Genomic DNA, 144,179 nt, shown 5'->3' on the forward strand with positions numbered 1-144,179 from the left:
TTTTCTACATCTGTGAATCTATTTCTGTTTTGTAAATAGGTTCATTTTTACCATATTTTTAGATTCCACATATATGTGATATCATATGATATTTGCCTTTCTCTGTCTGGCTTACTTCACTTAGTATGATCATCTCTAGGTGCATCCATGTTGCTGCAAATGGCATTCCTTTATTCTTTTTTATGGCTGAGTAATATTCCATTGTATATATGTACCACATCTTCTTTATCCATTCACCTGTCAACGGACATTTAGGTTGTTTCCATGTCTTGACTACTGTAAATAGCGTGGCTGTGAACAGTGGGGTGCACTATCTTTTAGAATCATGGTTTTCTCAGGGTATATGCCCAGGAGTGGGATTACTGGATCATATTGTAGCTCTGTTGTTAGTTTTTTAAGGAAACTCTGTACTTTAAACCACGAATTTAGAAGAGTGTGAGGGGAGAGAGAAGGTAGCAATCCATGGGCACCTTGAAGACTCTCAACACGACCAAGAGACAGATTATCTAACCCCCCAAAGCATCCCCATCCTCAGGGGCTTCTGCCAGTAGAAGACCCCAAGTACGGTGACATCTTACTTTCTCAGATCCAGAAGTCAGGCACTCAACTGCCCAGAATCTGTACTGTCTTGTAAGGCTTACACCTTTCTCTCCAAGCAAACATGTTTCCTCTCTAGTTTTGAGCACAAGTATTTGTATTGAAGTACAGATATCCATAGGAATACCTCAGTGGTGGTTCTTGACACCCTGTGCTGCCGGCATCAGTAAAGGAACATGAGCCAGAACCTGCCCAGTCATCCCTTCTTGGGACTCAGGCAATGATCTCCCCAACAGTGGGAGCCACCAAATCAACTCCAGAGAACCATGTGACTTTTATCAGCTGACTCAGTCAAAATGATCGATTCTTCCAGTCCACCCCTGGCCCCATGACTCTCGGGGCTGTGGATGTACCCCTTAAATTTGTGATTTCAACCAGGTCTCCCCAAGGATGGGTGCTTATCTACAATAAGTGTGTCTACATGCTGATCTCAATAATACTATACTTGTGCACTAATAAGTTATAGAAAAAACTTGTTTGAAGGAATTCCCTGGCAGTCCAGTGGTTAGGACTCGGTGCTTTCACTGCCAGGGGCCCGGGTTCAGTCCCTGGCCGGGGAACAAAGATCCCACAAGCCTCACGGCACGACCAAACAAGCAAACAAAAAAACAAACTTGTTTGATTCTATCTGAGCTTGAATATCTTCGTGTGAGCTGAAAACATGACCAAAAGACTGTGAGATTCAGGTGTTGCTGAGATTAGCTAATCCACATCGAGACTCCGAGAAATAATCCCATGTGGCAATTTCGCTATCCCTATAAGCCAGTTTGTAATGCAAATATGTATCAGGTAGATGATATCCATTTTTGCCATCTATACACTGAGTACCAGATAGAGAAACGGTCATCATCCTGTAACTCGTCGAAGGTTAATGGTTCCAAAAAGAAATTGAATTCTGTTGTTATATCCGTCAAGACAGAAAGCACATCAGTGGTTGCCAGGGGCTGCAGAAAGGGGGATGGAGAGTGAGTTGTCCATGGGTGCGATGGATGTCTTCTTTGGGGGAATGAAATTGCTTTCGCACTCCATAGAGGGGACAGTGATACTGTGTCATGAGCTTACTAAATGCCAGTGAAGTGTACCCTTCACAGTGGTTAATTACATATTATGTGAAAGTCTCTTCGATTTAAAAAAAGAAAAAGGAGTGACACACTACATGCCTGCCTTGTCCGGAACTGTGATCAAAAGAAGCGGGTATGAAACACAAATCCGTCAACCATTTGCTTCAGCATATTTATCCTGACTGCATTCATGAATTACATATAATTTCCATATATCGTAGGCAAGTGGCAGCCCCACCCACAGACCCTGAAACAGCAGGGCTTGTGCAATAGCCAGGATTTCCATCTGCCATGTTGGCAAAGATGCCCATAGTGGGCTGAGAGCCCATGGTCTGGCTCAGTGAGATGGACTGTCCCACCCCTACAAGTGCAGGGAAATGAATGAAAACGAGCTGCGGTAGACACTGTGTATTTTATAGTCTCCTTCATTGGAGAGTTATGGGAAAACAGTCATTGGGGTATAGATACGCCACCGATGTACCACACTGGAATCAAGTAATTCCAATTGACTTTCCAATTGGTATAGATTAAAAATGTAAAACCATCAAAACACAAAGCCACAGAGCGAGTCAAAGATCAGGGGTGACCAGGGGTCTTGGGGAGGGGGGGATTTTAGGACACTGAAATGATTCGGTATGATGCCGTGATGGTAGATGATGTCATCATCCATTTGTCAGAACCTCCAGCATATGCGCTACAAAGAGTGAGACTTAATGTAAACTCAGATTTCAATTAATAATAATGTAGCAGTATTGGTTCATCACTTATAACAAATGAACCACACGAATGCAAGATGTTAAAGGTATGAAATGTTATAGGGAACATACTTGTGGTTGCCAAGCAGGGGTTGGGGGAGGGATGGCTTGGGAGTTTGGGATTATCAGATGCAAATGATTATATGTAAGATGGATAAACAACAAGGTCCTATTGTACAGGACAGGGAACTATAGTCAATAGCCTGTGATGAACCATCATGGAAAAGAATATGGAAAAGAATGTGTATATATATACATATATATCTGTATAACTGAATCACTTTGCTGTGCAGCAGACATGAACACAATATTGTAAATCAACTATATCTCAGTAAACTAAATTTTAAAAATATGAGATATTGTGCCTGAGTGGGAAGAAAGAGGGTGCATAGGAACTCTCTCTACTTCCTGCTCCATTTTTCTGTGAACCTGAAACTCCTCTAAAAAATAAACTCTATTAGTTTTTAAAAATAGAATAAAGCTTAAAAATAAAGATGAAATGAAATAAAATAAACCTCTTGCTCTGCAAATTTAAGTTATGAATTGCCCCCTCCATTTGCCCCTCACAACTCCTTCAATGTTGAAATCAACATATTGGCTTATCCCACTATGGAGAACAGTATGGCACTTCCCCAAAAAGCTAAAAGAAGAGCTACCATATGATCCAGCAATCCCACTCCTGGGCATATATCCAGAGAAAACTCTGATTCGAAAAGATGCATGCATCTTATGCAGCGTTCATAGCAGCATTATTTACAATAGCCAGGACATGGAAGCAACCTAAGTGTCCATCGACAGATGAATGGATAAAGAAGATGTGGTAGAAATACACAATAGGATACTTCTCAGCCATCAAAAAGAATGAAATAATGCCATTTGCAGCAACATGGGTGGACCTAGAGATGATCATACTAAGTGAAGTAAGTCAAACAAGGAAAGACAAATACCATATAACATCACTTATATGTGGAATCTAAAATATGATACAAATGAACTTATTTACAAAACAGAAACAGACTCACAGAGAGAACTGACTTGTGATCGCCAAGGGGGAGGGGGTGGGGGAGGGATGGAGTGGGAGTTTGGGGTTAGCAGATGCAAACTAGTATATATAGGATGGATAGACAACAAGGTCCTATTGTATAGCACAGGGAACTATATTCAATATCCTGTGATAAACCATAATGGAAAAGAATATGAAAAAGAATGTATATATATATATATGTATAACTGAATCACTTTGCTGGACAGCAGAAATTAACACAACATTGTAAATCAACTATACTTCAATAAAAAAGAACATATTGGATTATGACAAGAAAAAAATTGTAGCTCTGTCTAGTGATGACAGAAGTTAACTACAGTTATTGTGGGACCATTTATCAGGATATACATATACCAAGTCATTATGCTGGACACCTGAAACTAACATAATGTTACATGTCAATTATACCTCAGTAAAGGGAAAAAAAATACTGGATGCTCAGAAGTTTGACAGCAATGTCAGAATGAACTGACATCCTAAAAGGAGACATCTCATAGCAAATACATTAATTAGGGTTCTGCAAATGTTGGTGTTTCTCAATATCATCCACTTTTTAAAATATTAAAGTCTCTATGAACTTTAAAAGAAAATGTGCTTAGCACACAATGTCCTTCCATTTCATTAGGGCATACTGCACGCTGTTTTCTATATATGTTTTTAGAGATCTGTTTTTAAAATTATTTTTTCTAAGAATGACAAAATCTTTTGATAAACCAGAGTATTTATCTAAAATTATTGGAAACTCCTTAGCCAGTGTTCTTTATTTCCACAAACAAGCCAAATGTGGGTTTTAGTGATATGAAAGGGACTGATACATATTGGGAAAACAGATGACAGCTTAATTACAAATAACATCCAGAGTTGCATAACCCGAAGTAGATTTACTTAGTTAGATGCTGAGATTTTTTAAAAACAGAAAATCACCAAGCAGCTCACAGGATCTGAGTAATGGTGTACGCAGTCAGCTGGGGCATGATCATGGATGGTAAAATTGAACATTTTCATGACTCTTCATGCAAATGGAGAAATCATTTTTTTTCAATCTTCTTTTCCCATATCTACCCAAAATGATGCCATATTCTGCAACACCCAACAAAATAGGATCGATTTATGTTAGGCACATAGAACTATTACAAATATATAAAATAGTTATAAATGTTATCATTAAATTTATTTATAAATCTGAATTAAACTACTATTGATTATTTACTAATGACCAAACATAAGAAGTTTTCCTTATTATTATTAAGCAGTGTACCAAACATTAAATTTTTTATTATTAATTATTCAGTATACAAAAGACAAGATCTATTATCATTGTTATTGTTAAACAATGCTTATTATTGGTTCCTCACTAAATGACAAACATTACAATAAGCTCTTTACATGAAATATCTTGTGCTGGTTTCACAACAATCACATGAGTTGGTTACATAGGCATAGCCAGAATCCAACTCCAGGGTGGCTGGATTTGAAGGCCAGTTTTCCTAACCTTGACAGTCTGATGAAAACATAAACATTCAATTTTTAAAGTGCTGCTGTTTATAACCACAGCCACCTTTGAAGAAGAGGGACGCTCCTTAAATAGAAATCTTGGCGTTCTTCTGGGTCTTTGGAGGGCCTGGATATGTGCCTTGGAGAGAGCAGGATGGATTTTCAGAATCAGTGGAGAAGGAGAAGCACTTCAGGAAGCCAAAGGCTGTTTACAAATGGGATGCTTCAGCTGAGAGAAAAAGTGTGTGCGTTTCTCCATTGTAAGCTATCTCCGCCTTCCCTGGAAGGCAGAAGAAAAGGAGTATTAAATTCAATTTTGGCCTCAAAATACACAAATGAAGAGAAACCGAGAATAAAAGATGGATGGATGGATGGATGGATGGTGTGTGTGTGTGTGTGTGTGTGTGTGTGTGTAAAACAATGTGAATTTGTAGGAACAAAGTTTACAGGAAATCTAAAAATCCCACTCTATTCCCTTATTTCTACTTCCCTTCTATTCCTCAGCATGTGCTGGAGCTCTTACAAAACCAGATACATTTGGTTGTATCTCTTTTCATTGAGCCTTGTCTCTAAGTCATAAAAAGTAATCAACGGGAAACAGATCAAAACGCAGAATAAAAAGTAATCAACGGGAAACAGATCAAAACGCAGAACATGAGCAGGAAGGGCCAGAAGATGAAGCCAAGGCATCAGCCTTCAAATGACAGGCCCCAGGGAATCCAGAGCTGAGGCTACACAGGCTTGATCCAAACTTCACATCAGACTCTCTTACTGCTTTGCAGCCTTTAACCGACAAGTGCAGATGATTCCATGCCATCTCTTAGCGACATGAGCCCAGACTGGCTTAGCTACAACTGAGGGAGGTGGCATTTGTGTCCAAAACAGGCGCAGATTGTCTCTTTAGGGAAAAACATCCAGAGGGAATAGAGGGGGCGGGGGGATCCCTGCGGGCTGGATGTACCTGCTTCCAGTAGCTGTGCAGAGCCCGGAAGCAGGGGGCTGCCTCCTGGGCAGGTCTGGGTGCTCGGCTGGCGGGCATCTGGGCTGTGCCCAGGATGAGCTCGGGGATGGGCCCTCCTGCACGGAGCACCTGCGGGGAAAGTCGGTACCTCCCTGTCTTGCAACCTGCCCTTCCGGGGGGCGTCCACCCCACGGGGACAGATGCAGTCACTGGAACACGATTCTTTGAACAGGAAACTGGCGTTTAAGATCATCCAGTTGGACTTCCACCCACAATCCTTAACTCACCCCAAAGAAGGGAAATGTCTAAGCCTGATGACTGCTGCATACATCTGGCCACACTCAGTAAGGCAGGGGATCGTGGCTACCTTTCTGAGGCTTGGGCGGTCCCATTTTTGTGCTCATCACCTTGAAATATGTCATTCCCCCACCCCTTCTGGGGATATAGGAAAAATGACCAGTATGTAGGCCTTGCTCTGTTTTCTCAGTGTCTCCCTCAGCCTCCCAGGCAAAGGCCCCCAGTGACCTTCAGTCAAAAGCAAGGAATAAAATCATCTGATTGTTCCATACGTTCTTAGCCTATTTATCCCTGAGAAAAATGAAGTGAGACATTTAGAACCATTGACCATGAGAAGCAAGCTAACCACGAATCAGCATGAAAATCATGGGTATCGCAAATTTACAAGCCAAGACCAATTCGTTATGTTTGACAACAAGATGAGAAGAAAATAAGTTACTTACTAGTTATCTTTATAGAGTCGTGGTGATTTTCTCCCATAGCGTCCATTATTAGTAATAATGAGTGATGTAATATATATTTGAATTTTTCTTCAGGAAGGAAGGAGGGAGGGAAGGAAGGAGAGAACTGTTAGGTCCCATGGAATCAGCATGCAATTCTGAGTACGGCTGTTATGAACTGAACGGTGTCTTCCCGTAACCCCTCTGAGGACATATTTGGAGACAGGAACTTCAGGGAAGTAATTAAGGTTGAATGAGGGCATCAGGGTGGCACCCTAACCCCACAGGGCTGTGCCCTTGTAAGGAGAGGAAGAGACACCACAGTTCTCTGTCTCTCTCGGTATGTCTCTCTCCCTCTCTGTCTACTGGCATGTGCAGGGAATTGACAAGCTGAAGACACAGGGAGAAGACGGCCGTCCACACGCCAAGGCAAGGGGCCCCGGGAGAAACCAGCCCCGCCCACACCTTGATTTGGGATGTCCAGCCTCCAGGGCTGGGAAACAGTAATTTCTGTTACTGGAGCCCCCAACCCATGGTATTCTGTTATTGCAGCCCTACCTGACAAATACAAAGCACCTCGCCTGTTTGCATCTTGAAGACCAACCCCGATCCTTATACCCCTCACACATCATAAACCCTTAGTAACGTTTTACGGAATTGAGCTTAAAAAAAAAAAAATTCAGTTCTCTGAAGTGCACACAAATCATTGGACGACAAAAAAGGTTTAGAAAAAGTGAGAAAAAGACAAAACTCAGGGACTTCCCTGGGGGCACAGTGGTTAAGAATCTGCCTGCCAATGCAGGGGACACAGGTTCGAGCCCTGGTCCGGGAAGATCCCATATGCCGCGGAGCAACTAAGCCTGTGCGCCACAACTACTGAGCCTGCTCTCTGGAGCCTGTGAGCCGCAACTACTGAGCCCGCGTCCCACAACTACTGAAGCCCGTGCACCTAGAGCCCGTGCTCCACAAGAGAAGCCACCGCAATGAGAAGCCCGCGCACCGCAACGAAGAGTAGCCCCCGCTCGCTGCAACTAGAGAAAGCCTGCGCGCAGCAATGAAGATCCAACACAGCCAAAAAAAATAAATTAATTAAAAAAAAAAAGACAAAACTCAGCCCAGTTCAAGCCTGACACCATCATGAGACATTTGCCCAGCTGTATTAGATCTTCTGGTTTTTACTTATTTCAACACTTCATACTCTTAATAACAATTCCATCTGGTCATTGGTCGACAAAATGTTTTCACATATGTTGTTTAAGCCTCAAAGCATTTCTGTGAAAGACATCTCATTCCTAATGTTTCCAAGGAATAAACAATTTAAACCCTTGAACTTGGAAAATGTAATTATTTTCCAATTTAGTATTCTCATCATACAACTTGGCTGACAGCAAATAATATTCATTTAATCATAAAGAAAAAGTTCGGATGACTCTTCACTTCTCTTTGTGACAAACACACCTCAGACTTTATTTAATAAAGTGTACCTAGAGTAAAACAAAGCAAGACCAAAGCCACTTTTTTTTCAAACCACTGCGACATTACTATAATTACTAATGCAAACACACACACACACACACACACACACACACACACACCTTTCCTTGCAAAGAAAGTGCTCCTATTAGCTGGAAAACTTCTGATTATATATAATTATATAGTAATTAGGCTTGTAATGGCACTTTTATCATGCGTTGGATTAGATGGTTAGCATTATTATGGCAACCGTTTCGATCTGTGTTAAAACCATGTAATTGTTTGGCGAGGCTGGGTGACACAGAGCAGAGCTGATGCTCCCTGGAAAACATAGATGCTAAATAAATCCTCCCCCTGTCCACTGAAAGCTCACTTCAAACATGGTTGTTTCAGAAAAAGCAACTGTTTAAAAAGCATCGGAAGGTAGCTCAGAGGCGCCTTTCCTGGTAAAGCATAGAATGAGAAAGAACCAAATCGGCAGATGCAAAAGAGTTTTGCGTGAGTATTTTTAATGTTTGGTTGGTTGGAAAAAGGCAAACTGTCAATATTTCAGAGGTTTGACTTGACTGAAGGCTATTTGAAGAACGTATTCATGTATTTTATTCTTTAACAGAAAGGGAATGTTTCAGCTACACTTTTGTGCTTCCTTGTTAGGAAATATATTGAAAACCGTGAGTGTGGTGGGTAGAATTCTAAGATGGGCCCAGTTGTGGGTTCAGTGGGTCCAAAATGTATGTCTACCCAGAACCTGCAAATAGGAATTTGTTTGGAAATAGGTTCTGTCCGCAGACGTGATGAAGTAAAGGGTCTGAGATGAGGTCCTCCTGGGTGAGGGTGACCCTACATCCAATGACAGGGTCCTTCTAAGACACAGAAGAGGAGAGACCCAGACACAGAGGAGAAGCCCCGGGAAGACAGAGGCAGAGACGGGAGGGATGCAGCCAGGAGCCCAGGGACGCCTGGAGCCCCCAGAAGCTGGAAGAGGCGGGAAGGACCCTCCCCTGGAGCCTCTGGAGGGAGACACCTTGACCTCTGACGTCTGGTCCCCAGGAATGACAGAGGATACATTTCTGTTGTTTTAAGCCATCTGGTTTTGGTCATGTGTGAAGGCAGCCCTAGGATATCTCATACAGTGGTACCCCCGGCCTCTAATCATAACAATCAAAAACACCTGCAGACATTGCCAGTGGTCCCCCCAGGAGGCAGGATCACCCCTGGTTGAGAAGCCCGACTCTAAGCCTACAACAGTCCAGGTTTGAGTCCAACAGAAATGAGCTCCACCTTTTCTGCCAAGAAGCAGAAGCCTCACTGAGTCTCACTGGCCTGGACAGCGTCCCGTGCCCTCACGTGAGCTGACCCGAGGAAGGGATGAGATTCTGCATGACCCCAGGACTTGGTGTCCAGCCCACAGCCATCACTGGGGAGGGGTGGGTGTGCTCCGGCGTCTTCCAGACTGTCAGGGGTTTCGCCCATCCTATATCCAACCCCAGGATGCTGCTCCAGAGGAAGGGCCCCATCCTCCCCAGGGATTCAGGTGGTGAAGCTTGGGGGTCTCTGTGAAGAAGCAGCCTTCTCCTCTTAGCTTGGCGCGTGCTTGGGAATCTCCCCGAAGGCTCGTTCAACACAGCCACACCCCAGAGCTTTCTGTTCATCCCATCTGGGATGGACCCCAGATTCTGCATGTCCAAAAAATCCCCAGGTGATGCAGCGCTGCTGGTCCAGGCTGGCTTTGAGGACCCCTGATTATCGGAAGAGGGAAGTTCTGTGTGGAATTCATCCCTGAAAGGAATGTGCAGTCTTTCCGCAAGAAACCAAAGCTGAAGCCAGGATATGGAAGCAACCTAAGTGTCCATCGAGAGATGAATGGATAAAGATGTGTCACATATATACAATGGAATACTACTCAGCCATAAAAAGAAACGAAATTGAGTTATTTGGAGTGAGGTGGATGGACCTAGAGACTGTCATACAGAGTGAAGTAAGTCAGAAAGAGAAAAACAAATACCGTATGTGAACGCGTATATATGGAATCTAAAGAAAAAAAAGGTCATGAAGAACCTAGGGGCAGGATGGGAATAAAGATGCAGACCTACTAGAAAATGGACTTGAGGACACAGGGAGGGGGAAAGGTAAGCTGGGACAAAGTGAGAGAGTGGCATGGACATATATACACTACCAAACATAAAATAGATAGCTAGTGGGAAGCAGCCACATAGCACAGGGAGATCAGCTTGGTGCTTGGTGACCACCTAGAGGGGTGGGATAGGGAGGGTGGGAGGGAGCCGCAAGAGGGAGGAGATATGGGGATGTATGTGTACATTTCACTGATTCACTTTGTTATACAGCAGAAACTAACACCATCGTAAAGCAATTATACTCCAATAAAGATGTGGAAAAAAAAAAAGCCGAAGGCAGCTTCCTGTAATTTTAGCAGTAGGCTGCCCAGATATTAACGAAGATGGTAAAAGGCGGAAACAAGAGACTCAGAGACTCAGGGACTTTGTAGGGTCTCCCACAAAAGTAGGTGTGATATTGTGATTTATAGGAAATATGTCTTTGGTCCTCACCCCCCTTTGTGGCATGGAGCTCCCCAAACCCTTGGAATTTCCTAAGTGAGGAGAGAGATCAAGGGGTCTTTTGTTATGCTAATGAGGCGACTTTTGTTAACTCGCCTAAGGATGGGGGCCGGGGGAACCAACCCTGCCATTAGAGGGTTGGAACTTTCCGTCCCAACCCCCTGATTTCCAGGGAGGGGAGAGGAGAAGGGCTGCAGGTTGAATCAATCATCATTAAGTAATGAAGCCTCCCTAAAGACCCAGAAGGATGGAATTCAGAGAGCTTCCCAGTTGGGGAGCAAGGTCAGTTGCACGTGACATGGTGCCAGACCCCAAACTCCACAGGGACCGAAGCTCCTTTGTTTGGGACCTCTCCATCTGGCTGTGAATTTGCACCTTTTAATATCCTTTGTCACCAACCGGTAATCTAGAGAATACACGGGTTTCCTGGATTCTGTGAACCACTCTAGCAAATTAATAGAATCCCAGAAGGAGGTGGTGGGAAACTTCCATTTATAGGTGGTCGCTCAGAAACACAGGTGACACCCTGGATTTGGGATTCGCATCTGAAGTGAAGGAAGTTTCGCGGGACTTGAGCCCTTCACCTGTGGGGTCCGACCTTTTCTCCAGGTAGATGTGTCAGAATTGAGTTGAATTGTAGGACACCCCACGGGTGTGCAAGAATTGTTGTGGGGAACCCTCCCCACACACACCCATACACCTTGGAATTGGTACTAGAATCATTTTTATAGCACAGGAACTATTCCTACACCATCGTATTGGGTTCACACATGTTACTGGCCAATGCATCAGTAACAGGTGACCAAAGCGTGGGCTGTAAATGCGGCAGCCTCGTTTGTTTAACCTTCTTAGCTCCCATTCTCGGCCAGAAGAGTAGGACACCCCAAGTATCCACTGCCCCTTGGCCTGCACCCCAGCATGAAGACCCATATGGGGAAGATAGTCACCCAACCAGAAACTTGGGATCCAGCCGAGCAGAACCCAAGTCAGTCCCGCTATGATCAGTGTTCACGATTTCCAGATCGTTTGTGTATCGTCCTCATGTCTCTTGAGTTGTGATTCACAACCCGGGGGTTATTTTGCCTCCCCAGGGGACACCTGGCAACAACTGGAGACATTTTGGCTGTGACAGCTATAGGGGAGGGGATGCTCCTGGCACGTGGTGGGTGGAGACCAGGGACGCTGCTCCACAGCCCACAGTGCCCAGGACGCCCCTCATCACAGACTCACGCAGCCTCAAAAGTCAGTGACACTGAGGCTAGAAGACAGTGATCTCCCACACAGTAAAATGAGTGTCCTTTGTGGGGAAGTGAACCACGTGCAATTTCTCTGTGCTCACGTCTCCTCCCTTGAGTAACTGCTGTGTTTTAGATCTTCTTGTCCAGAGATAAAATGTTTGTGCAATTTTCTCCATCGCTTGCCAGAGGACAAAGACAACATTTGAAGCATAAAACGCCTTTCAAATGGACCGTACCAAAAAATACTTTAAATTTTTATTCTTAAGGATGTACACTTTAGACTTTTTTTTTTGGCTTGATTCGTTTGAAGCATTTTATTCCACTCCAATATCCAAACCGTATTTTAGGAAATGCATTTGGGTTTGCAAATGTGTTTTTGTAATATGGATAAGTGCCTCTGGAATAGAGCTCACGCTTGTATTTCTCTAGGTAAAAAAAAAACAGAAGATGAGACCTCTTATTAGAATCAGAGGATATTTCAGAAGTGATTGAAGGAACACGGCAGTCCCAGAAATCTTGGGAAAATTGAGAGGATGAAAGCTAAACTCAGCATTAAAACTACAACATGTTTCAATTCCATTTTAAATCAAGGAAGGAGTATTCATTCTAGCTGCTACTTCTATGCTTAGGAAAACACCCACCTCCCCCGTGTCTTCATAAAAGTCTACTTAAATAGTACAGACATAACGATAGATTGTTTTATATTTTTAAAATCCTTTATTACAATAATCAACATAACTTATGTCTGAGTCTTCTTCCTTTTAAAAACTATGTTTAAACAAAACGTTAAATGAATATAGGCGGTGACATCTCTTTGTTCATAGAAGTTGGGGGTGCTTTTTCCATTTGGGTTTTTTTTTTTTTTTTTTTTGGTCCGGGTGTTAAAAGAACCTCCAGGTCAATAAAAGACAGATGAGTGAGATTCCTGACCCCAGATTTTCCCGTCTGAGGCACGGAGATAAGCAATAACGTTTGGAAGAGTGAGGTCTGCTGACGTAAACCCTGTCAACCCCCAGGAACTGAACAGACTCTCCCAGTGACGTCTGATTAGACAGACAAGATCAAAATTCCACGGGATGAACACAGTTTTCCCCCTCTAAACCCAGATTGCTCAATTTTAAACAAACACACACGGGCAAAAGAATATGGACGTGTCCACAGATGCCTTAGGGGAGGTCAGCTCAAACATTTAAAAATACCTAAAATTTCTGCATCAGCGTCTAAATATTTTCTCAAGAGTAATCATTACCTGGCTTCAACCTAATTCTAAGCTGTTCTTTTATACAAAGTAATTTCACCACTGAGGCAAGGTTTGTTTGGAAGGAGTTGTTATTTCGGAAAGAGGACTTTTTACATTTTGAAGCTGCAATTTCCAGAGAAAAGCTGCATTTGGTGATGGTTTCTCAAAGATGCATTCCAGTTTTTGCACTAGCCCAGTGACATTTTAGGGAATTACTGAAATGAGCTTGAGAGAGCTTTAGAAGTGTCAAGCCAATGTTTCTTCAACTTCTCTGAGAAAGCTTTGCAAACGCGAGTAATTCCCACATATGCAATGTTGGGATTATGCTACCCAAGTAGGTGCAAACAAAAATAGGTCTAAAAAAAAAGCTCCTGGGCCTCCCTGGTGGCACAGTGGTTGAGAGTCCGCCTGCCGATGCAAGGGACGCGGGCTCGTGCCCCGGTCTGGGAAGATGCCACATGCCGCGGAGCGGCTGGGCCCGTGAGCCATGGCCGCTGAGCCTGCGGGTCTGGAGCCTGTGCTCCGCAACGGGAGAGGCCACAATAGTGAGACGCCTGCAAAACAAACAAACAAAAAAAATAAAACAAAAAACTCTTTATGCTTATAGAGCCTTTACAACTTAAAAAAATACAAACGCAACAATTTGTTTTGGTCACTGTGATTTCCACATTGGATTTCTTGCTGCACTGTTTTCTATACAAATATCATTTCAGCTTCCCTGAATGGAGTTTCTTTCAAACCAGAGAGTTTCACAAAGCACATGAAACTTGCTTCCGTCTACGCTGTCATGATAAACTGGTTGAGTATTATTGTCATGGAACAGATCCCAGGAAAGTAGCTAAGTTTGTAGAATTATTATTTAAGATTAAATGGAGACTGGGCTTCCCTGGTGGTGCAGTGGTTAAGAATCCACCTGCCAAGGCAGGGGACACGGGTTCAAGCCCTGGTCCGGGAAGATCCCACATGCCGCGGAGCAGTGAAGTCCATGCGCCACAACTACTGAGCCTGCGCTCTAGAGCCCGCGAGCCAGAACTACTGAGCCCGCATGCCACAACTACTGAAGCCCGCACGCCTAGAGCCTGTGCTCCACAACAAGAGAAGCCACGGCAATGAGAAGCTGCACACCGCAACGAAGACCCAACACAATCAAAAATAAGAACAAATAAATTAATTAATTAAAAAAAAAGATTAAATGGAGACAAATCAATTTTAGAGGTGTTTTCTTTAAATGAAAATTGTAGCCAAGTTAAAAAAGATAAATTTGGGCCTATCTATCTATCTAATTTGTCTATTATATAATAAATGTCTGGTACATAATTTCTATCTATCTGTCCACCTATCCTTCTAGCATCTATCTACCTATCTATCTATCTAAACCTATATATACACACCCACATACAAAAATTATATCTATCATCTGTGTTGAATAGCAACTATACATTGTGCTAAGACAGTGATTCTCAACCACAGACAATGCCCTCCTTCTGCAGAGAGGCAATGTCTGCAGTTATTTTTGGTTGTCACCACTGGGGAGAAGGACATGCTCCTGGCATGGGGTGGGTGGAGACCAGGGATGCTGCTCCACAGCCCGCAGTGCCCAGGACAGCTCCACTACAGCAAAGAAGTATCTGGTCCAAATATCCACAGTGCCAGGGAAGAAAAACCCTGGGCTATAGATTAGGAAATCTTCAGCGGGATCCGTTAAATGTGCCCACCAGGGAAGGCACCCACAGAGTGACAGACAGAACAACACAAACGCTGTAGAGGGATCTGATTAGTGTACGTCTCACCTGGCATCTCTAGTCCTTGTACCCAGTGGCATGCCCTTTACATGGAGTTGAACATAACTCCAGGTACCACCTATTCTAGAAGAGAAATAGAATAGAAAGTCCTTAAACAATTTTTAATGAATTTTCCAATAAAGTATGTATTTTCTTTTACAGTGTCTTTTTTTTTGTGGGGGGATGGATGAGCCAGGGCTTTATGGGGTTTGTTTTTAAATTGAAATAGAGTTGATATACATAAACAATATTATATGTCTCAGGGGTACAACATGGTGATTCACAATTTTTCCAGATTAAACTCCATTATAGGTTATTACAAGATAAAATGGCTCTATTCCCTGTGCTGTACGATATACCTTTGTATCTTATTTATTTTATACGTAATATTTGGTGTCTTTTAATCCCCTCCCCCATCTTGCCCCTCCCCCCTGGTAACCACTAGTTTCTTCTCTGTATCTGTGAGTTTGCTTCTTTTTTTGCTATATTCACTAGTTTGCTTTGTTTTCTAGATTCCACATATAAGTGAGATCCTACAGTATCTGTCTTTCTCTGCCTGGCTTTTTTCGCTGAGCGTAATATCTTCCAGGTCCATCCACGTTGTTGCAAATGGCAAAAGTTTGTTGTCTTTTTATGGCGGCATAAAAATGTTAAAGAACCTCTCCGGAACCCCTCCAACCTCAGAGCATGCATTGTTTACACACCAAGGTTTAGTAAAACACTCAGATGGCTTTTGACTGCAAACTGAAGCAGGAAGTGTTATGGGTGGGGCTGGGGCTTGGTGGCCAAAGTGGTTTGAGAAGTCAAGAAGATGGTATTAAGAAAAGGGTATAAAAAAAGGGGGGGGTATCAGATGAAGATTCTTGCTTCAGTGCTCTGTGGCAGCTGATCCGGTGCATGTCAGAGTGCAGTCACAGTACTTCAAACGAATGACATCACCTTTTTCCCACTGTCCCCGCAAAACAAGCACCTTAAAGATGGCGCAACTGATTGCATTCTCCAGAGGTGACCTGACATCTCCCATCCACAGGTCCTTATCTTGCCCCTCCCCCAAGAAATGGAGCCTAAATTCCTTCCCCTTGCATCTGAGATAAACTTACTATGTCTCACATGTCTTAGTTCCCTAGAGCTGCCAAAACACCACTGATTGGGTGATGCACTGGGGCTTCACCCAATCGTCATGCGATTGGGGCTTAAACGTCAGACATGTATCTCTCCTAGTCCTGGAGTCTGGAATCTGAGATCCAGGTGTGGGCAGGGCTGGTTCCTCCCGAGGCCTCTCTCCTGGGCGTGTAGACGGCCCTCTCCTCCCTGTGTCCTCACAGGGTCGTCCCTCTGTGTGTGTCTGTGTCCTGATCTCCTCTTCTTATAAGGATACCAGTTCTATGGCATCAGGACTCACCCTAATGACTACATTGTACCTTCATCCCCTCTTTAAAGACCCCATCTCCAAATACAGCCACATTCTGAGGTCCTGGGGGTTGGGACTTCAACATATGGATTTTGAAGGCACGTAATGCAGTCCATGTCACCACGGAATGGGGGTGGAAGGGACACTTCGAAGACAAGGTTAGGAAAGCCATTGTAGCTTCCTCCCATTTCTCCAGGGATGCTCCCTGGTGGAAATCAGCCCCAGGGCTGGGAGGAAACCCAAGCCCCATGGACGTGGTCCTGCAGACAGCCCCAGCGGAACCCAGCTTCAAGTCACCCCTCTTCAGCTCTCGATTTGATGACCTCTGCGTGCTCATTCCAAAATAGCACCCCATCCACCTAAATATGCAACTGACCTCATCCCATTTATGAAAACCATGAAGTAAACCTGAAAATTGGGAAGAGAGAGAAAGAGGCCAGAAGTTGTGCTTTTTCATTCATATTCGTTATGCAGGAGGGGGTCAGAAATCCAGTTTGTTTCTGAAATAACTGCATTCAGCTCTTTCCGAGATTCCATTTCCCGGCAGCCTTTATTTTACTTTTGACAAGCTGGGGTTGCACCAGGTGTAGCCTTGACAGAGACGGCTCCCTCTGGCTCCACAAAGCTCTGAAGCGTAGGCTCTACGGGCAAGCATCCCGGCTCACACGGCAGGAACTCAGAAGAACAAACACCCAGCCTGCAACCACAAAAGCCTGCGGCCATCTCACACCCCCAACTCAGGAAATAATAACACGCCCCTCTTATGAACGCTGGCAGCTAGTATGAGGGATGCTGCTTCTGCCCTCTGTGTCTTGCTTTCACTGCTCCTTGCAAATTTCTGGAAAGATCTTTGAGAGCAAGAAAATCGGGAGCAGTAGCTCCAAAAGAAGGTCAGAGTTTTGAAGCGGTCATTCTTTTTTTTTAAATTTAAATTTAATTTTTTTTATTGAAGTAGAGTTGCTGAAGTTACAGGTGTACAATATAGTGGTTCACAATTTTTATAGGTTGTACTCCATTTACAGGTATTATAAAATATTGGCTATGTTCCCTGTGCTGTATAATGTATCCTTGTAGCTTTTTTTTTTTTTAAACATCTTTACTGGAGTATAATTGCTTTACAGTGGTGTGTTAGGTTCTGCTGTATAACAAAGTGAATCAGCTATACATATACATATATCCCCATATCCCTCCCTCTTACGTCTCCCTCCCACCCTCCCTATCCCACCCCTTTGTGGACACAAAGCGCCGAGCTGATCTCCCTGTGCTATGCGGCTGCTTCCCACTGGCTATCTATTTTCTTGTAGCTTATTTTATACCTAGTAGTTTGTACTTCTTACTCCCCTCCCCCTATACTGCCCCTCCCCACTTCCCTCTCCCCACCGGTAACCACCACTGCATTCTCTATATCTGAGAGTCTGCTTCTTTTCTGTTATATTCACTACTTTGTTATGTTTTTTACATTCCACATATAAGTGATAACATACAGTATTTCTCTTTCTTTGTCTGACTGACTTCACTTAGTATGATCATCTCTAGGTCCATCCGTGTTGTTACAAATAGCATTATTTTATTCTTTTTTATGGATGAGTAATATTCCATTGTATATATGTACCACATCTTCTTTATCCATTCCTCTGTTTGATGGACATTTAGGTTGCTTCCATGTCCTGGCTATTGTAGATAGTGCTGCTGTGAACATTGGGGTGCATGTATCTTTTCCAATTAGTTTTTGTCTTTTCTGGATATATGCCCAGGAGTGGGATTGCTGGATCACATGGTAGCTCTATTTTCAGTTTTTTAAGGAACCTCCATACTGTTCTCCATAGTGGCTGTATCAATTTACGATCCCACCAACAGTGCACGAGGGTTCCCTTTTCTCCACATCCTCACCAATTGAAGCCATCATTCTGTGGCAAGTGCACAGTTTATCTTGGGTGGGCTGGACTGTGGAACATTCCTGCACCATCAGTCTGGGATGGGACACATTGACAGATCCCCCGCCGGTACAACCTTGTCATTTTGCAAAGAGGAAGGCAACCTGCCAACTGGCTAAAGGTAGACAGCTATATACATATTTTTAGAGTTTTTCTGTAAAAGGTTTATCCCATGCCCTTGGGGCAACAAATGGGAGTGTCTACAGAAACAGACCCTCCACAGTACGACCTCCAGTTCATCAAATTCTCATGGGGATCTAAAATAAGACAAGCTGATGTGTTGGATTTCTGGGGTTGCTGTAACAAATTACCCCGAACTGGGGTGACTTAGGACAACAGAAATGTATCCTCTCACAGTTCTGGAGACCAGAAGTGTGAGATGAAGGTGTGGGCATGGCTGGTTCCTTCTGGAGGCTCTGAGGGAGAAGCGGTCCCATCCTCTCTCCCAGCTTCTGGTGGTCCTGGGCTTGTAGATGCATTACCCCAATCTCTACCTCCTTCTAAACAATGCTTTCTCCTCTTTATGTTTCCTTTTCATGTAGGGACATGTGTCCATGCATCACTGGATTTAAGGCTCACCTGGTTCATCCAGGCTGATCTCATTTCAAGATCCTCAGTCACATCCACAAACACTCTTCTTCCAAATAACATCCCATTGATGGATTGTAAGAGGACAGATCATTTTGCGGGGGGGAGAGGGAGGGGGGCCACCATGGAACCCAGTACCTGGTCCATGAAAGACAACCTCTAAGCTTCTTGGCCATTGGCTTTTTAAAAATATGGTGGAATCTCAACATTTTGGCCCAAGATTGTGGAATCCCCTACCAGGAATTCGCATTTATCCAGATACCTTCAGATTCCTTAATGATCACACGGTAGAAATATTAGACTAATTGACATTTTCAAATCCTAAAATTTAGACCCACAGACTCCAGCCTAAATGGCTTCACGGTCTGTATTAAAATGCCCCACAGAAGGCTGGGCCCATTGAGGGATCAATTTTCCCCCAAACTATACAGTTTCATCCATTGAACACTCTGTTGTGAATCTTTTGGACATTTTTTTTAATTTTTTTTTTTATTGAACTAACTCTAGTTGATTTACAGTGCTGTGTTAATTTCTGCTATACAGCAAAGCGACTCAGTTATACATATATATATATATATACATTCTTTTTAATAGCCTTTTCCATTATGGTTTATCCCAGGATATTGAATATCGTTTCTTCTGGAAATTTGAAACTCTTTGTACTGTCTCTAGACAAGCCCACACCTACTCCCCCCCTTTTAAAAGCTAAAGCGCTCTGTCTGATATTCAGTGAACGCCAGTTCTGTGTGTGTCCACACAGCAGATTAAATTTGTTTCTGAATCGTTCTTAGTTCTGTGTCCCTCAAAGATTTCACACCACAGAACGTTCCTATCCCCTGAAGGTCTTTTTGTATTTAACCTCAAGCTTATCTGTCACACTTGTATCATCTTTCTTTTTGCCCGAGAGGGCAGCCACGAATTCAGCAAAATTCAAAGCAAGTGATACCAAACCCTTGTTTTCTTATAAAGTTCCACTGTTCATTATACAAGCACATGGTTGTGTGGTTGTTCTTGGTGGTGGTAATAACCCCAAATATATACCCCATGTATGTGAGATGGATGCTACCTGTTGTGCCTTTTATCCTGTGGACAGGTGTTTGATGTTAAGTCCAGGCATGAGGTGTTGGTGGCATCCTTGCTTTCTGGAGATGGGTGGAATCTCTCTGTTCGTTCAAGGTTATGGGATGGGATGTTTTAGGGCTCCTTTTGGATATGTCCAGTATTGCCTGTTTCTATTCAAGTCTATCCACATTTTCTAAGACTGTTCTGAACAGCACTTCTTTTTTCCCCCTTTACTTACGTACTTTTAAATTGAAGTATTGTTGATTTACAATGTTTTAGTTTCAGGTGGACAGCAAAGCGATTCAGTTATATATATATGTATGTGTATATATATATATATATATATATATATATTCTTTTTCAGATTCTTTTCCATTATAGATTATTACAAGATACTGAGTACAGAGCCCTGTGTTGTATAGTAGGTCCTTGTTGTTTATCTATTTTATATATCTGTTAATCCCAAACTCCTGATTTATCCCTCCCACCCCCTTTTCCCTAATTCAAAAAGATACATGCAGCCATGTAAATAAAAATAAATTAATTAATTAAAAAAAAGATCTTAGGGAAAACCCTGAACAAACTTTTTGGCCAACCCAATATAAATTATATATACACTATGTAAAACATATACATTATACAGATTATACAAATGTATTTATTATGACTATCATATTTTAAAATCCACAGTCTCATCTAATGCTCCAGGGCTTTATTGTTGCACATGCCTTTTGACACGTGAAGGATTTATTTCCGCGTGAAGAGTAGACAAAGAGGCCTGCCTTATTTACATTTAAGTCACCCTGCAGTTTTCTGAATAACGTTTACTGGGTGACCCATGTTCTTTGCCCTGTTAAAACAGCATGTGCATTCTGGAGTCCTGTGAAATGCGTTTCTCAATCTCTTTCTTTCCTCTGCAACAGGAAACTATTTTTTAAAATCCTGGCTTTATCATGAGAAAAGCTAGTTGCCACCTCATTCCCAGTCTTATTTTTCCGGATTTTAGAGCCCCGCCACCACGCCTTGGAGGCGATGATGCTGTGATGCTTTGTGATGCTGGCCTGAATCCTCCATTAAGGAAGAATTCCAGCCACAAATGCCTTCCTCCAAGATCAGGGCGTGTGTTTCTACTTATAGTCACATCCTCCTTACGTCCCTCACGAGTTTTCAACTTTCCTCTTCCTACTGATAAGTACTGATGACCAACTACAGCAATCTGTTTCTCCGATAAGAATTAATAAATGTTTTCTTACGTCCCTCCTGGAAGTTAAGATAAACTACAGAACCACAGTTTCTAGGCAAGCCCTAAGATAACTCTCAATCTGTATCTCCTGTGAAATCTTGTGTGTTCTGAGGTCTCTGACCTTATGAAAAAAAAATCGGCACACAACATTAGAAAAATCTTTGTAAAGATTCTCCTAATCCAGACACAACCTTTTGGGACATTTTTTCCCTTTATGGGGCGGGGGAGGCATCATCTTGTTATATAATGAAGATCAGAGTGTGTTACAAAATTTGGATGACTGCCTATGATACTTAAAATTTGGTCATAATGCTCCCATTCTTAAGAGTTTGAAAATCCCCTTACATAAACAGACCAGTATACATTCCCATATTTCTGGGTGTTGAAAGTATGTCTATTTATTTCTCTATAATAAAAACTGCCTTGAATCATTGGTGTCATTGTCAGATCATGTCACTAAAACAGAATATCACAGAATGGGTGGCTTAAACAGCAGAAATTTATGGTCTCCAGTCCTGGAGGCTGGAATCTGAGATCCAGGTGTGGGCAGGGCTGGTTCCTCCCAAGGGTTCTCTCCTGGGCGTGTAGACGGCCGTCTCCTCCCTGTGTCCTCACGTGGTCGTCCCTCTGTGTGTGTCTGTGTCCTGATCTCCTCTTCTTTTAAGGACCCCAGTGCTATGGGATCAGGACCCACCCTTGTGAGCTCATTGTACTCTCATCCCCTCTTTAAAGACCCCATCTCCAAATCCAGCCTCATTTTTCTGAGGTCCTGGGGGTTGGGACTTCAACACTTGAATTTGTGTGAGATTGCTGAGCACATTTCATCCCATAATCATGGGTAACTCTGATCATGAGGCTTTTGATATTCTTCAAAATTGAATTCTGAAAAGTACATTTCTAGACGTAGAATGACTGCACCAAAACATATGATCATTTCGTAACATTACAACCAAAAGTGTATAAGAATTCCCTCATTAGCATGGAACATTTCACCGGTACGATGTCAGGTGGATTTAAAAACAAAAAGAAAAAAGCCGTCACATTTGTTCTCAGTCCAGTTTCTTTGATTATTAGTTATTTTAAAGATTTTTTGTTTCCTCCCTGTGTGAATGACCTGTAGCTATGCCCTTTTTTGGGTTAATTGTCTGTTAATGCCCATTGAACATATATCAGTTTGGCTCATGTACTTTTCTTAGGCACTTTGCATTCTTGTTGTAAATGTGTTTTTATTTTGTTTATAATTCCATAATGTTCTTACATTTTTAGGTTGTCAGATCTACTTATCTGTTTACCCCTGTGATTCTGTCTCTCTCAAGTTTAGGAGGTCCTCCTATGACCATCCAGGGATTGGAAAACTGACCCCACTCCACTCTCATCTTCTAGTCTTGTTGTTTGATTTTATTTGGCCATGCCACACGGCTTGGGGGATCTTAGTTCCCCGACCAGGGATTGAACCTGTGCCCCCTGCAGTGGAAGCGCGGACTCCTAACCACTGGACCACCAGGGAAGTCCCTAGTCTTGTTGTTTTAAGTTTGTTTTCCCGCTTCTTTATTTAAAATTTATTTATTTATTTAATTAAAATTTTTTTAATGTTTATACAATTTTTAAAGGTTACTTTCCACTAGCAGTTATTATAAAATACTAGTTATATTCCCTGTGTTGTACAATACAGCCTTGAGCCTGTCTTATACTTTCCCCCCGTCTTTAAATCTAGTCCTTCTGAAATGGATTTTAGTTTTCTTTTGTGGTAATGTCTTTGTGGTACTTTTTAATAGCATACAAGGTGAGAATCTAAAGGAGCTTTTAATCCAAAGTAGATAACAGTTGGTACTAGAATATTATTTATAATGTCTAGAGACATGTATGACTTGATTTGATATAATTTTTCTCATGTTACTTTGTGGTACTTGGAATTCATGGAAAGCTCCAGACACTAGCACATGAGCTAAAAGGACAGTGATCACCGCCTGACCCAAGTGACAAGGTCTGGTTTGTGGATTCTAGGATGCAGGTCACTGTGGCTCATGGGGTCCACCCCACTCATTAATTTTCACAACTTGAGATTTTAGGTAGGGAAAGGAAACTGCGTTAACATATGATGGAACAGAATGATGGATGTCCTTGGTGAAATCTCTCTTATGTCATCATATTTACTTCCTAATCATCCTTACTTTCTAATCATCACTATGATTCCTTGGGTAAAATATAACTTTTAAAGTTCAAGTTCAGAAATCCAGTTAAACAGCAGCCACAGGGGCACAGAACGTTAACTTCTCTTTTGGATGAAGGATGCTTCTATCCACCATATCTATTCACGTTTTGGGAAGCATGACCCACCTGTGTTCCTCCAGCATCACAGCTTAGATTTTCCATGAATCGCTTCAGCATCTGACAAGTAAAAACTTTCCTGCGTATCTTTGGTGATGAGTAAATGCACCATCTTCTAATTACAGGCTGGTCTATCCCAGGCAATGTGTCTATTCTCAACACGTTCCTCTACAGTTTCCTTTGAAATCTCTCAAGAAAAGCCTCCGAGTAAATAGACACGGATAAAAACATTATTCATAGACATTGGAGCTGCATACATGAATAAGAGCAGTGTGACAGTCAGATGTCCTTGTACTTTTTCAGATTTTTAAACTTCAGTTTGTAGAGAGGGTGGCTTAGGGTTTTATTTTAGTGATGGTGGATTGCTTGATTTTACCCAAATGTGCACATATTTAACCATCCAGGATTCTACCTTGGATGAGTTCATTGCTCTCAGCCCATTTGGAGTTCATGACCTCCCTCACCAGGGCAGTGTGTGTGACATCTCCATGGTGAAAACTTCATTTCCATCAGCAGGAAGGCCATTGCTAGATCAAAAGTTATCCGCGTATGTTGGGTCAAACACTTATTCAACAAATGAAGTTGAAGCTGTTTGAAAAGGGGGTCCGCTTTGCATAAAATATCTCTAGAGAGCCAGGTGCCAAAATACAGCCCTTGGGGTGCGTGGAGACACCTTGTGAGTGGGGGGAATTCAGCTGGGCTCCCACCGGGGCAGGCCTCTGATGCCTGTGGGTGTACTGATCATAATGATAAAATAAGTACCATCATCTGTGACTCGTCATGACAGCAGAGGTCCATCCGTGGAGGCAGAAGTGCCCAGGATTGTAATAGAACGTAGCCAACTAACTAGGTTATCATGAATTCCTAGCGTGTTAAACCAACGCAAACCCACCACGGGGCCGTCCGGACAAGGGAAAAAGAAGAAGCGGAGGATTGCAAACCTACTAAAAGTGAGTGCTTATAAATACTTGAATCACTCCTTGCCAGGAAAACATTCACTGGTGCCGAATGAAAGCACAACCCCCCCCGCTATGTGGCTATGCAACAGCTCACCTGAGAAATAGGAACAAAATCACTGAGCATGAGAAATGACCTAGGCTATTCCTAGTAAACCACGGCTTCATCTGAATGGCAGTAAAGTCTAACCTCGGAAATCGGAAACCGTATTCCTGTAACTGAACACTTCTCTGAATCAGAATATAATAAAATATATTAGAATGTATATTCCAGAATATATTAGAATGTAGTAATATCACATAAGTAATACCTAATGTTATATATAACTTGTAGCATCTGAAGGCAGCTGAAAACTTCTTTTGGAATATATATATTAGAACATATAATAAAACGTTAGAATATATATCTCAGAATAGATTAGAATATATGGGGTATAAATAGTATCTAATATTATATACATAAAAAATGTAAAGTCTGTGAGGGCAGCTGAAAACCTCTTTTGGAATATATATATTAGAACATATAGTAAAACATATTAGAATATATATCCAGAATAGAATATATGTGATAGAATAATATCTAATATATATAAAAATATAAAGTCTGTGAGGGCAGCTGAACACTTCTTTTGGAATATATATAAGAACATAATCAAATCGAATATATACTGTAAAACATGTATCACAGAATAGATTAGAATATAATATGTGATATTTAATATCTGTTATACACATAAATTGTAAAGTCTGTGAAGGCTGGTAAACACTTTAGAATACATATCAGAACACATTGGAATGTAATATATATAATAATATAGAGAGATTGTAAACTTTGTGAAGGCAACTGTACACTTTTTATTTTAACTCAGTGTACACACGCACACATATCTACATATCTACTTATAGACGTACACATTTACAAATTGCATACAATTCCAAAAGAAGTGTCCAGCTGCCCTCAGGGACCACCCTTTTTATCTCTCCCTCATCCAACACCGCCTACACCTGTTTCGGCGTTGACTTCAGAGCTCATTCTGCGTACGGGGAGCATTTAGTCCGCTGGGTTAGAGTTCGGTATTTCCCTGTCCCATCACCACCGAATGCGCATCACAAAGGCGGTACAAATGATCCTGTAATGCCTCGCTTGCAGGACTCTTTTTCTTTTTTGCCTTTCAAGAAATATGCTGTGGTTTCTGAAGAATTTTTATGAGCCTTCCACATGAAAGCGGCTTTGTTCATCAAGGTGTTGTGAAACCCGCCGGGATATTTATAGGAGCAGGTAGGTAAGCGGTCAAGCTCCGGGCGGGCGAGGAAGCGTCAGATCCACGCCGCCACCCAGAGTTTGACTCTGCGAGCGTCTCTGTTACTTTTTCCTCCCCGGCTGCCATTAGAAGGGCAGGGCGTGCCTTTCACTGGGCGTGAAACCCTAGCCTTGACCATGGACCTTAATTAGCCAGCCCGACCGCAGTCACAAGGTCGCGTCCGCGGGGAGCGGGCGCGCGCTCCGCGTGGAGTCGCGCCCTTGCCCGGCGTGGACCGTCCCGGTCGCCCCTCCGCGGGCCACGGCCTGGTGGCCTGAGCGCAGGGGACCAGTCCTTGTCCGTCTAAGCAGCCGCTGGGGCGCACGCGGCCCGCTCCTGGAGCGCATTTTTCGCATTCCAGGTGAAGATCTGGCCACCAGCAGAGAGCAGGCGTCTCGCCCGGGGAAAAAGCCACCCACAATGTGCAGAGCAGGGCTGGGGCGCGGCTGGCAGCCGGGGGCCAGAACACCACACCCAGAGCCGGTTCTGATTTCCTGTCACCCCCTTCCAGTTGGCCAAGCGAGGCAGGCCCGGCCTGGTCCCCCGTAAAACGCCTCCTTTCTGAAGTTCTGGCCTCTGCGACAGACCGTCCCCACGCCGACCCGAGGCTAGGGCAGGCACGGTGCCCTCTTGCTGCTCAAACTGTGGTCCGCGGACCTGCGGCCCGCATAGCCCTGGGGGCTGCTCTGAAAGACCGATTCCAGGCGTTCCTTGCCCGGCCCGCTGTGGTCCAAGGAGCACTTTCACCAGATCCCCGGAAAAACAGGGGCCGCATCCGTCTAGTTACATTTGCATTTCAGATACAGCCCCGACATTTGGGGGTATCACTATAACCAAAGATGGCCTGGGACACACTTCGCTACCGTTACCGTTCGCTAACGCTACCGTTGTGTAGTTGTCTGTGACCGTCCTGCGTTTCTTTTCCGAAATCGTCCCTGGTGTTTACACCAGCTGCCCGTCAAGTTGCGTGCGCCGCATTTGGCAGTTGTCTGATTGTTAGCTGCCTCTTAGTATTTAAAAAAATGGTTCTTTGAAATAATTAAAGATTTATCGGAAGCTGTCAAGAAACGCTCCGGGAGCGCAGCTCCGCGCCTCCCCCATGGTGCGTCTCTTACATGACTGCAATCCAACAAGCCAGGGCTGGGAGCGGCCTCGGTTCCGGTGGTTATTCGCCAGACGTGGCGGCCGCCCGCCGGGACTCGCGGGCACCGCGCGGTCGGCGGAGCGCGCCCCATCCGCATCCAACTCCAGCTTTATTTTTTAACTTTACTTTTCTTTAAGCCACGCCCTCCCGCTCCCCAGCCGGTCCCGCCTCCCCCCAGCCTTCCGGGTTGGGGCGCAGCGGGCGCGGGGACAGGCTCGTGAGTCTCCCGGGGGAGCTCAGCCGAGACCCCATCCCTGGGGCGCCCCGGGGCGCGGAGGCCGCGCAGGCACCCCCCCGCCCGCGCCCGCACGCGCCCGCCCCAGAATGGCGGGACAGGCCCCTGGCGCCCGGGCCCTGAGGTCCCAGGGCTGGGGCGCGGAGGGGGCGGGGCGCGGCGGCGCGGGCCACACCCCCAGCCGCGCGGGCCACACCCCCAGCCGGGCGGGCGGAGTCCGGGCCGGCGCCCGGGCGGGCTGAGGGAGCGGGCGGCCCCGCCCAGGCCGCTTCCGCCCGGCCCCCCAGCAGCTTGCAGGCAGCACCCGCTCGGCGGCGGCGGCGGGCGCGGGACGAGAGGAATGAACAGGCAGCCGGGCGGCCGCGGCCAGGACCCCGCCTCGCGCCCGCCCGCCCGGGCCGCGCCCCCCGCCCAGGCCGCACCGCGCCCGCCCCCAGAGGCCGCTGGCTACTCCCATCGGCTGCCGCCGCCGCTCCTGCCCTGATCGCCGCCCCGCGCCCCGCCATTGTCCCTGCCGCGCCGCCAGCTGCGCCCGGCCGCCGACCGGGAGGCGGGGGCCGCGCATGGGTGGGCGCCGCTGATGCCGCCGCCGCCGCCGCGCCGCCCTCCGAGGCTGCGTCCCGGGAAGCCCGGCCCCCCGCGCCCGCCGGCCCGGCCCGGCGACCCGGACCTGAGCGCGCCCCCATGGAGGCGCCCGGGCTGGCCAAGGCGGCCGCGGCGGACGCCGCCTCCCGAGAGAGCTCGGGGGAGACCCCCGACGGGGCGCCGGCGCACTTCCCCGGCCCCGGGGCGCCCTCGCCGGAGCCGCCCGCCTACCGTCCGCAGGACTTCGACACGCTGGCCACCGTGGGTGAGTGCGACGCGCGGGGGCCCGGCGCCGCCCGGGAAGCCGGCATCAGACAAAAGGCTTGTGTGCGGTCGCCCGGCCGCCGCCCGGGGAGGGCCCTGCCTGGTCCCGCCTGCTCGGGGTCTCCGCGCGGGGTTCCGCGTGCGCCCTGGGTCCCCCGAACGCCCCGAGACTTGGAGGGCTTTCTTCCGGCCCCCGATAGCCTCCCCACCTGCGGGCGCTCTGCCCCGCGCCTCCAAAGTCTCCTGATTTAGACCTTCCCGCCCACCCCCCAACAACCTCCCCGGTGTCTGGGCCCCCCCGACGTCCCAGAACTTGCTGGGGTCACGTCGCATTGAGGACGTCGCGCGCCCTCGCGGGCAGGGGCTCCCGGGGACGGAGGCGGCGGCGGCCGCGGAGACCCTTGCAGACCTCACCTTGGCCAGGCTCCCCTTCTGCCCCGCCTCAGGAGGCTCCCGCCTGGACTTGAGAACTGGGAGGTCAGGTGTCCCGTGGCGTTTTAGGGGCGCGGGGCGGCTGAATTACGCATATCCTTACCCTGCCGCATTTTCCGTCCGTGTATCCGGAACTGGGCATTTCTTTTATCCGGCACTGATTTCCTTTTTGTCGTCCGCCTATGAACCTGACCGCTCCTAGGCAGCTGGAAGCGTGAAGTCTCCAGTCCCGAGTGCCTGGATCCCAAAACGTGTTGGTGTGTGGAGCCCGCCCTGAGTGGGTCAGAATATCCCAACTCCTCAAGGGTGCTGCCTTCAGGCTGTGGGCTCAAACCAGCCTGTGGCTTCTTAGCAACTCTTTGTTGCTAAGGAAGTTGTCCCAACCTGTCAGGAAAGAATCCGTGAGGAAGGGGGCACATACCGTAAATGACCCTGGAGCAGGGGTACCCAGGTACTTCTTGGGGCCCTTCCCCACCCTCTCTTGGAAGGGAGGAGGAAGCATTGGCCTCAAGGGCATGGCTTGGGGCTTCATATGACCAAGGGGCACAGCCAGAGTGGCATGAAAACCACTCAGAGTGACCTTGAAACCTTCCCTTTTCCGTCAGTAGCCTTTTGCCCGTGTGTAGTTGGCTGTGAGGAAGGAGTGCCCAGGAAGCCTGGTTTGGGACGGAGGGGAAAGAAAGCACCCTCCCTCTCTCCTGTTTCTCTCCTCCTCTCCCTCTGAGCCTTCTTGTCCATCTCCTCTTTCATCTCTCTCTCTCTCTCCCTCTCTCCCTTTCCTGTTTTTCTCTCTGTGTCTCTCTGTCTTCATCTTCGCCATCTTCTCTCTCTCCCTCCCTCCCTCCCTCCCTCCCCCTGGGGCGCTCTGCAGGGCTGCTTTAAAAGCTGGCTGTGTTTTGCAGGGTAGGAGACCAGGATAGAAACCTAGACCATTGCAGTCACACCGGTAGGTGGAAACACAATTCAACAATGGAAAGTTGCGGGAGGACCCGGCGGCCCTTGGCACGCAGCGCTGGCAACAGGATCTGTTCTGGGCACTTAAGCAAGTCTATTGTGAAAGGTGCCAGGGCATCAGGCGGGGCATGGGCTGGCGGGTGGGCTGCGGACGTGACGCAGCCTGGTGTCTGCAGCTGCCTGGGGGGGCTTTGGGCGCTGCCTAGTGGGCATAGGGTGCCCAGTGGGTCGTCTTGTCCTTAAAAATAGAATGTCACTGCCTCTGGGGACCGAGCAGGGCCGGGTGGGGGGTGGGAAATGAGCTCTCCAGTTTTCTTTCCCTTTCTTAATGCAGAAGATACTTGGTCTTCAAGGATAACTTCCTGTGGGTTCCAAGGGTGTGAAGGGAGAGCCAGGTCACACAGTTCAGGATGTTGGACCAGCAGGGGTCTGGGACCCAGGGTGTGTGTGTGTGTGTGTGTGTGTGTGTGTGTGTGTGGCTTTGTAGTTTTGGTGGCTTTTTAAAATCACCTTTTGCCAGAACTTTCTTTAATATTCCAGATTTATCTGTGCATCGTTCATCTAAGAAACTAAGAATAAGGTTGTAAAAAGTCCCAAACCCATCAGAGGTGTTAGAGTTTCCAGTAAGTTTAGACCATGAGGTGTCATGGACAAAACTGAGGGGCTATGCTGGGCTCTTTTCCCACAGTTAGAACGCAGTTGGGGCCAGCATGGTGCCTCTTCCTCCTAAGCTTCGGGCCCAGGAAACCTAAGTTCCCTTTTGACTCCTCCTGGACCCATTCCTAACTGTCCCCCATCGCAAACAGGCACCTCCAGTGGATCTGAATCGTCTGAGGCCATCTGTATGCATTTCTCCAGCTGAGCAAGGCTGTTTTCCACAACTTGAAACGAACCCACACACAAAACAGAAAACCACAAAACACCCTGACAAACCTCTCAGCCTTTCTTAACATAACCACAATCCCCACGCCCTTGGAACCTTCCAGAATGAGTCAGAGTGGAAGGACCAGGCTGGCTGGGCTTGTCCTCCACCCTGAAGTTCTGAAGTTCTGGCCTCTCACAGTGGTGCATTTTCACCTGGTCTGATCTCCACTCCAGTGTGTGAGCTCTTCTTTTTCTCACCAACAGGCATTTTATTCATCCTTTTCTTTTGCCTGTGAGCTGGGCCCCGGGGGAGGCGCCCGTGGGACAGAATTGCTGACTCACAATCCCCCAAGGATGGTTGTGATGATCAGCGCAGGTGGAACGCGGCAGGTGGGCACAGATGTGCTTCTGCATGATTTAGCAAAACTGGCAGTGGCTATTCAGACGGCAGGACCCCCCAGGAGGGTTGGCACCGGGATACCAAGACCCAGCTGGAAGCAGATGGCCCAGTTCACGGGGCGGCCATGACACCTTGGAGATAGAATAAGGAGGAAAGTCAGTGACCAGTAAGGTCCCAGATGTCCTTATGCTGTGCTCCTGGATACACCGTCTATGGGAAGTTGTCCGTGTTCGAGGTTGATTAGCTCTCCACAAATTCAGACAGCTTGGAAGAAAACTCAGCTAGTGTCAGTGAAAAATCACACGGGCATTTTTTAAAGAGCGTGGAAGGGACCTTGGGTCCTGTCTTGGCCAAACTGATTTCGTAGATTGAAAAACAGGCTCAGTTACGGAAGGAATGGTGTGCAGCCCCTGGTCCACATGCCTGGTCCCGGTACAAGCTTGCTTTCTTGCTATGAGCACGAACACTGGTGCTATTAAAGATAAATGTTTTGAAATAACGATAGGCACACAGGAGATTCCAAAACCTGCACCCTTCATGAAGTTTCCCCCGTGACGTCTTCTGTAGGTGTCACACAATATCAAAACCAGGACGCGCGCCGGCGTGGGGTCCGTCCTGCTCAGAGACCACAGACCTTAATCAGTGCTCCCACTTTTCACGGGCACTCGTTTGACTTTGTGAAGAGGGGGCATGCGTGTAGTTTTGTGCAGTTTTATCCTGTACATCCATCTGGGCAGCCACCAGCACTGAGATCGAGGCACAGAGCTCGTTCCCTGACCACAGAGACGCGCTCACGCCTGACACTTGTATTTTTTTACTATCACATTGCGCTGTCAGAAAGTTGTATTTTCTTTAGACCGAGGAGACCTTCCGTAGTGATTAATTAAACCTGCACTGTTTGTCTCTGACGTTCATTTTCCTCCCTGCTGATACGAGTGTCTCATGCACTCTTGGTTCCCCAGAACCGGCCCTAAGTTTTCTCCCTCCCACCTGGACTCCCAAACCATCACAGGAGCAGCACGCCCTGGAGGTGGGTGGAATCCGCCCTGGGGAGATTTCCCACTGCATGTGAATGACTTCTCTCGGGGCGATGTTGACAGAAGCCTTTAGCAGGGAATGTTGCTTATTGTGTAACGATACCCAGAAAATCGTGTTCACCTTTTAATCTGATTTACCTTGAGTGGGTGTGAATGGTAGTTTCAACTTAAGAGCATGAGAGGAAGTTCGAAAGTTAGGTAAAATACGAGAGAAGAATATTTCTTTTTATAAAATTACGGAAAATACTAGAAAAGAATATTTCGTCTTACAGAAGTCCTGCAGGCTGTTCCTCCTCATTAAAAAAAGTTTACTTGTTTTTTGGCCACTCCAAGTGGCATGTGGGATCTTAGGTCCCTTTTTTGTTTGTTTGTTTGTTTTTTGCGGTACGCGGGCCTCTCACTGTTGTGGCCTCTCCCGTTGCGGAGCACAGGCTCCGGAAGCGCAGGCTCAGCGGCCATGGCTCACGGGCCCAGCCGCTCCGTAGCATGTGGGATCTTCCCGGACCGGGGCACCAACCCGTGTCCCCTGCCTCTGCAGGCGGACTCTCATCCACTGCGCCACCAGGGAAGCCCGGGATCTTAGTTCCCTGATCAGGGATCGAACCCCAGCCGCCTGCAGTGGAAGCACGGAGTCTTAACCTCTGGACCGCCAGGGAAGTCCCTGTTCCTTCTCATTTCTAAAAAATGGCAGTGAAATTCACATAACACAAAAGGAACCATTTCAAAGGGAACCATGCCGTGGCGCTTCACACATTCACAAAGTCGCACGACCCTCATCTCTGTGAGGTTCCAGAACATTTTTGTCTGCTGCCCCTGCAGGGTGACCCGAAATCTGTGAGCAGTCACCCCCTGTTTCCTCCGGCTGCTGGGAACCCCCGTCTGCTCTCTGTCTCCGTGGATCCGCCTGTTCCACGTCCTCTTCCTCTTACACTCTCAGCCTTCTTACTTTCTATCTCCAAGGGGACGGCGGGGCGGGAGGAGGGTGGGGCTTTGGGAAGAGAAGCTTAGGAGATGCAGAGCCCATAGGTCCCTGCTCGGGAGGAGAAAAGGAAAATGGGCCAGAGGATAGAAAGTATGGGATGGGGGGGGGGGTCAGGTGAGGACCAGCCAGGAGGAGAAATGTGCAGTCAGTGAGAGAGGCAGGGATGAGCAAACGGGTCACAGACACGTGCACACAGAACCTGCTGTCCTGGGTCGGATAGAGTCCCCCTTCTCCCCCCAAACTCATGTCCTCTCAGAACCTGGGAACCGGGACCTTGTTTGGAAACGGGGTCTTTGCAGATGTGATGCAGTGAAGGGTCTGAGATGAGGTCCTCCTGGAGGAGGGTGGCCCTACATCCAGTGACAGGGTCCTTCTAAGACACAGAAGAGGAGAAGAGAGACACAGACACAGAGGAGAAGCCCTGGGAAGATGAAGGCAGAGACAGGAGGGATGGGGCCACAAGCCCAGGGACGCCTGGAAACCCCAGAAGCTGGAAGAGGCAGGGATCCTCCCCAAGGAGCCTCTGGAGGGAGCTCAGCCCTGGGACACCTTGATCTCAGATGTCTGGTTTCCAGGACTGGGGGAGGATGGATGCCTGTGGCTTTAAGCTCACAGTTTGCGGGAGCCCCAGGAAACGAATACACCTGCCAGAGAGGATTGCAGAGCTGATTTCTACGTGGCTTTACAGCTTGGTCCATGAAGCAGTTTCCCCAAATCCTTGGAGGTGGAGGACACCAGCTTACATGTATTTTCCGAGGGTGTCCTCATCTCACACAGCATGTGGGTGTGGCTAAAGCAGAGCTCACTGTTTGACAGAGGTCATCCCCCGAGCTGGATGGGGCAGGGTGAGTTCCCATGTGGTCAGGCCAAGGGGCGCCATCTTGAATCCATCCCGACCTTGTTTTCTTGATGGGCACCAGCTGCCATAATAGAATACCGTCCACTGGGTGTCTTATCAACAACTCAGATTGATTTCTCCCGGTTCTGGAGGCTGGAAGTTCGAGATCAAGGTGCCAGCGTGGTTGGCTTTTGGTGAGAGTTCTCTCCTGGGTTGCACTGGCTGTCTTCCTGCTGGGTGCTCAGATGGTGGTGAGTACAAAGCTCTTATAAGGACACTCATCCCATCCTGGGAACCCCACTCGTGACCTCATCTCATCCTGATTACTTTGCAAAGACCCACCTCCGGATACCGTCCCATTGGTGTGGGGGGATAGGGCTTCAAAATGGGAATTTGGGGGGGCACAGACATCCAGTCCATAACACTGGGTTGACTTCTCCTTCCATGTCGCCCTGCCTTCTTCCTCCTGAGCTTCTGCCTTTGGGGTGCAGGTGGCTGCCCGAGCAGCAGCCTCACCTTGTCGCATCCTGGATTCCTTACAGGAGGACACCTCTCTCCCTGGATCTGGGGACAACCCTCCTTGTCCCAACTTGGCTCATCCATGGGGACGAGGACATGGCGCCATGATGCTGATCTCAGACCTGCTTCTGGGATGGGTCTCTCCGCAGTCGGGGACCACCAAGGAGGCCGTGTCTGTCACTGGAAGAAAAGGGCGGAAGCACCACATGACACGGACACACGCTTCCCCTTTCCGGGGTCACTTGAAGCTTGTCAGCACGATGTTCTTCCCGAGAAACACGTGTTCACGATTCTCAGTCCATCTCCTTCAGTCTCAGGAGCAACTTCTTGGGGCTTTCTTGGTATTTTCCTCCAAGTTTGTTTGTTTGTCTTCAAACACCCACATGTCACCACCTTCACACCATTTAAAACGTTTCCCTTTTTCCTCTTTGCTTTGCAGACTACAAATGCTCCTTCTTGCTGGGAAGAACAGTAAAGAACTGAGAAAGGAAGGTTCACTTTTTCAAGATCATTCTTAGCGTTCTGGTCAGAGCACAAATATCTCCCTTGATTTTTCACAGGGACCCCCGGGAGGAGTGAGGTAGGATGGGGCATTTGGGGGTCTTCTCCCCACATGGTCAGGGTGCTGGCTGATGGGGTGTCTGGTGAGAGCACAGGGGTCCTGCTTGGCAGGTGGCTGTCTCCTTGCCATGTCCTCACACGTCCTCTCCTGGGTGCCTGTGCAGGGAGAAGGAAGTGCCTTCTTGGATCAGGACTCCACCCCTATGACTTCATTCTACCTCCTTAGAGGTTCCATGTCCAAATACGGTCCCACCAGGAGTTCGGGCTTCACCATATGGATTTGGGGGAGACACAGACATGCAGAGTCCCTAACAGTGGCTGAGACAAGAATCAGGGGTAGCTCCAAGGTGTGGGGGTTACATGATTGGAAAGCTGTGCCACCACTTGGAGACATGGAGGGGGTTAGGGATGGAGCAGTGTTTGGGGGGAAAGGCCAGGAGTACCGTTCGGGACGTGGTTAGTTTGATCTGCCTGGGGGACGTCTGTGTCGTTATCTACATCATCACCATCGCCTTCCGCCACATCCTGCCACCCTCCACCAGCATCCTCTGCATCACTTCTGACACTTGGGAAACTTTCGTTTAATTGAAATGCACAGAAGGGTGTTTTAAAGTGGACAATTCGGTGGCACAGTGTTATGCAACCACCGCCTCTATCTGGTTCTAAAACATTTTCATCAGCCCCCAAAGGACACTCTCTACCCATTAAGCAGTCACTCCCCAGCCCCCCTGGCAAACACTAACCCGTGTCTCTATGGCTTTGCGTGTTCTGGACATTTCACGTCAGTGGAATCATACACTGGCCTTTTGTGTCTGGCTTCTCTCACTGAGCTTCACATTCTTGAATTTTATCCTGGTAGCCTGTGTGAGTGCTTCATTCCTTTTTATGGCTGAGTCATATTTCACTGTGTTGGATGGACCCCATTTTGTTTCTCCTGTTACATTCATTTGCTTAGAGAAACAATGCACCACAGCCTGGGCGGCTTAAACCATAGAAATTTATTTTCACACAGCTCTGGAGGCCGGAATCTGAGATCCAGGTGTGGGCAGGGCTGGTGGGTTCCTCCCGAGGCCTCTCTCCTGGGCGTGTAGACGGCCGTCTCCTCCCTGTGTCCTCACGTGGTCGTCCCTCTGTGTGTGTCTATGTCCCGATCTCCTCTTCTTATAAGGACACCAGTCCTATGGGATCAGGACCCACCCTAGTGACCTCATTTTACCTTCATCCCCTCTGTAAAGACCCCATGTCCAAATACAGCCCCATCCCAAGGTGCTGGGGGTCAGGACTTCTAGATGAAATTCTTTGGGTGGAGGGACGCAATTCAGCCCATCACACCATGAACCTTTTAATGCATCATATGGTACCTCAGCCTCTTTGGAGTTCCCATAATGCACTAGTTGAGCCTCACCCCAGGTGGACTTGGCTGATTGCAGCCAAGGTAAGCACCATAATATCATCACCTTCATCATCACCAGCATCATCTTTTCCAAACACAGGCTCGTCTCGTTTTCCAGGACATACGATAGTGTCTTTGCATGGATTTGGCGCTCGCTTCTCTTAGCACACCTGTCGTGCATCCACCCCTCCGGTGCTCAGAGCACCTCCTTCTTCTGACTCCGGAGTCAGGGAGCCGGCAGGTGCGGGGGGTGGGGGGAGGGCAGGGCCCGCACAGGAAGCCCAGCGCAAGCTTCTCTTCCCTTTGTCTTCTGTTGTGATCTCTCTCGTGGCCTTTCCCACCTTTTGGCTACTGTAACAAATTACCTCAAACTCAGTGGCTTAAAACAACATGCATTGATTAACCTGCAGTTCCAAGGGTTAGGAGCCTGGAAATGGTATTACTGGTTGTTTTTTTTTTTCTTTCTTTCTTTCTTTCTTTTTTGGCCGTGCTGTGCAGCTCGCAGGATCTCAGTTCTCCGACCAGGGACGGAACCGTGCTCTCGGCAGTGAAAGCTCCCAGCCCTAACCACTGGACCGCCAGGGAATTCCCAGTATGGCTGGGTTAAAAACCAAGGTGTGGGCAAGGCTGTGTGCCTTTGGGAGGCTCCAGGGGAGAATTTGTTTCCTGGCCTTTTTCAGCTTGTAGAAGCCACCCGCATTCCTTTGTTTATGATAATCTTCCTTCATCACTGAAGACGGCATTGCCGGGTCAAACCCTTCTCATGCTGTTTCTCTCCTGTTTCTCTCGGATACTTCTAAGAACCCTGGTGACTCCACTGGATTCACCCAACTAACCCAGGGGCATCTCGCTATTAAGGCTCTGCTGATTCAAGTCTGTGGTTAGCACCCCTTTGCCATGTAAATGAACATGTCCCCAGGTTCTGGGGATTAGGACGAGGACATCTTATTCTGTGTATCGTGCACTGATTCTTCTAATCTACTGTGTACACCTCACCTGAGACACGGCACCGCTTTGGGGAACGTGACGGGTGGATGGCTGCACCCAGCCTGGCCTCAGCCCTGGTCTGACGGCACTGACTTCCACAGATGCAGGGACCAGAGTAACAATAAGAAGCTCTTCCGTTACTACCTGGGAGGAGAAATGGGAGATCCACTGACCAACAGATGGGTCTGGAAATTGTGTGTGTGTGCGCGTGGCTGTGCACGCTGGGGAAGGGATTACTGAGTTACCTGAGGCTGCCCCATCTTTGCCCTCTTTTGAGGGTCTGGAATGGTGTCACCACTAACTTCCACCTCCCCGGGCAAGCAGCACCAGTTCTCGTGTTGCAAGAGAAACCCCAGTGACGGGACTGCTCCAAGATGAGATGACAAAGCCTTATACCTTCGAGGAGCTTCTGGCCCCAGGATGGACCTTTAGACGCACGGCTGTGACCCATGCGGAGGCAGGTGTGGTTAGCCACGTGGAATCCCAGAAACCAAGCTTGTGCCCACCCGGAGGCGGGAGGTAAAGGTGGCGGCGGGTGGATTGTTCTCGAGGAGGCTTGAGCATGTTGATTGATTGGACAACAGGGGTACGTTTATTAATCTTTTGTTTTGAGGAACTTGGCAGGCTCTCCCCCCGCCACCCTGAGGTTACCCTTGGAAGAATAATAAAAGCAACACGACGAATGCATCTAAGCAGCTCCTAATTCCAGCAGCGTCATGCCCCCCCTGCGTTTCACGGGGAGGAGGGATCTCCGATACTACGCTGGGTTGGGTGCACAGGATGCTGTGTCTCTTGCTACATCCTTAGGGCACTTCAGTAAACGTCCGCTTGGCATCTGGGTTGCGTCCAAATAGGAGCATATGTTACAAAGAGCTATTCAGTGCCTTTGGAGTTAGCCATCGAGAACTCCAGGCAAGCATCCTGAGTGTCCCCAAGGCTCCTCCCACTGGAACGCCCTGTATCAGCCAAGGCTGCTGGTGGAGTGAGGGCGTGTGTTCTAGGATGCAGATCCTTTCCTCCTCGGGCATGGGTGGGTCCTGCTCCCCTGGGGCGTAGGAACATGAAGGGGACATTCTCCATGTGGGTGGCTGTCACCCGTCCTGTGAGTCACCTTGTCCCCATGTAGGGGCTCCCGTCGGACCCCTCTGGGCCATCCTTGCAGCCTTTATTTCATGCCAGGTGCTGCCGTGGCCTCCCCAACACCTGCTTGGCCCATTGCCGCCCGCTTAGTCGAGGAGGACTGTCAAGACTAGACCCTGGGCGTCCGAGGTCCCCTCCCACTGGGTGATTCCACGCTTGAAAAAAAGATCCACCTTTGGCACCTTGCACATCTGTTCACCCCACTTACCATTTGGAAATTCACGCTGGCTTTTCCTCCAGGTACAGGAAAAACAAACCGTCTCCCAGAGTCCCTGCTCAAACGCATGAGTTCCTGAAAATCATTGCACCCAGTGCTCCCATGTCGTGAGCTGCTGTCTATGTGCATCCTCTGGACGTGGCTCCTTTGGACACGGTTTTGATGAGGCGGCTTATCGAAGGCATTCGGAGGGCAGCCTCCCCAGGGTTCCTGTAAAACAGTTGACAGTTTATTCGGTTGATGATGTCACCCTGCTGGATCATTATCTCGGGAGCCACTTCACTGAACAAAAGACCAGACTGGGCAGATCTGAGGGTTGGGTGTGGCGGGCAGGGCTCTGCTGCTCAGAGGACGGCCTTTGTAATGCTGAGGGCACCTGGGGTCTGAGGTTGGAGGGGCAGACAGAAGCTTGTGCCTGGGTGTGTGCAGTCGGGGGGCAGGGGGCTAGCAGGAAGCGAGGAGAGGTGGGTAGTTACCCAGCATATGTTTGGGGACAATTCAAAAAAAAATCATTCAGCACAGATTGAAAACTCTAGCTTGGAGTGTCCCCCCCCAACCCCCAACCCCAAATCGAATGGGCATCCAGAAGGCCAACTATCTAGAGTTTCCTCTTTTGGAAATTCTGCCTGGGTGCTGGTTTCCATTTATCCTTACACCTCAAGGGAAAAAAACATTTATCCAGAAAAAACCAAAACACCAGTGAGTCAGAGTATTGGATTCTTGAATATAAATAGTCATTGTTGGCAGTGATTTTACTCACCAAGACCTTCATTTAGTTGATCCTCCAAAAGATTAATTAGCATGTTCTTTTGGTAACAGATTCTGAGGTATCTGTTGTATTGATTTGGGTCAAAGCAGCAGCTTCTTGTTGCCTTGATTATTTTTTCTCTATTGATTTCTTGTTTTCTTTTAAAATTATTATTATTATTATTTATTTCACTGGGCTGCGTCTTACTCGCGGCATGGGGGATCTAGTTCCTTGACCAGGGATCAAATCCGTGCCCCCCCGCAGTGGAAGCGTGGAGTCTGAGCCACTGGACCACCAGGGAAGTCTCTTTTGTTTTCAATTTCATTGTTTCCTGCTTGTAAAGTTAGTAAGGACCTAACACAAAGACCCGGGTTAGGTCTTTATTTCTGCTTGCTTTTGGTTTATGTTACTCTTCTTTGTGTAGGGTTTTTTTTTCTTTCTTTCTTTTTTTGGTCTTTATTTACTTTTCCTGGTAGTAAAGTGCTGTATTTTGATTGACATTCTGGGCTGCTCCTCTGAGCATCCCAGAGGGCCATGGAAGAAATGGAATCGTGACCCAGGAGGACTGCTAAGCCGGCGTCATCTTTTCCCACCACCCCAGGGCAGCCCAAAGGCTCACCGCCTCATCTTGGTCGTTGGGGGAGTCTTGTGTTCTATGCACTGTGGCTGGTTGACCCTCTTACAGGTTTGTTTCCCTCTCCCAGCTGCTGCTACTTTCATTACAGTTCTCCCTTCACGAATGAAAAGCCCCAGCTGCTTCCCTGGGGAGAACAAGCCATAGAAATAAGCATGGAGAAAAACGAGTCAGCAGCCACCTGCTCCAGAAGCCTGTTTCTAAGTGCAGTGCATTTCAGGACAGCTGCTCGGCTTCCTTAAAAGCAAAAGCAAAACAAGGGTGCCGTCAGCTTTAGACATCAGCTTTACAATCCCTGTCTAGATGCCACTGGCAAAACCATCCGTGGGAAGGGTGGGGGGTGGGTGTGTGGACTGGTCTCTTTACCTCCTGGGTTATCGGTGGGAGATCTTCTACCTTTGTACAAGGGGAAACCGACTTCTTTCTGTAGTTGTCCAGTGGTTTTCTGTGTTTCTGTTTCTCCCTGCACTACTGCATACACAGGTGTGCACACACCCGTGTACACTGCAAAGTTTTTGGCTGAGGGGGTGAGAACCCTTCTGGCTGTTGAAAACATTCCAGTTCTTCGGACGTTGACAAATACTCTGATGAAACCTGAGACCGGCCAACCTCTTTGGATGGGAAAAGCCATCTCCCATTGCCAGGCCCGCTGCCTGGCCTTCTTGTTAAGTCAGCAGGGCAGGTAGTTCCTAGGTAGACAGTCCCGAGTCTGCCCCAGAAGGTGGTTTCTGAATTGTCCCTTCAGAACGTTTTTGTTCTGGAAACAGTGCAACCTCTGACGGTCCGGGTTCCAGGCTGCTTCATTTGCAGCCCAGAAAAGAGTAATGAATCGTGACAGACATCACACAGTGAAAGGAAAGTAGAAGGCAGGCTGAGTATAAAATGAGGCCGCCAGTCCAGTCCAGGAATCACTCAGTAGCACAGACAGCAGGAGTCTTGCATGTGGATTCTTGAAAGACCGCAGATTTGCAGGAGGGCCTTCAAGACAGAGTGAGCAGCTTTTCTCAAGGCCCTTGAGGCATGGAGACCTTGTCTTTCTATCGATTTTATTTGTTGCCAGCATTAAACTTGACTTCCCAAGTGGCTGGCATGCCCTGTGAAACAGGTCTCTGGCTGTCCTGACTCTGCAGGGACTGGCCGTGCCCGGGCTTGTAGAGCAGTGTACTTTGGGTTATGAACACGTCCTCTGGCTCCAGCTGGGCAAGACTGAGGCACGGGCATTGGGAGACACGCGTTTTTCTCTTCTTAGTAGATGTTTGGATTCCATGGGCTTTCCCAGGATGTGGTTTGCGTGTATCGCACAAAGATGAAGGGTGCATGCTTACCCCAACCTGCGGCCACGGGGGACTTTTAAGATGACTCCTGGGGACCCTTAGGTCGCTCCCTCCCCGACCCCCTGGTCTCCGTCCTTCGTCTTTGGGGAATGAGGGTTATGCTGTGGGAATTGGATATCCTTGACAGGTAGGAAATCCTGGAGGAAGATTGTTGAGGGAAAGTGGGTCTTTGTCACATTCTCAAATGACACCTTTGATCTTGGTGAGAAGGTTGTGGTTTGAAGTGGGAATCATCAGAAAGACTTTGAATGGGAGACAGTTATATTTGATCAGGTGTCGTTTGTTCAGGTTTTCAGAATGCCCGTATTTAGTGCCGTGAGCTCTTAAATGATCACAAAATAGATACTAAATGAGAATGTAAAGGGTGGATTGTAATACCTAATAGGCTCATTCGAAATATGTCTCCTTTGCAGAGCCTAAACTAAAAAGACTGTAAAAATATTTCTTTATCCTGTTTGGAAAATGCTGGGTCTTGAGAAATAGTCTATTTAAGAGGCAGAACGAAATGCCTCTTGAAAGACCGCGTCGGTTATGCGATGGGTTGCTACGGTCCGTCCATAGCTGAGATGAAAGTGGTTCTCAAAGTGGGGTCCTGGGGCCCATGGGAGTTCCTTATGGGACTGAGGTTGCTATGACTTTTGTAAGAATACGAAAGCATAATCTGCTTTTTTTTCCTCTCTCCTTCTCACATGAGTGTTGGGTGGAATTTCCAGTAGCCACCTGACGTGTGATGATGGTTGTCTCTTTGACCACCAGTGAAATGCATCCTCGAGGGCTCTTGTGTTTTCTGTATTTTTGTTTTACTTGTTAGTATGGCTGCTATCGAGAGGCACCCCCAAGCCCCACACCAACAAACGCTCCTCAGGGATCTTGATAGATTTCTAGTGCATCCAGAAATCCTGAGATCAGAGAGTTTGAGAGGTGCTGCTTTGAGCGTGGGGGGCTCTGAAGTGGACATTGAGGGGCTTGAAGGTGGCCTGGGTCTATGTCTACCACACTGTATCACTCTGTACCCTGGGGCACAGTAGGGACCCCAGAATATTTGTCCAGCCAGGCACTGGAAGAATGGATGTGTTGCTGGCTGTCGGTTACCCTGGCAAGAGTTCAAAGCGTGAGGTCAGTTTGAGGAATTGAAGGGTCACCTCTCAGGGATGTGATCAGCAAGAGAGAGAAGAGACAAGGATCGGGGTCAGGGGCTTTAGAAGAAGAAAGGTTCTTGTGCTCCGAGAACCCAACGGTTGGTCAGCTGGGGGATATTTCAGCAGGATCCATGCTTTCCATTAACCATCACGTGAATGGTCTAAACATTGTAAAGACTATTATGCAACTTTAGTCCTGTTTTCTGTTACCAAGGATAAGTTTCGGACTGAGCCCTGATCCTCCCCTATCAGGAAATAAAGGTGATTCTCAGTTTGGGAGCAATATGGCGGCCTCAGCCCTATTATGCAAATGAGCCAGGCTCCTGAGTAGACTCAACAAGACTAGTTGAGCGTGACTAGTTGAGCATGTTTGTATGCCTAGTTCTTGAGTCATTTGCCTCTCCTGGATTCTCTCATAGCAAACTTCTTCTCCTGTTCTTGGATTCTTTAGAGCAGCAGGGTCCAACAGAACTTGGTGCCATGAGGACCATGTCCTATAATCTATTTTGCTATGGTGACCAGCTGATGTACCAGCTTCTTTTTTTAAAATTTATTTTATTGAAGTATAGTTGATATACAATATTGTGTTAGTTTCAGGTGTACAGCAAAGCAAAATGATTCAGTTATACATATATAACATTTTTTTCCATAATGGTTTGTCACAGGATATTGAATAGAGTTCCCTGTGCTCTACAGTAGGACCTTGTTGTTTATCCATCCTATATATAATAGTTTGCATCTGCTAACCCCAAACTCCCAATCCATCCCTCCCCCACCTCCCCTCCCCCTTGGCAACCACAACTCTGTTCTCTATGTCTGTGAGTCTGTTTCTGTTTTGTAAATAAGTTCATCTGTGTTGTATTTTAGATTCCACATATAAGTGGTATCATGTGATATTTGTCTTTCTCTGTCTGACTTACTTCACTTAGTATGATCATCTCTAGGTCCATCCATGTTGCTGCAAATGGCATGATTTCATTCTTTTTTTATGGCTGAGTAATATTCCATTGTATATATGTACCACATCTTCTTTATCTATTTCTCTGTCAAGGGGCATTTAGGTTGCTTCTATGTCTTGGTTATTGTAAATAGAGCTGCTATGAACATAGGGGTGCATGTGTCTTTTTGGATTACAGTTTTGTCTGGATAGATGCCCAGGAGTGGGATTGCTGGGTCATCATCAACTTCCTTATTTGATTCAACCTCACTTCATTGGACTTTAAATAAGCCACATGTGTCCGGTAACTACTGCATTGGACAGCACAGCTTACACACTTAAGAATCCCAGCAGTCGTATAGGTAAACAAAATCAGACATCAGAATGCCTTCCTTCTGGAGTGCCACTACCTCAGGATCGGTTTTAAGTGATTTCTCAGGCACTGTTAGTGATACCAATGGAAACAGCTCTTTAAGAAAATTCTCGGCCGTCCCCTGATTCATTATGACACCTGAGCTAAATTACACGTCAAAAAGACCTTCTTTCCCTAGTATAAGTAAACGTCCAGAGGCATACGTATATTTTCCAAAAGTGATTGAATATCAGCTGCTATTTTCTAAACATCTCTGGTTGCATGTTCTACACGGACCCCTTATAGCATGTCTTCTGTTTCTGTATGAACCATATTCTTATGGTTACTTGAGGATTTCATAACAAAACACTTTCAAACGGGCAAAACATCTTCACTGATGGGAACATTGAGTTTGTCAGCAGAAGACAAACTACATCTTCCTTGAGAAGATGTAGTGAAAGTTACAGTTTTAAATATATATACACACAGGCATAGCTTGCTTTACTGCACTTTGCAGATGCCGCGTTTTTTTACAAATGGATGGTTTGTGGCAGCCCCGCCTCGAGCAAGCCTGTTGGTGCCATTTTTCCAACAGCACTTGCTCCCTTTGTGTCTCTGGGTCACATGTTGGTCATTCTCGCCATATTTCAAACGTTTTCATTGTGATTATATGGGTCATGGTATCTGGGACCAGGGAACTTGGATGTTACTACGACAAGTCCCTGAAGGCTCAGAGGATGGTTTGCAGTTTTTAGCAAGAAGCTATTTTAAAATGAAGGTCTGTACATTGTTTTTTAGACAGAATGCTATTGCATACTTAATAGACTACAGGGGAGTCTATCAACTGGGAAAGATCACTTTTATATGCCCTGGAAAACCAAAAAATTCCTGTGACTCGATTTATTGCCATATTGGCTTTATTGTGTTGGTCTGGAACCCAACCTGTGTCTCTGAGGTGTGCGTGCGTGTGTGTGTGTGTGTAATTTATTTCCAGCCTCTCCCCATTGTAAATATTGCCAGAGACTTTTTTATTAATTAATTTTTATTGGAGTATAGTTGCTTTACAATGTTGTGTTAGTTTCTGCTGTACAGCAAAGTGAATCAGCTCTACGTTTACATATGTCGCCTCTTTTTTGGATTCCCTTCCCATTTAGGTCACCACAGAGCACTGAGTAGAGTTCCCTGTGCTATATAGTAGCTTCGCATTAGTTGTTTATTGTATACATAGTATCAATAGTGCAGAGACTTCTGATGTCATGTGGCCACCTGACTGCACACAGATGCCACCTGCTTGCTGGTACGTGCACACACACACACACACACCCCTCATAGTCTCCCTCTCCCAAGTTTCCATTAAACTGATAATACAGTTTATTTTCAGGAACACAGCACTAACGTAGATACAGACAGTCATCACAAAGGAGCTGCAGGTGTCATGCACAGCTTAGAAGTTGCATCAGACTTCTGGACAGCCAAGAACAGATGGCAGTGTGTAGGATAGTGTGGACGAAGCAGCGTGGGGAGGGCTGGACACGCCAGACCCCAGACGAGCTCTAACAAGAGTGAGGATTGAGTGGGACTTCCCCAGCGGTCCAGTGGTTAGGACTTGGCGTTTTCACTGCTGGGGCCCGACTTCGATCCCTGGTCGGGGAAGTGGGATCCCTGCGAGCCGCATGGCGTGGCCAAAAAAAAAAAAAAAGTTAGGATTGAGTAACGAAGCACAGGGATCCCTGGAGAACTCCACAGCTCCTGCGATGAGCATGGTGCCCAGAAAACCATCAGCACTGTTGGAACAGCTTATTTAGTAAAGAGACGGAAGGCAGTGTTTGCTGTCTAAGGGTGACCTTCTCCTAATTTTCTCACGCCGAGGGTCCCAGCCTCGCTCACACGTGGAAACTTGAGTGGTCCTCTGTAGACCCTTGTTCTTAACAGGAAACAGCCACCAAACTCGCCTTGTTCGATAGCTTTACACAGTCTGAGACATCAGGATAGCAGAAGACTTGAGATCCCAGAGAAAGCCAATAATTCAGGGAACCTAAGAGAAGGTGAAAACAAACAAGGGAACATAAGAGGAATTTTTTTTAAAGTCTCACTTTGAGTCATATTTTCAGAGAAGTTTGACAAGATACTGTATCCATCAGCAATAATAGGAAGTTCCAATAAAAGAGAAACAAAAGAGTTTTCACCAGGATGGCTGGATATCACAAAGGAGGATTTTCTAAAGTCCAAAGGGTGATCTGATCCACGCTTGTGACTTTAGTTACCCTCCTGGAGCTGGTGGCTGCCAAAGGCACAGCTGTCACCTGCACCTTTCTCTTGTGAGCTTGCAGGTTGGTCTCCAAGGCAGTGCCTGTTGGGTGGGTTTGTCTCTCTCCCCCCAACATCCAGGGGCCCCTTATATGAATTTCCAGAGGCTCTTGTTACAAATCGTTACAAACCAGGTGACCTACAGAAACAAGCATCCATCCTCCCCCAGTCCTGGAGACCAGACGTCTGAGGTCGAGGTGTCCCAGGGCTGTGCTCCCTCCAGAGGCTCCAGGGGAGGGTCCTTCCCGCCTCTTCCAGCTTCTGGGGGCTCCAGGCGTCCCTGGGCTTGGGGCCGCCTCCCTCCCGTCTCTGCCTCTGTCTTCCCGGGGCTTCCCCTCTGTGTCTGTGTCTCTCCTCTTCTGTGTCTTAGAAGGACCCTGTCATTGGATGCAGGGTCACCCTCATCCAGGAGGACCTCATCTCACACCCTTCACTTCATCACTTCTGCCAAGACCCTGTTTCCAAGTAACGTCCCATGCTAAGGTTCTGGGTGGGCATGAATCTTTGGGGGCTCGATTGAACCCAGTACATCCCTGCTCCTCCAGGCATCCGCAGGGTCCAACATGGAACTTGTCACCACCCTCCCCAAAACAGAACAACTCAGTGGACCCTTTGGACACCTGCCAGGGTTTCCTGTTTCCTGTCTTTTTTTTTTTCTTTCTTAGACCATACACTGTATACTTTTAGAGTGAATTATGCATAAAAGTCTGTGCAAACAATAACATATATTACAATAACATTCTCAAAAAATCCTACTATATTTTAGCATTGTTAAGTTATATAAAATACATCTTCATAAAAGTACAGGATCTTGGGCTTCCCTGGTGGCGCAGTGGTTGGGAGTCCACCTGCCAACGTAGGGGACACGGGTTCATGCCCCGGTCCGGGAAGATCCCACAGGCCGCGGAGCGGCTACGCCCGTGAGCCATGGCCACTGCTGAGCCTGCGAGTCCGGAGCCTGTGCTCCGCAACGGGAGAGGCCACAGCAGTGAGAGGCCCGCGTACCGCAAAAAGAAAAAAAAAAAAAAAAGAAAAGTACAGGATCTTTTTTCAAGTTTTAAATCATGACCTTCTCAGATGCCTCAGCGCTACCCTGTGGGCTTCTCCTCCCTCCCTCTCCTAGCCCGTCCCCTCCAGCCTCATGCAGGATTTGTTCTTTCACTCCACACTCGTCTTTCGTCCTTCCTACTGGCTTCTGCAACCGCAGGGAAATCTCTGAAACAAAACGGAAAACACGCCGAGCTCAGATCAGCCAGGCACTTCCCCCCTGCCCGCCGCGTGATTTCCTGTAATCTGTTGCCTAAAGAACGCGATGAAAGGATTTCAGAATCCCTGCCTTCTCTTGCCCTGTTTCCTCCATCCTCATGAATCTCCATTCTCTCTGTGGCCTTTGCCATCCTTAATTTCTTTTTTTTTTAATTTTAAATTATTTTATTTTATGTTTTTGGCTGCGTTGGGTCTTCGTTGCTGCACATGGGCTTTCTCTAGTTGCGGCGAGCGGGGGCTACTCTGTGTTGCGGTGCACGGGCTTTTCATTGTGGTGGCTTCTCTTGTTGAGCACGGGCTCTAGGCACGTGGACTCAGTAGTTGTGGCGCGTGGGCTCAGTAGTTGTGGCGCACGGGCTTAGTGGCTCCGCGGCATGTGGGATCTTCCCGGACCAGGGCTGGAACCCGTGTCCCCTGCATTGGTAGGCGGATTCTTAACCACTGAGCCACCAGGGAAGTCCCACCCGTCCTTAATTTCAATGAGCGTCTACTCTCCAGTCCACCCCACCCTCCAATTTCCACTGGAAACTTCCCTTCCTCAAAAATGAACGTCTTTCCCGACCTTCACCCCAAGGTGAGGTCCATCCATATGTTCCTCAACACACCTATGTTCTGAAGTCCTGCAGCCTTAGAGGCCCATGAAACACAGATGAGCGCATCAGAGTCAGGATGGCTGTTGTCGTTAAGGTTTACTGCCAGCCTTTCCCGCACGATGGTAACAAAACAAGATACGAGGGACCAGCCTGGTGTGGATTGTGGCTGTTTCTGAAACGTGCAGAGCGTCCAGCACACAGCAGTATATCAGTAGTGGTGGGACGGATGCCTCGCTTCATTAGATTGACCCAGTTGTTTTTTTTTTTAATACTTATTTATCTGGTTGCACTGGGTCTTAGTTGCGGCTCGCGGGCTACTTGGTTGCAGCACGTGAACTCTTATTTGTGGCATGCATGTGGCATCTAGTTTCCTGACCAGATATCGAACCCGGGCCCCCTGCACTGGGAGTGTGGAGTCTTAAGCACTGCGCCACCAGGGAAGTCCCTTACCCCATTTTTGCTTAGAGAGCTAGGTGGTCTTCACAGCGTGGGCCACATAAACTATTGTTGTCAGAGTCTCAGCATTCTCTACATTTCCAGAGGGGCAAATTGACACTTGACGCAAGAGTTGAGCATGAGCTGAGGTGCGGCACCAGCTGCTGGCCACATGAAAGACGATCAAAGCCAGTCGCCCAGTCTCAGGAGCCGCTGTGAGCTCGTGGCCACGAGTTGGACGGCACGGACGTAGACCGTTTGTTTCTGTCACCACAGAAAGTTCGACTGGGCTGTCTTGCTCCAAGTTGGTGCTTCCGAACGGGACACTTGGCAGCATCTGGAGACATTACTGATTGTTACACCTGGTGGGTGGAGACCAGGGAAGCTGCTCCACAGCCCACAGGGCCCAGCACACCCTGCATCCGAGACTCATCCAGCCCCAGTGTCAGTAGTGCTGAGGCAGAGAAACTCTGCGTTGACATGAGAGACCCTGTCTGTCTGTCTATCAATCATCTATCCATCCACCTATCATTAATCTATTATATCTATGTACCGTCTATCAAATCTATAAATCTTTCATCTCTCCATATCTATCCACCTCTCATCTACCAGTCTACCTATTATCTATTTACCCATCTATTATCTGTCTGTATTTCTCTATCATCTATCTACCATCTCTATATTTCTCTATTATGTATGTATGTATCCATCTATACCTATATCTATCCATCCATCCATTTATCATCTATCTTCTATATCTATCTATCCATGTATCCATCCATCCATCCATCCGTTTATCACCTTTTTCTATCTAGCTATCATCTGTCACCACTCTTACTATCTACCACCTACCTATTATCTATCTTCTATGTGTCGTCCATCCATCATCCATCTGTCTATACCAGTGGTCTTCAACCAAGGGGATTCTGCTCCTTGGGGGAACACTTGACAATGTCTGGAGGCATTTGGGGTGTCACAGATGCGGGGGGGTGGCTACTGACATGTGGTGGGTGGAGACCAGGGATCATGCTCCACACCCCACAGTGCCCAGCACACGCCCTCCCCCCCCAACCCCCGAATTATCTAATCCAGAGGGTCAATTACGCTGAGGTCAAGAAACGTCGCAGTGCATTCATTGTTCGTAACTTTGGGGGTTGCTAGGACATCATCCCATCCCACCCTGGATGCGGTACCGGGCTGTGACTTTTAACCTGCCGGGCTTGTGTTGTCAGAGGACCAAGACCAGCCTTTGTGCTCCTGGGTGAAGTGTCACCAAGCGCGGTTCAGAGTCCCTCATATCTGCTCTTAGGGAGCCCAGTGCAGGGCCAGGAATTCCAGGCGTTTCCTTGTGTCACATTCGCTAGCCTTGGGGTTGGTGGGAGGGATTTCTGTGTTTCTTTTTTCTTTCGTGATTATACACTTTGTATCTTTCTTAAGAGAGACTGTAACTTAGTAATTAATCTGTAAATAGAAGAATTGTGGTTCTGAAATATCTGTTCTACCGTCGGGCACTGGGAAATGGAATGTGGCTTGACTCAGCAACATTTTGAGGGAATTGCTTGTTTTTTGTTTTTTTTTAAATCTGTCTAGACTAGTGAACTCACAACTCTAACCTCCCACCCAGGCTCAGATGAATTGGGTCCAGTTTAATCAGCTGATCTTTGAAGTTAAAGATTCCAAGTTAAAAAAAAAATCCTCATAACTTTATCCAAAGCACACATTTTTTGGGGGTAGATTTTGCTTATTAAGAGATAATTCACAAACCATAAAATTCACCCTTTCAAAGTGTACAGTTCCACAATTCTAATTTTAACCAGAGTTAGCACACATTCTTTAAAAAACACCTTCTAAAGGTTTTTTTTTTCCCCCTGTAAAACAGAAGTTTGTACTAGTTTGCAGCCATAATTTCCAAAAGCCAACTTTGAAAAGGAGAACTGCAGGCTTGGGACACATGATGTCATGTATTGTAGTTTATAAGCTTTTCTGATGTTACCTTAAGGGGGGAAACCTGAAGGAAAAGAACTGGGTTTTACAACGATACATTCTTTCATTATGGCGTAGTAATTATCTTGCAATAATTATGTAATGTATGTTTATTGAATTGATCAACTTAACATAGATTTAACTATCATGTACCTAAAACATTTCTATAGCTCACAGATTTAAAAAATGAAAATTATACATGGAAATGCATCCCTGTTTTTGGCCCCCATCTGCCTCCATCACTGCATCCCTGGCTGACTCCAGGTACCCAGCCTTAGTATCTTGTATCTGTCTGCAGAAGCCCCTTTCAGGGACTTCCCTGGTGGTGCAGTGGTTGGGAGTCCACCTGCCAGTGCAGGGGGACGCGGTTCGAGCCCTGGTCCTGGAAGATCCCACATGCCGTGGAGCAACTAAGCCCGTGCACCGCAACTATTGAGCCTGTGCTCTAGAGCCCGTGAGCTGCAACTACTGAGGCTGTGGGCCACAACTACTGAAGCCCGCGCGCCTAGAGCCCGTGCTCCGCAACAAGAGAAGCCCCCTCAGTGAGAAGCGCGCACCACGACAAAGTGTAGTCCCCGCTCGCCACAACTAGACAAAGCCCGTGTGCAGCAACAAAGACCCAACGCAGCCATCAATAAATAAATAAATAAATTTATTGTTTTTTTTAAAGTCTTTTCAACATAGAGAAGCACATATCACTATCAAGAGTGGGCTGACATTTTCTTCACATACTGCCTTCTTTCAGCCTCCTTAGAAATTATAGATCCTTTTTTCAATTGGTTTAAACATCTCCAAACTAATTTCACTTGTCTAAACAGTTAAGGAGATAAAACGTTTGCTCCTGTTGGATGGAGGAGACAAGTGATTTCTGACACCTTGCAGGCGGGGTTCCAGGCAAAGGGGGTGCCTGCTGATGGCACTTGGGGTCCACTGGTGGTGGAAGGGTGTTGGAAGGGACCCCGGGATCCCCCTGGGTGGCCAGGTGATGCTGCTGATGCTGAGGCTGCCTGCCGTGTCCCAGGCTCACCTACGGGTCTGCTGAATTCTTCCCACCTCTGGGAATGCTAGCGAATTGGGGGTATGTCCCCCTCTGTCTGGCCCCCATCTTGCAGAATTGCTGCATCAGAGGCCACGGCACGACGAGGCCGGGGGTGTGTGATCCTCAGGCAGCCTCGGCTCCGAAGCGTGGTCCAGACCCCTCTGTAGCCCATTGAGGGTCACTGGGTCGCTCAGGAGTCTCCCAGTTGCAACCCTTAATATTATATACATCCTGTGTTAACCTCTGTACCTTAACCTACTTCGACCATATATAAGTGTGAGGAAGAAGAGCGTTCCCTCGAAACCCAACGCAGAGCTCAACCCACTGGCCCAGCAGGTGATACACGGGGTGTGGGGATTCTGCTCCTGCTGAGGGGACCTGGGTTGAAGCACATTATCCGCCGCATCCTCTTTCCCAGCGTCACAGGGAAGAGATGCCGTCCTTTCTTGGACGCTGTGCTCCTGTGGCAGTTTTCCACCCACCACTGGCCTGTCGGCTGTCTTTTATCCTGCATTTCAGGGCAAGTTGGGTCTCCTCCACCCACACTCTCTCTCCCCTTGGCTGCGCCTGGTTCTGTTTTGTTAGCATCTGGGATGCCCCGGTGCAAGGCACACTGAGCATCCATCGTAACTTCAAGAGAGATCGCAGGTTACAAAGAAGTGGAGGGTGCAGGGGATGGGATGGCCAGTAAGGCAGGTCTTTCTTTAGAGATGGTTGGGGCACCTCTTTCTGAGCTTTAGCTCAGCTCCCTTCCTACCAGTAGAAACAGGTATTGAAAAATTGTCGTTATCATTCGGGTATGATTATGCTCAGTATACAAGGGGCGGGTGCAGACTGTTTCGGGATGGGGTGGATACGTACTAAGAACTCTTGCAGTTGGTGTCTTTGTGATCATGAGATGCTCCCCTGAAAAAGCTTTACTTCTAACAAACTTCTGGTTACCAAAGGGGATAGTGGGTCTTGGGAGGGAGAGATAAATTAGGAGTTTGGGATTAACAGGTACACACTGCTATATATAAAATAGATAAACAACAAGGACTTACTGTAGAGCACAGGGAACTGTACTCAATCTCTTGTAATAACCTATAATGGAAAAGAATCTGAAAAAGAATATATATACATATATGTAAAGAACTGAATCACTTGCTGTAAACTGAAACTAACACAACATTGTCAATTACCTATAGTTCCATTAAAAAAAAAAGTTTTCTCTGGACTTCCCTGGTGGTCCAGTGGTTAAGAATCCGCCTTCCAGTGCAGGGGATGTGGGTTCGATCCTGGTTGGGGAACTAAGATCCCCCATGCCGCGTAGCAACTAAACCCGCGTGCCACAACTACTGAGCCCTCGCGCCACAACTAGAGAGAGGCCCGCACGCCACAGCAAAGGAGCCCGCTGCATGCCGCAACTAAGACCCGACGCAGCCAAAAGTAAAATAAGTAAAATAAATATTAAACAAAAAAAGCCTTCTCTGTATCAGACGGCTGTGGGAAGTGAGTTGAAATTAGTTGGCATCCGGATCCCGGGAGTCTTCAGGAGTGAGGTTTCTTGACGTCAGAAACCGGGTGACGGGTGTATTTAATCCTCTTCCCAGCTCTCTGTGCTTTAAGGTTTGACGGAGTGGTTTGGACTGTCCTAAAGTTGCCTCGGCTGTTACTAAATGAAGATAGAGATTACAGGTAATTGTCAGGTGGACTGTGATGAGGTTTTATCTCCTCTTTGGGAAACAGGCTTACAAAGCCCATATCTGTCTGTCGTCTGTCTATCCTTCATCCATCTCTCCATTCTTTCTATCTGTCCACGTTATCTGTGTATCCGTTCCTTCCTGTTTTTGACAGGGGTCGGGGGGATACAGTCAGATTAAGAAAAAGAAGGCAGGTGAGCTGGTACAATCGGTCCGTCTCTACCGATGCCTTTAGCAAAGTGTCTCTGGTCAAATCTGGAATCTATGGATTTCGGACCCAGGGCTTCTTGAAGATGGTCACGTGGGGCATAGGATCCTCTAGGGTGTACGACAGACGCGACTTTTTACAAGAACTTTTTATTATGACATAGTTTAAGACGATTAACTCAGTAGGTGAAGACGCAGGAGAAGTTGTAGAAGAGTCCACAGAGGGGAGTCCCCACGTGCCCTCCTCTGGGACCCCCAGTGATAACATCCGTAAACAAAGGATGAAGTTAAAACCAAGAACTGGCTTTATAGGATCTCCCGAGTGGGCCTTCTTTGGGTAACAGTGGAGGTCACTGAAAGGCTTTCTGCACGAAATCTGAGCTTGGATTCTGGGTCCAGAAGGTGCTTTTATCCCTTGTAAGAAGGTAACACCCGGGAGGCCACCCTGGGATCTTTGGGTAAAGAATGGACTAGAAGGATGAAGCTGATGTTTTTCATTGCTGGATTAGGCCCACAGATGTGAAAGACAGGTCTTGACACCTCAGACCCCCGAATCCATCCCCACAGCCGTGGCACCTCCTGTTCAGAATTGTTTCATCCCCAGCGTGGACCCAGAATGGAAAATGTGTGTGTGTGTGTGTTTAAGAATTGTTTGCATAATCAAATAACTGCCCCTCCCTTGCTGTGTGGACGAGACTTCATCCTATTTATTGAGTTATTGTTTGAACTTTTTATGGGAGTGTAGTTGATTTACAACGTGTTAGTTTCAGGTGTACAGCAAAGTGATTCAGTAATACATATATCTTTTTTAGATTCTTTTCTAAAAGAATAGAATTCTTTTCTAAAATATAGAAAAATAGAATTCTTTTCTAAAATATGGGTCATTACAGAGTATTGAGTAGCGTTCCCTGTGCTCTACAGTAGGTCCTTATTAGTTATCTGTTTTATGTACAGTAGTGTGTATATGTCAATCCCAATCTCGCAATTTATCCCTCCCCCCCAGACTTCATCTTATTTAGAGCAGACCCTTCAAAGCACGAACTCAGTCATTTTTAGGGAACCAATACTATTTCTGAATCTCTGAAACAGGAAGAAAAGAAAAGGTGATTTCTCGTCAGGTTAAAAAATGGCTCAGTTCCCTAATTTTCAACAGAACACAGGAAATACGGTTTTTACGTACAGGACTCCCTTTGCACGTTTAACCAGTCTTTGCTAATTTCTACCTTGGTGGAATTTCTATCTTGATTCTGCTCCACGGGTTGTTATCATGATCCTGTTATTTCAAGTTGTCTTTTCCTGTATTTGTGAAATAAATGTTCTCCTTAAACATGTCCTCAAAGGGTTTGTTTCTCCCCCTTTCATCATCAAAGAGTGGATACGTCCTTTCTTGGGGAGTCTTTTTTCCTTAAAGCACAAGACGGAAGTGTGTAAGTTAACGTCTCTGCCGATGGTCTCCACGATGTAAAGTAATAAAAAAGCAGTGTGTTTCTTCAAGGTTAAATTTTGTCAGAGGTATCTAGAAATAGGTAGAGGGGTATTGCATATTTCATTTGATTGCTGCAGTCTGAAGGATAAAAAAAAATAGTCATTGGGAAGCCAGACTTCTATGTCATAACAGTAAGCTTAATTAAGTCCATTTTTCGCAGGAGACATTATGTATACACTTTTACAAAAACCTTTGTAAGAGGAGGAATCTTCTCACTTCCCAGTAATTAAAACATGAAATGCAAATGCAATTCATAAAAGGGAATGTGGAATTTGGCTGTCTTTCTGGTGAAACTTCCTGTTTCAGAGTCTCCAAGAGAAATTCCCTTTTCTGGCGGGGGCGTGCTCCTGGTGAGGACAGGCCAGGGGCTTACCCCACCGGAGCAGAAACTCAGCAATGTTTCCTTTGCCCAGAAAATGTTGCTATTGTTAGCTATCATCCTGTTCTCTCTTGGAGCAGACTCATGGTTTGCATGCTTCTTTTGATAAGCTTTTGGAAAGTTCATCACTTTTCCAGAACAGAGCGGCTTTTCTTTTTATGAATTCTGATTGTTTTCCTTGACTATCTCCTCATCAACTATCTGGCCAAAGACAATGGAGTGTAGTGTCCTCTGTGTTGGCCTTTAAATTTCCCCGGATTTCCCAAACCACATCAGTGTATCAAAAGACTTGAGCAGATCCCTGTTGGGGTATTTGAAAAATGTAAATTTTCATTTCCAAACGTGTTCTCAAACAGGAGGAAGACAAGTAAAAATCCTGTTAGGTTCTGTATGCGAAAACATGAACACATAGTATTAGGTGATTAAATCAGAAGGGTGCTAGAAGAATCCTTGCATCGCGTGGTTGAATTTGTACCCCTGGAACTGCCATAACAGATTACCGCCAAACTGGGAAGCTTAAAACCATAGGCATTCATCCTCTCTGAATCCTGGGGACCACATGCCGGAGGTCAAGGTGCCCCAGGGCCACGCTCCCTCCAGAGGCTCCAGGGGAGGGTCCTTCCCTTCTCTTCCAGCTTCTGGGGTTCCACACGTCCCTGGGCTTGCGGCCACATCCCTCCCATCTCTGCCTCTGTCTTCACGTGGCTTCTCCTCTGTGTCTGTGTCTCTCCTCTTCTGTCTCTTAGAAGGACCCTGTCATTGGATGTAGGGCCACCCTCCTCCAGGAGGACCTCATCTTAGACCTTTCACTTCATCACCTCTGCAAAGACCTTTTTCCAAATAAGGTCCCGTTCCCAGGTTCCAGGGTTAGAAATTGAATCTATCTCTTGGGGGACACAACTCAACCCTCAACTGGTGGGAGGAGCGTTAGAAAAACTGTGTGTAGGTGACCCAGACAGGACCAGGCCCACCGTGGGTCCCCTCCCAGCACAGAGGTTGAGTAGGGTCCAGGTGGGCGATGTCGGTTTTCTGGTGTGTTGGTCCATTAGTGGATTTTTTCTATAGAACATGCTGCGGGAAAAGGTGGGGAGACCAGAGGGGGAAGAAGGGTGAAATCAGAGGGAGTGGCCTCCCTGTCATTTCTGTCATTACCCCTCTGATCCCCATACCCCGAAATAAAACCCAGAGTGGTTTCCATTTTCTCCTTTTGTAATTACCTGGCATTCCACGGTACTCCTCCCGTGCTCATTCTGTATGGATTTTCCCCAAGTGTTTTCAGGTCCAGCAAACTTAAAATGACCCCCACAGACTTAAATCCTAGTTTCTTTGATTTTCCATCTGCTTCATTTACATTATGGGCTTTCAAAGACAAAATAAGGCGGTCGCGTTTTTTGCTTGGAGTCTGCAGGGCAAAGGCTTTCCCATGGTCCCTGTGTGACCTCCCTCCTCTCGGGACAGTTTGTGGGTTTGGGGCTGAGGAAGAGGGCCGGTCAGTCCCTTCTGACCATGCGAAATGCGTTTTCTGCACTTTCCCACACCTCAGTCTGCAGTTCTTTTTCTTTTTTCCCCTCTGTTGTGACTTCACAGTAAAGAGATACCTTGTGTTCAAGGTGACCCCTTTCTTTATTTTTTAAATTTTTATTGGAATGTAGTTGAGAAATAGTTTTTTTTTCCCCCGTTGTTTTGAGATGTGTTTGACGTATAACACTGTATTCGTTCTGGGTGTGCAGCACAATGATTGGATATTCGTGTATATTGCAAAGTGATCACCACACTCTATCTAGTTAACATCCATCACCTCACATAGTTACACATTTTTTTCTTGTGATGAGAACTTTTTTAACGGGAGCACAGGCTCCGGACGCGCAGGCTCAGCGGCCATGGCTCACGGGCCCAGCCGCTCCGCGGCATGTGGGATCTTCCCGGACCGGGGCACGAACCCGTGTCCCCTGCATCGGCAGGCGGACTCTCAACCACTGTGCCACCAGGGAAGCCCTGTGATGAGAACTTTTAAGATCTACTCTCTTAGTGGCTTTCAAGTAAACAATACAGTGTTACCAGCTGTAGTCACCATGCCCTACTTGACATCCCCAGGACTTATTTATTTTGTAATTGTAACCTTCGACCTTTTAACCCCCATCATCCATTCCCCCCATCGCTCTCCCCTCACCTCTGGCAACCACCGTCGACTCCGTTTCTGTGAGTTTGCCTTTTTTTAGATTCCTCATATATGTGAGATCATACAGTGTGTGTTTCTCTCTGTTGGACTTATTTCACTTAGCATAATGCTCTCAGGGCTCCTCTGTGATGTCCCAAGTGGCAGGATTTCCTTCGTTGTTTCATTTTATTGGAGTATAGTTGATTGTCACACTAAGTGAAGTAAGTTAGACAAAGATCACATGCTGTCAGTCATCTGTGGCATCTAATTAAAAATGATATAAATGAACTTACTTACAAAATAGAAACAGAGTCACAGATTTCGAAAACAAACTTAGGTTTACCAAAGGGGAAACGTGAGGGAGAAGGCTCCGTCAGGAGCCTGGGATTAACATACACATACTAGTGTATATAAAATAGATAATCAATAAGGCTTTCCTTCATTTTTACACTGAATAATATTCCATTTCGTCTCTTATTGGGCAGAGGTGGGTCACGTAACCATCCTTACCTGCAGCAAAGCTAAAAGGCGGGCTTCTCTACTTTCTAACGGGAGGTGTTGAGAGCTGGGGATGTATGTTGGAGAGCCTGCCAGCACCGAGCAGGAAAAGATGTCTGTCCTTTTTCTTTCTACTGCAATAACAGCTTCATACCAGCACCATTGAATGTTGTTTTTGTCTTCAGTGCACTAAAGCCGGTCAGCTTAAAAATTACAGCCTGCTGGTTTCATCTGCCTTCAACAAGATGGTTTCCCTGTATCATCCTGTAATCTGATTGTGGTGCTGAGGGACTTCCCCCCATGTCTGCACTGCAGGCACTCTGCTTTGAGTTCTCGGTGTTTACAGCACACACAGCTCAGAGCAAGCTTCAAAGATGTTGCAGGCAGAAAGGTAGGAAAAAAAAGAAATCTGTTGAGTCATAGCTGTGCTGTCTTTCTTTTCATCATTAGAATTTTAGCGTGTGGCGAGACCATTGATAACGTTTATATAGTAATCTACCTGTTCTATCAGAGACATGAAAACAGTATGAGTCCAAACGGGTTAATTTGTTTTGCCTTTGGGTGCATAGAACAAGTCAAAGGCAAAACTTGCACTAGATGCCATGCCAGTGTCCTCGGTTCCCATTCATCCGCCCTTTGCCTAACGGAAACACCAGCGTTCTCATGAAAACACCTAAACTGTATCAACTCACTCTCCTCAGCGCCCTTTCCCTACGTGCCTCTCTGTGTTGATCTGATTCCACAGAACTTTGTCAACACTGCCTAACTGTGATACAGTTCTATATTTACTTCTGAATTATCTTTTGATGAGGATGTACTTTTAAAAAATGTATTGGGGCTCATCATTTGCTTCTTCTGGCACAATTTCTTCATGTTTGTACATCACTGTCTACTTCCGCAATAATAAAATATTCATGATTGGGAACTCCCTTTAAAAGCCAAGGTGACGGGCTTCCCTGGTGGTGCAGTGGTTGAGAGTCCGCCTGCCGATGCAGGGGACACGGGTTCGTGCCCCGGTCCGGGAAGATCCCACGTGCTGCGGAGCGGCTGGGCCCGTGAGCCATGGCCGCTGGGCCTGCACGTCCGGAGCCTGTGCTCCGCAATGGGAGAGGCCACAACAGTGAGAGGCCCGCGTACTGCAAAAAAAAAAAAAAAAAAAAAAAAAAAAAGCCAAGATGACTTATCAGTGTCCCTCACTCCAGCTGCATTAAGCCAGTAGATGTACTGACTGATTTTGCAGCTTGAGAATGTTAATTTGTAGAAAATGCCCTCCCCCCAAACCTATGGCGTAGGTATAACTTTCTTTTCCTCTCCATCTTACCATGTGCCGTAAATGGCATTCCCAACTCTATGAAAGAGGAGAAGGTGGCTGTATGGTTGTGTTGAAGGTCTTTTTCCTCTCCGAGCCATCCTTGAATTCCTTTTTTCCTGCTTTCTCACGTTGATTACCATCTTTCCAGCCAGGGAGCCCCAATTTGTTGGCCGTTTTCCACACCTTCTTCCCCTGGAAGAGCCTGTCCTCTGCGTTATTTCTTCGATAGGGGCAGGAAGGACAGCCGTCTTGGATAAGCTTCCAGAGGCTCACACATACAGATGTCATTTTTCTGCCCAACTTTCCCTTTTCTCTGGCCGTAGATAAAAGTCCTTTGGATCTTTCATCTCAGAGGCGCCTTAAGTGATTGCCGGCTGGAGGGAGACCAAAGAGGAGGAGACATTGGGTTGACCGTGTCACAGCATGGTACACGAGAGGGTTTGATTTCCTTTTACATGTATACTGTGGATTTCCTTTCATGTTTGCAGTGGTTGCACTTTTAAAATTCTTCTCTCTGTTAGTATCTGCATCACTTGATGCTAACCCTTGGCAAGTTTTAACAGAAACACTGAGTGCGTTTAGCTGGCATTAATGGGTTCAAGGAAGAAGCTTGTGAGGACGGCTGTGTTACACTTAGCCTTTTTTGTTTTGTTTTGTTTTGTTTTAACAGGACAGTGGCAATCACCAACACGTGTACTACAGTTGTGAGTTTATTAGCCTCTCATACAGTGCTTCGTGGGATAAATAGAAACCTGGCAGGGATGCTCACAAGTTTTTCATGGAAAGAGTTATCTTCTGATTTTTTTTTTAATCCAATTTTTTAAACTGAAGTATAGTTAATTCACAATGTTGTGTTAGCTTCAGGTGCACAGCAAAGTGATTCGGTTATATATATGCATATCTATTCTTTTTCAGATTCTTTCCTATTATAGGTTATTATAAGATGTTGAGTCGAGTTCCCTGTGCTCTACAGTAGGTCCTTGTTGTTCACCTGTTTTGTATATAGTAGTGTGTATCTGCTAATCCCAAACTCCTAATTTATCTCTCCCCACCCCCTGCTATCCCCCCTGGCAACCGTAAGTTTATTTTCTCTGTCTTGTCTTGATTTAGAAAACCTAAAGAAAAACACACATTGAAGGAACGTATTTAGCATCCTTTTCCATTCTGCCTTTCCCTGTGTGCGTGTTTGTGTGTGTGTTTCCTCTGGGATGACTCATTTTCAGAAAGGATGGCCCGTCGCCCCTATTAAAGAACAATTCGGGGGCAAGTGATCCTGTGTGTCTATCTTCAATTGACCGTTCCAGACAGGTGCCTGGCACCCAGCCCTCGCACCAGATGTATCGCCCGGTACTGAGTTGTCCGAGCCTCCAGGTTCTCTTGAGGTCGGGGTGCTGGTCCCCCATCCCGGGGGCCGTGGCTGCTGACACCGCCTGTCCCCACTGCAGGTACAGGGACGTTCGGCCGCGTGCAGCTGGTCCGCGAGAAGCAGGGCACACACTTCTTCGCCCTGAAGGTGATGAGCATCCCGGACGTCATCCGCCTGAAGCAGGAACAGCACGTGCACAACGAGAAATCCGTGCTGAAGGAAGTCAGCCACCCGTTCCTGGTCAAGCTGTGAGTCTCCCTTCTCCGGGTCCCCACCGTCCCGGGCCCCAGGTGCATTTTCCCGCGGGAGGTGGGATGGAGTGCGGTCACGGCGGGTCACACTTCGCTGAGACATCTCAGCTCCCGGTCGCGCGGAGAAAGGCGCCGTTCCCACACGTGCCTGCCCAGGGTGGCCCGCCTGGTGCCGCGCCCCCTGCACGAGCTGCGTGTCCACAGGGGCACCTGGGGCCCCGCCAGAGGCTCTGTCCCCTACTGCCACCCCCAGCTCCTTGGACACCCCGTCCAGCCGGTCTTCCTGGGACCTCAGTCACCTGCTCACCTCTGCTCACTCACATCCTTTCTTGGGTTTCTAGTTGACCGTTCAGTGTCCCCATGTCGATGCCTCATAGAACCTTCCAGTTGAAGGTGCCCAATAGGGACCAAACGGATCCCTCTTTCTGCCACGCTCTTTGCTGGCGGAGGGTAAGGCCATACCCCACTCAGGGGCCAGAGGTGTGGGCGTCCACAGAGGGCTCTCCGTCCCCATCCCCGGGGGCCTTCCACTGCTTCCCACCCGTTCCGCCGCCTTCCTCACGCCCCTTTCAGCCCCCGACCCCTCCCCACCCAGCCTGGCGTGGGCCCCCCTCTCTGGCCCGAGTGCCCAGCTGTTCTTGGCCTCCCAGACTTGCCTCTTTCAAGGGGTTCTTTGCTTTAACTACAGCCGTAGTGATCCCTTCACCCGCACGGCCCTCCCGTGATCTGCGTCTCTGCTGACAAATCGGCAGGGAATGACCCCAGGGGCTCAGTGTCCTAGAAACAGCCCATCCCGGGCTCTGGCTTTGCCCTTGGCTCTGGCTTTGCCTCTGGCTCTGGCTTTGCCTCTGGCTCTGGCTCTTTTCAGACGCTCTTCCCCGCATCGTCCCAGGAAAGTGACCTGCAGTAGAAGGTGGGAGGTGCCATCCATGTTGTCACCCCAGGGCCACCCGCCCCCCTGTGGTGCCTCTCCCCACCCCCTGCCTCTCCCACCTCACCCTTACCCGCCTTTCTTCTGCGGTACACCTGCCTGTACACAGAGACAGGCGCCTCCACCCTGCTCTTGGAGCATCTTGCATGTGCCCCCGGTGCAGGGAGATAACACCTGTCGACTCACAGCCACCGGAGCAATGTCCCCAGGGCCCAAAACAGCGTGTCACTCGGAGCAGGGACGGGTGGCATGTTGGGTGGGTGACAGAGGGAAGGAGCTGAGTTCGTGTCTTACTTTCCTTTTATGAAGCCCAGTGGCCGTGTTGGGCCCGTGTGGACGGGTCAGTAGAGTCTCATGCTGGTGAGTCACTAAAATCGAAACAAAAAAAAAACTAGCCGATGCAGCAGAGTCACCACCCCTCCCTGTTCAGGTCTGAGTCTCCTCCTCGCTGGGAAGTGGTGGGAAGATGGGTAGAAAATCTCACACGTGTAGATCTTCTTCTGGAAAGAAGAAAAGCTTCTACTTCTGGTGTCTCTTCTAGAAACTGAAAGAGTGATTCTGGGTAAAGACTTCAGTGGGCTAGGGTTTTCAGGACACATGTTATAAAGGAGATGTGGACGCCTTTATCTGTTGCCAAGTCATTCTCACGTGATTTCGGAGAACGGTCTTGGGCTTTTACCAGATACAGGAAGTCTCAAGCCAGAACCCCAGGGTGTGTCCCCGAGGGTGCTTTGTGGCTGAGTTTTCCCAGGAAGACGGGGCACCTGGCCGCTGGGTTCCGGTTTCCTCAGGAAACCAAGTGGCGTGATCTGTTATGTGTCTGCAGTGAAATTAGGAGAACACGGAAGAGAGGCAGGTGGAATTGATGGTGACAACGAAAAGTCTGAGACATTGGTGTTGAGAAGACAAAAGTTTGGAGAAGAGGGAAGAAGCCGATGGCAGGAGTGCTTTCCGGGGCTGTGTGTGGGCGGTGGGCATGCCGCCCAGCGGGGTTGCTGAGGTCACCTCAATGCATATTTTCTGGGATCAGGCACATCCCCCTGGAAACATTAGGGTGATGCCGTAGGGAATCTTGGGGGATGGCTTCCATTCTGGGAGCTCCACCTTGTTGTGGGTTGAATTGTGTGTGCCACCACAAAAGATATGTTGATGTCCTGATGTCCTGACCCCCAGTACCTGTGAATGGGACCTTATTTGGAAGTTGGGTCTTCTTTGTAGGTGTAATCAAGATGTAGGTCGAGGTCCTATAGGAGTAAGCTGGGTTCTCCATCCGATGTGATGGGTGTCCTTGTAACAAGCGGAGAAGACACACAAAGACACACAGAGAGGAGAAGAGGCCACGTGAAGACAGAGGTGGAGATTGGGGTGATGTGGCCACAAGCCGAGGAACCCCCGGGATTGCTGGCAACCACCAGAAGCTATAGAAGAAGCTAGGATGGATCCTTCCCTGGAGATTCTAGAAGGAACCACGCCCACCAACACCCCGATCTTGGACTTCTGGCCTCCAGAACTATGAGAGGATGCATTTCTGTTGTTTAAGCCACCCAGTTTGTGGTCTTTGGTTACGGCAGCCCCAGCAAAGTAACACACACCCCGTCGTCTCCTGGAGTGGGGACCAGCCTAGGTGATGGGCTCTGGAGATGCTTTCTAACTACGTCAAAGGAGTCCCCAGGATAGAATCCTTGAGCTTTGGGACGTTAAAAGGGAATAGGGAAAAGGAGGACCATGATAAACAGAGCTGTAGTCAGATAACTCTGCGTCCTTTACTCCTGGACAGCTAATCAGGCGGTTTCCTCATCAGGTAGGGTAGACTGCTGGATCCAGAGGGACACGGATTCTGTATTCCGATGTTCCTTGCTTTTGGATAAGTACCTAAATTGTTTCCATCACAAAGGCTGTAAGCCCTAGTTTCAGTGGGATGGAATTTGACCCCAGGTTATCTAAATCGGGTTTTCTCTTTTAAAGAGTGTGATCGCTCTGCACTGTGGTAGCTCTATAATCTGGCAGTCTCTTTGCTACCTTGATATTCCTGTTGCCATACAGCTCACTGGGTGCAGGCACACCTCAATGTGGTCTTTTTCTATGTCAGGTCCAACTGTCCTATGGCCAACAGGCAGGAATTTTTCCTGGTCCTTTAGTCCACAAGGCTGTCCCTCTGCGTGTTTGTGTCCTGGCCTCATCTTCCTATAAGGACCCCAGTCCTACGGGATCAGGACCCACCCTAGTGACCTCATTTCACCTTCATCCCCTTTTTAAAGACCCCGTCTCTAAATCCAGCCACATGCTGAGGTCCTGGGGGTTAGGACTTCAGCATATAGATTTTGGGGTGGACACTACTACTTAGTGACTTGCTAAGTGCAGGTCTTTCAGTGCACGGGGGTCTTATTATAAAGTACTTGTAGCCTTTGGAAGTTTTCTGTGCATTATCACTTGAGGGACCCGGCGGTGTTTGAAAACTGGGATTAAATTGATCTAGGGTCAGCAGACTCCAGAGGTGCCCCACACGTAACAGGGGGAGAGCGCTGTATCTGACCAGCCCCGCGAACGGGGGCAGTAGGGTGCCCGGGGCCACTGGATGGAGCACCAGATTTAGTGGGAAGAGACTGCGAGGGAAGCAGGTATCGAATCCCCCCAGCGGTGCAGTTTCTCTTGGAAATCAGTTGCTTCTCCCAACATCTGCCTTTCATACTCTCCAGAAGTGTTGAGTGAGCCTTACTTGCATTCACATGAAGCCACAGGGAATACCAATGATTCCGGGTATCACGCCGAACAAAGACTCAAGTTTCAACTTCCACTTGAACGATTTGGCAAGTTCGCCCACAGTGTTATTAGCGTCCGGTATTTGAAGTGCTACTGTGGTTGCGTTGTTGAAAGTTGGCCAGGACGTTCATTACACACACATCAGAGAATGCATTCTGTTCTGGGATAAAGCCATCCTGAAGACCAGTTCAGCCAGCGTAGAGATAATTTTACAAGAGCTGACAAACTCAGTGTAGAAGGATTGTGACACAGTCAAGATGTCCCGGGGAGGAAGGCTTGTGTCCTGCCCCTAGACCATGACCCGGGGTCTGCTCCCCGCCCTTTGTGCCTATAGAAATCGCTGGCATCTTAGAGTTGCTGGGATCCAGGACAGGCATTCTCACCTGGGCACCGCTGACCTTGGGGACAGGAAATTCTTTGTGGTGGCGGCTTTTCTGTGCAGTAAAGGAGGTTTAACAGCACCACTGGTGTCTACCCACTCAATGCCAGGAGCACTCCCTCCCTGGTGTGATGACAAAAAATGTCTTTAGACGTTGACAGAAAATGTCCCAGGGAGTGAAATAGTCCTGATTACAGACCACTGCCAGGATAGATAGATAGATAGATAGATAGATAGATAGATAGATAGATAGATAGATAGATAGAAAGAATGCATGGATGGATGGATGGAAGGAAGAAAGGAAGACAGGATGAATAGGCAGGTGATATAGAAATAGATAGTGAGATAAATAGATTGATATAGATATTTGGATAGATGGGTGGGTGGGTGGGTGGGTGGATGGATGGATGGATGGATGGATACACGGATGGCAGACAAATAGATAAGTTGACGGATGGATGGATTATTGGTTGATAACGCCTGTGATAGGGGCACACACAGAGATTAGGTGGGTGTGGGTGCATTCTCACTTTCCTGGCCCAGCCCCTGCCCGTGGAGTTGCATCATTTCGTCTTGGTGATGAGCCTGTGGACCCAGTGACAGTCCCAGTGCTGTGTCACTCATTGTGCTGTAGAAGACCCAGCTAGCCAGCCATGTTTCATTGGCTTTCCCCTACAGATCTGGGTATGAAAGAACTCAGAGGTCCATCACCCGTGGGGCACATCCTTCTCATTATTGGCGAAATGACAGCTTGGATCTCCACGTAGAGGAACTTGGGTCTTAGTCTGGAGAGGACGAGCCCTAAAGGACCTAAAGGAAAGGTCTTTCTTCCTGCCCACAGACTTGAGTCTGGTCTGCATCTCCATTGGCACATGGACAGGTAGTTAGCAAAACTGTTCCTTGGCTTTTCTGATAGTTAAGGAGGAAAGAACACCCTGTTCTGACTTCCCTTGACCCCTTTGCACTTGAGTTTCAGAAGCAAAAGTCCAGAAATAGCTCTCCTTCCTCTTTCACCATCGCCTGCAAGGGACAGCTGTGACAAGGAACACAGCCACTTCCCAGTTCCTTGTTCTGTTCTTTGTCCAAACATCATGAAATGTCCATTTTGAATTTTGGGGGGTGTGGCCAGATGGATGCTTATACAAGGGAGGTTTGAATTCTCCTGATGGAGGGAAACTGAAGTTCCCGATGAGGCTCTGGTAGATCCCAGCGTGGTTGGTAAGGATGGAATCGTCAGCCCTTTGGGGTGGGAGATCCTAAGCCACTGAGGATGCTGCAGTGGAATCTCGCAGAAGGAGAAGGCATTTGTTGGCTGACAGGTGCGGGGGAGTTCTTGGTGCAGGGGCCACGGGTCAGCCAAGAGGCTGGGACGTGGGGAGGAATCTGAGTCCACCTTGGACGCAAGACTGGGTTTGTGGGGGAGCTCCAGCGTTGATGCTGGTGTGTAACTCAGGAAGAGGGGGAGGAGATGGGAACAGGCCCCCAGGGCACCTCTGGGGAGGTTAGATGGACACACTGTGCGCCCGGGTACCTCGGAGGGTGCGCTTCCCTGTGCATTCAGCTGGGGACTGGGGTGCGAGGACGGAGCACGAGGTCACCCCGTCCCCGCCTTGCACAGCGGTGTACTGGCCTGGCACACTCCTGGGAAGTTGGATGGGAGAGAGAGGGTTCCAGGTGGGGCAGTTTCCAGGGAGCCGCCTCGGAAGAGAGAGCGAGCGAGTGGTCGTCCTTGGGAAGACATCAGATGGAGCCACCGAGTGTTGGGACCCCTGGGGACCACAACAGGGGGATCCTGGGGTTGGGGACGGCGAAACAAGTTCAGGTCACCTCGGCGGGGCGGGCGGGGGGCACTGGTTACCATGGAGCCGGTTCGGAAACTGGAAGGGATGTTCCAGAACCTCAGATCGCGCCGGGCGATGAGGCTCAAGAAAGGGTGACGTGAGTGACTTTCCATTTTCTCCTTTTAATGGCAGAAGTCCAGCTTTATGGCAGCATCTGGAGAAATTGTGACCAACTTAAAGTTAGGTGTCTCCAGCTAAATGAGGCTGACTTTTAAGTTAATTAAAATGCCATAGGGGAGGTGCTCACTGCAGACTTTGCAAATAAAAGACAATAATCAAAGGTGGAAAGTGCTTCTTTGAGCTCAGAGCTGACGTCTCTGCCAGTGTGTTCTGTAGTCACTGTCAACGACGGCCACTTTTTTTTTTTTTTTTTTGCTGTTTATGGGATAATTGATTAATACGTTCTCTCGAATGCATTTTTTCAATTTTAATTTTTTAATCGTGGTAAAATGTACATCACATAAAATTTACCATCTTCACCTTTTTTTTTAACATCTTTATTGGAGTAGAATTGCTTTACAATGGTGTGTTAGTTTCTGCTGTATAACAAAGTGAATCAGCTATACATATACATATATCCCCATATCTCTTCCCTCTTGCGTCTCCCTCCCTCCCACCCTCCTTATCCCACCCCTCTAGGTGGTCACAAAGCACCGAGCTCATCTCCCTGTGCTATGTGGCTGCTTCCCACTAGCTGTCTGTTTTACGTTTGGTAGTGTATATATGTCCATGCCTCTCTCTCACTTCGTCCCAGCTTACCCTTCCCCCTTCCCGTGTCCTCAAGTCCATGCTCTATGTCTGCATCTTTATTCCTGTCCTGCCCCTAGGTTGTTCATAACCATTTTTTTTCATTTTAGATTCCATATATATGTGTTAGCATATGGTATTTGTTTTTGTCTTTCTGACTTACTTCACTCTGTATGACAGACTCTAGGTCCGTCCACCTCACTACAAGTAACTTAACTTCGTTTCTTCTTATGGCCGAGTAATATTCCATTGTATACACGTGCCACATCTTCTTTATCCATTCGTCTGCCCTCTTGACCATTTTTAAGTGTATAATTGAGTGACATTAAGTCCATCCACATCGTGCAGCCATCCCAACCATCATCTCCAGAACCTTTTCATCTTGCAAAACTGGAACTCATGGTGTCTGTGGAACACTGCGTCCCCCTCCCCCAGCCCCACCATCTACTTTCTGATGAGTGTGACAACTCTAGGTACCTCCTCTGAGTGGAATCACACACCGTGTATCCTTTTAGGTCTGGCTTCTCTCACTGAGCATCATCTTCTCAGGGTGCATCCACATTGTAGCCTGTATCACAATTTCCTTCCTTTTTCATGGATGAGTAATATTCCATCGTGTGACTGGAACACATTTGTTTATATCCATCATCCATCCATGGACACTTAGTTTGCTTCCACCTCTTGGCTGTTGTAATGCTGCTGTGAACACAGGTGTACAGACGTCTGAGTCCCTGCTTCAACTCCTTGAGTGCATTTTTGACATCTCATTCTCTTTCCTGCCCGTGGAGAGTGCTTAAGCATTTTCTCTTCTCTTCTCTGCTTTTCTTTTCTTTTTTTATTTTTTTTCTCAGCTTGACTCATTCCCTTTTCTTTCTTCCTTTGTCCCTCCACCATCACCAGGTCACCACGTGGACAGTTTGGTATGATGCCTTGTGTCCTTCTCCCCGTACTTAAAGAGCTCTGTGCACACACGCACGCACACGCAGAGTGTGGCATCCTTACAGCATATTATACACATTTTTTTTTGCCTCTCCCTGTTTTTAACTCTGTTTCATAGAGGTCCCTCCTGGGCATTTTGGGTGGACGCGTTCCAGGAAGCAGGGCAGGGGTGAGGGCATACAGAGAGGGAGGGAGGGAGGTCTCTTAGCTTTTCCTTGGAGAGAAGCCGGGCCATGGGCCATGCAAGGTGGAGGTGGGAGGACCAGGGAGCGGACGTGGTCTAGGGGACGGACGTGTGTGAACGTGTGCGCGTGCTCCCAAAATCATGCGCTGTGGTCGCGCTTGCTGCACACTAGACACGCTAGACTCCTCAGCTCAGCTTCTCACTCACACCTGCTCCTTCCAAGCTAGACTCATCCGCCCACCTGGCACCTGGTCCCTTCTGCTCAGATGTCTCTGCAAGCAGTTCAGGGTCCTCATGTTGGAAAGGAATTCTTGACCTTCCTCTTTGCCCCACACCTCCAATCAGTTCCTCCTCTGGACTCCCCCCAAATGGCCCTTCCGGCTCCTGGGTCTCCCCGCCCCCCACCCCCGGGCACTGTTGTTGATTTCCTTTTCTTCTGTGTTCACTCTAACCAGGGCTTCTGACCTTTCCTCTTCCTTTTTTTTTTTTTTTTAATTCTTTGAACTATAGTTGATTTACAATATTGTGCTCATTTCATGTGTACAGCAAAGTGATTCAGTTTTATCTATTTATATAAAACTTTTTTCCTATTCTTTTCCATTATAGATTATGATAAGATATTGAGTACAGTTCCCTGTGCTCTACAGTAGGTCCTTGTTGGTTATTGTATATATAGTGGTGTGTATATGTTAACCCCAAACCCCTAGTTTTTAACCCCTCCCCCCGCTTCCCCTTTGGTAACCATAAGTTTGTTTTCTGTGTCTGTGAGTCTATTTCTGTTGTGTAAGTAAGTTCGTTTGTGTCATATTTTAGATTCCGCATGTAAGCGATATCACATGGTATTTGTCTTTCTCTTTCTGGCTTACTTCACTCAATATGATAATCTCTAGGTCCATCCATGCTTCTGTGTCTGTGAGTCTGTTTCTGTTTTGTATATAGATTCATTTCTATCACTTTTTAGATTTCACATATGAGTGATATTGTATAACGTTTGTCTTTCTCTGTCTGACTGACTTCACGTAGTATGATCATCTCCAGGTCCATCCATGCTGCTGCAAGTGGCATTATTTCATTCTTTTTCATGGCTGAGTAATATTCCATTGTGTATATATGTACCACATCTTCTTTATCCATTCCTCTGTCGATGGACACTTCTGTTGCTACCATGTCTTGGCTGTAGTGAATAGTGCTGCTGTGCACACAGGGGTGCATGTGTCTTTTCGAGTTAGCGTTTTCATCTTTTCCAGACCTGCCCTTTCCTCGTCTAAATCACATCTCCAAAGTCCGTCCACCTTTGTTCATCTGGGTCCCCTCTCTTTCTCCTCAGTCACCTCCCCAGGGCTCATCCACTCTTGAGTGGAGACTGGGGCTTCGTTCTGACATGAAAACCCAACTGTCCTCCTTTGCTTTCCAATCCCATCAATGACTTTCCTTCCTGCCCTCGGCAACATGCAGACTCTCTACGGCGCGTCCACAGCTCCAAGGTTTGACTGGTGCCTCCGTTTCCAACTTCCGTGTGTGTCAGTCCCCAGCCTCCTTCGACCACAGATACACCTGGCCAACCCTTCCCATCTTGCTGGGACACACCCCCCTTTTGTGTTTGGTGTTTAGAGGCAGTTCCCCTGCTTCCCACAAGGCTCATGACAGGCCAAACGGGAGATGCCCTTTCCAATGTGTCCAAGATAGGACATTGCCAGGTATGAAGTGGGTCCTTTGTTTTTTTTGTTTTTAACATTTTTTTTTTGATGTGGACCATTTTTTAAGTCTTTATTGAATTTGTGACAGTATTGCTTCTGCTTTATGTGTTTTGGTGTTTGGGCTGCGAGGCATGTGGGATCTTAGTTCCCCGACCAGAGCTCGAACCCGCACCCCCTGCACTGGAAGGCGAAGTCTCAACCACCGGACCGCCAGGGAAGTCCCCGGAGTGGGTCCTTGTCCAGATGTATCCACTAAACAAAGAGAAAACCAGTGGGTGGTGAGGTCAATAAAGACGGGTGATCGTGAGTTATTGGAGATGTTGCTCAGTGATGCTAACCATGGGTCCCACGCCTTTTAGATCCACTACGTGCATGCTTTTCTCGTAGCGATGTGATAAATCTTGCTTTTTGCCCTCAAACTTTTATTTTTCTTATAGACTCGGTGCAAAAGACAGTGAGTGTCCTGCAGTTGATGAGAATGACTGGATGAACAGATTGGCTGATGCGGTTTATCCTGTTTCCGATTTTCTAAACTCAAGGGCTTAATTCCTCTGTGGTCACACGGACCGCCTCCTGTCAGCCACAAGCACCAAGTAATGACTGTAACTTTTTGGAATCGTGGTGTCAGGAACTGTTTGGATATTTGTTTAGCTCTGCTCATTAATAATACCCAGCTCTTTACAAATTCTTTCCATATAAGCAACCTCTGAACTGGTGGAGCTTTGAAACAAAGATGTATCGGAGGAATTTTTTTCTCCCTTTTGATAATTTATTTGATTTTCGTGATTTGGAGAAGGAAAGTGGCATCAGGGCCCTCAGGATTTTTGTTTGTTTTCTAGCCATAATTTCTATTTGTTATGGGTGCCTTTATTTGAAAACTGTTGCTTCTTAAGCAAGCTGATGACGGATCACTTCTGCATGTGATCTACATAGGTGAAAATGACTTATCCGCTTAATATACAGTGGCTTTCTTAGGTATGATGGTTGGTTGAAGTTTTGTTTGATTTCATTAGATATTTGTGGAACAAACATCTTCATCCGTCTTTATCGGTCGATATAGTTCTCCCCACTCTATCCCTTGTTTGTGACATTTGAGATTGTGATACAGTGATTTATTGTAAGAAATATTTATTTGGTCGTCTTCTCAGTTCCTGGCACGGAGTTCCTAAAACCCTTGAAATTTCCTAAGTGTCCAGAGCCATAAAGGTGTCTTTTGTTAGGTTAAAGTGGTGGCTCTTGGAAAGCCCCCGGGTCACCTGTGGCTGGGGGCTGGTTACCAGGGGAACCAACCATTAGCGGGTTGGAACTGTCAGTCCCACCCTGACCTTGGGAAGCGGAGGGGGGCTGGAGGTTGAGGTCACTTCCCAATGGCCAGCAAGTTCATCAGACCTATGTAATGAAGCCTCTATAAAACCCCAAAAAGGTAGCGTTCAGAGAGCTTCTGTGTTGGTGAACAGGTAGAGATTTGGGGAGAGTGCAGCCTGGAGAGGGTGTCGGGGTCCCCTGCCCCCTCCCCACATCTCACCCTCTGCATCGGTCCCATCTGGCTGTTCCTGAGTTAGCTCCTCTTACAATAAACCGGTGATCTAGTGCGTAAATGTTCCTCCGACTTCTGTGAGCCGTTCTAGCAGATGAAACCCAAGGAGAGGTCGTGGCAACCTTGCACCTGCAGCCGGTCGGTCAGAAGCACAGGTGACCCCCTGGACTGGCCGTTGGGGTCTTGTGGGACGGAGCCCTTACCCTGTGGGGTCTGATGCTAACTCTGGGGGCATAGTACCAGAGCTGAGTTGAATTCTAGGACACCCAGCTGGTATCCGAGAACGGCTTGACGTGTGAGGAATTGAGCCGGATAATAGACACGTCACCCTCATTTGCTTCCTGTATCGGTCGACCTACCCGTGGATGAAGTTGCAATTCCCCTGGAGCCCAGGTGACGGAAAGAGAGACTGTGACCCCGGCCTCCGTCCCGAATCACCTGGTGTCCAGCCACGCTGTTTTTCGGGACTGACGCACTCCACTCACTTGCTCAGCCCTGACAGTTACCTCATTCCTTGCTGCTAACCCCACCTGGGTCCCGTGCTCACCTCCCCGCATTGTTCATTATCTGATGCTCCTGAGACTTGAGATGAGTTTGCCTTGGAACCTCGTGACGCATTGTTTTCCAGAGTTGAGAATACGTCAGGGCAGTTTCTTATCCTGATGGTGGGTCTGTGGGAGCAGTTACAGAAGATACGCAAAGAATGAGTTGCCTAGCAGCTCACTGATGACTTCCAGGTGTGTGTGTGTACACGCACGTGTTTGTGCATTGGATCAGAGGAGAGATAGGCTTATATATATTTCTCCTACCTTTTCAACCCAATTCACAGCTGTAGAAGACAGTGCCCTTGCTTAGATATTATTGACTGTTTCACGTCTTCTTAAGGGCTCAGTTTGGCCTCGAAATCCCAGAATACCAGGGCTTTCCACATGGGTTCTAGCTAGATTGGCCACCCGCCTTGCCCCAGAGAAATTCAGCAAGTCACCAGTTTACGTAGAGGTTCAGTGTACAAGTTCACCGGTCAGGTATCAGGATCCTAGAACAGCGGTCCCCAAGCTTTTGGGCCCCGGGGACCGGTTTTGTGGAAGACAGTTTTTCCGCGGAAGGTGTGTGTGTATGGTGGGCTTCAGGTGGTAATGCGAGCGATGGGGAGTGGTGGGGAGCGGCAGCTCACCTCCTGCTGTGCGGCCCGGTTCCTAACAGGATGCGGACCAGTACCGTGGCCTGGGGGCTGGGGACCCCTGCCCTAGAACACATTTCCCCATCAGAACCGCAAAGCCCTTGCTGGGTTCTAAGCTCGCCCACAAAACACAGCAAGGCTGTCGTGCGTTTGGGATACCGTGCGCTTCTATTCAAGCTTCACGGCACGGAACGTCCGTGCCATACACGTTGGTATGTGGACCGGAGAAGGAGGGCGGGCGGCCCAAAGATAACGACTCATCTCGATTTTAAATGATGGAAGGAAGATGGGCGTCTGTTCAGACAATTTCTCCAGAAAGCCCTGTCGGGGAGGAAGACATTTTCCTTATCCTTCTAGGCTCTTCTGGCTGGTCTAAGAATGAAATGGACGTGAGACAGGTGAACAGGAGAAAGTTACACAAAAGTTGAATCCCCTGGACACACGGGAGAGACCCAGGAAAACAGAGTCACTCACAAAAATGGTCCAAACCCTCATCAGAAATGCTATCCTCTTCAGCTAAAGACGAAACAGCCTGTTGGGGTAGTGGCTTGGGACTTCAAAGGGGAGGAGGGCCGTTGACATGGAAACGGAAAAGAAAAAGGTTGGTAAACAAGTGTTTGCTGAGCCTGCAGAGGCAATGGGACACAGGGTGGACCCTGATCTCCAGGCCCTGCTGTTTCCCCACCACGGGTGGCCCATACCACGGGCAGACATCTCTGGTGAGGATAGTGGTCCCAGGAACAGCTCCTCCATCTAAATTCTTTTAGGCTATTAGCGAGAAGGTCAAAGTTTCTTTTTTGAGTCTTTGGGCCTTGATTTCAGCTCGAAATAATCCGCGTGCTAAAGAGATACTTTGGGGGGGCAAAGTTGTGTTTCACTCAGTAGCAATAGCCACAACCCACAACCCCAAAGCTCTCTTTCTGCGTCCTGTGTTCCCTCAAGTCTCAACACTGCAAATCTTGAGCCTTTGGGCTGTCAGATGTGAGAAGGGGAACAGGACAGAGACGCGGGGCTCTCAGGAACTGGCGGAAAAGCAACGCCTAGACGTGGCTGCCACCGTGCTTCTTACAGACAGGATCCCGGGCCGTCTCTGACTCCGAGAGACAGAAATCAACGAGCAACACCGAGAAAGAATGGCACGTATAGCAACCCTATCGGAGGGTAGCCGTCATCCCCCACCTGCGCCCGTCGTGCAAAGAGTCTGCACGTGTAAACGCGCATGTAGAGAAACCCTTTTGTAACGCGTGCCCCATATTGTGCGAAGACATATAAACCACACTGCTTAACAAAACAGCCCTTCATTTGAACATCAGAAGAGTGTGTTGTCCTTTGTTGTTTTTAAAAGGCTTCCCTTGGGCATAGAAAGGTTCTTCACATCTACCACGGGGGGCATTTTTCCTCTCTGCAGCCCATAGTTTTTGTTTTGTTTTTCAAATTTGACCCCAGGCACCGCAAGGCTTACGGGGATCTTAGTTCCCCAATCAGGAATTGAATCCGTGCCCTCAGCAGTGAAAGCGCCAAGTCCTGACCACTGGACCGCCTGGGAAGTCCCCCATCTTTTTATTTATTGCATAAACTTATACCTTCCTGACCACTGCCACACTTGGTTATTGCTTTGTGGTTTTCCTTCCAGCTAGTTTTTGGGTCGTTGCAAACTATCTCCTCCAATGCTTTGTGTATATATTGATACGGTTTATTTCAGGCAGATCTCAGAGATAACGGTGGGTTCTGTTCCAGAGCACAACAGTAAAGCAAATATCTCCGTAAAGCGAGTCACACGAAGTTTTTGGTTTCCCAGCGCATCTAAAAGTTATGTTTACTCTGGACTGTAGTCTGTTAAGTGTGCAGTACCATTATGTCTAAAAAAAGCAATGTGGGTGCCATAGTGAAAAACACTTTATTGGTAAAAAATTGCTCACCATCCTCTGAGCCTTCCGTGACTTGCTTTTTTGCAATAGAAACATCCAAAATCACAGATCGCCACAATAACGAAAAGGTTTGAAGTATCACGAGAATTACCAAAAGGGGACCCAGACACCCAAAGTGAGCAAATGCTGTTGCAAAAATGGTGCCCATAGAGTTGCTCGCGGAACAGGGTTGTCACAGACCTTGCATTTGTTAAAAACGCGGTGTGTGCAAAGCACACTGTAACGAGGTGTGCCTGTATTTTTCTTTATTTTATTGGAACAGCCTATCCCAGCAGGCAAGACCATCTGGTGGCTGATGCCCTGAGCATCCTCCCCCAGGGATGCCGGGTGCTCCGAGCATCCTTTGTTTTCGTGGAAGCCCAGATGGATGCAGCTCTTTGGGGTCAGCCTTGGAGGGGAGCACAGTGTCCTGAGCAGAGAAGACGCCCGGGCTGGGGGCTCGGGGATCAGGCACCCTTGGCACGTTGTTTCACATCATCCTCTGTGTATCCCGATCCTGCAGGGGGACCTTTATATGCTTGTGCATCAGTCACGCTTCTGTGTCCTAAATCCACTCAAAAACAGAGCCCTTACTTCCAAAGAGCGTTTCACTTTTTTTCTACATCTTTTTTTTTAAACATCTTTATTGGAGTATAATTGCTTTACAATGGTGTGTTAGTTTCTGCTGTATCACAAAGTGAATCAGCCATACATAGCTACATCTCCTTTACAGGCAAACTTTCTTCTCCATCAGTGCTTATCTCCCCCGGATGTAGTTGTTGCTTTTCCTCTTTGCCATGACCTCTAAAATTCATTCAGGACTCTGTCTTCTTCTTGCATCCATATTCTTCTTTTCTCCTCAGTTTCTCGCTGCTGCCTTTTCTTCCATTAATAGAGCCGATCAGCGCCTTTCTAAGGATGATGTGTCTCTTCTGACTCTCTGGGGACATCTCCTACCCGTCGTTGCTGAGAAATCTCTTACTTTGGGGTTTTGTTCATGGCCACCTTTCCCAGCAGGTGTCTGGGAGACCATCGTGAATGGACTGGAAGTTTGCAGCCTTGATGACAACCCTGGGGGCACTGAACCAGGTGTGATCCCTGAGGTGTGCCCACCCCGTGTGAGTCTGCACGGGCTGTGAGAGAAACGCCCCAGATGGCACGGCTGGAGCAGCAGATTTATTAGCGCATGTTTGGGGAGGTTGGAAGTCTGAGGTCAGGATGTTGGCCTTGTGGGTGCCCTTTGAGACCGTGTAGACGGCCGTCTCCTCCCTGTGTCCTCCGAGGGTCATCCCTCTCTGTGTGTCTGTGTCCTGATCTCCTCTTCTTATAGGGACACCTGTCCTATGGGATCAGGGCCCACCCTAGTGACCTCACTGTACCTTCATCCCCTCTTTAAAGACCATATTTCCTAATCGAATCACCTCCTGAGGTCCTGGGGTGAGGACCTAACATATGAATTTGGGGGTTGGGGACACATTTCAGCCCATAACAAGCTGTTCACCAGTTTATCATCAGAAGTTGGTATTTACTCTTGGCCCTTCTGAGACCTTTGCACATCGACAGGATAGCCATCCGTCAGCATTGTGTCCCCCTGTATCCTAACATCTGTGTGTACCTGAATCTTAACGTCTACCTATACGTGTCTAAGCGTGTGTCTGTACACGTAAGATAACATCATCTGTGCCATATCTTAGCACATCGAATGAGTACCTGTACCCATAACATGGATCTCTGCCAAACCTTAACATGGGTCCACACACATATCTCGACATCTGTTCACCTATATGAGTATCTTAACATCCACCTAGAGATCGATCTTAACGTGTATGTATACACATGACGTGACATGTCTATGCCATGTCTTAACATGTATCTGTACCAATAACATCGCTCTCTACCAAATCTTAGCATTGCCCCACACACAGATGTGGGCATCAGTCCATCTGTATGAGTATCTTAACATCTACCTAGGGATCTTTTCTTACAAAGTAATCTTTGTAAGATGACTTACAAAGTAATCATTTGTGTATGTGTTGGTTTTTCTGTTCTAATACCTATAGACATATCTTAACATCGATCTCTACCAAATCTTAATATGTGTCCACACATGTCTTGCATCTGTTCATGTATATGAGTATCCTAACATGGACCTAGAGATATATCTTTTTTTTTTAGAGATTTAATTGAAGTATAGTTGATTTACAATGTCGTGTTAATTTCTGCTGCACAGCAAAGTGATTCCCTTATACGTATGAATGCATTCTTTATCATATTCTTTTCCATATGGTTTATCGCAGGAGAGTGAATAGAGTTCCCTGTGCTCTACAGTAGGACCTTGTTGTTTATCCATTCTCTATATACTAGTTTGCATCTGCTGACCCCAAACTCCCAATTCCTCCCTCCCCCACCCTCCTCCCCCTTGGCAACCACCAGTCTGTTCTCTGTGTCTGTGAGTCTGTTTCTGTTTTGTAGGTAAGTTCATTTGTGTCTCATTTTAGATTCCACATGTAAGCGATATCATATGGTATTTGTCTTTCTCTGTCTTACTTACTTCACTTAGTATGATCATGTCTTACCTAGAGATATATCTTAACATGACCTGTTCATGTAACACGACCTCCATCTAAGGGCCATCTCAGCATCCGTCCGTCCCCGTCCCTTTCTGTCCATCCGAGGCGCAGCCCTCACTCCCCCTCTGGTCCCGCAGGTTCTGGACGGGGCACGATGACCGCTTCCTGTACATGCTGATGGAGTTTGTGCCGGGTGGTGAGCTCTTCAGCTACCTGCGCAACCAGGGCCGCTTCTCCAGCTCCACTGGGCTCTTCTATGCCGCAGAGATCGTCTGTGCCCTCGAGTACCTGCACTCCAAAGAGATCGTTTACAGGGACCTGAAGCCAGAGAACATCCTGCTGGATAGAGACGGTCACATCAAGCTCACTGATTTCGGGTTCGCCAAGAAACTGGTGGACAAGTAAGTGCACATTTCCCCCGTTTTCCCATCGTCCCGCCCCCTGCCTCTGGCAGCATGCTCTGTGTCCTCTGCGCTGTGACTTCCTTTTACTTTAGATTCCACATAGAAGTGACATCGTATGGTATCTGTCTTTCTCTGTCTGACTCACTTCACTCAGTATGACAATCTCCAGGTCCATCCATGGTGCTGCAGATGGCATGATTTCATTCATGTTTATGGCTGAGTAATATTCCATTGTATATATGTGCCGCATCTTCTTTATCCATTCATCTGTCGATGGACACTGAGGTTGCTTCCATGTCCTGGCTATTGTAAACAGTGCTGCAGTGAACATTGGGGTGCTTGTACCTTTTCGAATTAGAGTTTTCTCCAGATATATACCCAGGAGTGGGATTGCTGGATCACAGGGTAGCTCTATGTTTAGTTTTTTGAGGAACCTCCATCCTGTTCTCCATAGTGGCTGCACCAGTTTACATTCCCACCAGCAGTGCACGTGCGTTCCCTTTTCTCCACACCCTCACCAACTCATGTTACAGCTTGTCTTTCTGATAAGAGCCATTCGACAGGTGTGAGGGCATAGCTCTCAAGTTAGCTTTCCTTTTTATCGAATGTTCCATGCACATACGTGGAGTCCAGGAGCTTTCTCCCCGCACTCTCCCTTCCATTTTCCCCTCAGCTCTGCTCAGACAGAGCTTCATCTCCTGGGTACCTTCCAAGCTGCTGCTGCTCTTGTCACCTGGTTCCTTCTTAGTCCTGGTGGATCACCTGTTGTACAGTTTCCTCCCATCATTCTTCATTGTCTTTTCGGGAGAGCGCAGAGCTGAATTCCTTTAATCCACCACCTTTGAGCAGGAAGGATTATGCCTTTAAACATGTTGACATCGTCTTTTATGTCGGATCTTTTTTTAAACATATCTTTTCATTTCTTATAACAGCAAAACACCATAAGAGTCCTTTGGCTGAGCACATGCCTGATGAGTGTGACTGTCCTCCTGTGTCAATACAGGTGCAGTACATGCACTCTTTATAAATACGTGCTTGAGATGAATGCTATAGTATAGATTTCCAAAAGTGGGATTACTGGGGCAAATATTCTGAGAAACATTGTTAGCACCGAAAAGTTGATGTCATGAAGAAGAATAAAATAAAATAAAATCTTACATAATTCCATATAAAATACCTTTTGGATGAATTCGCCCCAAGGATCCTGAATGCTCGGTTTACCTGGGGAGAAGTGTTGATAATGAATGTGTATCGTCCTATAATTTAGAGCTTAGGAAAGGACAACATGCAGGATAAGTAAGGCTGATGTACTTGCAAAGCCGTATGTGTTGCGTTTTCACGACTCTTTTAGTATATAAACAGCACGCTCTTTCTACGGGGAACAACGCTGCCTATGATGTAGAGAATAAAAGCGTTAACCGTTAGTATTTTAAATCCCATGCAGTTAAGTGAGGAGCACCCCTTACATGAAGCACTGGGGGCTTCTCTCGGGGTCTAAAGGTATGGTTTTGAGTTCAATTCTAGATTTTTATGCCAAAGAAAGGAGTAAGACCCCAAGTGGCTAAAGCTGGGGCCAGGGGCAGGGTTAGGGGGGAAATAGAACTTTCTTATTGTCTATGTTGGCAGTCTCTCATCCTTTACATCACACATTTGTTTTCTAGGTTTTTGGTTTGTTTTGGTTTTGGGTGATTTTGCTGTGGTTTTTGTTCTATTGTTGTTTTGTAATCCTCTAATAAAACGTAAGCTTTTTTCCCTGTGTCCCCAGCTGCCCACCCCATCAGCTGATACAATTAGGCATTGAGTAGAGACACCCAGACAGAGGGGGAGACACAATGGACTCTACTTTTTCTTTCTTTTTTCAAAAATTTGTTTTATGGAAGTATAGTTGATGTACAATGTTGTGTTTATTTCTGCTGTGCAGCAAAGTGATTCCGGTTCTACATGTATATGCATTCTTTTTCATACTCTTTTCCATGATGGTTTATCACAGGAGATTGAATAGAGTTCCCTGTGCTCTGCAGTAGGACCTTGTTGTCTATCCATCCTATACATACGAGGCTGCATCTGCTCACCCCAACCTCCCAATCCATCCCTCCCCCACACCCCTCCCGCTTGGCAACCACCAGTCTGTTCTTTATGCCTGTGTGGACTCTACTTTTTCTGATACCGTCACAGCTGCTGATAATACCGGCTGTCATTACAGCACTTCATTTCCAGGGACAAAGATGTATGTTTTGTTCCTCCGGACAATTTTAGTAATTTAAGTTCCTAAAATTTCTGTCTAGAGCAGTGCTGTCCAATACAAGTCCAACGCAGACCTCGTGTATTATTTCACATTTTTAAGTAGCCATGTTTTTAAAGGTAAAACAGGTATAGATTATTTTGTTCATAAAGTCGATTTAATTCAGTATCTCCCAAATAGGATCGCTTCAACGTATCATAAGTATCAGCACCGAGAGACTTTACGTGAATTTTTGCTACTGAGGTTTTGAAATTCCACGTGCCTTTTGTTCTTTGGTGCGTGCATCACAAGGAGGGTGCTAAATGTTCATCAGAAACACTTGATCTGTATTTAGCGTCCGTGTAACACTTAACAGCTGGAAAGAAAGTAGATTCACGTGACCAAGCTCTCCAGAAATAGTTAAAAAGTTTTTCAGTCGCTGCCTCGAGTATGGGTTGTTAAATTGAATGTTCCAGTTAATTAAAATTAGATTAGGATTTCAGTACCTCTGTACTTTTAAAAGTGCTCAGATGCCACATGCAGCCAGTAGCTCCCATCTTGGGAAGCAGACCTGGAAAATACACCCATAGCGTCCTGTTCCGTGATGAGATAGGGTTGGTTCACATGATACCTGTGTCCCTCACATCGTAGAAACAGCCCCATTTGTGGGAAATGATTTGGAAGCTGTTTTACACTAAATGATTCATCTCTGATGGTTTTTAGAGAGGGGCTATCCTAGGATCGCTTTTATCATGCAGTTATTTTTTTAATTAATTTTTATTGCAGTATGGTTGCTGCTTTAAAGTGTTGTGTTAGTTTCTGCTGTACAGCAAAATGTATCAGCTATACATACACCTATATCCCCTCATTTTTGGATTTCCTCCCCATTTAGGTCACCACAGTGCTGAGTAGAGTTCCCTGTGCTATACAGCAGGTTCTCATTAGTTATCTATTTTATACATAGTATCAATAGTGTATATATGTCAATCCCAGTCTCCCAATTCATCCCACCCACCCCCTTTTCCCCCCTTGGTATCCATACATTTGTTCTCTACGTCTTTGTCTCTATTTCTGCCTTGCAGGTAAGTTCATCTGTACCAGTTTTCTAGGTTCCACATATATGCATTAATATACGATGTTTGTTTTTCTGACTTACTTCACTCTGTATGAAAGTCTCTAGGTCCATCCATCTCTCTACAAATGACCCAATTCCGTTCTAGGATGCTATTAAATGCAATCTGATTTTCCCCTGTAGAATTTCATCTATTGAATGGCTAAGAATAAAACGGGATGGTTTTACGTAGAAGAGTGTGAAGACTTTATATAGTTTTAAAAATTGGTTTTATGGCATTGGTGCTGCCCCCTATTGGTAACATGTGGTATATAGTCCACCTGGTAGTTTTTTGGGGTTTTTTTAATCATTTTATTTGGAAGCCCTGATGCAAACAAACCACCAATAAAATGTTTCACAAATTCACTCGGTGGTAAGTTTGGCCAACCGTCATCATTTTACACCTGAGAAATCTGAGGCCCTGAGAGGTAAGGTGGTTTGCGTGCATCCCCACAATAGCCAAGCGGTAGTACCTTAGGGCTTCCAGGTTAAATTTATTTCCCTTACCAAGAGCCTCTGTTAACGGAAGCACCTCAGAGGGGCAGTTAGGAATGAAGAGTGGATATGGGGACCACTTGCCTCTGCTGGACCCCTGTGTCTGCCACTCTCCAGCTGGTGAGATTGAGTATGTTGTATGTTGTTACCACCCGTGTGCCTTGGTTTTGCTCCTCTGTGGAGAGAGAATTGTTCGTACCCTGTAGGGTGATTGGTAACGATGGATGGGTCTGCTCATTGGAAAGTATTTCCTAAGAACGGTTCCTCTCATGTAGTAATCATTGAGTAGACAATAGGTGGTTCTGACTTTATCATGCCCACCCTCACCTCATCATCGTTACCAACATCGCCAGCACTGTCATCATCATCATCATCTCCATAGTTATCACCTTCATCACCATCACCACCATCGTCACCACCATCAGCACCATCATCACCATCATCATCACCATCACCACTATCATCATCACCATCATCACCATCATCATCATCACCATCATTATCGCCATTATCACAATCGCCATCATCAACATCAACGTTGTAATGACCATCATCATCATCTCCATAATTATCACCTTCATCACCACCATCACCATCATCACCATCACCTTCATGATCACCACCATTGCTCTGGACTGAACTTGTGTTCCTCCAAAATTCATGTCTTGAAGCTCCAACCCCCATTGTGGCTGTATTTGGAGATCATGTTGTTAAGAAGTAATTAAGGTCAAATGATGTCATGACAGTGGGGTCCTAATCCCATAGGATTGGTGACCTTATAAGAAATGTATTTCTCCCAGTTCTGGAAGTCCGTGACCAGGATGCTGGCTGATTTGGTTCCTGGTGAGGCTGTCTTCCTGGCTTGTAGATGGCCTCCTTCTAATACAGTAGAGAGATCTCTCTCTCTTCCTCTTCTTTTAAGGACACGAGTCATTAGATTAGTCCCAGTCTTAACCGGATTACATCTGCAAGACCCTATTTCCAAATACATTCACAGGTACCGGAGTCTAGGACTTTTGGGAGGGGAACACAATTCAACTCAGTGGGGATGCCATGGAAGGCAGTGGGGGAGTCGGAACACATGAGCAATTGGACATGTATTTTACAGAGCATACTTGGATAACAGTCTTCCACCCCCAATTGTGGTGGACCTGATAACAGTGAGAAAACTGAGAACGGCGGGTGTCACTTTGCCCTCTCTTCAAGAGCCAAGTGAGCAGAAATGATAAGACCGGGGCATCGATAATTCACAGCCTGGACCAGCACTCTCCCAATAACATCCCCCACTGTCTGTCTTGTCTTAGCATATTTACTGCAGTATGAGGTTCTTTCTAGTAATTTATGACTCTCTACATCCAAGAAGCATGGGAGCTTTTTGCAGGAAGCTTTTTTTAAATATAAAGAGAATTCTCTTAAAAGGAGAAGACTGCTTCCTCCTTGCAGTAATCGTCTGCTATGAACCTGGGTGTATAAATGTTTGTTAGAGCCCCTGCTTTCAATTCTTTGGGGGCATTAACCAAGGACTGAAGTTTCTGGGACTTAGGGAAATTCTCTTTAACTTTTTAGGGAACTGCAGTACTGTTTGAAACTAAGGCTTTAAGAATGTTTACTGCAGTCTGAAGCTCTTTCTAGCAGTTTTTGCCTCTCTACATCCAAGAAGCCTGGGGGCTTTTTGGAGAAAGCTTTTACTTGAATGAGGGGGTCAGGCTACCTGAGTTTACTGAGAAACTGGAAAGTCATACGGCCTTCGATCTGTGCCCCATACCCCCAGGATGAAGCCAGGAAGAGACTCACCTTTCCACATGTAAGCGGAGACACCACACCTAACACAGATACAATTATCTGCACCCACCTCCACCTGGTGAGGACATCCGCTAAGCGCCAGGCTTCCAGCTAGATTCAGGCAACCATGGATGTGCCCCACCTGGGAATACAGCATTAACGGGCCAGTACCTGGGTCGTTCAGCAGAATTAAAGAATTTCATGAGCCAAAGCAACAAGGGCAGACTTTGAGTTGGCTCAGCTGGGTGTGACGGGAAGAAAGATGCTCCTAAGCTTAAGTCTTGGGGACAAGAAACTCCTAGCTGGACCGCCAGGTAGTTCTGGGCACCCTGACGGGACGTCACTTGAAAAAGCCCAGCAGGGAGTGTGAGCCCCTTCCCGCTCGACTCCGTGTGGGAAGAACCCACGTCTCCCATCTCCTTTCCTTCCTTGAACTTACGGCCACCTGTTGCACCCGAATTCCTGGCTGGTTACCAGACCATACAGTCTCTGTCTGCGCCAATGTAATGTGACCCTCCGTTCCTTCCATAGGATTTGAAATTGGAATGGTACTTTGTATCACCAGGGGTTCTAGGGAAATGGGAAAGAGTCTGTCGTGTGAAGAAAGAATCAGAGATCGGGAATGGAGAGGTGTCATGGAGGAGGGAAGCAGGGACCCAAGAGCACCTTTGGGTGGGTTCCTGTAGAGAGCCCAAGACCCCCAACACTCCAGTGGACCTGGGGAGGGCTCGGACCAGATGCACTGCTTACACAGCAGGGTCAGCGTGAGCTCGATGATGGGCAGAGAAACAGAGAGAGTGGACATACATATCAGTGAGCAGGCACTGTTACTTTCTTTACATTAAACCTGCAAGATAGGGGTTTCTTCTATCAATGCTTCATCATTGCATCTCTTGTTGGAGGAGTTCCTTGCAAAGGATATTTTCTCCCTCCTAAGATGCCGTTCCTTTTTACCTGTCTACAGACAGGTGCCAGACACAACGGCGACACTAGGCAACCCGGGCACACGTGGTCTGGACCTGGGCTGCAGCCCAGAGTTTTTAAGTGGCTGCCCCAGCGACATGCTCCTTGGCGGAAGCGTGCCAGCTGGATGTGGCTCCCACACGGCTCTGTCTGGACTTACTGGTCCCGGATCCTTTCCAAACCCGCCCTTGGTCCAGCTTCTGCCGAGGTCCTGGCTACCTTACCTTGACTCTGGGTATCAGACACCTGTTCCTGGATCTCCTGCCCATGGGGACACCCTCCTTTCTTAGCCTCTTGGGTCTCTGCACTTTATACAGTTTTAATTGGGGCAAAATATAGATAGCATCCAAGATACCATCTTAACCCATTTTAAGCATAAAATTCAGTGTATTAATTACATTCAGCACGTGGTACAGCCGTCCCCGCCATCCATCTCCAGGACTCTCTTCTTCTTGCAGAAGTGAAACTCTGTCCCCGTTAAAATGGGCCAGCTCCCCTGCTTCCTCACCCGCAGCCCCTGGACCCACCATCTACTTTCTGTCTCTATGAGTATGACTCCTCTGGGGCCTCATGTAAGTGGCATCATTAGGTGCTTTTCCTTTTCACTGAGCATAATGTCTTCAGGGTTCTTCCATGTTGTAGCAGGTGTCAGGGTTCCCTTTTCAAGGCTGAATAATATTCCACAGTCTGGATATATTACATTTTGTTTATTCATCCATGAGGGACACTTAGGTTGCTTCTCCCTTGTGGCTGTTGTGAACAGTGCTGTTACGAACCCACGTGTACAAATATCTCTTCAAGACCCTGCTTTCATGTCTCGTGGGTGTATGCCCAGGAGTGGGATTGCTGGATCATAACGGTGATTCTATTTTTAGCTTTTTGAGGACCCTCCATCCTGTTCTTCGTAGTGGCTGCAGCATTTTACATTCCCACCTACAGTGCAGGAGTGTTCCCTTCTCTCCACATCCCCGTCACCACTTGTTTTCTGGTTTTTTGATAGTAGCCATCTGCACGGGGTGAAGTGGTCACCTCTGCACTTTTGACTCTTTCCTCTCGCCGATCCCAGGGCAAAGTCACAAGGAGAACCTGAAGTTCTTCCTCACGGAAACCCCATCGCACCCCCTTTCTGAGCTGTAGCTGCTTGTCTACGTGACATGATGTCATCTCTCCAAGCCTGAGGGGGCAACTGGGTGGTCAGCCTGTTTAAAGAGATAAACATGGACATCATTATGACAATGTTCTGGACCTCCAAAGCTGTGTTTCCAAATGTTGTGTTTCCCTGGCCATCATTTAGCTTGTAGCCCGTCACATAGCACAAGTTATAATACCCGGTGTGCAGTGTGAAAACCCCAGGTGCTTTAGAAGCGGAGGTGAACTGGGTGAGGGCTGATGTGATATGGCCCACATGGGGTGGGTGTTTGGCTTCTGGGACCACCATAACAAAGTACCACAAACTAAGGGGTTTAACCCAACAGAATGTTACAGCCTCACAGTTCTGGGGGCCAGCGTAGGAAATCAAGGTGTTGCCAGGGCAATGTTCCTTGTAAAGGCTCTAGAAAACCATCTGTTCTGTGCCCCTCTCCTAGCTTTTGGTAGCCTCACGTGTTTCTTGGCTTGTAGATAAAGAAGATAGGAGATGTGTATAAAATGGAATATTATTCAGCCATAAAAAAGAAGGAAATCTTGCCATTTGGGACAACATGGTTGGACCTTGGGGGCATGAAAGTGAGATAAGTCAGTCACCGAAGGACGCATACTGTAGCATCTCACTTACGTGTGGAATCTAAAAAAGCTGAATTCGAGATCCCACTCCTGGGCATATATCCAGAAAAGATGAAAACTCTAATTTGAGAAGATACATGCGCCCCTGTGTTAATAGCAGCACTATTTACAATAGCCAAGACATGGAAGCAACCTAAGTGTCCATTGACAGATGAATGGATAAAGAAGATGTGGTACATATATACAATGGAATATTACTCAGCCATGAAAAAGAATGAAATAATGCCATTAGCAGCAACATGGGTGGACCTAGAGATGATCATACTAGGTGAAGTAAGTTGGACAGAGAAAGACAAATACCATATCATATCACTTATATGTAGAATCTAAATAAATAATACAAATGATCTTATTTACAAAACAGAAATGGACTCACAGACTTAGAAAACAAACTTATGATTACCAAAGGGGAAAGGGCTGGGGAGGGATAAATTAGGAGTTTGGGATTAACAGATACATACTACTATATATAAAACAGATAACCAACAAGGACCTACTGTATAGCACAGGGAACTATATCCAATATCCTATGATAAACCATAATGGAAAAGAATCTGAAAAAAAAATGTGTTTAATTGAATCACTTTGCTGTACACCTGAAAGTAACACAACATTGTGAATCAACTATACTTTAATTTTTTAAAAAAACAGCTGAACTCATAGTACCAGAGGGTAGAATGGTGGTTGCCAGGAGCAGGGGATGAGCAGAAGGGGAAATGGGTGAAGGTACCAACTTCCAGTTATATGATAATATGTTCTGGGGATTTAGTGTATATCATGATGACACACACACACCAAAAACACAAAACAGGCAGATGACATTGATTGCCTTGGACTTTTCCCCAATGTAAGAACATGGGATGGAACCAAGCGATTTCCAGATCTTCTTTGTGGTTTAACAGCCTAGCTGTCTAAATTGCACTTTTGGGAAGAGAAAGTCACCATTCAGACTTTTGCTAAAGGCTCCGATGGAGCTCATAGCTCATGTGTCACAGCAGCATTTTCCCTGGCATCTCCTTTGGTTGCCCTTTTTTTTTTTTTTTTTTAAAGATTTTTTTGATGTGGACCCTTTTTGAAGTCTTCATTGAATTTGTTACACTATTGCTTCTGTTTTATGTTTGGGTTTTTTTGGCCACCAGGCATGTGGGATCTTAGCTCCCTGACCGGGGATGGAACCTGCACCCCCTGCCTTGGAAGGCAAAGCCTTAACCACTGGACCGCCAGGGAAGTCTATGGTTGCCCTTTTGGATGTTAATCACTGTTACTGATCTGTTATATAAAATGTGAACATGACCTTAGTGTGTTATTTTCCTATGCTTTGGACACAGGTTTTTTTTTTTTTTTTTTTTTTTTTTTCAGTACATGGGCCTCTCACTGTTGTGGCCTCTCCCGTTGTGGAGCACAGGCTCTGGACGCGCAGGCTCAGTGGCCATGGCTCACGGGCCCAGCCGCTCCGCGGCATGTGGGATCTTCCCAGACCGGGACACGAACCCGCGTCCCCTGCATCAGCAGGTGGACTCTCAACCACTGCACCACCAGGGAAGCCCTGGACACAGGGTTTTTAAAAGTTTAATTTTCCCTCTTCTAGCCGACAGGCTGGAGCACACAGGGACCTGAGAGGTTGCAGACCTCAAGCAGAGTCTGTTGAACGGGATCCTGAGGTGATCAGAGCTGCCTTAAATGCAACAGGAGGTGTAAGGGACCGGGTTACCCAATATGTGATCCTTGGGGTGTGGCAGAGAGAAACTATGTGGCTTTAAAAAATTCTGTTAAGATTCGTATAACACAAAATCCACTGTGTTAGCCATTTTAAAGTGAAGAATGCAGTGGCATTTAGCACATTCACAGGGTTGTACAACCATCACACCTGTTTAGTTCCACAACATTCTCATCCCCCCCACCAAAGGAAGCCCCCTGCGCATTACCAGTCACTACCCCGCCCCTGACAACTACTAATCTCCTTTCTTTCTCAGTGGATTTGCCGATTCTGGATATGTCATATAAATAGAGTAATAAAATACACGTCCTCCTGGGTCTGGCTTCTCTCACTGAGCATCCTGTGTTCAAGGTCCATCCACGTGGTAGCCTGTGTCAGAGCTTCACTCCTTTTCATGGCTGAGTCATATTCCACTGTGTGCATGGACCCCATGCTGTGTATCCATCATCCACTGATGGCTCTTTATCTTTTTTTTTCTAAATTGAGGTATAATTGGCATATAACATTGTATTAGTTTCAGGGGTACAACATAGTGATTGGATATATGTATCTAGTATAAAATGATTTTCCCCAATAACTAATTAACATCCAACACCACACAGCTACCATTTTTTACTCTTGATGAGAACTTTCAACACCTATTCTCTTAGCAACTTTCAAATGTACAATACAGTATTATTAACTATATAGTCACCACACTGTATGTTACAACCCCAGGACTTAATCTTTCCACTGGAAGTCTGTACCTTTTTTATCTTTTCACGGGTGAATTTTTGTTAGCAAAATCCTCCATACTGAGATATACAAATAAAGAGAAAATTAGGAAAATCAGTCTTTATTTTCCATAGGGCATAAAAATTTAGATATTTCAGCAGAAATGTTACAAATTATAAGTTTTAATTAAACATTGGGGCTTTTTAAAGTACAAATAGAATTCTCTTAAAAGGAGAAGACTGCTTCTCCTATCTGTTGTGAAAAAGACAGGTCTAAGGCAGCACAGGGAAGGGATGACCCAAATAAAAAACAACCTCCCAGATGATCCGGCTTGGCTGGTTGGAATCTCTTTGCTTTCAGCCAGCTGTCCTCTAGGTGGGGCTAAAAGCTAATTTTTTTTACAAGTCTCAACTCCTGGGGAGAAAATCCTTTCCAAAGCTGTCCACCCTGTTTAAACCCCAAACATCCCAGAGCCCCTTAACCTGAGGATTTCCAAAAGCCACCATGGATACTAAAATGACCGCGAACCCACAAAAACACTTCAGACCTTTTGCAGAGCAGGTGTAAAAGACACTTAGCCGTCGCTTTTTGTTTCCTCTGGGGGGACAGAACCAGCTCATTTATTCATAAAGCAGACGTGTGGGTTCCTGAGGGTCGTTCCCTTGAGTCAGTCCTTGAATCCTTTTTCCCATCGTTTTATGGGAAAACAGGGACTGGCGGGTTTGCTTCTGAGCAGCAAAAGTAAGCACCAAGAACAAGACACAGCCGTGATAACAGGGCCGTTACTCAGATTCTTTTTCGGTTACAGAGTGTTTATAAAGGCCAAAAGTCAGGGGAGACAAGGTTACTGTCTTTATCCACCGGGCGAGGGTTTAAGGCATCTTATTGATCCATTCAATGACTAACCTTCAGTGCTTCTGAGACGCATGCACTGGCCAAGCACAGCTGAGTTTTGTGGACCCCCTTCTTTGCCCACAGGACGTGGACCCTTTGCGGGACCCCCGAGTACCTGGCCCCCGAAGTCATCCAGAGCAAGGGCCACGGGAGAGCCGTGGACTGGTGGGCGCTCGGCATCCTGATATTTGAGATGCTCTCGGGGTGAGTTGGCTTTCCATGGAGAAGTCTGCAGCGAGTCCCTGCCCCACTCGCTGGCCCTGGGGTGCTCAGCCCGCCCCTAGGATGGGGCATTGGGGGTCGGGGGCAGATTCTCGGGGTCGGGTCGCACAGCAGTTTCCCGTTGCTGGTGACGGTGATACATGAACTGACCGTTCGGCTTGATTTCCTAAGAGTAAAAGCGCAGGCTTGAAGGACCCGCAGGGCACAGCTGTCGAGGTCTTCTATCCTGTCTCTAAGTGTCCCTGTCTCCCAAGAAAATGCTGTTCATCTCCTGCACGGACACTCTGGGGTGATTCCCAGAGCTGGGTAACGTACGTGTTGGATAACGCAACTGAGTACGTTATGCACGGATAGTGTGCCAGAACGGAAAGGGGGTGTTCTTCCCTGAAATGCGAAATGTGCCTCGGGGGAGGTTAGGAATCACGTTGCCCCTGGTCCAGATAGCCGAGAGTCGGACTGTTTCTCAAAGGGTTGGCATGATTAAATATTGAAGTGTGGCTTCTGCATGAGACGTGCAGGATGGACACACAAAGCAGGCATCCCCCTTGTAGAAACTGGGGACCTGGGGATTCCTCCTCGTCCTGTGAGCGCGAGGCTCTCCGTCCACACTCCCACCCCTTCCCTTTCTCCTGCCTTCTTTGGCGGCTGTGCTTTTTGCTGGTAGGTTTTGCAGACACCGAGTTTACTCTGGTTTTACTAAAAGCCGGAGCCTGTTCCGTGCCTGTCTGGTTCCCTGCAGGGCTGGTCCACAGCTTTCAGTTGGAGAGAAAGATGGAGAGCGGCCTTCTCCTGCCTTGAGTGTGGGAGCAGCCGGTGGGGGGAACCTGTGCAAACCTGTCCGTCTTCGTCTATCAGTCATCCATCTCTTCAGCATCTATCTATGGTCTGTCTGGCGTTTATGTCTAGTTATCGTCTGTCTATCTGTCATCTGTATCTATCTGTCTATCTTCTCTATTGTATCTGTTGTCAGTTCTGTCATCTATTTACATAATATACCTGTCTCCCCACTCTTGTCACCTGTTCGTCATATGTACCTGTCATCTAGTGTGTCATTCATATCCGTCACCTATCTACCTATTTGTCTGTCTTACTGTCTATACCTATTTACCTCTAACTGTATATCTGCTATCTATCATCTATATGTCATCTATTCTATGTATCTATCATCTGTCATCTATCTATTCTATCATCGACCTGTATCGATCTCTAACTCTCTATATATTTATTTTTATCTACCTATCATCTATTTATATCTATCTCTAACTGTATATCTATTAATTTTTAGCTGTCTGCCTTTCTGTCAATCATAGATCAATATCTGTCTATCATAGATGAATATCTACCAATCATAGATCAATATCTATCTATCATAGATCAATATCATAGATCAATATCTACCAATCATAGATCAATATCTGTCTATCATAGATCAATATCTATCATAGATCAATATCTACCAATCATAGGTCAATATCTGTCTATCATAGATCAATATCTATCAATCATAGATCAATATCTATCATAGATCAATATCTATCAATCATAGATCAATATCTGTCTATCATAGATCAATATCTATCATAGATCAATATCCATCAATCATAGGTCAATATCTGTCTATCATAGGTCAATATCTGTCTATCATAGATCAATATCTATCATAGATCAATATCTATCAATCATAGATCAATATCTGTCTATCATAGATCAATATCTATCAATCATAGATCAATATCTATCAATCTATCTAATCTTTTCCATTTTCCATTGCTCTTTAGTCAAACACCTCTAGCAAATCACATAGACCCAAATTTCTTCATAGGCACCCTAGCCCAGGAAGTCCTAATCAAAGCAGAACGCTGAAATAAATAGCCTGTATGGTCAATCCACCAAGAAGGTAGAGAAATTGTACATCTCTCTGCACCTGTACTTGATCAGCTTCCACACTCAGGCCAGCAGCATACCTTCCTTCCTGTACATTGCCGACCACGAGAGGGCAGCCTTGCCCAAGGAGAATTGAATCCCGGCACCCAGTCACGTGTAGCAGAATGGGGTCCATGTGTCCTCTGTTCTGTCTTTATTGTTAGGATGGAGTATAATAGTACAGAATATAATAATGGGGAATAGCATTAGGAAAGGCAAGGTTGGAGTATAATATACTGTTAGAACACAGTATTGAAAGACTATAATAGAAAATTATGAAAATAGAGTAGAATAAAGTAAGATAGGGTAGAATTAGAATATAATATTAGGATATACTAGAATTATTATAAGAGTTATTATATAAACATAAATATTAGAATTCTAATAATTTAATATGCTATTTTAACAGTAACTAAGATACTCTTAAGATATATTAAAATAATATTCTAATTACTATTGGGATGTAGTATATTAAAATATTAGAATATTAGAAAATAGAAAATATTCTATTCCAGTAGAATGTTAGCCATACAGTTCTAGTATTCTCAGAGAATATTGGGAATTCAGTAGAAAATAATGTAATTAGAATCTATTACTAGGTCCTATTATTAGAATATTTGGAGATTAATAATTAAAACCCTCTCCTAACCTAGAACACCGTAAGCTGAACTTTGCATTTCATAAAAGGGAACTGTTTGTTCACATTCAGCATATTTTTGTTTTCCACATCTCCAGTTAGAGTCAGGCTTGTCTGGGTGGTATTCTCAGAGACATCCGTCCCTGCCCACACTGCACGCCTGGCTGACCCTGGGCTGTCCCTGAAGTCTGGCCAGCCTCTGCTCTCGCCTGGACCAGCCCCGAGTGTCCTCATGTCTCCTCCAGCTGCCCCCTGCCCATGACACCTCCCCCTGGCAGCCACTGGAGGGGTCCCTCACTGACACCCGCCAGGCCACGTCCTTCTCCCTAGCAGCCCTCGAGGGGAAGGACCCAGAGCTCTTCATTATACGAGGCTCTGAGTCGGTCTGTACAAGACCTGCCCACCTTAGACGGAGGCCTGGCCCCTCTCCTGGGATCGCAGGCCTTCCTGCTGTGCCTCCAGCACCCCATGAGGCGTTGCTGTCCCTCTCTCTGCCAGCCTCCTGAGGGCATCCCCCCGGCTGGTCCCTTCTCTTCTGGTCCTCACGATTCAGGCTCACCTGTAACCTGCCCTCAGAGCCCTCCTCCGCTGCTCCCAGCCACGTTCCGCCCTAGCACTCCTTTCTGTTCTCTCTGGAGCACTCAGTGGATCTGAAACTATCTGGTTCCGTGTGTTGATTGCCCACGAGATCACTGGATGGTGCAAGCTGCTCTTCTCACCCCCTTGAACCCAGACGTCTTTGGTGGCCAGTGGGAGGGAGTTATCATATAGATGGTGGAGATGGCCTTTTCTTCCAAGTCCCCGTCTCCCGCGTGCTTGTTGGATTTCCATTTCCTGTTTTGGCACCTTTAGCAAGATCAGGCTAGACTCTGTCTTGTCTCTTTGCTTATTGCTTTCATTGGTGGGCGAAATGTTTCATGAAGTACAAGAAGTACATTTGTTGGGTACAACCAGCTACATGATTAGGTATGAGAGCATGTCGTAACTGGGATTTTATTTTCATCGAGTAAGAAATGTTTCGGTTGGATTGAAAATAGGTGGCCCATTCATGGGCTTTCCCAGGAGCACCCAGCTCAGCCCTGATGTCTTCCATCATCGGCTCCTTTCATATCCACCCATGTGGAGCGTTTCAGTCACACGCCTGTTTTTCAGGAAGATGGAACTAGTCTGCATTTGGAGCTGCATCCATGTGGAACATTAGCTGCAGTGCAGTGGTTCTCAAAACATTACAGCCGCAGGGCCCTAAAAATTTCCAGTAACCATCTGCCCTAAAAGTTACTCCCTTCCTAAAAGTTATGAAAATGCCCCTAAATATTAGTATCGACCCCAAAGAGCTCTCATGGATGCAGGTTATATCTGTCAACGTTCACCACATTTGAAAATTAAACTGAGATTATATATATAAGTATATAAATTTATACGTAAAAGCATATCTTATACATAAGGTGATAAAATAATGGTTAACATAAATCAAATTTTTAATGAAAAAAATAACTATGTCCTAGTATTAAAAATATTTAGAGAAAAGAGTGACGTTGTTTCCCATGTGCATTAGTCTCTTTTATGTCCAGCTTAATTGCGGGCCACTGCGTTCTTCCCTTCTCTCTTACTCTGTCTGGTGTGATTCGTTGTTTTGGTTGAGGTATATGACGAAAATGCAGCCATATTCAGATTTATAGTCAGAGAAAGGGAGTCACAAATCTCCTGAAAAGGCCTCGAGGAACCCGACTCTTGGTTGCGGTGCGCGGGCTTCTCATTGCGGTGGCTTCTCTTGGGAGCACGGGCTCTAGGCGCACAGGCTCAGTAGTTGTGGCTCAGGGCTCTAGAGCGCAGGCTCAGTAGTTGTGGTGCATGGGCTTAGTGGCTCCGCAGCATGAGGGATCTTCCCGGACCAGGGCTCGAACCCGTGTCCCCTACATTGGCAGGTGGATTCTTAACCACTGCGCCACCAGGGAAGTCCAAAGCATGGAGTCTTAAGCACTGGACCACGGGGGACATCCCAGGACCATCATTTTGTAACAGGGGTCTCTGGGTGTCTGATGAAGAACACGAGGTCACAACAACGATGGTGCCTATTTCTGGACAATCCATTTTTTTTACTGGAAGATTTAGGTAGGTCGAAGGTATCTATAAAAAGAATCCAGAAAGATGATGGAGAAAATGGCAAAATTGGCATGAATTTTTCAGACGAAAGTCTTGAGCCTGCCTTCATGGGGATGAGCAGGTTGTCCTTCTGACTACATCTCACCATGGACAATGCAAGGTGCATATAATGCCCACTTCTGTATGGTGAGCACCCGTTTATTAAGAATTGGAAGGATTCGGGCTTCCCTGATGGCGCAGTGGTTGAGAATCTGCCTGCCAATACAGGGGACACGGGTTCGAGCCCTGGTCGGGGAGCATCGCACATGCCGCGGAGCAACTGGGCCCGTGAGCCACAACTACTGAGCCTGCGCGTCTGGAGCCTGTGCTCCGCAACAAGAGAGGCCGCGATAGTGAGAGGCCCGTGCACTGCGATGAAGAGTGGCCCCCGCTTGCCACAACTAGAGAATGCCCTCGCACAGAAACGAAGACCCAACACAGCCAAAAAATAATTAAAGAAAGAAAGAAAGAAAGAATAATTTTTTTAAAAAGCCAAGCATTTGAAGCCCTTTAAAAAAAATAATTGGGGCCTCCCTGGTGGCGCAGTGGTTGAGAGTCCGCCTGCCGATGCAGGGGATACGGGTTCGTGCCCCGGTCTGGGAGGATCCCATATGCCACGGAGCGGCTGGGCCCGTGAGCCATGGCCGCTGAGCCTGCGCATCCGGAGCCTGTGCTCCGCAACGGGAGAGGCCACAACAGTGAGAGGCCCGCGTACCGCAAAAAAAAAAAAAAAAAAAAAAAAATAATTGGAAGAATTCTGTTGGATTAAAGGCAGAGATTTGAGGGCACTTTCTTTGGCTACTTTCCACATGCCGAGTTCTCTGATACGCCTTCTGCATGCTTTTTCCTTCAGGCAGGATCTGTTCGTGCTCACTTAGTATTGTTTTTTCCGCTTGCTCAACTTCTGCTAACATACCTTTCCCACGATAGTGTCTTATAATGCCAGCTCCCCCAGAGCACTGTGTGCCACATTCTCCATGCACGTGGGTAGGTATGGGTGACACATTTTCTCGTGGCCCCATTTCTGAATGTGTATCTGTTTCCCCCAGTGAAATCATACAGCTGCCTGTACTCAGACAGGGCCGCCCCCCAAGATAGGAATATGACTCCCCCAACCACTGTTGGAGGAAACGCCTGACGCACGCGAAGGGCTAGCTTGGGATTGATGAGCTTCAAGGCGTTCACGGTTGGCGAGGGTTGGGTGTCTCCCGGCCTGGCTAGTTTCTCAATCCATGGAAGCTGGTAACTCTGGAAGCACAACTGGCCAGAGTAGTTGTAGTTATGAGACCGTAACAGCCAGTGACCCCAAGAGGTACAGCTGTGGTCTTACGGACCCTGTGCTCCTATTCACGCCCAAGTGTAAAGCTGAGGGACGAAAGTATCACATAAGGAAAAAAGGCTATTTTATGCTACACGCAGCTGCATTTCTACATTTATTTAGAATCTTCCATTTTTCTGAGGAACCTACCTCTTTTCCTTCCACTTTCCCATTCATTTCTGTTTTTGTACTTCATATTTCTGTTCTTTATTTTTTTTAATATTTTTCGACTCTCTTCTCTGTAATATATTTGTGTATTGGTTTCCTGGGGCAGCTGTAACAAATTTCCACAAACTGGGGGGTTTAAAACAGGAATTCATCCATCCTCCCAGTCCTGGAGACCAGACGTCTGAGGTCGAGGTGTCCCAGGGCTGAGCTTCCCCCAGAGGCTCCAGGGAAGGCTCCTTCCCGCCTCTTCCAGCTTCTGGGGGCTCCAGGCGTCCCTGGGCTTGCGGCCACATCCCTCCCGTCTCTGCCTCCATCTTCACGGGGCTTCTCCTCTGTGTCTGGGTCTCTCCTCTTCTGTGTCTTATAAGGACCCTGTCATTGGATGTAGGGCCACCCTCATCCAGGAGGACCTCATCTCAGACCCTTCACTTCATCACATCTGCAAAAACTCTGTTTCCGTATAAGGTCCCATTTAAGGTAGTCGGGGTGAGGACATGGGTGTAACTTTGGAGGCCACCATTCCACCCATGATACCCTGTTTCTCTTTTAAAAAAACACGAGGAGTTGATTTGGAATCAACACGAGAATTATATTTGATCATTGAGATTTGCTGTCATCAGTCAGACCATCATCTGAAAACTCCCCTTTATATTTCTGTTGCTTATTCTACTGAATTAGAAGACCTCCTTCTAAAGAAACTAAATAGAGGTTATGCTTTCGAGTTGAAGGTCTTTGCCTTGAGCGCTCTGAGGAAGTATCAAAAGTATACCTTGTGCCCAGGGACATGTGGCTATCTAGTATATATTTAGTGGTTTACTTCTAGAGTTTCTTGGATTTTTCTTGGTCTTTGCAGTTGTAAGTATATTTTTTCTTTAGCTTATGTCACGTTTTTTTGTTTTTCTATTTCCAGATTTTAGAAAGGCTAGGTCTGTTAGTTTCTATAACTAGACTGTAGTCTTTAATTGTGGTAACAGTGCTGCAGATGATACATAAGTGTATGGCATGGCCTTGTGCCAGTACAGCTTTATTGACCAAAAGGGGCTGTGGGCCATCATTGGCCAACCCCTAGTGTAGATTTTTGTGCCTAAAATTGCAAACTGGAAACCAGCCTTGCTGTCACTCACCTCCCAAAGTAGGATGGAGGTGAATTCATTGACTGTGGAGATTCACATACTGGCTTCTATAAAGTTAGGAAGTACCTGAGCCAAAGAAATATGATACAGTGTAACCTATCCTCTTACATTTGGCCTGTGTACACTTAATTGAGCACCTACTGTGTGCTACACACTCCCGTATGCAGCAAGGATACAAAGAGGTCCACTCATGATCTAGTTGGGGAGACATTTTTAATGTCTCCCTAGTGACCTCATAGTTGGTCAGATGGTCTCATGGTCGTTGCCTTTTCTTTGCTGGCCCATCCTCTGTACTTGGGCTGCAGTGCTTCACGCTTGGCCTCTTGGAACCATCTCTTCGAAGCTGGTCTGGAGCCATCCATGGACTCCAGGATGCGAGGAGAGAGCTGCCGTGAAATAAATTCTGTCAGGCGGAAAGAGTCATCCTTAACAAAGCAGGGATGTTTTCCACAGTTGCTCGCCACTAAAAATAGATGTTTATGTTTCTAACAGGTTTCCTCCGTTTTTTGATGACAACGCATTTGGCATTTACCAAAAAATTCTTGCAGGCAAGATAGATTTCCCCAGGCATTTGGACTTCAGTGTCAAGTAAGTAAACCGTTTCCCTCCTCATTGGGTGTGTTTATTTTGAAAGCATCTAAGAAACCCCAGTTATGGCATCTGCCGAGCAGGGTACCATCCTGTGTTATTCCCTATGCTGGGCTGAAGCTGTTTTGACCGGTCATTTTTTCCACCAAAAGGGAAAAGGTTTTCATGACTCTGCTGGGATGAGACTTCACCTTTTAACGACTCTCAGCCCTATTTTATACCGTTTAAAATAAAGGACACTTACAATTAGCAAATAAAGGCATTTGTTATCGTATTTAATAAGAGAGCTGTTTTGTTACTTGACAAGAAGGGTGTCCTTCCTCCTAGCTAGACTTGCGGTTGGCCCAAGTGTTGATGGCTTTAGCAGAGTTTATCTTTTCTCTCCTGCTTAAATTATTTTCATTCTTAAAGTCCTTTTCTCCTGCTAGAATTTTGAGTTACGCCCTCGTTGTTTCAAGAACTTTTGCATTGCTTCTGTGTTAAACTTTGGGTGTGCATTTTTGTGGCAATGGGGGGAAAAGCCAAATTTTTTAAAAGATAAGCATGCTTTAGGTTTTCCAACGATTTTTCCAACGACCTCGCTCTGTGTGTCAGCTTTTAGCCATTTACACCGTTGTGAGTCCTAATTTATAGCTGTTTTACTGTATTTCCCAGATACGTTGATAGGTGCTTCAAACCTCTGCTGATCCCCAAATGGGGTTAATTGTGTTTAGTTGAGACCTAAATTTTTCTCTCTTTTTTGCTACATATTTTTAAAGTAACCTGTGGAAATTAAGTTCAGAGAAAACTTATTTCATGACAGTGATCAGCTGTGATCCTGGGGCCACTGGCTACATCTAGTTTTCTGGATGCATCTAGTTTTCTAGATCCTGGGGCCACTGGCTGCATCTAGTTTCTTAGTGATCAATGTACTTACCTTAAATAGAGATTCTCAGTATGAGTCAAGGATGGTGTTCTTCTTGGTTCGTGTGGGCTGGAGCTTGTGTCGTGTTTGACCCACCAGCTAGGTTTTAAAAGATTTTAGCCAGAAAAGGAGGCTCCAGTTAGACATAAATTATCCGGAAGGGAGACTTCTGTGTCATGAATGGTCTGACAGTAAGGTGACAAGGGGAATACAGCACTCAAAAGTCTATTGCTCTAGAAAGAAATGAAGAAATGTGGTCTAGGATTTCTCTCCCAGGCTTCAAATCCCATCACTGTTGAGTGACATTGTTTCGAATGGATGGCAAAACACTTTAAAAATTGAGTTATTGGGGGGGGTGAGGAAGGGCAGGGGGAGGGTATTAAGAGAAGACAAAATAAAGAGAAAAAAATAAAGTTGAGTTATAAATGTATCAACGATTGACCAATGATTTGATCAGATTAGCGCCTACTCACACCCATGGGCACTGCTAGGTGATAGCCCCTGTAGACTCCCTGGAATTCTCCTGGGTACACCTGGGGCTTGTAAATACCCGCTGCATGTTGGCGGGACCTGCCCGCGATGGGTATGACTTCGCTGTTGCCGTGGGTGCACGTGCTCCAAGCAAGATAAATATGAACTACCTCCTGTGTCCTCATAGTCTGCTTCTTTCTTTTGTAAACGTGTGATGGTCTTAGGCAACACAGAAGATCATCAGACTGCATCCCCTTGCTCTTTCAAGGAAGGACTTAAATTCTTCCAGGAGTTGTTTCCCCAAGAGAAGGGAAGGTCCATAAATCTTAGGTCAGGGCTTCCCTGGTGGCGCAGTGGTTGAGAGTCCGCCTGCCGATGCAGGTGACGCGGGTTCACGCCCCGGTCCGGGAAGATCCCACATGCCGTGGAGTGGCTGGGCCCGTGAGCCATGGCCATTGAGCCTGCGCGTCCGGAGCCTGTGCTCCGCAACGGGAGAGGCCACAACAGTGAGAGGCCCACATACCGCAAAAAAAAAAAAAAAAAACTTAGGTCATTTATTTGCTTATGTTACTATATGTATTTTTAATGGTTAAAATAGTAAATTTTATTTCTATTTTACCACAATTTTTAAAATCCATTTTGTTTTATTGAAGTATAGTTGATTCACAATATTGTGTTAGTTTCAAGTGTACAGCAAAGTGATTTGGTTATACATATACACATACATGTATATACATATGAATTCTTCTTCAGATTCTTTTCCATTATAGGTTATTACAAGATATTGAATATAATTCCCTATGCTATATAGTAGGTCCCTGTTTATCTATTTAATATATAGTAGTGTGTATCTGTTAATCCCAAACTCCTAATTTATCTCCCCCCACCCCCTTTCCCAATAAGTCTGTTTTCTATGTCTGTGAGTCTGTTTCTGTTTCATAGATAAGTTCACTTGTATCTTTTTTTTTTTTTTCTGGCCATGAGTGCAGCATGTAGGATCTTAGTTCCCCGACCAGGAATTGAACCCATGCCCCCTGCATTGGAAGTGCAGAGCCCTCACCACTGTAAGGGAAGTCCCTGTATCATTTTTTAGATGCCGCATACAATTGACATTATATGATATTTGTCTTTCTCTTCTGACTGACTTCACTTAGTATGATCACCTCTAGGTCCATCCACGTTACTGCAAATGGCACAATTTCATTCTTTTTTACACTCATGTTCATATATTGAGTACGTTTCCAACGTTTTGTGAACAAGAAGATGTCATAGAAAGAGAACACACCTAAGCATAATCTCCGTCTGGTCTCCTGCCAACTCCCCGTCTTTTTCTCATAGTTTACTTCCAGGAGAGGAGCAGCAGAGACTGTTCTGGAATCCTTAGGGTTAGGGTTAGGGTTAGGGAATGGGTACGGTTTAGGGTACAGGTTAGGGCATGACAATGGGTTAGGATACGTGTTAGGGTACGGGTACGTGTTAGTGTACGGGTTAGGATTAGGGTACAGGTTAGGGTAAGGGTTAGGGTTAGGGAACGGGTACGGTTTAGGGTACAGGTTACGGTATGACAACGGGTTAGGGTTAGGGTATGGGTTAGTGTTATTGTACGGGTTAGAATTAGGGTATGGGTTAGGGTTAGGGAACGGATACGGTTTAGTGTGTAGGTTAGGGTACGACAATGTGTTAGGGTTAGGGTACGTGTTAGGGTATGGGTATGTTAGTGTACGGGTTAGGATTAGGGTACAGGTTAGGGTAAGGGTTAGGGAATGGGTTAGGGAATTGGTACGGTTTAGGGTACAGGTTAGGGTATGACAACGGGTTAGGGTTAGGGTACATGTTAGGGTACGGGTTAGGGTAAGGGTACGGGTTAGGGTAAGGGTTAGGTTTAGGGTTAGGGAACGGATATGGTTTAGTGTACAGGTTAGGGTACGACAACGGGTTAGGGTTAGGGTACGTGTTAGGGCACGGGTTAGTGTTAGTGTACAGGTTAGGATTAGGGTACACGTTAGGGTAAGGGTTAGGGTTAGGGTTAGTGAATGGGTAAGGTTTAGGGTACAGGTGAGGGTACGGAAACGTGTTAGGGTTAGGGTACGTGTTAGGGTACAGGTACGTGTTAATGTATGGGTTAGGATTAGGGTACAGGTTAGGGTTAGGGCTAGGGCTAGGGTTAGGGTTAGTGTTAGGGCTCACGTATGCAGCTCCAGGCACTTCCTCTCACATCCCCAATGAGGGGGCTCAGCAAGGGCAGAAACCTGGGACCCTTTGCTGCCCTTAATGATGGCAGATCGTAGTTGAGTAAAATTTTACTTCTTCATGTTTTTGCCTAGATCTTCATGACCCTGAGGGTAGAATTTTGACTGAAGTTTTTCAGGTCCTTTGTGGGTTCCTACAACCTCAGCATTGGACCGTGTCAGCGTGTTGGCCTGGGCAAATGTCTCTTTGGATGAAGCTTAAGATTCCTTGCAGGAACATATATAATTGAAAAGGAAGTAAAAGCTTTGGGGCTTGGTGCCAACTTGGTAGAACTCATATTTATTTACAAGTGTTTCTCTGTGTCTGAAAGTGGCCGAGGAGAAGCCAGCTGGCACCCGGGGAGTCAGTAGGATTCAGAATTTCAGCCTCGGTGAATCAAGGGCTTGCCAGTGGACTCACAGCCATTCCAGGATGGAGGTGCCCACCTGTCACGTCTTGGATGCTTGCAGAGTTCCTGTGTGGCTTTGCCATATCGGGTGGCCCCTTTTCCTTTGCACCTTCTGCCTTCAGGATCGAGCTGTTTTGCAAAGATCTAATTTTATATATTAAATAAATCTTTGATTTTCTTGTGATCCTGGGACAGGCAGCTTTAAGGATATGCACTCATAGGGCTGAGGGTGCTGTAAATAATAGGGAAAAAGAAGAAAAAACACATGGATTTGGGGATGTTTTGGGAGTGTGGTGTTTGGTGACCTTGTTTTTTTGGTTTGTTTCTTTGGTATGTCAAAATAATGAAGGGGTGACTCACTAAGTATGGGAAAGTTACCTTCATTTCTCAGCACTCTTGTATCCTTCTGCCTTGCACAGGAGTAAATTTCCTCTGTTTTCGATGGACACATCAAAATCCTAGCCTTAAGGCTAAATCCTAGCCTTAGGTGAGCCAGTGTTCTTGGGTTTTCTCTTTGAGATGGGTTTGGGAAAACGTCTAGAAGGACTCCAGTTCTACTTAAGGATACACAGTGTTGGGAAACTCTGTGTTACAGTGATGCCTTGACGGAGTTGGACATCAGTAGGAACCTGGGAGATTTCACAGTCCACGTGTGAGGAACCCTGGGTCCCTGGTCCCTCATATTTATCACCTGACGCATCTGAGCCTCCTTAGCTGGTCCCACAGCACCCAGGGCGTAGCTGGAGCCTGGGTTTGTGCTACTCACCCCGGGGCATCGTTGGATTCAGGAAAGCTGAGATGCTTAAAGCTGAGTCGGGGGTTTTTGATTGTCCTGGAAAACATCCTTATATGCTTGAAGTCCCTGGGTATTATTATACACAATGTACTCAGCGTATTGGATACTTAAACACACACATTATACTTTTTACTTCCTTAACTGTTACTCTGAGAAGCTAGCCCATCTTCTGGAAGTCTTGAAAACCATCTCCAGTTTCCCATCATAATTGACCGTCCTGCTGTATTCTGATACTGCTTGCTATTTATTTATTTATTTTTAAACAAGATTATTTATTTAGTTCGTTAGTTATTTAATTTACTTTTGGCTGTGTTGGGTCTTAGTTGCGTCACGCAGGATCTTTGTTGAGGCATGCAGGAACTTTTCTTGCAGTGCGCGGGCTCTTCGTTGCAGCGTGCAGGCTTCTCTCTAGTTGTGGAGTGCAGATTTTCTCTTCTCTAGTTGTGGCGTGCAGGCTCCAGGGCGCGCGGGCTCTGTAGTTGTGGTGCGCGGGTTCCAAAGGGCGTAGGCTCTCTAGTTGAGGTGTGCAAGCCCAGTAGTTGTGTCACACAGGCTTAGTTGCTCCACGGCGTGTGGGATCTTAGTTCCCTGACCAGGGATCAATCCCGTGTCCCCTGCACTGGAAGGTGGATTCTTTACCACTGGACCACCAGGGAAGTCCCCCCGTCTGCTATTTAGAGGGAGGATCTAAGTGAACCAGCACACACGAAAGGGATCCAATGAGTTTACGTGCTTACGGGAAGGCAAGGATGGCCAGACAAGAATCCCACAAATAAGCAGACCCGCAGGGCAAAGCAAGACCATCGATTTTGGTAAAAGTGCATGTCTTGTAGTCGGTGGGGATAGCCTGACTCGTATGTTTGAAATGAAGCCTCACCATCCCCAGGGCAGGCGCATTTTCTCTTGCTCCGGCTCCAGCTCAACGGCTATTCTTCTCTACAATGATTTAATCAACCTCTTCCCCTTAGCTAGGTCCCTCTCGCAACTCTACGCCACAGAAATTATTTAGGAACAGATAATGGTTAGAAAGAAGCGTCAGAGAGCGTTCAGCCAGCGTGAACCATCGCACCAGTGTCCACGTTGCACGGTGTGGATTTTACTGCTGTTGACCTGCTGTGTTTGCATGGGTCCGTATCAACATGGCTGTGTTTTTATCTCCGTCTCCCACACAGAGACCTCATTAAGAAATTGCTCGTTGTCGACAGAACAAGGAGACTGGGAAACATGAAGGTGAGCGTTTCCGTCCGTATGTGTTAAGTGGTGTTCGTTATAAGTGCCTGTCATTTGACGTCACACACTTCAGCAAAGGCAGGCAGACCATTCATATTCAGTCCTTGGTCCAATTCCAAATCTGGGTTTCTGGGGCATGCGGAATCAACCTAGGTCTATACCCCATCTCCTTGTCTCTCCAAAGGAGCCAGTGACTCAACAGTGATCTGGAGGTTACGAATCATGACTTTACTTACTTTTATATTTTTAAACAACATTGTTGAGGTATAATTCACATACCATCCGGTTTACCCGTTGAAAGTGGACAGTCCGATGGCTTGTAATGTCTTTGCAAAATTGTGCAACCATCACCACAGTTCTAAAGAACAGGCTTATCCCTTCCAAAAGAAACCCATACCCTGTATCCTGTAGCTATGACCTCTCTATCCTTCTATCTGTCCTGGTGGTAGGCAACCACTAGGCTACTTTCTGTGTCTGTAGATTGCCCTATTCTGAACTTCCATGGAAATGGAATCATACAAGACATGACCTTTTGTGTCTGGCTTCTCTCACTGAGCATCCTGTGTTCAGGGTCCATCCACGTTGTAGCCTGTGTCAGAGCTTCACTCCTTTTCATGGCGGAGTCATATTCCACTGTGTGGTTGGCCCCCATGCTGTTTGTCCATCCATCCATCCATCCATGGACACGTGGGCTGTTTCCACTTTTTGGCTGTTACGAATAGTGCTGCTACAAACGTGCATGTGCGGGTTTCTGTGTGAATTCATCATCATTTGAGAAGTTGTACACCGTGTGTGATTTTGTCAGACTTTTCATCTGGAGGGAAATATATGTAAGGAGCTGACTTGTATAAACTATGATATTATATATGCCTGTCTTGGTTCTGTTATGGCACTGCTGAATTTGAGACAAACCAGGGACATCTTTTAGCTCTTTCTAGCTCTAGATGTCTGTGGATAAACTTAAACGTGGACCAGTGCATTGACCCTGTCAGTTGCAGTCTTGAGGGACAAAGTAGACCTGTGTGAGACTTGAACCCTGCAGATCTCTTGGGGCCCTCTGTTTATGTGGGTGTGTCCATTTCCTGGGGCGGCTGTATCAAAGGACCGCAAACCGTGAGCTTAAAACCACAGGCATCCATCCTACCCCCAGTCCTGGAGACCGGACGTCTGAGGTCGAGGTGTCCCAGGGCCGCGCTCCCTCCAGAGGCTCCTGGGGAGGGTCCTTCCCACCTCTTCCAGCTTCTGGGGGCTCCAGGCGTCCCTGGGCTTGTGGCTGCCTCCCTCCCGTCTCTGCCTCTGTCTTCCCGGGGCTTCTCCTCTGTGTCTGGGTCTCTCCTCTTCTGTCTCTTATAAGGACCCTGTCCTTGCATTTAGGGTCCACCCCAGTGACTTCATCTTGACTTGTTTACAGCTACAGAAGCCTTGTTTCCAAATAAAGGTACATTCACAGGTGCTGAGGGTTAGGACCTCAACATGTCCTTTCGTGGGGAGCACAGTTCAGTACCTAACTAGTTAAATTGGTTGGCTAGTTCAGGCTGCTCGTGCAGATGGGCTCATGTGTTCATCTCCTTAAGGAGGGAAGTGAACGCTAAGTGGTTGGATGTCACTGGTGAAGGGAACACATCTGTGAAACAGGATGGTTGTCCATCCAGTAGCAGGCTGCTTTTCTCCTCCTGGCGCTCCTTCATTTGGAGTGTTTCTCTTTTTATTTCCAAACCAGACCATTGTGTTTAACTCCTTCTTCCTCTGTGGACACTGCTGTGTCCTCCACACCTGCAAAGTTTCTAGCACTTACTTTCTCTCTTCACTTCTTTGTCTATTTGTTGTATCTGTCTGTCTGTCATCTATGTCTATCTATATGTCTGTCATATTCCATCATCTGTCTACCTATATATCCATCATCTATCTAGATATCTATCTCTCCATTATCTATCAATTTATCTATCATCTATCTGCCTATGTATCTATCACCTATCATCTGTCTGTTATCTTCCATCATCTGTCTATCATCTATCTGTCTTTTATCTATTGAACACCCATCTACCTAACTTGCATCTATCATCTATAAATGTATCTATCTAAATAGCTCATCATCTGTCCCCTACAATCATCTATATCTATCTCTCTGTCATCTATCTAGATATCACAGTACCTTAGTATCCATACTGAGTTTGAACTTTTAGGGAGTAAACCTTCAGTCTTATGTACCTTCTCTCAGCATCGCTCAAGGTAACACTCGTCAGATGTCATTGTTTGACGTATATATGGATGGAAAGAAACAGGAAAAGGAAAAGAGTTTTCAAAATAATAGGACTGGAAAAAAGTAGAGAACATTGACGTCCCCATCTCCTTCCTTTTGGAGATAACAGTTACAGAGAATTTTCTTTTTTGTGGGTAAATCATTTAAAACTTTAAAAAATATGAACGGATACACGTTTTAAAAAGTTAACTTCAGATGTACTGGCTCCTGTGTCACAGACTTCACATGTTTCTGTCTTATAACTTCACACATTGAATCGATTAAAAAGTTGCTACAAGTGTCGTAAAAAAGGAGAAAAAGGGTGCAGCTGAAGGCTGAGAACTTGGAAGGGATTTTCAGAGGTCCTGGTGTTGGTGGTGTCTCCTGTCCAGCTATTGACACCACAGCTGAGGATGAACTAGACAGACCTTAGTACACATTGGTTTTTGTGTTTTGTTTTTTAAAAAAATTTTTTGGAATAGAGTTGATTTACAGTATTGTGTTAGTTTCAGTTGTACGGCAAAGTGAGTACATATACACGTATCCCCTCTTTTTTAGATTCTATTCCCATATAGGTTATTACGGAGTATAGAGTAGCGTTCCCTGTGCTATACACATTGTTAAATGAGAGGCAACGTTGGGTAGTTGTTCAAATCTCTGAAGTTTGACATCCTCAGTTTGAGTTATAGACTTACTCGCTGGGCAGTACAGAGCAAATGACATCATTTAATGAATCTCAGTTTATACGTTTCTAAAATGAGCGTCATTTCACCTGAGGAAACTGTCAAGATGAAAACAGGTGTCAAACTCAGACCCGACCGTGTGTCAAGTCTAACTTTATGTCAAGAGGCTGAACCATAATTAGACTTCGGTCTTTGTGGTCCAGAGCAGTATACACGTGAACCTCGTGACTGGATTTCTTTCTACGCTGAAAGAAAGCAAATGAAACTCACATGCCTTCATCTGTAGTTTTCCCTAATAGCTCACACTCTGGGGACAGTGATTCAAAACATAGCAAACTCTAGTGTTTTCTCTGTAGGGAAGCATGTAGAGATTCTTTGGGAATATTTTCTTGCCTAGCCTGTCAACCTTCTGTTCACTGATGATGCATGTTTCTTTTGAAGAATGGAGCGGAAGATGTGAAACGGCATCGGTGGTTCCGGACCGTGGACTGGGAGGCTGTCCCAGGAAGGAAACTGAAGGTACAACATATTTAAATGGGCAGTTCGTACCTGGGCAGCCTGGCGCTCTCCTGAGCGCTCATTTACTTAGCATGGACACATAATGAATTGATTTGATACGAGCGACCATCCCAAATCGTTAATAAGCCAAGTTCCCAATTCAGGGGAGAGCTCAGCTAAAGAGTCACCTCATGGGGGGTTAAGACCCCAGCGTTTTTTTTTTTTTTTTTTTTCTCTGTATGCGGGCCTCTCTCTGTTGTGGCCTCTCCCACTGCGGAGCACAGGCTCCGGACGCTCAGGCTCAGCGGCCGTGGCTCACGGGCCCAGCCGCTCTGCGGCATGTGGGATCCTCCCGGACCGGGGCACGAACCCGCGTCCCCTGCATCGGCAGGCGGACTCTCAACCACTGCGCCACCAGGAAAGCCCTCATCTTTCTTTGAACTGAATATGTTATTGATGGGTATCCTCAACAGCAGTGTTTCCAACGTTGCACTTGGGCGCCAGTGGAGAGACGTAAAAAATGCTAATGCCTGGCCCCCAGCCCAGACTCTAGGGGTGGAGCTGGTATTCCTTTTGTTCAAGGTTTTAACTTTTATGTATTTTATTCTATTACACTGACTTACAAAATTGCTTAGGTAATATATTCGCATTGTTCAAAACCCAAATCAATATTAATATGTATACATGGCCAGGTTGTCCCCTCCCAGCTGGCTATAGGTAACCACTTTTATTAGATTCTTCTGTGTATCCTTTAAAAGTTTCTTTACGTTAATGTAAACCCAGGTGGATACACATATTCTTATTTTCTCCCTTTTTAAAAAAAAGTATTTGTTTTTATTTATTTATTTATTTGGCTGTGTCGGGTCTTTAGTTGTGGCACGCAGGCTCTCTAGTTGTGGTGCGAGGGCTCCAGAGCGCTCGGGCTCAGTAGTTGTGGCACGCAGGCTCTAGAGCACGCGGGCTTAGTTGCCCCGCGGCACGTGGGATCTTAGTTCCCTGACCAGGGCTCGAACCCATGTCCCCTGCATTGGAAGGCAGATAGTCACTTGCAATACCTTAATTTCAAGCTTTTCCTGTTCATAAACAAAGAAAAGCAGCTCTGTTGTTTTCCAGTTCTTTTTACATTTTCACATAAAGCTGTAGACATAGAGGGATGTATGGGTAGACCTCAGAGATACTGTAAGCTTGGTTCCAGAGCAGCACAATAAAGTAAGTCACACTAATTTTTTGGTTTCACAGCACATATAAAAGTTATGTATAGGGAATTCCCTCGTGGTCCAGTGGTTCGGACTCTGCTTTCACTACCAAGGGTAGGGTTCGATCCCTGGTCCGGGAGCTAAGATTCCCGCAAACCAAGGCGTGGCCAAAAATTAAAAAAAAAGAAGAAGAAGAAAAAATTAAGTTATGTTACAATATATACTATCCTGTAGTCTATTAAGCATACAGTCACACTATGTCTAAAAAAAGTGTCCATACCTTAACTCAAAAGCACAAAACAAAACAAAAAAAAACAAAATTTCAGTAGTAACATCAAAGATCACTGGTCACAGATGAACATAACAAATATAATCATAGTGGAAAAGTTTGATCTGTGAGAATTGTCAAAATGTGACACAGACACGAAGTGAGCCAGTGTGGTGGGAAAAAGGATCCCAATAGACTTGCTCAGGGTAGGGTTGCTGCAAAGCTTCCATTTGTAAAAAACACAGTCTGTGCAAAGCGCAATAATGTGCACTGAGCGTAGTAACATCCTGGCGCGCACTGTTCGTCTGTAACACGGTGTTGTGTCTTGTTTATCCCCCAGCCTCCCATCGTGCCCAAAGTGGGCAGCGAGGGTGACACCTCCAACTTCGAAGCTTATCCCGAGAACGACTGGAACATGGCCCCTCCGGTGTCACAGAAAGATCTGGAAGTCTTCAAGAATTTCTGAGCATGGGCTCCCCACCTGGAAGGTATATCTTTTTTTTTTCTTTAATATCAAGGCATCTCTTATTTCATTCATTAATTTTATCAGTTGAATTCTGTTTCTTTCTTTCTTTCTTTCTTTTAACATATACATGTATCTATTCTCTTTTCAAATTCTTTTCCCATTTAGGCTGTTACATAATATTGTGCCCAGTTCCCTGTGCTGTACATTAGGTCCTTGTTGGTTGAACTTATTTACAAAACAGAAACAGATTCGCAGACTCAGAGAACAAACTTATGGTTACGAGGCGGGGAGGGTCGGGGGGAGGGGGGAGGGATATATTGGGAGTTCGGATTGATACGTACACACTGCTGTATTTAAAATGGGTAACCGACAAGGTGTATCTTTATTTTTAGTAGTTAAAAATCAGCGAGGGGGCTTCCCTGGTGGCGCAGTGGTTGAGAGTCCGCCTGCCGATGCAGGGGACACGGGTTCGTGCCCCGGTCTGGGAAGATCCCACATGCCGCGGAGCGGCTGGGCCCGTGAGCCATGGCCGCTGAGCCTGCGCGTCCGGAGCCTGTGCTTCGCAACGGGAGAGGCCACAGCAGTGAGAGGCCTGCGTACCGCAAAAAAAGAAAAAAAAATCAGCGAGGTTGACAGAACGTCACGTGCAGGAGGTCTTGCATAGACCGAATGGGGCTTCTCTCCCCACTTCGGGCACGAGCGTTGGAGCAGAACCAGCCAGAGCCCTTTCCAGGGCAGCAGAAGAAACAGCCGGTGTGTGTGGGCCGCACGGCCAGAGCCCAGCCTCACCAGCAGGATCTCACTCCCTGGACCGACCTGCCGCGGCAGCGTCTGCACCAATAAATACGGCTCCTAGGAGACCGGTGCGCCTACACATTTAAGAAGCATATCTCTTGTGGCTCCTTCCTGGAATCCCCGAGGTCCAGACCACAATACTTCCCAAGTATTTTCAGAAGGGCTCTTGGGTCTCTTTTTGTTAGAAAGGAATCATCTGAGAACACCTCGTAGAAAATTTGCTCAAGTTAATTTGAGATTTAAAAGAAATGATTTTGAGTCTCTTACTTCTACGAACCTTTGAAGGTCTATGACTCTCTGACTTTGAAGGTCTAGTTTATTTAGTTAGTTATTGAGTTAGTTTAATTGCCTTTTATTTTTCTCCCCGGTATCTAGGGGTTGGTTTTTATTTTTTTAATTTTTATTTTTTATTGAAGTATAGTTGATTTGCAATATTGTGTTAGTTTCAGGTGTAGCGAAGTGATTCCGTTGTATATATGTATATATATTTTTCAGATTGTTTTCCATTGTAGGTTTTCGCAATACATTGAGTAGAGTTCTCTGTGCTGTACAGTAGGTCCTTGTTGTTTATCTATTTTATACATTAGTAATGTGAATCTGTTCATCCCGAACTCCTAACATATTCCCTCCCCATTTTTCCCCTTTGGTAACCATAAGTTTGTTTTCTGTGTCTGTGAGTCTGTTTCCGTTTTGTAAATAAGTTCATTTGTATCATTTTTTTTCTAGCTTTATAGTGGAATTATTTTTAATAATTTGGCCAATGGCAGGGGCAGTATTTGATGACATTCTTGATGAACCTTTGGAAGTCAGGAGATCATTTCATGATCACATTGCTTTCTGTTTATTCAACCAGCTTGCATTTTGCTTCTTCTAAAAGCCAGACACATTCATATTTGAATCTATCTCAGTAATTTTACTGGCTGGTATTTTCCGCTGAGCGATTAGGTGTGATGATTCTATGCGAAAAGATATTCTTTAATGAAGCGAAATCTAATACCATAGGTGAGACCCAAGTTCAGCTTCATTACAGGATTCCGGAGCTATGTTCTGGAGCTATGTGACTGAATCGTGCATCTTTGTGTGGATTCCTGCTTTTCAGCAGGTGGAGATGGATGTTAAGACAGCTGGCAGGGGACCTCTCACCTCTCTGTGCCTTGTAGTTTTCTTCATCATAAAATGTTTTTTCTGGTTGTATAATCCTACAGCAAAGCACGTTGAAACTAGGATCTGTTTTTTGTTGTTGTTGTTGTTTTTGTTTTTGTTTTGTGCGGTACACGGGCGTCTCACTGCTGTGGCCTCTCCCGTGCTGGAGCACAGGCTCCGGACGCGCAGGCTTAGCGGCCATGGCTCACGGGCCCAGCCACTCCGCGGCATGTGGGATCTTCCCGGACCGGGCCACGAACCTGCGTCCCCTGCACTGGCAGGCCGACTCTCAACTGCTGCGCCACCAGGGAAGCCCTAGGATCTGTTTTTGCCTGAGTGATGAATCTCCCTTCTCATCGTGTGTGAGGAGGGGCTAGTTCTGTGGATGTCAACACCATAGAACATTAAAAACCCACCTTTCAAATACTGTTCCATTTCTCTTACTAGGCATCTTCTCTCCTTAGAATTCAGGCTTGTGGGTCTTTGCAGTAAGAATTCCAAAGGAAGGTTTGGTTTCTTTCCTGCTATTATCGTTGTTGTTGTTCTTAGGATGACAAACTTTACCCAGGTGTTTAAAAACTAACAAAATCCTTTGTCTAATTTCATGCCAGAAACAGGGTGATTTGAGCCTGCCTAGGACAGATGGCTGCCCCCAGGCAGACCTGAAGAAACATCTTCTTAATGGGATAAGGACTTTTCCACATATATATACACCCGGATGTATATAAAGAGATTGCAGAGCCATTGACATTCGTGGACCTAGAATTATTTAAGCAACTGGAAATCGACTGCACAGTAGGACATTTTGAAAAATTGTTTGGTTGTAGATTTTATCTTCTTTTTGGGCTTGTGTTCCTACTGGGATATCCTGGGGGTTTTTTTCTCGTAGACTTTATAAGTGTGAGCTGAACTTGTTCAGATACAACCACAAATTGTGTGTGTGTGCGCCTGTGCGTGTGTGTGTGTGTATAAAAAGGACGGTGTGCCTGGAGCAGGGAAATTGTGCAGTGAAGTAAATGTTCCTACTTTCCAGAGCCTATGGTGTTTATGTTTCAGATTTTTTTTCAAGAATCTATCCTCTTGGGGACAAATTTTAAAAGTATGATATGTGCATTTTTATCATCTTATATGCATTTTATGGTTATATGTGAAGAAAATATCATACGACGGTCTATATCCAGTATCTTCAATGCTTTGTGTCTGGTAGCCTTGGGTCATGAATCCAGGACGACAGGGAGGGAGATGTGGCTTTGAACTTTAGTGCAAGAGTAGCCATTGACCATGAATGTTATTCAAGGAATTTTCTCTATTGCATTAAAAAATTTCATACTCTGTAGGGGGATGGCTATCTATTAATATTCCAGGTTAAATCCGTGGACCATAATGCATCTCCCAAAGCAAACTAGTAGCTTTCTATATTGGCTCAGTGAACTTACGCAAATGTTTTCTTTTCCCTTTGGTTTTAGGAAAAGTAAGAAACAAAATGGGTACGATGGAAGTGTTTGAACCTCCCTCGTTTCTGCTTAGTTTTACTTCTTGTCAATGTTCAGTCCATCTGGTTTCATAGACCTGGTTGGCTTCTGCAGAATAACCATTGGATGAGATTCGTTTCTCTTTGGACTTGATGGTGAGGGTCCCCTGAGGAGTGCTGTGCTGTGCCTTCCCCTTAGCACTGATCATGAAAACCAAGTGTTGAGTGAGTCGCCATGAGTGTGTTGCTGTTTAAATATGGGTCTTCGCAGAAGCAGTGCCTGGGCAGAGGTCCTTGGTGTCTGTCTGGTCCCTCATGCATTTCCTTCTCTACTCTCTGCTTCTGCTTTCTGATTCTAAATTTTGCTGTGAAAATCTAAAGGCGCCGCCCATATTCTGTTGGCTGTGAGTCAGCTGGAAACACAGCATTGCTCAAACCTGTTATGTATCCCATCATACGGCTCAACCACGGCCTTCTCCATGGAGGTCTGGGCATTTAAGATGTAGGTTCCAGAGCCTCCAGTGGCTGCAGGAATGCACCCAATAGATCTCCGAGATCTCCTCTCCTCCATCCTCCCTTTTCCTGCCAAGAAAGGTCCAGCTCCTTGGGCAGCCGGCATGGGGCAGCATATGCCCCATAGGTGTGTTGGTGTCAAGTGTTGGGTGCCCCCTGAGCTCTCAGCCCCCTGCCAGCCCTCTGCAGCTCATGTGTTCTTGGGTTACCTGGCAGGTTCTTTGCCATCAACACTGTTTTTCCTGTGCCGGGCCAGGAAGGCTTTTCTTCCTATAGCCCTTGCCTACCTCTCTCTTCTGCAGGCACATCTGGGGGTGTGGAGAGCTGCCATTTGCAAAAAATCACACATTTTTTTTACCGTAGCAAAAATGTCAAAGGAGATGCAGTCATCTCTCAGATTTGGCCAGTTTCCACTCACAAATCCAAAGACAAGGGCTGTGTGTATTTGAAGGTGACATGAAGGCAACTTAAACCTATAAAAGCTTTAAATTGAAGGCACTAAATCACCCCCTTCTCATAAATGACCTCGTCTTCAAATAGAAACCAACTCCATAGGTGAGAGTGAGTCCAAAATTTAGTGAAATAAACCCTTTACAATGAGTAGCTCAATAAAAATTTATTTTCCAAGGGTGCGCTTGGATAAATGTTCCCACAGAACTGTATTTTCAGTCTGTACTTTTCAGGCACTGTGCTCTTTGGATGAAGCCATGGGCCAACAGGGGCTAACATTGTACCATGTAATTTCTGCACTGTTTCATCGTTGAATGTCAGAAGGTCAAATCAGCAAAACAGACCTGCACGGAGATGTAGACCCACGAGGAAAAACATGTCTTGTGTCTTCTGACGATAAAAATAAACAATTAGGGCTTCCCTGGTGGCGCAGTGGTTGAGAGTCCGCCTGCCGATGCAGGGGACACGGGTTCGTGCCCCGGTCCGGGAAGATCCCACGTGCCATTGGGCGGCTGGGCCCGTGAGCCATGGCCGCTGAGCCTGCGCTTCCGGAGCCTGTGCTCCGCAACGGGAGAGGCCACAACAGTGAGAGGCCCGCGTACCGGAAAAAAAAAAAATTATTATTTGGAACCTTATGCTTAAAAAAATACAAAATAAATGAAACACCTTTCTTGAACACAATGCAAAATTGTACATACACACGATCCCTATGCATATTTTTTTGGGTTCGCTCTACCTGTCCAGGATTTAATTTATGAGATGGAAATGGTACAAGAATGCATGAAAACACACTGCCTTAATTTTGAACAAATATGCAGGGAAAACAAAAGTTCAAATACATTGATGACTTGATTCTTTAAAAACATTGTCATTGACCATCAGCCATGCAAAACATTGAAAATGAAGAGGAATTCCAAGAGTACCAGATGGTGTTTGTCTCACCTTCCAGATCCTCATGCCCGTTTAATTATACAGAGCATTCCCTGCCGGTGGCCAGGGCATAAATTAAATGGTCTGACGTAATACAAAGATGGGTGTGATCAAAATGAGTCTTAAGCACATGGCATGCTCCCGATGTATGACTGAAAAATCGTTCACTCCCTGGAGGCCTTCTGCGGTGTTCACACATCGGATCAAAGATAATCAGGGTGCAAAGTTTTGAAGAAAATTCATATCCATCAGTACAACATTCAGAGCCGGAAAAGGACAGATTTATTTTTGTTTTCTGCGGTTTGACAAGTTGGTAAATGACAATGCTAGTTCAAAGTCTTTAGGAAACACATTTATTGCAAGAGGTGGATTGAGGCGGGTCTCGTTTTCCTAAGGGGATTGTCGCCAGCCTGCTTTCATAGGCATCTGTAAAGCTGAGGAGGAGATAAAAGCACAGCTGATCATACAGCCTAATGTTCATGGTCACAGAAGTTGGAATCGCACTCAGCAGACATGTATCGTTTGCCAGCAATGGAAAAATCGTGATTTATGGTCTCCACATGTCAAAATAGGCAAAAGAAACTCCAGTAATCAGGTAACAGGTGACCATGTCACACCATCACGATGCTTGAAAACACCACCTCCTGTTCTGCTCCTGGGGCGGCTGCACCATCAGCTGTTTATAAATGTCTTGTGCACTGTTTTGTTTCCTTCTGTCCGTCTGTATGTCGGGACTGACCTGCCAGCCACAGCGTCACGCGTAGCGCTGAGCAGTTGAGCAATGTGACGCACATCTGCCCTTTCTACGTACAACCTAAGTTGCCTCTCAATTTGGAACCACTTTAACTGTGAAATACAGCTCCATCCTGTTCACGGGAGACCCCGACTCACCGCCCTGTAGGCACCGAGGGCCGCCCACCCAGGTGAACTCTGCAGGCTGCACCAAATCCCATCAGGACATCAAAATCCTCACGTTAGCTGCAGGAGCAGGAAAGATTGGATTTTTTTTTTCCAGCCCTTTGATTTTGCATCACGACATTTACACCATTACAGAAGCCCTTGATGGCTCTCAGTTGAGATTTGAAGGGACATGCCTGCATTATTCTTTTTCCAGGGGTCCGTCTCCCTGGCGTGTATTTTACACCTGTTGGGCACATCCTACCTACTGTACGTACCCTCTATCCCTGTTTCTGACTAATTAGTTCAACTTCCATGGATGTTGTTGAGTTACCAAAAACAGAGAAAAGCACATGCACGGTTGTCTTAATATATTTGAGTAGTTGTGTGTGTGTGTGTGTGTGTGTGTGTCTGTCTGTCTGTCTTGTTGCAGGTGGAATGGGGGGGGATGCTTTCACCAAGCATAATGTGTTCATATCAAGCTTGTTTTTGCACACCCTTTGGGGTTGCATCCAAGGAGCAGTGCTTCATAATCAAAAGGAAATACTCTGTAATGGTTTCCTCTAAATTATTGTGTCTTAAGACGTTCTGTTGATCTTCCATGGTGGACTCCTCTGTTATTTAAGTACAAGTCATTACATGTTTGTTTTTGCAACTGGGATTTGAAGCCTTCCTGCTCGCAGGCCGTCTTTCCTGGTTCCCTGAGACGCTTTTCCAGCTCTGCAGGGCGGTCAGAGCTTCCTTCTTTCTTGTGGGATGAAGCTCCTGGGCCAGTGTGGCACGTCCCCAGTGAGTCACACTGGGAGCCCCGCCCGGTCATCCCAGCTTCTCGTGTGGATTAAAAAACCCTGTCAATTCCTTGCACAATGAAAATCACTGTGATTTGTATATATACCCTAGGAAAATGTTACTGCTGTCTAATTTATGGAATAATACTATTGATTCCAGGTTTGTTTAATAAAACTTTGTATCTTTTAAGATAAAGTCTGTCTCTGGTCTGCTTCTTTGGTCAAAGGGAAAGCTGTAGCTTTTCTGCTTTCATCTAGCCTAGGTGTCGGAAGTCTCTGTTTTTCTTTTTAATTTTTTATATTTTACTGAGATATAATTGACCAAAAAATTATGTTTGTTTCAGGTTTACAGCATAATGATTCTATATATGTGTATGTAGTAGAAAAACACCCCAGCATATCTATTTAACATCCGTCCCCTTACATAGTTACAAAATGTTTTTCTTGCGCTGAGAACTTTCAAATTCTCCCTTAAAACAAGTTTCAAATATATGATACAGTATTGTTGTATTTTCTTCTTCAGAGGGCCAGATGGTTAATGTTTTTGGCATTGCAGGACAAGCAGTGTGCAAAACAGCCCTAGACAGTATGTCAATGAAGGGGCGTGGCTGTGTTCCAATAAAGTTTTCTTTATAAAAAGAGGCTGGGGGGCTGGATTTGGCCATGCTTTGCCAACCTCTCGTACCCGAGGGTGTCTTTGCCAGTCGCCTTTGCAGTTTGTTCAAAATGTGCCTCCATCATTGTCATCAAAGACGAAAATATTTTAAAATTGCATTCCCATTCCTCACTGTAAGTCAACCCGTGTGTGATTTGTAACATTCATAGCACACTGGCACAGCCAGGTTACCAAGCATCACAGCAAAATGAGGGTCACATAAGAGCCTGTTTATTACTTGGTGACCACCCTTGTCCACCTCTGCTCATGGAATTCCTTTGGGAACGTCTCCACAGACAGGCACGGCAACTTACGGTCTGGCTGCAAACCTTCTGGGAGTGACGGTCTAGAATTTCTATAGAGTAGGTGCTTAGGGGTGACATTCTGGTTTGGGAGAGAGAGAGAGAGTGTGTGTGTGTGTGTACGCGCACACGCACATCCATGCATATTTTGGGAGAAAATGAGAAAGAGCGTTTTTGAGGGACGGATGGAGATTGTCCACGGAGTCTGTGTTGTGAAGGAGCTAAGTTCTCCTGTCTCCTCCGCCATTTTGGATGCCCTCATTGGTTTCTTTTCTTTTCTTTCTCCTTTTTTTTTTTTCCTTAACCATACTCTGTTCATGGAAGTTTGGAAGCCAATCTCATTTCGCGTTCTTGTTAAAGAATCCAACAACCTTGTCTCAAGATGTGAAGGAAAAACAGGTGTGGTCTCAGTCCGAGGCTGCCTCAGGTATCGCCTGCAGAAAAAAAAGTTTTCTTCTGTTTTTGGAGCTCCTCTCCATACAGGACAGTAAGATACCTGGTTTACAGGGTTTTTTGGGGTTTTTTTTTTTTTGTAATATAGTTGGCATATAACATTCTGATAGGTGTTCCGCGTGTTGGTTGATACATTTATATATTGCAGTATGATTGCCCTTGTAGCGATAGCTGTGATCTCTATCAGGTTACCTAATTATTTTTGTGTGTGTGTGTGTATGTGGTGGGGATAATTAAGAACTAGTCTCTTAGTAAGGGTGCCGTTTATTATACAATATTATTGTCTGTAATCACTGTGCTCTGCATTAAATCTCCAGGACTTATTTACCTACTAGTTGCAACTTTATACTCTGATCGACATCTCTCCTATTACCCCTCCACCCCGCAGCCCCAGTAACCACCTTTTAAGTCTGTTTCTATGAATGTGACTTTCTTAGATTCTGCAAATAAGGGATATCATTCCCTATTTGTCTCTCTCTGTCTGTCTTAGTTCACTTAGCATACTACCCTCTCGGTCCATCTATGTTATCCAGAATGGCAGGATTTCCTCTTTTATGGCCAAGTAATATTCCGTTGTATGTATCTGTACGCCACATCTCCTTTATGCATTCCTCTGTTGACAGAGACTGAGGCTGTTTCCTCCACGTCTTGACTGTTGTGAATAAAGCTGCTGTCAATCTGGGGGTGCAGATACCTCTTCAAAATGCAAATCAAAACCACAGTGAGGGCTTCCCTGGTGGCGCAGTGCTTGAGCGTCCGCCTGCCGATGCAGAGGACGCGGGTTCGTGCCCCGGCCCGGGAAGATCCCACATGCCGCGGAGCGGCTGAGCCCGTGAGCCATGGCCGCTGAGCCTGAGCGTCCGGAGCCTGTGCTCCGCGACGGGAGAGGCCACAACAGTGGGAGGCCCGTGTACTGCAAAAAAAAAAACAACAAAAAAACCACAGTGAGATACGACTTCACACCTTCATACCGGTCAGAATGGCTATTATCAAAAAGATAACAAACAAATGCTGGAGAGGGTGTGGAGAAGAGAGAACCCTCCTGCGCTGTGGGTGGGAATATAAACTGGTGCAGCCACTATGGAAAACAACATGGAGGTAAGGTTCCTCCGAAATTAAAAGTAGAATTACCAAATGATCCAGCAAACCCACTCCTGGGCCCGCGCTACCATTTAACATTTAAAAATAGGATATATCCGCCCCCTCCTTTATAGGTAACAAAATTGAGGCCAAGAAAGACTAAGTTATTCACACAGAGTCTCCTAGTTAATAAATCATGGAGCTGAGATTCAAACTCCATCTGATTCCTGCTCATTCCAATGCACCACATGACATTTCAATAATAAAAATATTAGGACCGTCGTTGAAGAAACAAAGAACCAGATTCTCTATATTTGGAGGAAAACACTGGATGCCGGGCAAACTGTCAAATGCTGAAGACCTCCGGTCAGTGGATGGATAAGAGCATGGACAATTGGATGCTTTGCTTTGTCTTAAGGCAGGAAACCATGATCTACTTGAACCCTTTTGAAAGTCAAAGTGATTAACAGGCAAATTACCTTCCAGAAATGCAGGCGAGAGACCCTTTTATAAACCTGTGAAGCCACGAGCACAGATAAACTTTTATTTTTAAATTGTGGTTAAAAAGTGCATCACAGGAGATCTACCCTCAATCAAATTTTAAGTGCAAAGTACAGTATTGTCAAGTATAGATGTTACTGAACGCAAGTTCGTGTGCCCGACGTACAGCGAGGCCAAGCACACCGAAACGTCAGAGCTTGGAGCAGAGAAAGGTTTATTGCAGGGCTTGCCAGGAGACAGGTGGCTCGTGCTCAGAAAATCCCATACTCCCTGAAGGGTTTCAGCAAAGCCTTTTTAAAGGCAAGGGGAGGGAGGGGTGGGGGTGTGGCACCTTCTTGGAGCTGGAATCCTCTGTTCTTGCATCTGTCCATGTAGGTCAGGTCACCATGTTCCTGTAAAACCTCCAACAAGACACATGTTATTCTCTGTTCTGCAACCTTTTATCTCTTTATGAACCAAAAAGTGTTTTACTGGTAAAGGTCAGAGCCGGGAGACTGTGCCATTGTGTATGTTTCAGGCCACAGGCAACATTCTTTTACAAAAGGTGCACAGCCAGCATCACTGAGCACAGGCAACAGAGCACAAAGGTCCCAGGAACAGGTAACTGGTTTTCCCTGTTACACAGGCACCGTCCAGTACAGCAGCTCCCTAGGACGTATTGCTCTCACATAACCGAACTGTATACCCGTTGAACAGTGAGTGACTGCCTCCCACTGCTCCCCTGTCCCCACTGCCCCTGGCCCCCGGCCCCCACCTTTGGGGCTGGGTCTCGAATTTCACCCGAAATGTTTCCAGTTTTCAAGAACATCATGGAGAATAGGCTGAGGCTTTGGTATCTGGTGAGAAAGGTCTGGCTTGGAGCCCACTGCACATTCAGCTTTTATAGTCCCCCGGGGAGGGCGATGTCTCGGGAAGCCACTGGCTGAACAATGGCTCTTTCTCATGAATCAGAATTTGTGTGCAGGCTGTTTAAAACCAGTGCCTTAGAGAAAGCGAAAAAACAAAAAAAAAAATCCACAAAAGGCAAAGTTTTTTAAAGCGATGTCCTTTCAGTAAGTGGGAAAAAACAAAGGTTAATTTGGCCTACGGAGATCGGAATTTTGGCAGTTCTTATCCACTGTGCTTATTTTTGTCAAGCTGGAGAATCACGACCCAATGCCTAAAAGGCAAAGGGGGAGGATTGGCCTTGTGCAGAGTACATTCTAATACCCGAGAACTCTCCATTTCCCGGGGGCCAGATGCTTATTTATTTATTTTCTTAAACTGATATCCTTTTATTTAAATATTTTTTAATTTATTATTTATTTTTGTCTGTGTTGGGACTTTGTTGCTGTGTGCGGGCTTTCTCTAGTTGCGGCGAGCGGGGGCTGCTCTTCGTTGCGGTGTGCAGGCTTCTCATCGCGGTGGCTTCTCTCGATGCGGAGCACGGGCTTCAGTAGTTGTGGCTCGCGGGCTCAGTAGTTGTGGCTCGCGGGCTCTAGAGCTCAGGCTCAGTAGTTGCGGTGCACGGGCTCAGTTGCTCTGCGGCATGTAGGATCTCTCCGGACCAGGGCTCACACTCGTGTCCCCTGCATTGGCAGGCGGATGCTTAACCACTGCACCACCAGGGAACTCCCTGGCCAGATGTTTAGATCCTTGGCTTTTTCTTGGGAATCTGTTGTCTTTTCCTTCCTAAGGGAAGGAGCCCCCGTGACCTATTTGGGGGAATTTATGCCACTTTCAGAATGTCATCTTAAAGAATTGGGGCTTTAGCAGAGATCCCCTAATTCGTGCTTTTCAAACCTTTACGGTGGCCATGGTGGGAAACCTATTTGGCATATTTAGCAGAACCATCCAGAATTGAAACCAGATTTCAGGCTTGGGTCTCTTGTGGGAAACCCATAGGTGACTGCTCTGAATCCCCCTTTTTCTTTCTCACATAACTCCAAGCTCTGTGTTGCTGATTTCACAAGGGACTGAATACTAGGGAGGGGTTAGAAGAAAGCTGTAGCTCTCTTTCCCATCACGTCTGTGAATTTAAAACTTGACCCTCTTTTCTACCCTTTCATTTCCATTGTTCACCATGGCCCACACCAGCCTTCAGGCTCATCTGTGCATTTTACAGTATGCTTGTCAAGGCTCTGTCTTTCTGGACTCATATTTTCTTTTCTAATGGGTTATGTACACTTTTCTTACTTATCTTTATTGTCCGTCTCTCCCCATTATAACGCAAGCTCCATGGAGGCAGGGACATTGGTCTCTGGTTTTGTTCAGTGTTGTATGTCTGGTGCCTGGAACAGTTCTCAGTACATGCAAGGACATCCTCACGTAAAACTCTGTTATGTGTCGTTTCTCTGCCACTGCGTGTAGAGAAACTTACTGCACTTTCCTTTGCAATGAGGAGATGGTCTCCTACTGTGGGCAAGGTGCCCTTATGTAACTTATGTATTTAATTGCTGCAAAGAAGAGAATTTTTTTTGCATTTTGTACAGTGCAAACCATGCTTTATATAAAATAGCGTGCATGTATATACACATGTGGTTGCATCTTTGTGTGTGTGTGTGGTGTGGGGCAGGGGTCCCCATCCCCCGGGCCATGGACCGGTACTGGTCCGTGGCCTGTTAGGAACCGGGCCGTACAGCAGGAGGTGAGCAGCGGGCAAGTGAGCGAAGCTTCATCTGTATTTGCAGCCGCTCCGCATCGCTCGCAGCACCGCCTGAGCTCCGCCTCCTGTCAGATCAGCCGCCGCGGCATTAGATGCTCACGGGAGGGCGAACCCCACTGTGAACTGCACGTGCAAGGGATCTAGGTTGCGCGCTCCTTATGAGACTCTAATGCCTGATGGTCTGAGGTGGAGCTGAGACGGTGATGCTGGTGCTGGGGAGCGGCTGCAAATACAGATTCTCAGTAGCAGAGAGGTTTGACTGCACAGAGACCATCATACATCAATGGCTTGCAGACTCATCTCAAAACCCTATCAGTGAGGGGCAAGTGACAATGAAGCTGCCTCTTACGGAGTAGACGGGACCTGAGCCACTCACGTCGGGTGTCACTGTCTCCCACCACCCCCCAGATGGGACCATCTAGTTGCAGGAAGACAAGCTCAGCGCTCCCACTGATTCTGCATTATGGTGAATTGTATCATTATTTCATTATATATTACAACGTACTAATAATAGAAGTAAAGTGCACAATAAACGTAATGTACTGGAATCATCTTGAAACCATCGCGCCCCCCCCCCCCACCGCCGACCCCTGGTCCGTGGAGAAATTGTCTTCCACGAAACCGGTCCCTGGTGCCAAAAAGGTTGGGGACTGCTGGTGTATCTGGTGTGTGTATGTGTGTATATCTGGGGTCCGTGTATGTGTGTATCTGGGGTGTGTGTGTGTGTGTGTGTGTGTAGCAGTCGTTTCTAGAAAAGGATCTAGAAACAAAATGCTGGATCCAAAGGATTTGCTCAATTAAATTATGATCAGATACTGCCCGTTGCAACCCAGAAACACTTTTATCAATTTACACCCATCAACAGAGAATAGAAAAGTTTCTCATAGCCTTGTCCACAGCAAGTGGACAGGCCAGTTTTATAGTTCTTGGTAACTGGATTGGTTTAAAGAAGTGATATCTCAATATTTACAATCCACGTTTATGAGTGAGATTTTGCACATAGTCACGTTTTGGACTTTCACATTTCTTTCTTTTTGAATGGCCTGTACTTTGCTTAATTTTTAGCAAATCATTATAAATCACCCTTCACCGTTTCTTCAACTTCTGAACTTAGCAAATAATCCCATGGAAAGGGGTTTTCTTATTATTTTAGGTTAGTAAGCCCACATAAAACTTGTATTAATTTTATTTTTTTATTAGTGCCCACTGTATACTTTGTTTTACCATCCGTGTGCACTGTTTGCGTATACATTAGCAGATGTAGATCTACAATGTTTCTCTAACATCTGAAAGTAAACTAACAGGGGTTTTGAAGCATGTTATTGTTCTTCTGGCCAGTTGTTCTGAACATTAGGGGGTTGCAGCGTATTCTGTTTCTGCATGGAGAATATTCCTATTCTCAAGTTTATTCTTCTGCTTTCTGTTTAACTGAAAGCTGCCAGTGGAAGGCATTTGTCTCCTAAATTTGCACATAGGCTCCTGGGTCTTTTAGTTTGCTTTAAGAACCATTTAGTAGCTCAGAATATGTCTTTCTGGATTTTCACTCCACATTTATTTTCCCATCAGTCCCCACCATCTGTATCCTGATCATACTTAGAAAACCGTTTAGTGGCTTGACAGGCATAATGAATCCCATAAATAGCCTGCTGCTCTAATCCCTTGAGACCAAGAATACAGAACTCAGCTGTAGTGGTGTTACCAAACTCAGGTCTCGCTGCTTGCCACTCTAAAGCCAGTACTCGAGAGGCAGGCATTGGTAGAAAGGAAAGTTTGCTTTATTCTGGATGGTGGCAACTGGGGGAGAAGGTGGACTCATGTCTAAAAGCCACCTCTCCCCTGCTGATCAGTGGACAGGAGCTTTCAAAGGGGAGTTTCAAGGTGGAGGGACGGGGCTCCATGCAGAAACAGCACAGTCAGCTCTGATAGTCATCTTGAAATTGGTCATGTGGTGGTCTGATCAGTATCCTCTTGATTGTTTTCAGTACAGTTGGTCTTCAATTCCGAGGTCAGCTTGTTCCCATTTCCTTGAGACCAGTTCTCGGAATGGTGGCCGCTTATGTCATGGCTACAGCCTGGTCATCGTGCAGTTCACTTCTTCCACCCGGGGGGGGCGGTTTCAGTATCTGCCAAACAGCTCACAGGACGTGGCTCAGAATACGATCTGTAGTCCCTGAGGAGGGACTGAACGTCCTTGACTTTGTTTAATGGCTCAACTGTTATTTTCTGGTGTTGTTTGACCGCTTTCCTTTGCTTCTACATTTTCTCACTTCTCTGATTAAAGTTACTCTTTGGCTAAAGTTTTTCTACAGAAAAGAGGCAGGTGGAGGACATTGGGTGGGGGAGTGTCTGTCCTGAGAAGGCCGCTTAGGGTCTAGCCTCTGTTTCAGTGCTACAGAGGCTTAGAAGGTCTTAGGTGGTGGTGTGCTTCGTAAACCAGTTCTACGGGGGGAAATAAGGCCCTGACGCGTAGCTTCTGCCAATGTTCGTGATGTCAGTACTTGACCCACCATGACTGATTTCAAGCTGCCGACAGTTGAAGAGCTGGCTCACAGAGTTCTTCAGAATTTAAGTCCCTTTCCCAGAGCTGGAAGAAGCCAGCTCTTACTGTCCAGATGGTGGCAACTGGGGGAGAAGGTGGACTTCCCAGAGCTGGAAGAAGCCAGCTCTTACTGTCTCCAGCACAAGTGCTCCAAGAAGGAGGCGTCCTGGATGGACTTAGAGTCTCTGGAGGGATGAGGAACCTCCATCCACACTTGTCTTCCTCTGCTTGTCCTTCTCCTGGTGGGTCTAGGAGCTCCTGAGGCTTCACATAGGGTCTGCCTGCTCCCCCCATGGAAGAGATATCCCACCTGCTGGTAGGCAGAGCCAGTCTGCACCTTTCCCCCCAGTGCAGGAGCCCCAGGGCTGGGGCACAAATGTGCCTTTCCCACCCTTTCCTTCTCTCTCTACCTCTAGGATTTTAACTTGAACCGTGAACACACGAAGGGGAAATAGAAAAACGCCTCACTCTTCATCTCTCCTCCTCCAAACTTCCTGCTCACCTACATGTTAAATTCTGATACAGCTTGGCAAATTGGCCTTCAGAAAATATTCTTCCTGTTTCTACTCATTCAGTCATTAAAAAAAAAAAGCTTTTCTTCAGATCTTTACTGCCATGTACTTTAAAGTTCCTTTTAAGGGTTTTTTGGCTAACTACGTAGGTAAAATCTATTTCACCTTGATACGCATCTAAAAATGTTTTTTGTCGGGTGACCTCTTTGGTTTTCTTTTTTCCATTGTTATTTTTTATACCATTTTTAATGGTTACACCCCATTCACAGTTATTACAAAATATTGGCTGTATTCCCTGTGCTGTACCGTACATCCTTGTGGCTTATTTATTTTATACCTACTAGTTTGTACCTCTTAATCCCCTCCTTCTATCTTGCCCCTCCCCACTTCCCTCTCCCTACTGGGAACCACTAGTTTGTTCTCTATATCTGCAAGTCTGTTTCTTTTTTGTCATATTCACTAGGTTCTTGTATTTTTTTAGATTCCACGTATAAGGGGTGTCGTATAGAATTTGCCTTTGTCTCACTTATCTCACCAAGCACAGTGCCCTCCAAGTCATTGATGTGCATTTTTAAAGGAACCAAGTTGGCCATCTGTTATATGTTATGTTCTTCATGTTGCTTTGAAATGGGTGAGATAACTTATGCCATCTGCCTCTTTTTTGGTTATCTTTTCCTAATAATTTATATATGCAAAACATACGATAAAGTGGGAATTCCATATGGTTTGAGTTTTCTTGCCATGGGCGTACATAACTTATTATAGAGAATGGCAACACACATTTCTGTGTGCTGGAATTACCAGATAGTTTGGGTTCTTTGAGTCTTTTGTATTAAACGTACTAAGGAATAAACTAACAACCAAAACAAGAAAAAAGGGGCCTGAGAAAGAATCATAAAATTAGGGTGAGATTTGAAAATAAAGCAGAGTACAGCCGTATACAGAATAAGCTTCAGGGGTTTTAAAAAAAAAAAAGCTGTGGAAGGCCTGTATTTTGGGTCAAGGGAAGATTTCTAAGATATATTGGTATGTGGAAAAGTGAATTTAGAATTTACTCAGGCGAATCCGTTGTGTTTCGTTTTGGGGGTGAAAATGATGCACCTCGGGAAACGACACATTTTTCAGCACGTTCCTATATTTATGGACCCCAATCCATAGAAAAGGTCTAGAAAGATACACATCAAACAGATAACAGCTGAGGGAAATTGAGGGAGATTGTAAAGAAAAACTTTGGATTTATTCCCTTTTATTCCTCCGTGGTTTGAGTTTTGAAACCAAACCCCAAATTAAATATGACTGCCAGAATTGAAACGACCATAGCATTCAAAGTGCCTGAGATTTCACATCTCGGATTTTATCTGGTGGCTTCCTTTGTCTTGGCGTGTAGGATTCCAACGTGCAGCCCTGCCCATGCGTGGCCATCTGGGTAGGCTGCTTTCTTGGTAGCATTTTTCGATGAAGCCTCTCTTTGCCTTGAAACACCTCCCCTGCTTTCTGCCCCTCCCTTATCACCATCATGCCAGGCTGTCTCAAGTTGGGTCGAGGGATCTTTGTCTTGGATTGCAAACATTTTACAGGAAGATATCACACATGCTCTTTAGCTGTGTGGCCCCGGCCTGGTGCTGTGGACCCCTTGTGCGTTCTAAAAATATCCTGTGCGTTCACTTGGATGATTTGTTTGTTTGATGTCAGCAGAGTTCCATGGAATACCTACTTTTTTACAGCCTTGTCTTCATCACTGGGCGAGAGGCACACGTGTTAAGCATTATAATCATGCACGCGCAAGGAAATTATTGAGGAAAAGGATAAATTACAATCCTTAAAAATAGGCATAGGACTCCTCTTAAATCGGAATAATTGGAAAATGACTATTATTAAACATTTCAGTCCAAATAATTACAGATTCCGAGCAAGAGTATAAAGTTTGTAACATTTTGCTCTATAGCCAGCTAATTACAAATTATCAGGGGTGATTCCATTCTGATTTTGGCTCATGAAAGGGAGAATGATTATTATTATTATAGGTTTTTATGATTTCTTTTTTTTATAGGGTTATCAGATCTAAGGTCTGTTCATTATTTCATAAATGCCTCGTGCCAGATCGCTGTAGGATCTATTTTGGGGTTATAATGTGGTGTCTGTGGCATCTGACAAACTCATGTTTTAATTTATTTCAGAAACTTCTGGGACTTGAAGGCAATGTGCATTTCTAAAACACATTTTGATTCCATCATAAGTATTCACTCATGTGTTTAAAAGATGTGTTCTTTTCACAGTGGTTGGGCCAACCAACAGAGAGATTTGAGTTAAAAATTGACATGGGTTTGGGCTTGAGCGGATCCTAAATTCCATTCTTCCTGCAAATAAGGAGAACGCACTGTTCAGGTGTAAAAAACTGAAAAATGTGAGATCACACTCTGAGCTACTATTTCTGGAGAAATGGACTGAAATGTAAGACTCTCAGTGTTTAATTGGGCCACAGTGTCTCTCGTTAGGGAAGTAGATAGTAAAGCCTTTATTTTTAAGCCAAACCCAGCTGAGCAATTTAACAGTTAATAGACAATGAACACAACTTCAAAAGAGTATTTACCAGTGAAAGGAATATGCAAAACCTTCCACGATTGCATTTCTCATCTTTCATTAGGTAAAAGACCTTCCTACCTGAAATTCTCTTCTGCGCTATTCATTGAAAAACAATGGATAGCAAAGAATAAAGACCAAACATCAATCACAGAGACCAGAACCATAATTATTAAAACAACAGAACACTGTACTATATGTGTAGTTCACAGACAGGGCTGGTCCAAAGAGGTCTCTGTAGTTAATTTTAAAAGTATTAGCTATGACCAGGAATGGACTCCCAGGCTGCTAGGACGACTTGTAAATAAGTAATTTCAACGTCACCAATACATCCTATAATTATTTATAATGGCGGCGGAATGTTGGTATTTCCGGTGCTTTGGGGATCCATAAAAGGCGAGAGTCATATTTCTTCCATTAGACATTGTATGGTCACTAATGTCACGCAGGGCACGTGCGTACCCACCGCCTTGCCTGTGTTGTTATCCAAGAATGTAAAGCAGGAACTGAAGCCTCATTTCTCCTGTTTTATTCGAAAACGTGCTCTTTCTCATCGGATCCAGTTCTGGAAAGCTTGCCCTTCGAATGCCAAAACCAATTTTCACCGTGTTGGGGTGAGAACCTTATTAGAAGTTATCGCTTCCATTTCATGGATCTGCCACAGAAGCAAACAAAGTAATTTAACGTGTCCGGACCCAAGAAGAGAAGTCAGAACCAGTAAAGTAACTCTGTTTTCTCTTGTCCCATGTCAAGCTGGCTTCGGGCCACTTTTATTCCTCAAATACTCCTCCGCTGTGAATGGGTAGCCATGGCATCCAAGCTCGGGGGGTAGGGGGGCAAGGCATTTTCTAAGTTCTTTATTCTTGCATCACAACCCCCTGCCCCAACCAGGCACCTCTCGGGTAGGGACTGTTATCCGACTGGCGTTTATGTCTAGCTTAGGTCACCAAGCTCGCTGGAATCCACAGCCTCAGCAATGCCCACATTCCCCACAAGGTTCTTTTCGCCTGTTTGCAGCATCCCCGGTAACCAGCGACCGCTCTGGAAAGGGCACAAACCTTTATCCAGTCGCAGAGAATGAAGGTGATGCCCCCAAAGGGTGAGGATGGGACCCAGTCGGCTGTTAACCTTGGGTCTGAGGCCAGCACCCGTTTTTCTTTCCACGGTAGAACAACTGGATGTTCTGAGCCTGCTCTTGTCTGGGACCCGCGTAGACAAGCTTGCGAAGAGGTTGCTGGTAGATTGGGGGGGCGGGGGGCGGAGGGGTGGATGTCTCGGGAAGGAAGGTATCAGGAATGCGGGGCAGGATTTCCGTACGCATTGGGCCAGCCCGTGGACGGCCTCGAAAGATTTATTGTTGCCCATCGTCTCCTGTCTCAGGGAGTTTAAACGGCTGCAGGTTGTACTCCACAGTCAGATGGTCGTTGGTTTAGTGACAGGTGATTGGCGTGGACGTTCAAAGCTGCGGGTGACCCCCCCACCCCCATCCACGCCCCGAGCAAATTATCGCTGCTAGAAAGTAAAAGATAGTTAACGCAGCATCCTGGCTGGCTTTCAAAAGTAGCTTCAGAAGGACCAGGCTTAACTATTTCCTCAAGACCAAAATGGTTATTATTATAGTACCATCTGCTCTGCACATCCCCCCCCCTCCCAGAAAGGGCTCCTAAAGGCAGGGTAGCCAAATGAAATACAGGAAGCCCAGTTACATTTGAAGTTGGGGTAAATGCTGAATAATTTTTTAAAGCATAAGCCTGTCCCCAATTAACGTACGTACTTAAAAAAAAACTATTCATTATTTGCCCCAGCTTCAAATGTCGCTGGTCAGTAGACTAGTGGTAACTGTTAAGCGTGTCCAAGGCACTATCTGGGACATCCTTATACTTGTGGACATCCTGTCCCTTGGTTTTTTGCTAAAGCAGCAGCCATCCATAAAGGGCACTGTTGCAAATTGTTTGTGACAGAGGGATAATCATCTAGCGATCCCCAGATGCTTTTACTCAGAAAGAAGTCTAAATAGGGTCGACTTAAAGATAACAAACATTAACAAATAAGAGGACAAGCCTCTCCTTCACGAAAGAGAGAGGACTGGCAGAAAAAGAAACGACCCTCTAAAATAGCTTGAAGAATGACACCGTCCGTCAGTCCGCCCAGGATGTCATCGTGGTTCTTTGCTAACAGTGTCCTCCTCTTCTTTGGGTTGGCATTCATCCCGGTTGGCAGCTCTGTGAACCTTGGAGAGAAAAAATAGATTGGGCTTCAGTTTGTGTCTGAGCTGACCATTCACCGACAGTCCTACCCCATGAGAAACCCTAAGTGAGGTTAGCATTATGCAAAATAGCTACCAGATGATACATCTGGGCACTTGTAACACTTTTATAACTATTCCTATCGACTTAGATTCTCCCATCTCCTCTTGTCACTGCAGTGGCTTTAAATATTATTTCGTGTTGAAAAATAAACACGACATTCTTCTTCCTGCTGCCTTTAAGGCTTTATAATAATAAGTAAACGGTTCTTTCCTGGCCACCTAATATTTATACAGATGGAGCTTGTTTCTCTGGGCAAAGGCAAACATTTTGAAAGAATGCAGGCTGTGGCTTTCTGTCTTCTGTGACATTTTATTTTCATGAAACAATGACCTAGAAAGCAAAAGTCTACATTTAAACCAAGTGCTTTAACGTTGTTTTTCCTTGAAACCAGCAGCTAGCACAGTGGCTGCCAACACAGTGGACATGCACTAGGCACTGGCTCCTCATTCATGTAGGACACCTGGTGAAGTGTGTTTTGCAGACAAAATCGTTACAACAGATTGAAATGTATGTATCCATGGGACTTTGGGGACAACCAAATTTTCGTCGAGATTCTAGAAAAGAGAGAAGGCAAGCCACAGTACGTGTCTTCCCACTGTCTGTTGCCTGCTTTCCTGCTCTTAAAAAAAGATGGAAAGGAGATGAATATTGGTGTGACGTATTCAGGGTCCAGTTGACGGGATGATGGTGGTTCACAGACTTCCAAAATTCATCGGATGGACGGACGAAGCGTCAGGTGAATGGGCTAAGGGGGCGTTTGTGTCACCACTTAGGGAACTTGCCTTTATGGGTTCGGGACGTCGGAACCTTGCATCCAGGGTGTGGCTCCGTGTTCATATAAAGTCCTACCAGCTGACCATCACCTGTGGCAGTTTTCTGTAGACACATATGCGCTGAAATACCACGTCGGGGACTATAGCGGATTGCGTGGCTCTTACAGAGATCCCCTACCGCACGGACATCTGGATCTCATGGCTGTAATACACACACGTGGTTTTAATTGATGGAAAGGAAGCTTGAACCAGAGGTAATGGGATCAATCCTCCTTTTGGTTACCTTAGATTCTTGCTATTTTGGGACCAGAGGACACCGGGTTTTCGAGGATTTATGTTACGGTACTTTATTTGCAGGGGGAGCCGTGAGCCCCAGAAAAGAAGCAAGTTTTTAGGAAGCCAAGGAGGAAGGACAGAGAAAGATGGACAGAAGCCATGAGCCCCACAGAGGAGGAGGTGGGGAGGTTACCCCTGGCCTAGTTTAGCGAACCGCACCTTCTTTTCCTTTTCGTTCTTTTTCTGGTCTGAGACGATGCCATCGTGACCATTGGTACCCAACATATATGCCACCGAAAACCTCTATTGTGGGAGGAAGGTAATAATAATATTACGTCTCTACCCTTTTTGGAAATACGTTGTGTAAGAGAGATAGCACAACATAGGTTCATATATGGCTGGAAGAGATGGTATAGTTTCAAAATGATTGAAAAAACGAATGAAAGGTTTATTACAATTTTAGCAACCGTGCATATATTGTGTATTTCATCGTGTGTGTGTGATTCCACAGTACAGAATAGTATGAAGCGCTCATCTGTGTGAGACCACAACCACTGGGGTCCAGCAGGATACTGCATTTCTTGTAGCTGACCTTGTGAAGAGCGTCTGGCCAGACTTTAGATGTTCAGTAAATACGTGGACATCTCATGACCCAGCCCTATCCATTGTAGGTATAAATCCCAGAAGAGTTCTTACAGACGTGTGTAAGGTGACGTATCTCGGGTATTTCATGTGGTTTAGGGCATTCCAGGCTGTCCTAGGTGGTCATCACCCCCATGAAGCTCGTAAAACACGGTAGACACATGCTACAGACAGATATATCTTACCATAGTTGGAGTTTCAGCTACAAGATGAGGTCTTAAAAGCATTTTTTTAACATCTTTATTGGAGTATAATTGCTTTACAATGGTGTGTTAGTTTCTGCTTTATAACAAAGTGAATCAGCTACACATATACACATTTCCCCGTATCTCCTCCCTCTTGCGTCTCCCTCCCACCCTCCCTATCCCACCCCTCTAGGTCGTCACAGAGCACCGAGCTGATCTCCCTGTGCTATACACCTGCTTCCCACTAGCTATCTGTTTTACATTTGGTAGTGTATATATGTCCATGCCACTCTCTCACTTTGTCCCAGCTTACCCTTCCCCCTCCCCGTGTGCTCAAGTCCATTCTCTACGTCTGTGTTTTTATTCCTGTCCTGCCCCTAGGTTCTTCAGAACCTTTTCTTTTTAGATTCCATATATATGTGTTAGCCTACGGTATTTGTTTTTTCTCTTTCTGACTTCATTCTGCTATTGTTAAGTTTATTCCACACTGTGCCCAAGATAAGGCAAGGCTTAATCATTGTTCATCTCTTGAACTTATCTACAAAACAGAAATAGAGTCACAGACATAGAAAACAAACTTATGGTTACCCGGGGTAAGGGCGGGGGAGGGATAAATTGGGAGATTGGGATTGACATACACACACGACTATATATAAAACAGATAACTAATAAGGACCTACTGTGTAGCACAGGGAACTCTACTCAATACTCTGTAATGGCCTATATGGGAAAAGAATCTAAAAAAGACTGGATATATATGTATATGTATAACTGATTCACTTTGCTGTACAGCAGAAACTAACACAGCATTGTAAATCAACTGTACTGCAATAAAAAATTTCTTAGAAAGAGAAAAAAATAATTATTTGTCTGTTACTTTGGCTTAGAAAAGGCTAATTTTCTTGTTAACAGCAGACAAAAAACCCCAGCAAGATATTCCACTTCATCCTTGCACTCGAGAAAATGCAGCATGTTCTTGATGAGATCCTTCTGGGTGAAAAGTTGCTGATGTGAACAAAAGCAAGGCAGGCAGGGGAGGGTGGATTACCTCAACTAAGACCAATTTGCTAAAGAAAGAGTAAAATCAAGTCTTTTTTTTCTTTTCTCAAAATTGATCCAATGTAAATGTAATTTTTCGTGTACGACGGGGCGACCTTTGTGGGCTGAGACCTGAAACATAAAGGCTGGGTCCCTAAACTTGAGAAAACGAGCTGCAGGGATGGAGCCCGAGGAAAAGGATGACACCCGTGGAAATGCCATTGCTGCCTTTAACCACAAACAGCTGTCCTTTGCAGACCACTGGGCGATGGTCATCAGTTTGCAAATGTTAGGTGTGGTTGGTCCAGAAAAAGGCATCGTGCTGACTTTATTATAAACGATTCTTGGGAAAAGTCAAAGGCCATATGGAACTAGAAAGACCCAGTATCTGACACGGATTGCAGACATCTCTCCGACTTCACTTTGTGGTGTTTGCAGCGATTTTACTGATATTTTCCAAAGGACGGCTTGAGCCCCACCATCTGTTTCCCCATCAGCTGCATTCCGGGCGTGAATCCCACAAGCGTCTTCATCTGATGCTCAAGGGGGCTCCAAATTGCACAGAAGACCCGAGTTGATCCTCCTCTCTGGAAAACGTGGATTCTCTTCTGCAGAGAGAAACACGCGTGGCTAGACAGCATCCCCTAAAAGATTTCAAGGGGCAGATTGGACAAGGATCCGATAAACCCCTTTTCGGTCATGCTGGAGATATTCACAGCACATTTCTCGCTGCTTTCGAGAAGGTAACATTTGCTGAAGACTTTGACATATTAAAAATGTACTTAAGAAGCTGATATGAATTGCGCTTTGGCTCATCTCTAGAGTATGTGCGTTTGGGACTGATTGTCACACGATCCGTCTGCACCAACAAATGTGTAGGGTGTGGGTTTCAAAAAGGAGAACAGACTCGAACAGGGTTGTATGTGGGCATCAGAAGATTTCTTTGGAATATTATTGTTTTCCTTCCATATCATCTCTCGCAGTATGTTAACATCTGGAGTGGAATTAAATACTTTTTTTTTAAACATCTTTATTGGAGTATAATTGCTTTACAATGATGTGTTACTTTCTGCTTTATAACAAAGTGAATCAGCTATGCATATGCATACATCCCCACATATTCAGTGTGAGAAACACTGGAAAGAGTTTCATCTCTCAGAAGTTCACATGATCAAGACAAGGTTTCTGTCCAGATGCGTCAATGGCTTCTGGTTTCAACAGAATCGAGTATGTACCTCTTAGTTTCACTGACAAAGCCTTCGAAAATGGGTTCCTTCCTATACGTATTATTAGTATTGTCATTATTATTGACTTATTTTTTCTTTTTAAATTCTTTTTAAATTTTTTATTATTTTTCAGTGGAAGTATAGTTGGTGTACAATATAGTGATTCACAACTTTTAAAGGTTATACTTCACTTGTAGTCATTAGAAAACATTGGCTATATCCCCTGTGCTGTTCAATGTATCCTTGTGGCTTACGTATTTTATACATAGTAGTTTGTATCTCTTAATCCCTTTCCCCTATCTTGCCCCTCCCCCCTTCCCTCTCCCCACTGGGAACCACTAATTTGTTCTCTGTATCTGTGAGTTTGCTTCTTTTTTGTTATATTCACTAGTTTGTTTTATTTTTTAGATTCTGTCTGACTTATTTCACTTAGCATAATGCCCTCCAAATCCATGCATGTTGCTGTAAATGTCATTATCTCATTCTTTGTTTATGGTTGAGTAGTATTCCATTGTATATATACACCACATCTTTATCCGTTCATCATTATTATTGACTTATTACTCCAGTAACCTGCCCTCCATGACACCTGAATTCGATGTTTTTGCTTTTCTGTAAACATGCTTCATGCCTTGCTTTGTTCCCATGAGTTTCCTCAAGAGTGATGATTCTCCGTGTCTTGTGTGCAAATAAAATCCATTTTTCAACACCGGGTATGCATGGGTCTTCCTCCATAGACCCATCTTGGGTTCCTAGGAAGCTCTCTCCTTTTCCCATCATGCGTGGTTTATATAGCTTGTACCCAGGTATCACCTGCCAGCTTCTAGTACCTTATTTCCCCAGTGGACTGTGAATCCCAAAGGTACATGAGTATCGGGACAAACATTCCACCAGCTGAAGCCATTGAAGACATAACTCATGTCTAAGAACAGTCATTCTTCTGGACACGTGGTGTCCAGATGCAGCAGCTTGAACTTCCATTTTAAAAACTTGCTTTCGTGGCGGAAATGAACGTTCAGATGGTTGACACGTAGGGGGAGCCTGTTTGTCGCCAGCAGTGTGGGTTCAACCATGTAGAGAGGTGACTTGATCCATTACGTGTCCCGCCCAAGCCATGAGAACCGTAGAGCAGCCGCTGGATTCCTCCCTGGTGAGCTTTCCTCTGCCCTGTTGGAGCCCTTTACCGTGACAGCCCCAGACAAGCCTCCTGTCGAGAAGAATCACCCTCTGTACTGACAAAACACACAACACTCCTTCTCCTTTCTCTTTCAAGAGCTCTCTTGCTTTTGTGTTAGATTTAGTTGTGGGATTTTTCTCCCTTCTTGTGGCATCATGAATCTCAGGGTCAAGAAAAAGTGGACTAAAATCTAGACCAGACGCTGTGTGCATCTTCTATATCCTGAGCACAATGGAATTCTTCACGGGCAACCACACTGCCTGCGTGTTCAGGACCATCATGAATTGAATAGAGTTGGCGTGATGAGCTGTCCCATCTTAATGGAAAAAGCAGAAGACGTAATCGGCTACCTTTGGTCTTTCATGCCTCCTTTTTGCAGGACATTTGATCTACAATGTTGTATCAATGAGTTCTTAAAATACATGCGTTCAGGTCACCGTGACGAAAATGCGTACTTCCTGCTCATTCATCCCAGACTCCTAAAGAGGGCGACTCTACCTGTTCGCCCTCTGCTCCCCGTTTACCAGCCACTTCTGTAAATCTATGAACCATGTTTCCAGATGTGCAGTGGTCTCATCTCCTATCTGGACAAACCCCTCCACCTGTCTCACCCCTTCCCCTCCTTCCACTCTTGACTTCTTCCACCAAGCCTTCCAATGCATGGCTGGGAGCCTCCCTTGGGTTTCTTTAGCAAGTCTCAGCTTTCGGATAAAACCTTCCCCCAGAACACTACCCTGCTCTCCTGTTCTGTGTCACACCCAGTGATGTGCGGATATATCCTAGGAACTGTTCTCAGCCGGTACTGGGGAACTGGGGTTGAGAGCTCGTGCCAATTTCCCTGCACCATGGCCAACTCCAGGATACCCACGTGACGTCATGGAACAGGGAGCTGGGGAGAGATGGGCACCCTTGGTTCTCCCAGCTCTAACCCAGATCCCTGCCCCTGCCCTGCCTGGCAGTCATAACACAGCTCACGGTCTGGTGATGTGTTCCATTCCTTTCCTTTTGTGGTGGGTGCGGTGATGGTTTTCCCCACCGAATATGTCTACCTCCTTGTCCCCAGAACCTGTGAATATATCTGGTTATGTGACCAAATAAAGGCTGCTGATGGGGTGAAGGTTGTTCATTAACTGGCCCTTAAAATAGGAGGATGATCATGGATCATCCCGTGGGCTCGGCGGTATCACTTCCTAAAAGGGGAGGAGGGAGACAGGAGACCAGAGTGAGTCTAGGTGAGAAGGACTCAACCCACCACTGCTGGCTTTGAAGACAGCGGAAGGGGCCCCAAAGCAAGTGGCCAGCAGCCTCGAGGAGCTGGAAAAGACAAAGGAACACATTGATCCCTGGATCCTCCAGAAGGAATGCAACCCTGCCCGCGCCTTGATTTTAGCTCTGTGACATCGGTCCCGGACCTCTGACCTCTACAATTGCAGAATAATAACTCTGTGTTGCTTAAACTCACAAAGTTTGGGGTCATTTCTCACAGCAGCTCTAAGAAACTAATATCGCTTCTGGTCTTGGTGAGTGTGGGCCAGTTAGTTAAATTCCCTGAGCACCAGTTTGCTCAATATAACAAATCCTGGATTTGCTTGTAATGCTGTGAATCAGCAACTGGGTCTGTCCACTGGGACGTCCTTCTGTTGGTCTGGACTGGGGTCAGTTTTGGAGCTGCCATCCTCTGGATGGTCTGGATGAGAATGGATGGTCTAGAATAGATGCACACATATGCCTATTGGGTGATTCCATCCGTCAGCCTAGACAAGGGGCTCCAGCTTGGGTCATCCATCGTTGGTTAAAACTGCCGGGTGACTATGGCCATGTGACACACCCTAGACAAGACCAAGAGAAAGGCAACCCAGTTGAGCCCAGTCTAAACGGCCAACCCAGAGAACGTGAGCAAGTAAAATGGTGGTCATCTTTGGTGACTAAGTATTGGGGTTGGTTGTTACCCGGTGATCTCATAAGGATCCTTAACGAACAAGCAGCTAATTTCATGGAAACTTGGGAGCTCTCATGCCTTCTGTTTATAATTAATTCTAAGATGGAGGAGAAGTCACCCTTGGATCTCGTGGGGTTGGAAGTGCCATGAGGGTCAAGGGGAGATTTGGGGCAGGTAGAAGCTCGTTTTAGTTGCTGTACCTTCATGGGTGGGCATATCCCTCCAAAGTGGCTCAGTTGTAGAGCTGGACCAAGGTCAGCTTGGGTTTCTGAAGGGAATTCCCTTAGAATAGGGGAAGTTGGACAGAGGGAAAAGAAAGTATTTGTTTTAGACAAGATTTTGTTTATTACTTGACTTGGATTTTATAAAATGACTTTGCTGCCTAATCCAAGGTGGTGACCCAGCCAATTTCCCCTGCCTTAGGTTTTCCAGCCAAGCACTGAAAATGTACCTGGTTAAGATTCCACCTTGTTTAAAGAACAAAGACACGACGTTTTGGCTTTTGTTGGGAGTTGGGTGTCTGAACTGTAATTAAAGCTTTTAAAATATTTCTCTTGGGTAATTGATATTTTTTCATTGAGCTTCTCATTTTTATCCTTCATCTTCTTAACACTGAAATGCTTGTGTAATCTCGGGGAGAATCAGTCTGTTTCTAATTTATTTTATATTAACTCACTGAATATCTTTTCTATGTACAGAAAGTCTTCTGAGAGCATTTAATATACTATTTTGATCTTTCTTCACTAAAAGCATGAAGCCATATTTTTTTTCCTAAGGGTACAAATCTGGAAGAAATTTAAATTATGATCAAAACAGCAAACTCATGAAGTTTTAGAATGGTTTCTAAACTTGGAGAAAAGAATTTCTGGAGTCTCTTTTATTTTAGGAGAAAGTCGGATTTGGACTCCCTGGCGTTGCACGAAATGTACACTCTTTTTTTTTCAAAAATCTGCATATGATTCCCTGTTACGAGAGGCATTGATTTTTCCTACCAATCCTGTGTAACCTCATTAAAACATTCAAAAATATGTAAATAATCTCAATGATAATTTTAAGGTTTTTTTCCCCCTGGACATAAGGAGATACTTAAAAGATATATAGGATTTAAATCTCGTGATGATTTTTCAGGAAAATTGGATCGTGTTTCTTCCAGTGAGAAAGTAGGAATTGAACAAAATAAGGAAAAACAGAGATATGAAAATGAAATTTACATCCAGTTCTTTACACATATGTCAATGGGGGAGACCTGCGGAATCAGGGACACAAATTGTCCCACCCCCTCCACTAGCAAATATCAGAAAAGTCCCCCAAAGCACCCTGATACGTGCACATGTGTGCCATGAAGCCTTCTAACAAAGCACACTTAAATTCCTTCGCCCTGAAATAGAACCAGATGCACTGGATTCATGGTGGGGGAAGGTCTGGCTGAAAAGACACTGCAGGACTTCTATTTTATTGCACATTATGCTCAAGGGACTTTTAGGAATGGGCTGCCTAAAAGCCATTTTCTGGAACTGGAAGTATACTCCCTGTGTATTGTGGATTGGATCATAGGAGTTAGAAATGAGCACCGTCATTTATGACTCCTTCAGTGGCAGCTGTAGAAAGAACTAAGTAGTGAGAGCATTTACTTGGACGTTTACGGCGTGGTCATTGTTGACAACGTTGGGCCCGGTATGGGGAAAACAAGTTGAGGAAAACCCGTGTGCCTCTGGGGTGCTTTCCAGAGGTTTCGGGGTGGGGGGCTTGGGAGGGATGGACAGACGACCGCCAACCAGAGTGGACAGGATAAAGAATGGAGCCAGAGGTGTTGGGGGGACAGGGAGGGAGCAGGGGCTCTGCAAAGCCAGGCTGGCCAGGGTGCAGGGGTGGGAGGCTGAGGTGGGCAGAGCGAATGGGGGAGGCGTCCCAGGCATGCCCCCAGCAGGGTTGGGTGCAGGAGTGAATCAAAAGGGAATCAGACCCATCACTAATTCCTCCAAGAGCCATTTCGGCAATTACCAAGTCACCCATTTCACCCCCCAAAAATGTTGCATTTTAAGTACTTCTACGTTTTACAAATTATCTATCTACCTATCTATCTATAAGTACCTACCTATCTATGAGTATATATAATTTAATAATAAATAAGGATAAATAGATAGATCATAATATATAATATGAAAGAGAGTAGCTAGGTTAGATAAATTGTAGATAGGTAGATAGACATAGATATATAGCAGATTGGTGACAGATATTAGCTAGGTAGCCAGCTATCTAGTTAGCCAGATAATAGAAACAAGTAGATAGGTAGATAGATGCATAATAAGATAGATAGATGATAGATTAGATGGGTAGATAGGTAGATGATAGAAATAGACAATAGGTAGACAGAGAGATAGATTATAGATAGAAACATGTAGGTGATGATAGAAACATGATGGATAGAAAGATGATAGAAATAGATCAGTGATAAAAAGAAAAAGATAGGTGATAAGATAATACATACATAGATACATATGTACATAGATGATAGAAATACATCTACCTACATAGAGAATAGGTAGAGAGATAATAGAAACAGGTGATAGATGATAGAAACTGATGATAGAAAGATGATAGAGATAGATACATGATAGATAGATAGATAGATGATTTTAACAGCTCTCAGAGATTTTGGTGAATGTTTGACCATTTTTACCATTCATGAAGTGTATGGCAGTTCCTGTCACCTCGGATGATTTAAGATGAAGAAGCCTAGTAGCTGTTCCTTGACCGGTTTTATTTTATTTTCCTAAAAGCTCTCTAAGGGATGTCTGATTATCTGTGTCCCAGCTCTCAGCTGCTACCAAGGAGTGAGCTGGGGCAGACCGTCCCACTGCCCCAGGAGAGACAGACAGACAGTCAGGTGAATGAGCACCCATCCCAGCCTGCAGCTCTGCTTTCCGGGGGTGAGGGCTACCCTAGGAACATGTTTTTGGTAAGTCAGTAAAACAGATCGTTTCTAGGAATCGACCCTCTGATGAACTGGCTTTTGGAGCCTTGACCTGAGGCCAGGAAGGAGGGGACGAGAAGATCGGGCAGGTCCAAGGCAGCCGTTCTGAGGGCTGCGATCAATGGTGGGGCTGTGGCCTGCGGGGACAGACGGGGTCTGGGTGAGAAACCCAGCTTCCTTCTGGAAATGATGGGGAGCTGGATGGGTCCGAGGGACCCTCCCTGCACCATCAGATGTGTCTGTTATAACTTTCTCCGTTTTCTCTAAGAAGGAGCGTGCTGCCTGCTGTGTACCATGCCCCAGATTCCCTAATGTTCCAGGTTGGTGACCAGGACACTTTCATTCCCGCCTTTCAACTCACACTTTTTAAGTTGAAATATATTTGACATGTCACATTGTGTGAATTTCAGGTGTGTAACATGTTGACCTGACACATGTATCGCACATTCTGCCCTTGGAGGCACAGTTAGTGACTTTATCATATCATATGATGATTGTTTCTTCTTTTGTGATGGAAATATTAAGATCTAGTCTCTTAGCAAGTCTGATGTTTGTAACACCGTATTGTCTGTCATCGCTACGTTTTGCATTCGATCTCCAGGAGTTATTGACCTCCTGGTCAGACATTTATACTCTTAACCAAGGGCTTCCCTGGTGGCGCAGTGGTTGAGAGTCCGCCTACCGATGTAGGGGACATGGGTTCGTGCCCCGGTCCGGGAAGATCCCACATGCCACGGAGCGGCTGGGCCCGTGAGCCATGGCCGCTGAGCCTGCGCGTCCGGAGCCTGTGCTCCTCAACGGGAGAGGCCACAACAGTGAGAGGCCCGCGTACTGCAAAACAAACAAACAAACAAATATACTCTTAACCATCTCCCCAGTTCACCCACCCTCCCAGCTCTTCCTGACCGCCGTTGTACTCTGTATGTCTACAAGGTCAGGTGTTTTTGAGATTCCATACGTACGTAACTGAGATCAGGTAGTATTTGTCTTTCTCTCCCTAACTTACCTTACTTAGCATAACGCCTTCGAGGTCCATCCGTGGTGTCACCAGTGGCAGAATTTCCTTCTTGCTAATGGCTCAAGTGCTATTCCATTGTATATAGACCACATCTTCTTTATCCATTCATTCGAGACCGACACTTAGGTGGTGTCCATATCTTGGCCGCTGCGAATAAATAAGGCCACCATGAACATCGGGGTGCACCTATCTCTTCAAGATCCTGTTTTCATTTCCTCTGAGTGGTTCACTTCTGCTTTGAACTCTCCAGAATTGAGACACGTTTGCAGAGAAATCTGAGATGCCTTTCTGAGAATAACATTGACTTCAAAAAGTAAAGGAAGCTTTAAAGCTGGCTCTTTTGTTAACATCCTTTGCATAAATGTCACGCTCCAGTTATTTCTAAATATATTCTTTAGGGCACGGTTTCTCAGTCTCAGTGCTGTTGACATTTTGGGCCAGGGAACTCCTTGTTGTCAGGCGTGCTGTGCCCTGTGGCGGGCGGAGCAGCGTCCCTGGTCTCCACCCGCCAGGTGCCAGGAGCACCCCCTCCCCACTGTGGGACAACCAAAAACGTCTGCAGACGTTGCCGAGTGTCCGCTGGTGAAGACAGTCGCCCCTCTTTGGAGACTACTCCTTGATTAACCCTTTAGGTCATAAAACACTGTTTTCTCCCCGACATATGTAGCTGAGGAATGTAGTGACAACTAATGCAGAATTAATACAGTCGGGTGGATATCATGTGAGTTTTTGTTAGGTTATTCACTGACACAAAAAGCATGGTGGATGCCACCTGAAGACAATGGTCTTTAGTGACCTTTTTCTAAATTTTTTTTTAATTGAAGTATAGTTGGTTTATAATGTTGTGGTAGTTTCTGGTGCATGGCAAAGGGATTCAGTCATGTATATATATTCTTTTTTGGATTCTTTCCATCATACTTTATTACAAGATATTGAATATATTTCCCTGTGCTATACAGTAGGTCCTTATCGATTATCTATTTTATACATAGTAGTGTGTGTCTGTTAATCCCAAACTCCTAATTTGTCCCTCCCCCGCTTTCCACTTTGGTAACCATAAGTTTGTCTTCTATGTCTGTGAGTCTGTTTCTGTTTTGTAAATAAGTTCATATGTATCATTTTTTAAAATTCCACACATGAGTGATATCATACGATATTTGTCTTTGTCTGACTTACTTCACTTAGTATGATCACCTCTAGGTCCATCCATGTTGCTGCAAATGGCATTATCTCATTCTTTTTTTATGGCTGAGTGGTATTCCACTGTGTATATATTTTGGTGACCTATTAATTAGGTTTCCAAACTGCCGACTTTGGGGAAAATTAGGAAGATGACTGGATTCTACAGCTCTGCTATACAACACCCTGCCTATGCTCAATACTGACGAATCGTATGCTTAAAAGTGTGTTAAAGAGGGTGAGTCTCAAGTGGTGTTCTTACCACAATTAAGTAAAAGTCAAAAAAAAAAAAGAGAAATTCTCTTAAACTCAGGAAGGAAGACGCAGTGTGTGCTTGTCTCGTGCAGGTGCCTTGGGGTGTGTTATTAACAAATGGAAGTTATCCCTGTAGCAATGTGCTCATGTTACTGTCAGGTTCTATACTGAGAAAAAAAATAAGCAGGCTGATACCTCTGCCATTGCCACAGCAGATAAAGTGTTAGCTATGCATGTAAATGTCTCTCTGTTTATCTATCATCTCTGTCACCTACATATCTATATATGTATGTATCTATCTACCTATTCTTCTATCACCTATCTATCTGTATCTATCTATCATCTATCACCTATCTGTCTCTCATCTATCTATATCTATCTATATCTATCATCTATCTACATCTATCATCTATCATCTATCTATTATCTATCACCTATCTATCTATATCTATCTATATCTATCTATCATCTATCTATCACCTATCTGTCTCTCATCTATCTATATCTATCTATATCTATCATCTATCTACATCTATCATCTATCATCTATCTATTATCTATCACCTATCTATCTATATCTATCTATATCTATCTATCATCTATCTATCACCTATCTGTCTCTCATCTATCTATATCTATCTATATCTATCATCTATCTACATCTATCATCTATCATCTATCTATTATCTATCACCTATCTATCTATATCTATCTATATCTATCTATCATCTATCTATCACCTATCTGTCTCTCATCTATCTATATCTATCTATATCTATCATCTATCTACATCTATCATCTATCATCTATCTATTGTCTATCACCTATCTATCTATATCTATCTATATCTATCTATCATCTATCTATCACCTATCTGTCTATCATCTATCTATATCTATCTATATCTATCATCTATCTACATCTATCATCTATCATCTATCTATTATCTATCACCTATCTATCTATATCTATCTATCTATCTATCATCTATCTATCACCTATCTGTCTCTCATCTATCTATATCTATCTATATCTATCATCTATCTACATCTATCATCTATCATCTATCTATTATCTATCACCTATCTATCTATATCTATCTATCATCTATCTATCACCTATCTGTCTATCATCTATCTATATCTATCTATATCTATCATCTATCTACATCTATCATCTATCATCTATCTATTATCTATCACCTATCTATCTATATCTATCTATCTATCTATCATCTATCTATCACCTATCTGTCTATCATCTATCTATATCTATCTATATCTATCATCTATCTACATCTATCATCTATCATCTATCTATTGTCTATCACCTATCTATCTATATCTATCTATATCTATCTATCATCTATCTATCACCTATCTGTCTATCATCTATCTATATCTATCTATATCTATCATCTATCTACATCTATCATCTATCATCTATCTATTATCTATCACCTATCTATCTATATCTATCTATATCTATCTATCATCTATCTATCACCTATCTGTCTATCATCTATCTATATCTATCTATATCTATCATCTATCTACATCTATCATCTATCATCTATCTATTATCTATCACCTATCTATCTATATCTATCTATATCTATCTATCATCTATCTATCACCTATCTGTCTCTCATCTATCTATATCTATCTATATCTATCATCTATCTACATCTATCATCTATCATCTATCTATTATCTATCACCTATCTATCTATATCTATCTATCATCTATCTATCACCTATCTGTCTATCATCTATCTATATCTATCTATATCTATCATCTATCTACATCTATCATCTATCATCTATCTATTATCTATCACCTATCTATCTATATCTATCTATCTATCTATCATCTATCTATCACCTATCTGTCTATCATCTATCTATATCTATCTATATCTATCATCTATCTACATCTATCATCTATCATCTATCTATTATCTATCACCTATCTATCTATATCTATCTATATCTATCTATCATCTATCTATCACCTATCTGTCTATCATCTATCTATATCTATCTATATCTATCATCTATCTACATCTATCATCTATCATCTATCTATTGTCTATCACCTATCTATCTATATCTATCTATATCTATCTATCATCTATCTATCACCTATCTGTCTATCATCTATCTATATCTATCTATATCTATCATCTATCTACATCTATCATCTATCATCTATCTATTAT

General features: G+C 45.8%; 1 protein-coding gene across 1 annotated transcript; it reads left to right on the forward strand.

The window, feature by feature from the left end:
• The first annotated feature begins 27,525 nt into the window (after nt 1-27,525).
• On the forward strand, nt 27,526-111,396 carry LOC308609629 (cAMP-dependent protein kinase catalytic subunit PRKX). The gene is made up of 9 exons (XM_081223365.1): nt 27,526-28,010; nt 60,268-60,436; nt 77,249-77,512; nt 89,279-89,398; nt 97,230-97,325; nt 103,307-103,364; nt 106,728-106,805; nt 108,589-108,736; nt 111,264-111,396. Exons 1-8 carry the CDS (start codon nt 27,845-27,847, stop codon nt 108,712-108,714), a joined length of 1,077 nt encoding a protein of 358 aa, XP_081079491.1. The 5' UTR covers nt 27,526-27,844; the 3' UTR covers nt 108,715-108,736; nt 111,264-111,396.
• The last annotated feature ends 32,783 nt before the right edge of the window (nt 111,397-144,179 follow it).

The sequence above is a fragment of the Mesoplodon bidens genome (genome assembly GCF_964165515.1).
Source record: "Mesoplodon bidens genome assembly, chromosome: Y".
NCBI classification, from domain to species: Eukaryota; Metazoa; Chordata; class Mammalia; order Artiodactyla; family Ziphiidae; genus Mesoplodon; species Mesoplodon bidens.

Excerpts from the sequence above, each read along its gene's own strand:
- LOC308609629 (XM_081223365.1), top strand. The coding sequence starts at position 27,845 with ATGGAGGCGCCCGGGCTGGCCAAGGCGGCCGCGGCGGACGCCGCCTCC. Across the intron at positions 60,437-77,248 it reads CACCCGTTCCTGGTCAAGCT|GTTCTGGACGGGGCACGATG; the intron begins GTGAGTCTCCCT and ends CTGGTCCCGCAG. Across the intron at positions 103,365-106,727 it reads GGAGACTGGGAAACATGAAG|AATGGAGCGGAAGATGTGAA; the intron begins GTGAGCGTTTCC and ends TTTCTTTTGAAG.